This window comes from Aegilops tauschii, chromosome 1 (genome assembly GCF_002575655.3).
Source record: "Aegilops tauschii subsp. strangulata cultivar AL8/78 chromosome 1, Aet v6.0, whole genome shotgun sequence".
In the NCBI taxonomy this organism is placed as follows: Eukaryota; Viridiplantae; Streptophyta; class Magnoliopsida; order Poales; family Poaceae; genus Aegilops; species Aegilops tauschii.
The window spans coordinates 284,488,176-284,629,819 of NC_053035.3; positions in this window are offsets into that span (position 1 = coordinate 284,488,176).

Consider the following 141,644-nt stretch of genomic DNA (forward strand, 5'->3'; position numbering starts at 1 on the left):
TTAGGCGAGGACTGGACTGCAGCTAAGCCCCCGAGTGGGAGGGTTGCTCACCACTCGGTAGGATTTTTCAAACTTAGGCGAGGACTGGACTGCAGCTAAGCCCCCGAGTGGGAGGGTTGCTCACCACTCGGTAGGATTTTTCAAACTTAGGCGAGGACTGGACTGTAGCTAAGCCCCCAGTGGGAGGGTTGCTCACCACTCGGTAGGATTTTTCAAACATAGGCGAGCACTGGACTGCAGCTAAGCCCCCGAGTGGGAGGGTTGCTCACCACTCGGTAGGATTTTTCAAACATAGGAGAGTATTGGACTGCAGCTAAGCCCCCGAGTGGGAGGGTTGCTACCCACTCGGTATGATTTTTCAAACTTAGGCGAGCACTGGACTGCAGCTAAGCCCCCGAGTGGGAGGGTTGCTCACCACTCGGTAGGATTTTTCAAACTTAGGCGAGTACTGGACTGCAGCTAAGTCCCCGAGTGGGAGGGTTGCTCACCACTCGGTAGGATTTTTCAACATAGGAGAGTACTGGACTGCAGCTAAGCCCCCGAGTGGGAGGGTTGCTCACCACTCGGTAGGATTTTTCAAACTTAGGCGAGGACCGGACTGCAGCTAAGCCCCCAGTGGGAGGGTTGCTCACCACTCGGTAGGATTTTTCAAACATAGGCGAGCACTGGACTGCAGCTAAGCCCCCGAGTGGGAGGGTTGCTCACCACTCGGTAGGATTTTTCAAACATAGGAGAGTACTGGACTGCAGCTAAGCCCCCGAGTGGGAGGGTTGCTCACCACTCGGTAGGATTTTTCAAACTTAGGCGAGGACCGGACTGCAGCTAAGCCCCCAGTGGGAGGGTTGCTCACCACTCGGTAGGATTTTTCAAACATAGGCGAGCACTGGACTGCAGCTAAGCCCCCGAGTGGGAGGGTTGCTCACCACTCGGTAGGATTTTTCAAACATAGGAGAGTACTGGACTGCAGCTAAGCCCCCGAGTGGGAGGGTTGCTACCCACTCGGTAGGATTTTTCAACTTAGGAGAGTACTGGACTGCAGCTAAGCACCCGAGTGGGAGGGTTGCTCACCACTCGGTAGGATTTTTCAAACTTAGGCGAGGACTGGACTGCAGCTAAGCCCCCAGTGGGAGGGTTGCTCACCACTCGGTAGGATTTTTCAAACTTAGGAGAGCACTGCACTTCAGCTAAGCCCCCCAGTGGGAGGGTTGCTCACCACTCGGTAGGATTTTTCAAACTTAGGCGAGTACTGGACTGCAGCTAAGCCCCCGAGTGGGAGGGTTGCTCACCACTCGGTAGGATTTTTCAACTTAGGAGAGTACTGGACTGCAGCTAAGCCCCCGAGTGGGAGGGTTGCTCACCACTCGGTAGGATTTTTCAAAATTAGGCGAGGACTGGACTGCAGCTAAGCCCCCAGTGGGAGGGTTGCTCACCACTCGGTAGGATTTTTCAAACTTAGGCGAGCACTGGACTGCAGCTAAGCACCCGAGTGGGAGGGTTGCTCACCACTCGGTAGGATTTTTCAAACATAGGAGAGTACTGGACTGCAGCTAAGCCCCCGAGTGGGAGGGTTGCTACCCACTCGGTAGGATTTTTCAACTTAGGAGAGTACTGGACTGCAGCTAAGCCCCCGAGTGGGAGGGTTGCTCACCACTCGGTAGGATTTTTCAAACTTAGGCGAGGACTGGACTGCAGCTAAGCCCTCGAGTGCGAGGGTTGCTCACCACTCGGTAGGATTTTTCAAACTTAGGCGAGGACTGGACTGCAGCTAAGCCCCCGAGTGGGAGGGTTGCTCACCACTCGGTAGGATTTTTCAAACTTAGGCGAGGACCGGACTGCAGCTAAGCCCCCAGTGGGAGGGTTGCTCACCACTCGGTAGGAGTTTTCAAACATAGGCGAGCACTGGACTGCAGCTAAGCCCCCGAGTGGGAGGGTTGCTCACCACTCGGTAGGATTTTTCAAACATAGGAGAGTACTGGACTGCAGCTAAGCCCCCGAGTGGGAGGGTTGCTACCCACTCGGTAGGATTTTTCAACTTAGGATAGTACTGGACTGCAGCTAAGCCCCCGAGTGGGAGGGTTGCTCACCACTCGGTAGGATTTTTCAAACTTAGGCGAGCACTGGACTGCAGCTAAGCCCCCGAGTGGGAGGGTTGCTCACCACTCGGTAGGATTTTTCAAACTTCGGAGAGTACTGGACTGCAGCTAAGCCCCCGAGTGGGAGGGTTGCTCACCACTCGGTAGGATTTTTCAAACTTAGGCGAGGACTGGACTACAGCTAAGCCCCCGAGTGGGAGGGTTGCTCACCACTCGGTAGGATTTTTCAAACTTAGGCGAGTACTGGACTGCCGCTAAGCCCCCGAGTGGGAGGGTTGCTCACCACTCGGTAGGATTTTTCAAACTTAGGCGAGTACTGGACTGCAGCTAAGCCCCCGAGTGGGAGGGTTACTCACCACTCGGTAGGATTTTTCAAACTTAGGCGAGTACTGGACTGCAGCTAAGCCCCCGAGTGGGAGGGTTGCTCACCACTCGGTAGGATTTTTCAAACATAGGCGAGGACTGGACTGTAGCTAAGCCCCCAGTGGGAGGGTTGCTCACCACTCGGTATGATTTTTCAAACATAGGCGAGCACTGGACTGCAGCTAAGCCCCCGAGTGGGAGGGTTGCTCACCACTCGGTAGGATTTTTCAAACATAGGAGAGCACTGGACTGCAGCTAAGCCCCCGAGTGGGAGGGTTGCTACCCACTCGGTAGGATTTTTCAACTTAGGATAGTACTGGACTGCAGCTAAGCCCCCGAGTGGGAGGGTTGCTCACCACTCGATAGGATTTTTCAAACTTAGGCGAGGACTGGACTGCAGCTAAGCCCCCAGTGGGAGGGTTGCTCACCACTCGGTAGGATTTTTCAAACTTAGGCGAGCAGTGGACTGCAGCTAAGCCCCCGAGTGGGAGGGTTGCTCACCACTCGGTCGGATTTTTCAAACTTCGGAGAGTACTGGACTGCAGCTAAGCCCCCGAGTGGGAGGGTTGCTCACCACTCGGTAGGATTTTTCAAACTTAGGCGAGGACTGGACTACAGCTAAGCCCCCGAGTGGGAGGGTTGCTCACCACTCGGTAGGATTTTTCAAACTTAGGCGAGTACTGGACTGCCGCTAAGCCCCCGAGTGGGAGGGTTGCTCACCACTCGGTAGGATTTTTCAAACTTGGAAGAGCACTGCACTTCAGCTAAGCCCCCGAGTGGGAGGGTTGCTCACCAATCGGTAGGATTTTTCAAACTTAGGCGAGTACTGGACTGCAGCTAAGCCCCCGAGTGGGAGGGTTGCTCACCACTCGGTAGGATTTTTCAAACTTAGGCGAGGACTGGACTGTAGCTAAGCCCCCAGTGGGAGGGTTGCTCACCACTCGGTATGATTTTTCAAACATAGGCGAGCACTGGACTGCAGCTAAGCCCCCGAGTGGGAGGGTTGCTCACCACTCGGTAGTATTTTTCAAACATAGGAGAGTACTGGACTGCAGCTAAGCCCCCGAGTGGGAGGGTTGCTACCCACTCGGTATGATTTTTCAAATTTAGGCGAGCACTGGACTGCAGCTAAGCCCCCGAGTGGGAGGGTTGCTCACCACTCGGTAGGATTTTTCAAACTTAGGCGAGGACTGGACCGCAGCTAAGCCCCCAGTGGGAGGGTTGCTCACCACTCGGTAGGATTTTTCAAACTTAGGAGAGTACTGGACTGCAGCTAAGCCCCCGAGTGGGAGGGTTGCTCACCACTCGGTAGGATTTTTCAAACTTAGGCGAGGACTGGACTGCAGCTAAGCCCCCAGTGGGAGGGTTGCTCACCACTCGGTAGGATTTTTCAAACTTAGGCGAGCACTGGACTGCAGCTAAGCCCCCGAGTGGGAGGGTTGCTCACCACTCGGTAGGATTTTTCAAACTTCGGAGAGTACTGGACTGCAGCTAAGCCCCCGAGTGGGAGGGTTGCTCACCACTCGGTAGGATTTTTCAAACTTAGGCGAGGACTGGACTGCAGCTAAGCCCTCGAGTGGGAGGGTTGCTCACCACTCGGTAGGATTTTTCAAACTTAGGCGAGGACTGGACTGCAGCTAAGCCCCCGAGTGGGAGGGTTGCTCACCACTCGGTAGGATTTTTCAAACTTAGGCGAGGACTGGACTGCAGCTAAGCCCCCGAGTGGGAGGGTTGCTCACCACTCGGTAGGATTTTTCAAACTTAGGCGAGGACTGGACTGCAGCTAAGCCCCCGAGTGGGAGGGTTGCTCACCACTCGGTAGGATTTTTCAAACTTAGGCGAGGACTGGACTGTAGCTAAGCCCCCAGTGGGAGGGTTGCTCACCACTCGGTAGGATTTTTCAAACATAGGCGAGCACTGGACTGCAGCTAAGCCCCCGAGTGGGAGGGTTGCTCACCACTCGGTAGGATTTTTCAAACATAGGACAGTATTGGACTGCAGCTAAGCCCCCGAGTGGGAGGGTTGCTACCCACTCGGTATGATTTTTCAAACTTAGGCGAGCACTGGACTGCAGCTAAGCCCCAGAGTGGGAGGGTTGCTCACCACTCGGTAGGATTTTTCAAACTTAGGCGAGTACTGGACTGCAGCTAAGCCCCCGAGTGGGAGGGTTGCTCACCACTCGGTAGGATTTTTCAACATAGGAGAGTACGGGACTGCAGCTAAGCCCCCGAGTGGGAGGGTTGCTCACCACTCGGTAGGATTTTTCAAACTTAGGCGAGGACCGGACTGCAGCTAAGCCCCCAGTGGGAGGGTTGCTCACCACTCGGTAGGATTTTTCAAACATAGGCGAGCACTGGACTGCAGCTAAGCCCCCGAGTGGGAGGGTTGCTCACCACTCGGTAGGATTTTTCAAACATAGGAGAGTACTGGACTGCAGCTAAGCCCCCGAGTGGGAGGGTTGCTCACCACTCGGTAGGATTTTTCAAACTTAGGCGAGGACCGGACTGCAGCTAAGCCCCCAGTGGGAGGGTTGCTCACCACTCGGTAGGATTTTTCAAACATAGGCGAGCACTGGACTGCAGCTAAGCCCCCGAGTGGGAGGGTTGCTCACCACTCGGTAGGATTTTTCAAACATAGGAGAGTACTGGACTGCAGCTAAGCCCCCGAGTGGGAGGGTTGCTACCCACTCGGTAGGATTTTTCAACTTAGGAGAGTACTGGACTGCAGCTAAGCCCCCGAGTGGGAGGGTTGCTCACCACTCGGTAGGATTTTTCAAACTTAGGCGAGGACTGGACTGCAGCTAAGCCCCCGAGTGGGAGGGTTGCTCACCACTCGGTAGGATTTTTCAAACTTAGGCGAGGACTGGACTGCAGCTAAGCCCCCGAGTGGGAGGGTTGCTCACCACTCGGTAGGATTTTTCAAACTTAGGCGAGGACTGGACTGTAGCTAAGCCCCCAGTGGGAGGGTTGCTCACCACTCGGTAGGATTTTTCAAACATAGGCGAGCACTGGACTGCAGCTAAGCCCCCGAGTGGGAGGGTTGCTCACCACTCGGTAGGATTTTTCAAACATAGGACAGTATTGGACTGCAGCTAAGCCCCCGAGTGGGAGGGTTGCTACCCACTCGGTATGATTTTTGAAACTTAGGCGAGCACTGGACTGCAGCTAAGCCCCCGAGTGGGAGGGTTGCTCACCACTCGGTAGGATTTTTCAAACTTAGGCGAGTACTGGACTGCAGCTAAGCCCCCGAGTGGGAGGGTTGCTCACCACTCGGTAGGATTTTTCAACATAGGAGAGTACGGGACTGCAGCTAAGCCCCCGAGTGGGAGGGTTGCTCACCACTCGGTAGGATTTTTCAAACTTAGGCGAGGACCGGACTGCAGCTAAGCCCCCAGTGGGAGGGTTGCTCACCACTCGGTAGGATTTTTCAAACATAGGCGAGCACTGGACTGCAGCTAAGCCCCCGAGTGGGAGGGTTGCTCACCACTCGGTAGGATTTTTCAAACATAGGAGAGTACTGGACTGCAGCTAAGCCCCCGAGTGGGAGGGTTGCTCACCACTCGGTAGGATTTTTCAAACTTAGGCGAGGACCGGACTGCAGCTAAGCCCCCAGTGGGAGGGTTGCTCACCACTCGGTAGGATTTTTCAAACATAGGCGAGCACTGGACTGCAGCTAAGCCCCCGAGTGGGAGGGTTGCTCACCACTCGGTAGGATTTTTCAAACATAGGAGAGTACTGGACTGCAGCTAAGCCCCCGAGTGGGAGGGTTGCTACCCACTCGGTAGGATTTTTCAACTTAGGAGAGTACTGGACTGCAGCTAAGCCCCCGAGTGGGAGGGTTGCTCACCACTCGGTAGGATTTTTCAAACTTAGGCGAGGACTGGACTGCAGCTAAGCCCCCGAGTGGGAGGGTTGCTCACCACTCGGTAGGATTTTTCAAACTTAGGCGAGGACTGGACTGTAGCTAAGCCCCCAGTGGGAGGGTTGCTCACCACTCGGTAGGATTTTTCAAACATAGGCGAGCACTGGACTGCAGCTAAGCCCCCGAGTGGGAGGGTTGCTCACCACTCGGTAGGATTTTTCAAACATAGGAGAGTATTGGACTGCAGCTAAGCCCCCGAGTGGGAGGGTTGCTACCCACTCGGTATGATTTTTCAAACTTAGGCGAGCACTGGACTGCAGCTAAGCCCCCGAGTGGGAGGGTTGCTCACCACTCGGTAGGATTTTTCAAACTTAGGCGAGTACTGGACTGCAGCTAAGTCCCCGAGTGGGAGGGTTGCTCACCACTCGGTAGGATTTTTCAACATAGGAGAGTACTGGACTGCAGCTAAGCCCCCGAGTGGGAGGGTTGCTCACCACTCGGTAGGATTTTTCAAACTTAGGCGAGGACCGGACTGCAGCTAAGCCCCCAGTGGGAGGGTTGCTCACCACTCGGTAGGATTTTTCAAACATAGGCGAGCACTGGACTGCAGCTAAGCCCCCGAGTGGGAGGGTTGCTCACCACTCGGTAGGATTTTTCAAACATAGGAGAGTACTGGACTGCAGCTAAGCCCCCGAGTGGGAGGGTTGCTCACCACTCGGTAGGATTTTTCAAACTTAGGCGAGGACCGGACTGCAGCTAAGCCCCCAGTGGGAGGGTTGCTCACCACTCGGTAGGATTTTTCAAACATAGGCGAGCACTGGACTGCAGCTAAGCCCCCGAGTGGGAGGGTTGCTCACCACTCGGTAGGATTTTTCAAACTTAGGCGAGTACTGGACTGCAGCTAAGTCCCCGAGTGGGAGGGTTGCTCACCACTCGGTAGGATTTTTCAACATAGGAGAGTACTGGACTGCAGCTAAGCCCCCGAGTGGGAGGGTTGCTCACCACTCGGTAGGATTTTTCAAACTTAGGCGAGGACCGGACTGCAGCTAAGCCCCCAGTGGGAGGGTTGCTCACCACTCGGTAGGATTTTTCAAACATAGGCGAGCACTGGACTGCAGCTAAGCCCCCGAGTGGGAGGGTTGCTCACCACTCGGTAGGATTTTTCAAACATAGGAGAGTACTGGACTGCAGCTAAGCCCCCGAGTGGGAGGGTTGCTCACCACTCGGTAGGATTTTTCAAACTTAGGCGAGGACCGGACTGCAGCTAAGCCCCCAGTGGGAGGGTTGCTCACCACTCGGTAGGATTTTTCAAACATAGGCGAGCACTGGACTGCAGCTAAGCCCCCGAGTGGGAGGGTTGCTCACCACTCGGTAGGATTTTTCAAACATAGGAGAGTACTGGACTGCAGCTAAGCCCCCGAGTGGGAGGGTTGCTACCCACTCGGTAGGATTTTTCAACTTAGGAGAGTACTGGACTGCAGCTAAGCACCCGAGTGGGAGGGTTGCTCACCACTCGGTAGGATTTTTCAAACTTAGGCGAGGACTGGACTGTAGCTAAGCCCCCAGTGGGAGGGTTGCTCACCACTCGGTAGGATTTTTCAAACATAGGCGAGCACTGGACTGCAGCTAAGCCCCCGAGTGGGAGGGTTGCTCACCACTCGGTAGGATTTTTCAAACATAGGACAGTATTGGACTGCAGCTAAGCCCCCGAGTGGGAGGGTTGCTACCCACTCGGTATGATTTTTGAAACTTAGGCGAGCACTGGACTGCAGCTAAGCCCCCGAGTGGGAGGGTTGCTCACCACTCGGTAGGATTTTTCAAACTTAGGCGAGTACTGGACTGCAGCTAAGCCCCCGAGTGGGAGGGTTGCTCACCACTCGGTAGGATTTTTCAACATAGGAGAGTACGGGACTGCAGCTAAGCCCCCGAGTGGGAGGGTTGCTCACCACTCGGTAGGATTTTTCAAACTTAGGCGAGGACCGGACTGCAGCTAAGCCCCCAGTGGGAGGGTTGCTCACCACTCGGTAGGATTTTTCAAACATAGGCGAGCACTGGACTGCAGCTAAGCCCCCGAGTGGGAGGGTTGCTCACCACTCGGTAGGATTTTTCAAACATAGGAGAGTACTGGACTGCAGCTAAGCCCCCGAGTGGGAGGGTTGCTCACCACTCGGTAGGATTTTTCAAACTTAGGCGAGGACCGGACTGCAGCTAAGCCCCCAGTGGGAGGGTTGCTCACCACTCGGTAGGATTTTTCAAACATAGGCGAGCACTGGACTGCAGCTAAGCCCCCGAGTGGGAGGGTTGCTCACCACTCGGTAGGATTTTTCAAACATAGGAGAGTACTGGACTGCAGCTAAGCCCCCGAGTGGGAGGGTTGCTACCCACTCGGTAGGATTTTTCAACTTAGGAGAGTACTGGACTGCAGCTAAGCCCCCGAGTGGGAGGGTTGCTCACCACTCGGTAGGATTTTTCAAACTTAGGCGAGGACTGGACTGCAGCTAAGCCCCCGAGTGGGAGGGTTGCTCACCACTCGGTAGGATTTTTCAAACTTAGGCGAGGACTGGACTGTAGCTAAGCCCCCAGTGGGAGGGTTGCTCACCACTCGGTAGGATTTTTCAAACATAGGCGAGCACTGGACTGCAGCTAAGCCCCCGAGTGGGAGGGTTGCTCACCACTCGGTAGGATTTTTCAAACATAGGAGAGTATTGGACTGCAGCTAAGCCCCCGAGTGGGAGGGTTGCTACCCACTCGGTATGATTTTTCAAACTTAGGCGAGCACTGGACTGCAGCTAAGCCCCCGAGTGGGAGGGTTGCTCACCACTCGGTAGGATTTTTCAAACTTAGGCGAGTACTGGACTGCAGCTAAGTCCCCGAGTGGGAGGGTTGCTCACCACTCGGTAGGATTTTTCAACATAGGAGAGTACTGGACTGCAGCTAAGCCCCCGAGTGGGAGGGTTGCTCACCACTCGGTAGGATTTTTCAAACTTAGGCGAGGACCGGACTGCAGCTAAGCCCCCAGTGGGAGGGTTGCTCACCACTCGGTAGGATTTTTCAAACATAGGCGAGCACTGGACTGCAGCTAAGCCCCCGAGTGGGAGGGTTGCTCACCACTCGGTAGGATTTTTCAAACATAGGAGAGTACTGGACTGCAGCTAAGCCCCCGAGTGGGAGGGTTGCTCACCACTCGGTAGGATTTTTCAAACTTAGGCGAGGACCGGACTGCAGCTAAGCCCCCAGTGGGAGGGTTGCTCACCACTCGGTAGGATTTTTCAAACATAGGCGAGCACTGGACTGCCGCTAAGCCCCCGAGTGGGAGGGTTGCTCACCACTCGGTAGGATTTTTCAAACATAGGAGAGTACTGGACTGCAGCTAAGCCCCCGAGTGGGAGGGTTGCTACCCACTCGGTAGGATTTTTCAACTTAGGAGAGTACTGGACTGCAGCTAAGCACCCGAGTGGGAGGGTTGCTCACCACTCGGTAGGATTTTTCAAACTTAGGCGAGGACTGGACTGCAGCTAAGCCCCCAGTGGGAGGGTTGCTCACCACTCGGTAGGATTTTTCAAACTTAGGAGAGCACTGCACTTCAGCTAAGCCCCCCAGTGGGAGGGTTGCTCACCACTCGGTAGGATTTTTCAAACTTAGGCGAGTACTGGACTGCAGCTAAGCCCCCGAGTGGGAGGGTTGCTCACCACTCGGTAGGATTTTTCAACTTAGGAGAGTACTGGACTGCAGCTAAGCCCCCGAGTGGGAGGGTTGCTCACCACTCGGTAGGATTTTTCAAAATTAGGCGAGGACTGGACTGCAGCTAAGCCCCCAGTGGGAGGGTTGCTCACCACTCGGTAGGATTTTTCAAACTTAGGCGAGCACTGGACTGCAGCTAAGCACCCGAGTGGGAGGGTTGCTCACCACTCGGTAGGATTTTTCAAACATAGGAGAGTACTGGACTGCAGCTAAGCCCCCGAGTGGGAGGGTTGCTACCCACTCGATAGGATTTTTCAACTTAGGAGAGTACTGGACTGCAGCTAAGCCCCCGAGTGGGAGGGTTGCTCACCACTCGGTAGGATTTTTCAAACTTAGGCGAGGACTGGACTGCAGCTAAGCCCTCGAGTGCGAGGGTTGCTCACCACTCGGTAGGATTTTTCAAACTTAGGCGAGGACTGGACTGCAGCTAAGCCCCCGAGTGGGAGGGTTGCTCACCACTCGGTAGGATTTTTCAAACTTAGGCGAGGACTGGACTGTAGCTAAGCCCCCAGTGGGAGGGTTGCTCACCACTCGGTAGGATTTTTCAAACATAGGCGAGCACTGGACTGCAGCTAAGCCCCCGAGTGGGAGGGTTGCTCACCACTCGGTAGGATTTTTCAAACATAGGAGAGTATTGGACTGCAGCTAAGCCCCCGAGTGGGAGGGTTGCTACCCACTCGGTATGATTTTTCAAACTTAGGCGAGCACTGGACTGCAGCTAAGCCCCCGAGTGGGAGGGTTGCTCACCACTCGGTAGGATTTTTCAAACTTAGGCGAGTACTGGACTGCAGCTAAGCCCCCGAGTGGGAGGGTTGCTCACCACTCGGTAGGATTTTTCAACATAGGAGAGTACTGGACTGCAGCTAAGCCCCCGAGTGGGAGGGTTGCTCACCACTCGGTAGGATTTTTCAAACTTAGGCGAGGACCGGACTGCAGCTAAGCCCCAGTGGGAGGGTTGCTCACCACTCGGTAGGATTTTTCAAACATAGGCGAGCACTGGACTGCAACTAAGCCCCCGAGTGGGAGGGTTGCTCACCACTCGGTAGGATTTTTCAAACATAGGAGAGTACTGGACTGCAGCTAAGCCCCCGAGTGGGAGGGTTGCTACCCACTCGGTAGGATTTTTCAACTTAGGAGAGTACTGGACTGCAGCTAAGCCCCCGAGTGGGAGGGTTGCTCACCACTCGGTAGGATTTTTCAAACTTAGGCGAGGACTGGACTGCAGCTAAGCCCCCAGTGGGAGGGTTGCTCACCACTCGGTAGGATTTTTCAAACTTAGGCTAGCACTGGACTGCAGCTAAGCCCCCGAGTGGGAGGGTTGCTCACCACTCGGTAGGATTTTTCAAACTTAGGAGAGTACGGGACTGCAGCTAAGCCCCCGAGTGGGAGGGTTGCTCACCACTCGGTAGGATTTTTCGAACTTAGGCGAGGACTGGACTGCAGCTAAGCCCCCGAGTGGGAGGGTTGCTCACCACTCGGTAGGATTTTTCAAACTTAGGCGATGACTTGACTGCAGCTAAGCCCCCAGTGGGAGGGTTGCTCACCACTCGGTAGAATTTTTCAAACTTAGGCGAGTACTGGACTGCAGCTAAGCCCCCAGTGGGAGGGTTGCTCACCACTCGGTAGGATTTTTCAAACTTGGGCGAGTACTGGACTACAGCTAAGCCCCCGAGTGGGAGGGTTGCTCACCACTCGGTAGGATTTTTCAAACTTAGGCGAGCTCTAGACTGCAGCTAAGCCCCCGAGTGGGAGGGTTGCTCACCACTCGGTAGGATTTTTCAAACTTAGGCGAGCACTGGACTGCAGCTAAGCCCCCGAGTGGGAGGGTTGCTCACCACTCGATAGGATTTTTCAAACTTAGGTGAGGACTGGACTGCAGCTAAGCCCCCAGTGGGAGGGTTGCTCACCACTCGGTAGGATTTTTCAAACTTAGGCGAGTACTGGACTACAGCTAAGCCCCCGAGTGGGAGGGTTGCTCACCACTCGGTAGGATTTTTCAAACTTAGGCGAGCTCTAGACTGCAGGTAAGCCCCCGAGTGGGAGGGTTGCTCACCACTCGGTAGGATTTTTCAAACTTAGGCGAGCACTGGACTGCAGCTAAGCCCCCGAGTGGGAGGGTTGCTCACCACTCGGTAGGATTTTTCAAACTTAGGCGAGGACTGGACTGCAGCTAAGCCCCCAGTGGGAGGGTTGCTCACCACTCGGTAGGATTTTTCAAACTTAGGCGAGTACTGGACTGCAGCTAAGCCCCCGAGTGGGAGGGTTGCTCACCACTCGGTAGGATTTTTCAAACTTAGGAGAGTACTGGACTGCAGCTAAGCCCCCGAGTGGGAGGGTTGCTCACCACTCGGTAGGATTTTTCAAACTTAGGCGAGGACTGGACTGCAGCTAAGCCCCCGAGTGGGAGGGTTGCTCACCACTCGGTAGGATTTTTCAAACTTAGGCGAGGACTGGACTGCAGCTAAGCCCCCAGTGGGAGGGTTGCTCACCACTCGGTAGAATTTTTCAAACTTAGGCGAGTACTGGACTGCAGCTAAGCCCCCGAGTGAGAGGCTTGCTCTTCACCCGGTAGGATTTTTTGAACTTAGGCGAGTACTGGACTGCAGCTAAGCCCCCAGTGGGAGGGTTGCTCACTACTCGGTAGGATTTTTCAAACTTAGGCGAGTACTGGACTACAGCTAAGCCCCCGAGTGGGAGGGTTGCTCACCACTCGGTAGGATTTTTCAAACTTAGGCGAGCTCTAGACTGCAGCTAAGCCCCCGAGTGGGAGGGTTGCTCACCACTCGGTAGGATTTTTCAAACTTAGGCGAGCACTGGACTGCAGCTAAGCCCCCAGTAGGAGGGTTGCTCACCACTCGGTAGGATTTTTCAAATTTGGCGAGTACTGGACTGCAGCTAAGCCCCCGAGTGGGAGGGTTGCTCAAAACTCGGTAGGATTTTTCAAACTTAGGCGAGGACTGGACTGCAGCTAAGCCCCCAGTGGGAGGGTTGCTCACGACTCGGTAGGATTTTTCAAACTTAGGCGAGCACTGGACTGCAGCTAAGCACCCGAGTGGGAGGGTTGCTCACCACTCGGTAGGATTTTTCAAACATAGGAGAGTACTGGACTGCAGCTAAGCCCCCGAGTGGGAGGGTTGCTACCCACTCGGTATGATTTTACAAACTTAGGCGAGCACTGGACTGCAGCTAAGCCCCCGAGTGGGAGGGTTGCTCACCACTCGGTAGGATTTTTCAACATAGGAGAGTACTGGACTGCAGCTAAGCCCCCGAGTGGGAGGGTTGCTCACCACTCGGTAGGATTTTTCAAACTTAGGCGAGGACCGGACTGCAGCTAAGCCCCCAGTGGGAGGGTTGCTCACCACTCGGTAGGATTTTTCAAACATAGGCGAGCACTGGACTGCAACTAAGCCCCCGAGTGGGAGGGTTGCTCACCACTCGGTAGGATTTTTCAAACATAGGAGAGTACTGGACTGCAGCTAAGCCCCCGAGTGGGAGGGTTGCTACCCACTCGGTAGGATTTTTCAACTTAGGAGAGTACTGGACTGCAGCTAAGCCCCCGAGTGGGAGGGTTGCTCACCACTCGGTAGGATTTTTCAAACTTAGGCGAGGACTGGACTGCAGCTAAGCCCCCAGTGGGAGGGTTGCTCACCACTCGGTAGGATTTTTCAAACTTAGGCTAGCACTGGACCGCAGCTAAGCCCCATGTGGGAGGGTTGCTCACCACTCGGTAGGATTTTTCAAACTTAGGCGAGGACTGGACTGCAGCTAAGCCCCCGAGTGGGAGGGTTGCTCACCACTCGGTAGGATTTTTCAAACTTAGGAGAGCACTGGACTGCAGCTAAGCCCGCGAGTGGGAGGGTTGCTCACCACTCGGTATGATTTTTCAAACTTAGGCGAGCACTGGACTGCAGCTAAGCCCCCGACTGAGAGGCTTGCTCACCACTCAGTAGGATTTTGCAAACTTAGGCGAGCACTGGACTGCAGCTAAGCCCCCGAGTGGGAGGGTTGCTCACCACTCGGTAGGATTTTTCAAACTTAGGAGAGCACTGCACTTCAGCTAAGCCCCCCAGTGGGAGGGTTGCTCACCACTCGGTAGGATTTTTCAAACTTAGGCGAGCACTGGACTGCAGCTAAGCCCCCGAGTGGGAGGGTTGCTCACCACTCGGTAAGATTTTTCAAACTTAGGCGAGCACTGGACTGCAGCTAAGCCCCCGAGTGGGAGGGTTGCTCACCACTCGGTAGGATTTTTCAAACTTAGGCGAGGACTGGACTGCAGCTAAGCCCCCAGTGGGAGGGTTGCTCACCACTCGGTAGGATTTTTCAAACTTAGGCGAGCACTGGACTGCAGCTAAGCCCCCGAGTGGGAGGGTTGCTCACCACTCGGTAGGATTTTTCAAACATAGGAGAGTACTGGACTGCAGCTAAGCCCCCGAGTGGGAGGGTTGCTACCCACTCGGTATGATTTTTCAAACTTAGGCGAGGACTGGACTGCAGCTAAGACCCCGAGTGGGAGGGTTGCTCACCACTCGGTAGGATTTTTCAAACTTAGGAGAGCACTGGACTGCAGCTAAGCCCCGAGTGGGAGGGTTGCTCACCACTCGGTATGATTTTTCAAACTTAGGCGAGCACTGGATTTCAGCTAAGCCCCCGACTGAGAGGCTTGCTCACCACTCGGTAGGATTTTGCAAACTTAGGCGAGCACTGGACTGCAGCTAAGCCCCCGAGTGGGAGGGTTGCTCACCACTCGGTAGGATTTTTCAAACTTAGGCGAGTACTGGACTGCAGCTAAGCCCCCGAGTGGGAGGGTTGCTCACCACTCGGTAGGATTTTTCAAACTTAGGAGAGTACTGGACTGCAGCTAAGCCCCCGAGTGGGAGGGTTGCTCACCACTCGGTAGGATTTTTCAAACTTAGGCGAGGACTGGACTGCAGCTAAGCCCCCGAGTGGGAGGGTTGCTCACCACTCGGTAGGATTTTTCAAACTTAGGCGAGGACTGGACTGCAGCTAAGCCCCCAGTGGGAGGGTTGCTCACCACTCGGTAGAATTTTTCAAACTTAGGCGAGTACTGGACTGCAGCTAAGCCCCCGAGTGAGAGGCTTGCTCTTCACCCGGTAGGATTTTTTGAACTTAGGCGAGTACTGGACTGTAGCTAAGCCCCCAGTGGGAGGGTTGCTCACTACTCGGTAGGATTTTTCAAACTTAGGCGAGGACTGGACTACAGCTAAGCCCCCGAGTGGGAGGGTTGCTCACCACTCGGTAGGATTTTTCAAACTTAGGCGAGCTCTAGACTGCAGCTAAGCCCCCGAGTGGGAGGGTTGCTCACCACTCGGTAGGATTTTTCAAACTTAGGCGAGCACTGGACTGCAGCTAAGCCCCCGAGTGGGAGGGTTGCTCACCACTCGGTAGGATTTTTGAAACTTAGGCGAGGACTGGACTGTAGCTAAGCCCCCAGTAGGAGGGTTGCTCACCACTCGGTAGGATTTTTCAAACTTAGGCGAGTACTGGACTGCAGCTAAGCCCCCGAGTGGGAGGGTTGCTCAAAACTCGGTAGGATTTTTCAAACTTAGGCGAGGACTGGACTGCAGCTAAGCCCCCAGTGGGAGGGTTGCTCACCACTCGGTAGGATTTTTCAAACTTAGGCGAGCACTGGACTGCAGCTAAGCACCCGAGTGGGAGGGTTGCTCACCACCCGGTAGGATTTTTCAAACATAGGAGAGTACTGGACTGCAGCTAAGCCCCCGAGTGGGAGGGTTGCTACCCACTCGGTATGATTTTTCAAACTTAGGCGAGCACTGGACTGCAGCTAAGCCCCCGAGTGGGAGGGTTGCTCACCACTCGGTAGGATTTTTGAAACTTAGGCGAGGACTGGACTGCAGCTAAGCCCCCAGTGGGAGGGTTGCTCACCACTCGGTAGGATTTTTCAAACTTAGGCGAGTACTAGACTGCAGCTAAGCCCCCGAGTGGGAGGGTTGCTCACCACTCGGTAGGATTTTTCAAACTTAGGCGAGGACTGGACTGCAGCTAAGCCCCCAGTGGGAGGGTTGCTCACCACTCGGTAGGATTTTTCAAACTTAGGCGAGCACTGGACTGCAGCTAAGCACCCGAGTGGGAGGGTTGCTCACCACTCGGTAGGATTTTTCAAACATAGGAGAGTACTGGACTGCAGCTAAGCCCCCGAGTGGGAGGGTTGCTACCCACTCGGTATGATTTTTCAAACTTAGGCGAGCACTGGACTGCAGCTAAGCCCCCGAGTGGGAGGGTTGCTCACCACTCGGTAGGATTTTTCAAACTTAGGCGAGGACTGGACCGCAGCTAAGCCCCATGTGGGAGGGTTGCTCACCACTCGGTAGGATTTTTCAAACTTAGGCGAGGACTGGACTGCAGCTAAGCCCCCGAGTGGGAGGGTTGCTCACCACTCGGTAGGATTTTTCAAACTTAGGAGAGCACTGGACTGCAGCTAAGCCCGCGAGTGGGAGGGTTGCTCACCACTCGGTATGATTTTTCAAACTTAGGCGAGCACTGGACTGCAGCTAATCCCCCGACTGAGAGGCTTGCTCACCACTCAGTAGGATTTTGCAAACTTAGGCGATCACTGGACTGCAGCTAAGCCCCCGAGTGGGAGGGTTGCTCACCACTCGGTAGGATTTTTCAAACTTAGGAGAGCACTGCACTTCAGCTAAGCCCCCAGTGGGAGGGTTGCTCACCACTCGGTAGGATTTTTCAAACTTAGGCGAGTACTGGACTGCAGCTAAGCCCCCGAGTGGGAGGGTTGCTCACCACTCGGTAGGATTTTTCAAACTTAGGCGAGCACTGGACTGCAGCTAAGCCCCCGAGTGGGAGGGTTGCTCACCACTCGGTAGGATTTTTCAAACTTAGGCGAGGACTGGACTGCAGCTAAGCCCCCAGTGGGAGGGTTGCTCACCACTCGGTAGGATTTTTCAAACTTAGGCGAGCACTGGACTGCAGCTAAGCCCCCGAGTGGGAGGGTTGCTCACCACTCGGTAGGATTTTTCAAACATAGGAGAGTACTGGACTGCAGCTAAGCCCCCGAGTGGGAGGGTTGCTACCCACTCGGTATGATTTTTCAAACTTAGGCGAGCACTGGACTGCAGCTAAGCCCCCGAGTGGGAGGGGTGCTCACCACTCGGTAGGATTTTTCAAACATAGGCGAGGACTGGACCGCAGCTAAGCCCCCAGTGGGAGGGTTGCTCACCACTCGGTAGGATTTTTCAAACTTAGGCGAGGACTGGACTGCAGCTAAGACCCCGAGTGGGAGGGTTGCTCACCACTCGGTAGGATTTTTCAAACTTAGGAGAGCACTGGACTGCAGCTAAGCCCCCGAGTGGGAGGGTTGCTCACCACTCGGTATGATTTTTCAAACTTAGGCGAGCACTGGACTGCAGCTAAGCCCCCGACTGAGAGGCTTGCTCACCACTCGGTAGGATTTTGCAAACTTAGGCGAGCACTGGACTGCAGCTAAGCCCCGAGTGGGAGGGTTGCTCACCACTCGGTAGGATTTTTCAAACTTAGGCGAGGACTGGACTGCAGCTAAGCCCCCGAGTGGGAGGGTTGCTCACCACTCGGTAGGATTTTGCAAACTTAGGCGAGCACTGGACTGCAGCTAAGCCCCCGAGTGGGAGGGTTGCTCACCACTCGGTAGGATTTTTCAAACTTAGGAGAGCACTGCACTTCAGCTAAGCCCCCCAGTGGGAGGGTTGCTCACCACTCGGTAGGATTTTTCAAACTTAGGCGAGTACTGGACTGCAGCTAAGCCCCCGAGTGGGAGGGTTGCTCACCACTCGGTAGGATTTTTCAACTTAGGAGAGTACTAGACTGCAGCTAAGCCCCCGAGTGGGAGGGTTGCTCACCACTCGGTAGGATTTTTCAATCTTAGGCGAGGACTGGACTGCAGCTAAGCCCCCAGTGGGAGGGTTGCTCACCACTCGGTAGGATTTTTCAAACTTAGGCGAGCACTGGACTGCAGCTAAGCCCCCGAGTGGGAGGGTTGCTCACCACTCGGTAGGATTTTTCAAACATAGGAGAGTACTGGACTGCAGCTAAGCCCCCGAGTGGGAGGGTTGCTCACCACTCGGTAGGATTTTTCAAACTTAGGCGAGTACTGGACTGCAGCTAAGCCCCCAGTGGGAGGGTTGCTCACCACTCGGTAGGATTTTTCAAACTTAGGCGAGCACTGGACTGCAGCTAAGCCCCCGAGTGGGAGGGTTGCTCACCACTCGGTAGGATTTTTGAAACTTAGGCGAGGACTGGACTGCAGCTAAGCCCCCAGTGGGAGGGTTGCTCACCACTCGGTAGGATTTTTCAAACTTAGGCGAGTACTGGACTGCAGCTAAGCCCCCGAGTGGGAGGGTTGCTCACCACTCGGTAGGATTTTTCAAACTTAGGCAAGCACTGGACTGCAGCTAAGCACCCGAGTGGGAGGGTTGCTCACGACTCGGTAGGATTTTTCAATCATAGGAGAGTACTGGACTGCAGCTAAGCCCCCGAGTGGGAGGGTTGCTACCCACTCGGTATGATTTTTCAAACTTAGGCGAGCACTGGACGGCAGCTAAGCCCCCGAGTGGGAGGGTTGCTCACCACTCGGTAGGATTTTTCAAACTTAGGCGAGGACTGGACCGCAGCTAAGCCCCCAGTGGGAGGGTTGCTCACCACTCGGTAGGATTTTTCAAACTTAGGCGAGGACTGGACTGCAGCTAAGCCCCCGAGTGGGAGGGTTGCTCACCACTCGGTAGGATTTTTCAAACTTAGGAGAGCACTGGACTGCAGCTAAGCCCCCGAGTGGGAGGGTTGCTCACCACTCGGTATGATTTATCAAACTTAGGCGAGCACTGGACTGCAGCTAAGCCCCCGACTGAGAGGCTTGCTCACCACTCAGTAGGATTTTGCAAACTTAGGCGAGCACTGGACTGCAGCTAAGCCCCCGAGTGGGAGGGTTGCTCACCACTCGGTAGGATTTTTCAAACTGAGGAGAGCACTGCACTTCAGCTAAGCCCCCCAGTGGGAGGGTTGCTCACCACTCGGTAGGATTTTTCAAACTTAGGCGAGTACTGGACTGCAGCTAAGCCCCCGAGTGGGAGGGTTGCTCACCACTCGGTAGGATTTTTCAACTTAGGAGAGTACTGGACTGCAGCTAAGCCCCCGAGTGGGAGGGTTGCTCACCACTCGGTAGGATTTTTCAAACTTAGGCGAGGACTGGACTGCAGCTAAGCCCCCAGTGGGAGGGTTGCTCACCACTCGGTAGGATTTTTCAAACTTAGGCGAGCACTGGACTGCAGCTAAGCCCCCGAGTGGGAGGGTTGCTCACCACTCGGTAGGATTTTTCAAACATAGGAGAGTACTGGACTGCAGCTAAGCCCCCGAGTGGGAGGGTTGCTACCCACTCGGTAGGATTTTTCAACTTAGGAGAGTACTGGACTGCAGCTAAGCCCCCGAGTGGGAGGGTTGCTCACCACTCGGTAGGATTTTTCAAACTTAGGCGAGGGCTGGACTGCAGCTAAGCCCCCAGTGGGAGGGTTGCTCACCACTCGGTAGGATTTTTCAAACTTAGGCGAGCACTGGACTGCAGCTAAGCCCCCGAGTGGGAGGGTTGCTCACCACTCGGTAAGATTTTTCAAACTTAGGAGAGTACTGGACTGCAGCTAAGCCCCCGAGTGGGAGGGTTGCTCACCACTCGGTAGGATTTTTCAAACTTAGGCGAGGACTGGACTGCAGCTAAGCCCCCGAGTGGGAGGGTTGCTCACCACTCGGTAGGATTTTTCAAACTTAGGCGATGACTGGACTGCAGCTAAGCCCCCAGTGGGAGGTTTGCTCACCACTCGGTAGAATTTTTCAAACTTAGGCGAGTACTGGACTGCAGCTAAGCCCCCGAGTGAGAGGCTTGCTCTTCACCCGGTAGGATTTTTTGAACTTAGGCGAGTACTGGACGGCAGCTAAGCCCCCGAGTGGGAGGGTTGCTCACCACTCGGTAGGATTTTTCAAACTTAGGCGAGGACTGGACCGCAGCTAAGCCCCCAGTGGGAGGGTTGCTCACCACTCGGTAGGATTTTTCAAACTTAGGCGAGGACTGGACTGCAGCTAAGCCCCCGAGTGGGAGGGTTGCTCACCACTCGGTAGGATTTTTCAAACTTAGGCGAGGACTGGACTGCAGCTAAGCCCCCGAGTGGGAGGGTTGCTCACCACTCGGTAGGATTTTTCAAACTTAGGTGAGGACTGGACTGCAGCTAAGCCACCAGTGGGAGGGTTGCTCACCACTCGGTAGGATTTTTCAAACTTAGGCGAGCACTGGACTGCAGCTAAGCCCCCGAGTGGGAGGGTTGCTCACCACTCGGTAGGATTTTTCAAACTTAGGCGAGCACTGGACTGCAGCTAAGCCCCCAGTGGGAGGGTTGCTCACCACTCGGTAGGATTTTTCAAACATAGGAGAGCACTGGACTGCAGCTAAGCCCCCGAGTGGGAGGGTTGCTCACCACTCGGTATGATTTTTCAAACATAGGAGAGTACTGGACTGCAGCTAAGCCCCCGAGTGGGAGGGTTGCTACCCACTCGGTAGGATTTTTCAAACTTAGGCGAGCACTGGACTGCAGCTAAGCCCCCGAGTGGGAGGGGTGCTCACCACTCGGTAGGATTTTTCAAACATAGGCGAGGACTGGACCGCAGCTAAGCCCCCAGTGGGAGGGTTGCTCACCACTCGGTAGGATTTTTCAAACTTAGGCGAGGACTGGACTGCAGCTAGGCCCCCGAGTGGGAGGGTTGCTCACCACTCGGTAGGATTTTTCAAACTTAGGAGAGCACTGGACTGCAGCTAAGCCCCCGAGTGGGAGGGTTGCTCACCACTCGGTATGATTTTTCAAACTTAGGCGAGCACTGGACTGCAGCTAAGCCCCCGACTGAGAGGCTTGCTCACCACTCGGTAGGATTTTGCAAACTTAGGCGAGCACTGGACTGCAGCTAAGCCCCCGAGTGGGAGGGTTGCTCACCACTCGGTAGGATTTTTCAAACATAGGCGAGGACTGGACTGCAGCTAAGCCCCCGAGTGGGAGGGTTGCTCACCACTCGGTAGGATTTTTCAAACTTAGGCGAGCACTGGACTGCAGCTAAGCCCCCGAGTGGGAGGGTTGCTCACCACTCGGTAGGATTTTTCAAACTTAGGCGAGCACTGGACTGCAGCTAAGCCCCCGAGTGGGAGGGTTGCTCACCACTCGGTAGGATTTTTCAAACTTAGGCGAGGACTGGACTACAGCTAAGCCCCCAGTGGGAGGGTTGCTCACCACTCGGTAGGATTTTTCAAACTTAGGCGAGCACTGGACTGCAGCTAAGCCCCCGAGTGGGAGGGTTGCTCACCACTCGGTAGGATTTTTGAAACTTAGGCGAGGACTGGACTGCAGCTAAGCCCCCAGTGGGAGGGTTGCTCACCACTCGGTAGGATTTTTCAAACTTAGGCGAGTACTGGACTGCAGCTAAGCCCCCGAGTGGGAGGGTTGCTCACCACTCGGTAGGATTTTTCAAACTTAGGCGAGGACTGGACTGCAGCTAAGCCCCCAGTGGGAGGGTTGCTCACCACTCGGTAGGATTTTTCAAACTTAGGCGAGCACTGGACTGCAGCTAAGCCCCCGAGTGGGAGGGTTGCTCACCACTCGGTAGGATTTTTCAAACATAGGAGAGTACTGGACTGCAGCTAAGCCCCCGAGTGGGAGGGTTGCTACCCACTCGGTAGGATTTTTCAACTTAGGAGAGTACTGGACTGCAGCTAAGCCCCCGAGTGGGAGGGTTGCTCACCACTCGGTAGGATTTTTCAAACTTAGGCGAGGGCTGGACTGCAGCTAAGCCCCCAGTGGGAGGGTTGCTCACCACTCGGTAGGATTTTTCAAACTTAGGCGAGCACTGGACTGCAGCTAAGCCCCCGAGTGGGAGGGTTGCTCACCACTCGGTAAGATTTTTCAAACTTAGGAGAGTACTGGACTGCAGCTAAGCCCCCGAGTGGGAGGGTTGCTCACCACTCGGTAGGATTTTTCAAACTTAGGCGAGGACTGGACTGCAGCTAAGCCCCCGAGTGGGAGGGTTGCTCACCACTCGGTAGGATTTTTCAAACTTAGGCGATGACTGGACTGCAGCTAAGCCCCCAGTGGGAGGTTTGCTCACCACTCGGTAGAATTTTTCAAACTTAGGCGAGTACTGGACTGCAGCTAAGCCCCCGAGTGAGAGGCTTGCTCTTCACCCGGTAGGATTTTTTGAACTTAGGCGAGTACTGGACGGCAGCTAAGCCCCCGAGTGGGAGGGTTGCTCACCACTCGGTAGGATTTTTCAAACTTAGGCGAGGACTGGACCGCAGCTAAGCCCCCAGTGGGAGGGTTGCTCACCACTCGGTAGGATTTTTCAAACTTAGGCGAGGACTGGACTGCAGCTAAGCCCCCGAGTGGGAGGGTTGCTCACCACTCGGTAGGATTTTTCAAACTTAGGCGAGGACTGGACGGCAGCTAAGCCCCCGAGTGGGAGGGTTGCTCACCACTCGGTAGGATTTTTCAAACTTAGGGGAGGACTGGACCGCAGCTAAGCCACCAGTGGGAGGGTTGCTCACCACTCGGTAGGATTTTTCAAACTTAGGCGAGCACTGGACTGCAGCTAAGCCCCCGAGTGGGAGGGTTGCTCACCACTCGGTAGGATTTTTCAAACTTAGGCGAGCACTGGACTGCAGCTAAGCCCCCAGTGGGAGGGTTGCTCACCACTCGGTAGGATTTTTCAAACATAGGAGAGCACTGGACTGCAGCTAAGCCCCCGAGTGGGAGGGTTGCTCACCACTCGGTATGATTTTTCAAACATAGGAGAGTACTGGACTGCAGCTAAGCCCCCGAGTGGGAGGGTTGCTACCCACTCGGTAGGATTTTTCAAACTTAGGCGAGCACTGGACTGCAGCTAAGCCCCCGAGTGGGAGGGTTGCTCACCACTCGGTATGATTTTTCAAACTTAGGCGAGGACTGGACTGCAGCTAAGCCCCCGACTGAGAGGCTTGCTCACCACTCGGTAGGATTTTGCAAACTTAGGCGAGCACTGGACTGCAGCTAAGCCCCCGAGTGGGAGGGTTGCTCACCACTCGGTAGGATTTTTCAAACTTAGGCGAGGACTGGACTGCAGCTAAGCCCCCGAGTGGGAGGGTTGCTCACCACTCGGTAGGATTTTTCAAACTTAGGCGAGCACTGGACTGCAGCTAAGCCCCCGAGTGGGAGGGTTGCTCACCACTCGGTAGGATTTTTCAAACTTAGGCGAGCACTGGACTGCAGCTAAGCCCCCGAGTGGGAGGGTTGCTCACCACTCGGTAGGATTTTTCAAACTTAGGCGAGGACTGGACTACAGCTAAGCCCCCAGTGGGAGGGTTGCTCACCACTCGGTAGGATTTTTCAAACTTAGGCGAGCACTGGACTGCAGCTAAGCCCCCGAGTGGGAGGGTTGCTCACCACTCGGTAGGATTTTTGAAACTTAGGCGAGGACTGGACTGCAGCTAAGCCCCCAGTGGGAGGGTTGCTCACCACTCGGTAGGATTTTTCAAACTTAGGCGAGTACTGGACTGCAGCTAAGCCCCCGAGTGGGAGGGTTGCTCACCACTCGGTAGGATTTTTCAAACTTAGGCGAGGACTGGACTGCAGCTAAGCCCCCAGTGGGAGGGTTGCTCACCACTCGGTAGGATTTTTCAAACTTAGGCGAGCACTAGACTGCAGCTAAGCACCCGAGTGGGAGGGTTGCTCACCACTCGGTAGGATTTTTCAATCATAGGAGAGTACTGGACTGCAGCTAAGCCCCCGAGTGGGAGGGTTGCTACCCACTCGGTATGATTTTTCAAACTTAGGCGAGCACTGGACTGCAGCTAAGCCCCTGAGTGGGAGGGGTGCTCACCACTCGGTAGGATTTTTCAAACATAGGCGAGGACTGGACCGCAGCTAAGCCCCCAGTGGGAGGGTTGCTCACCACTCGGTAGGATTTTTCAAACTTAGGCGAGGACTGGACTACAGCTAAGCCCCCAGTGGGAGGGTTGCTCACCACTCGGTAGGATTTTTCAAACTTAGGCGAGCACTGGACTGCAGCTAAGCCCCCGAGTGGGAGGGTTGCTCACCACTCGGTAGGATTTTTGAAACTTAGGCGAGGACTGGACTGCAGCTAAGCCCCCAGTGGGAGGGTTGCTCACCACTCGGTAGGATTTTTCAAACTTAGGCGAGGACTGGACTGCAGCTAAGCCCCCGAGTGGGAGGGTTGCTCACCACTCGGTAGGATTTTTCAAACTTAGGCCAGGACTGGACTGCAGCTAAGCCCCCAGTGGGAGGGTTGCTCACCACTCGGTAGGATTTTTCAAACTTAGGCGAGCACTAGACTGCAGCTAAGCACCCGAGTGGGAGGGTTGCTCACCACTCGGTAGGATTTTTCAATCATAGGAGAGTACTGGACTGCAGCTAAGCCCCCAGTGGGAGGGTTGCTCACCACTCGGTAGGATTTTTCAAACTTAGGCGAGCACTGGACTGCAGCTAAGCCCCCGAGTGGGAGGGTTGCTCACCACTCGGTAGGATTTTTGAAACTTAGGCGAGGACTGGACTGCAGCTAAGCCCCCAGTGGGAGGGTTGCTCACCACTCGGTAGGATTTTTCAAACTTAGGCGAGCACTGGACTGCAGCTAAGCCCCCGAGTGGGAGGGGTGCTCACCACTCGGTAGGATTTTTCAAACTTAGGCGAGCACTGGACTGCAGCTAAGCCCCCGAGTGGGAGGGTTGCTCACCACTCGGTAGGATTTTTCAAACTTAGGCGATGACTGGACTGCAGCTAAGCCCCCAGTGGGAGGGTTGCTCACCACTCGGTAGAATTTTTCAAACTTAGGCGAGTACTGGACTGCAGCTAAGCCCCCGAGTGAGAGGCTTGCTCTTCACCCGGTAGGATTTTTTGAACTTAGGCGAGTACTGGACGGCAGCTAAGCCCCCGAGTGGGAGGGTTGCTCACCACTCGGTAGGATTTTTCAAACTTAGGCGAGGACTGGACCGCAGCTAAGCCCCCAGTGGGAGGGTTGCTCACCACTCGGTAGGATTTTTCAAACTTAGGCGAGGACTGGACTGCAGCTAAGCCCCCGAGTGGGAGGGTTGCTCACCACTCGGTAGGATTTTTCAAACTTAGGCGAGGACTGGACTGCAGCTAAGCCCCCGAGTGGGAGGGTTGCTCACCACTCGGTAGGATTTTTCAAACTTAGGTGAGGACTGGACCGCAGCTAAGCCACCAGTGGGAGGGTTGCTCACCACTCGGTAGGATTTTTCAAACTTAGGCGAGCACTGGACTGCAGCTAAGCCCCCGAGTGGGAGGGTTGCTCACCACTCGGTAGGATTTTTCAAACTTAGGCGAGCACTGGACTGCAGCTAAGCCCCCGGTGGGAGGGTTGCTCACCACTCGGTAGGATTTTTCAAACATAGGAGAGCACTGGACTGCAGCTAAGCCCCCGAGTGGGAGGGTTGCTCACCACTCGGTATGATTTTTCAAACATAGGAGAGTACTGGACTGCAGCTAAGCCCCCGAGTGGGAGGGTTGCTACCCACTCGGTAGGATTTTTCAAACTTAGGCGAGCACTGGACTGCAGCTAAGCCCCCGAGTGGGAGGGGTGCTCACCACTCGGTAGGATTTTTCAAACATAGGCAAGGACTGGACCGCAGCTAAGCCCCCAGTGGGAGGGTTGCTCACCACTCGGTAGGATTTTTCAAACTTAGGCGAGGACTGGACTGCAGCTAAGCCCCCGAGTGGGAGGGTTGCTCACCACTCGGTAGGATTTTTCAAACTTAGGAGAGCACTGGACTGCAGCTAAGCCCCCGAGTGGGAGGGTTGCTCACCACTCGGTATGATTTTTCAAACTTAGGCGAGGACTGGACTGCAGCTAAGCCCCCGACTGAGAGGCTTGCTCACCACTCGGTAGGATTTTGCAAACTTAGGCGAGCACTGGACTGCAGCTAAGCCCCCGAGTGGGAGGGTTGCTCACCACTCGGTAGGATTTTTCAAACATAGGCGAGGACTGGACTGCAGCTAAGCCCCCGAGTGGGAGGGTTGCTCACCACTCGGTAGGATTTTTCAAACTTAGGCGAGCACTGGACTGCAGCTAAGCCCCCGAGTGGGAGGGTTGCTCACCACTCGGTAGGATTTTTCAAACTTAGGCGAGGACTGGACTACAGCTAAGCCCCCAGTGGGAGGGTTGCTCACCACTCGGTAGGATTTTTCAAACTTAGGCGAGCACTGGACTGCAGCTAAGCCCCCGAGTGGGAGGGTTGCTCACCACTCGGTAGGATTTTTGAAACTTAGGCGAGGACTGGACTGCAGCTAAGCCCCCAGTGGGAGGGTTGCTCACCACTCGGTAGGATTTTTCAAACTTAGGCGAGTACTGGACTGCAGCTAAGCCCCCGAGTGGGAGGGTTGCTCACCACTCGGTAGGATTTTTCAAACTTAGGCGAGGACTGGACTGCAGCTAAGCCCCCAGTGGGAGGGTTGCTCACCACTCGGTAGGATTTTTCAAACTTAGGCGAGCACTAGACTGCAGCTAAGCACCCGAGTGGGAGGGTTGCTCACCACTCGGTAGGATTTTTCAATCATAGGAGAGTACTGGACTACAGCTAAGCCCCCGAGTGGGAGGGTTGCTACCCACTCGGTATGATTTTTCAAACTTAGGCGAGCACTGGACTGCAGCTAAGCCCCCGAGTGGGAGGGTTGCTACCCACTCGGTATGATTTTTCAAACTTAGGCGAGCACTGGACTGCAGCTAAGCCCCCGAGTGGGAGGGGTGCTCACCACTCGGTAGGATTTTTCAAACATAGGCGAGGACTGGACCGCAGCTAAGCCCCCAGTGGGAGGGTTGCTCACCACTCGGTAGGATTTTTCAAACTTAGGCGAGGACTGGACTGCAGCTAAGCCCCCGAGTGGGAGGGTTGCTCACCACTCGGTAGGATTTTTCAAACTTAGGAGAGCACTGGACTGCAGCTAAGCCCCCGAGTGGGAGGGTTGCTCACCACTCGGTATGATTTTTCAAACTTAGGCGAGCACTGGACTGCAGCTAAGCCCCCGACTGAGAGGCTTGCTCACCACTCGGTAGGATTTTGCAAACTTAGGCGAGCACTGGACTGCAGCTAAGCCCCCGAGTGGGAGGGTTGCTCACCACTCGGTAGGATTTTTCAAACTTAGGCGAGGACTGGACTGCAGCTAAGCCCCCGAGTGGGAGGGTTGCTCACCACTCGGTAGGATTTTTCAAACTTAGGCGAGCACTGGACTGCAGCTAAGCCCCCGAGTGGGAGGGTTGCTCACCACTCGGTAGGATTTTTCAAACTTAGGCGAGCACTGGACTGCAGCTAAGCCCCCGAGTGGGAGGGTTGCTCACCACTCGGTAGGATTTTTCAAACTTAGGCGAGGACTGGACTGCAGCTAAGCCCCCAGTGGGAGGGTTGCTCACCACTCGGTAGGATTTTTCAAACTTAGGCGAGCACTGGACTGCAGCTAAGCCCCCGAGTGGGAGGGTTGCTCACCACTCGGTAGGATTTTTGAAACTTAGGCGAGGACTGGACTGCAGCTAAGCCCCCAGTGGGAGGGTTGCTCACCACTCGGTAGGATTTTTCAAACTTAGGCGAGTACTGGACTGCAGCTAAGCCCCCGAGTGGGAGGGTTGCTCACCACTCGGTAGGATTTTTCAAACTTAGGCGAGGACTGGACTGCAGCTAAGCCCCCAGTGGGAGGGTTGCTCACCACTCGGTAGGATTTTTCAAACTTAGGCGAGCACTGGACTGCAGCTAAGCACCCGAGTGGGAGGGTTGCTCACCACTCGGTAGGATTTTTCAATCATAGGAGAGTACTGGACTGCAGCTAAGCCCCCGAGTGGGAGGGTTGCTACCCACTCGGTATGATTTTTCAAACTTAGGCGAGCACTGGACTGCAGCTAATCCCCCGAGTGGGAGGGTTGCTCACCACTCGGTAGGATTTTTCAAACTTAGGCGAGGACTGGACCGCAGCTAAGCCCCCAGTGGGAGGGTTGCTAACCACTCGGTAGGATTTTTCAAACTTAGGCGAGGACTGGACTGCAGCTAAGCCCCCGAGTGGGAGGGTTGCTCACCACTCGGTAGGATTTTTCAAACTTAGGAGAGCACTGGACTGCAGCTAAGCCCCCGAGTGGGAGGGTTGCTCACCACTCGGTATGATTTGTCAAACTTAGGCGAGCACTGGACTGCAGCTAAGCCCCCGACTGAGAGGCTTGCTCACCACTCAGTAGGATTTTGCAAACTTAGGCGAGCACTGGACTGCAGCTAAGCCCCCGAGTGGGAGGGTTGCTCACCACTCGGTAGGATTTTTCAAACTTAGGAGAGCACTGCACTTCAGCTAAGCCCCCCAGTGGGAGGGTTGCTCACCACTCGGTAGGATTTTTCAAACTTAGGCGAGTACTGGACTACAGCTAAGCCCCCGAGTGGGAGGGTTGCTCACCACTCGGTAGGATTTTTCAACTTAGGAGAGTACTGGACTGCAGCTAAGCCCCCGAGTGGGAGGGTTGCTCACCACTCGGTAGGATTTTTCAAACTTAGGCGAGGACTGGACTGCAGCTAAGCCCCCGAGTGGGAGGGTTGCTCACCACTCGGTAGGATTTTTCAAACTTAGGCGAGCACTGGACTGCAGCTAAGCACCCGAGTGGGAGGGTTGCTCACCACTCGGTAGGATTTTTCAATCATAGGAGAGTACTGGACTGCAGCTAAGCCCCCGAGTGGGAGGGTTGCTACCCACTCGGTATGATTTTTCAAACTTAGGCGAGCACTGGACTGCAGCTAAGCCCCCGAGTGGGAGGGTTGCTCACCACTCGGTAGGATTTTTCAAACTTAGGCGAGGAGTGGACCGCAGCTAAGCCCCCAGTGGGAGGGTTGCTCACCACTCGGTAGGATTTTTCAAACTTAGGCGAGGACTGGACTGCAGCTAAGCCCCCGAGTGGGAGGGTTGCTCACCACTCGGTAGGATTTTTCAAACTTAGGAGAGCACTGGACTGCAGCTAAGCCCCCGAGTGGGAGGGTTGCTCACCACTCGGTATGATTTATCAAACTTAGGCGAGCACTGGACTGCAGCTAAGCCCCCGACTGAGAGGCTTGCTCACCACTCAGTAGGATTTTGCAAACTTAGGCGAGCACTGGACTGCAGCTAAGCCCCCGAGTGGGAGGGTTGCTCACCACTCGGTAGGATTTTTCAAACTTAGGAGAGCACTGCACTTCAGCTAAGCCCCCCAGTGGGAGGGTTGCTCACCACTCGGTAGGATTTTTCAAACTTAGGCGAGCACTGGACTGCAGCTAAGCCCCCGACTGAGAGGCTTGCTCACCCCTCGGTAGGATTTTGCAAACTTAGGTGAGCACTGGACTGCAGCTAAGCCCCCGAGTGGGAGGGTTGCTCACCACTCGGTAGGATTTTTCAAACTTAGGCGAGGACTGGACTGCAGCTAAGCCCCCGAGTGGGAGGGTTGCTCACCACTCGGTAGGATTTTTCTAACTTAGGCGAGCACTGGACTGCAGCTAAGCCCCCGAGTGGGAGGGTTGCTCACCACTCGGTAGGATTTTTCAAACTTAGGCGAGGACTGGACTGCAGCTAAGCCCCCGAGTGGGAGGGTTGCTCACCACTCGGTAGGATTTTTCAAACTTAGGAGAGCACTGGACTGCAGCTAAGCCCCCGAGTGGGAGGGTTGCTCACCACTCGGTATGATTTTTCAAACTTAGGCGAGCACTGGACTGCAGCTAAGCCCCCGACTGAGAGGCTTGCTCACCACTCGGTAGGATTTTGCAAACTTAGGCGAGCACTGGACTGCAGCTAAGCCCCCGAGTGGGAGGGTTGCTCACCACTCGGTAGGATTTTTCAAACTTAGGCGAGGACTGGACTGCAGCTAAGCCCCCGAGTGGGAGGGTTGCTCACCACTCGGTAGGATTTTTCTAACTTAGGCGAGCACTGGACTGCAGCTAAGCCCCCGAGTGGGAGGGTTGCTCACCACTCGGTAGGATTTTTCAAACTTAGGAGAGTACTGGACTGCAGCTAAGCCCCCGAGTGGGAGGATTGCTCACCACTAGGTAGGATTTTTCTAACTTAGGCGAGCACTGGACTGCAGCTAATCCCCCGAGTGGGAGGGTTGCTCACCACTCGGTAGGATTTTTCAAACTTAGGCGAGGACTGGACTGCAGCTAAGCCCCCAAGTGGGAGGGTTGCTCACCACTCGGTAGGATTTTTCAAACTTAGGAGAGCACTGGACTACAGCTAAGCCCCCGAGTGGGAGGGTTGCTCACCACTCGGTATGATTTTTCAAACTTAGGCGAGCACTGGACTGCAGCTAAGCCCCCGACTGAGAGGCTTGCTCACCACTCGGTAGGATTTTGCAAACTTAGGCGAGCACTGGACTGCAGCTAAGCCCCCGAGTGGGAGGGTTGCTCACCACTCGGTAGGATTTTTCAAACTTAGGCGAGCACTGGACTGCAGCTAAGCCCCCGAGTGGGAGGGTTGCTCACCACTCGGTAGGATTTTTCAAACTTAGGCGAGGACTGGACTGCAGCTAAGCCCCCGAGTGGGAGGGTTGCTCACCACTCGGTAGGATTTTTCTAACTTAGGCGAGCACTGGACTGCAGCTAAGCCCCCGAATGGGAGGGTTGCTCACCACTCGGTAGGATTTTTCAAACTTAGGCGAGCACTGGACTGCAGCTAAGCCCCCGAGTGGGAGGGTTGCTCACCACTCGGTAGGATTTTTCAAACTTAGGCGAGGACTGGACTGCAGCTAAGCCCCCGAGTGGGAGGGTTGCTCACCACTCGGTATGATTTTTCAAACTTAGGCGAGGACTGGACTGCAGCTAAGCCCCCAGTGGGAGGGTTGCTCACCACTCGGTAGGATTTTTCAAACTTAGGCGAGCACTGGACTGCAGCTAAGCCCCCGAGTGGGAGGGTTGCTCACCACTCGGTAGGATTTTTCAAACATAGGAGAGGACTGGACTGCAGCTAAGCCCCCGAGTGGGAGGGTTGCTCCCCACTCGGTATGATTTTTCAAACTTAGGCGAGCACTGGACGGCAGCTAAGCCCCCGAGTGGGAGGGTTGCTCACCACTCGGTAGGATTTTTCAAACATAGGCGAGGACTGGACCGCAGCTAAGCCCCCAGTGGGAGGGTTGCTCACCACTCGATAGGATTTTTCAAACTTAGGCGAGGACTGGACTGCAGCTAAGCCCCCGAGTGGGAGGGTTGCTCACCACTCGGTAGGATTTTTCAAACTTAGGAGAGCACTGGACTGCAGCTAAGCCCCCGAGTGGGAGGGTTGCTCACCACTCGGTATGATTTTGCAAACTTAGGCGAGCACTGGACTGCAACTAAGCCCCCGACTGAGAGGCTTGCTCACCACTCGGTAGGATTTTGCAAACTTAGGCGAGCACTGGACTGCAGCTAAGCCCCCGAGTGGGAGGGTTGCTCACCACTCGGTAGGATTTTTCAAACTTAGGCGAGGACTGGACTGCAGCTAAGCCCCCGAGTGGGAGGGTTGCTCACCACTCGGTAGGATTTTTCTAACTTAGGCGAGCACTGGACTGCAGCTAAGCCCCCGAGTGGGAGGGTTGCTCACCACTCGGTAGGATTTTTCAAACTTAGGCGAGCACTGGACTGCAGCTAAGCCCCCGAGTGGGAGGGTTGCTCTCCACTCGGTAGGATTTTTCAAACTAAGGCGAGGACTGGACTGCAGCTAAGCCCCCAGTGGGAGGGTGGCTCACCACTCGGTAGGATTTTTCAAACTTCGGCGAGCTCTAGACTGCAGCTAAGCCCCCGAGTGGGAGGGTTGCTCACCAATCGGTAGGATTTTTCAAACTTAGGCGAGCACTGGACTGCAGCTAAGCCCCCGAGTGGGAGGGTTGCTCACCACTCGGTAGGATTTTTCAAACTAAGGCGAGGACTGGACTGCAGCTAAGCCCCCAGTGGGAGGGTGGCTCACCACTCGGTAGGATTTTTCAAACTTAGGCGAGCTCTAGACTGCAGCTAAGCCCCCGAGTGGGAGGGTTGCTCACCACTCGGTAGGATTTTTCAAACTTAGGCGAGCACTGGACTGCAGCTAAGCCCCCGAGTGGGAGGGTTGCTCACCACTCGGTAGGATTTTTCAAACTTAGGCGAGGACTGGACTGCAGCTAAGCCCCCAGTGGGAGGGTTGCTCACCACTCGGTAGGATTTTTCAAACTTAGGCGAGCACTGGACTGCAGCTAAGCCCCCGAGTGGGAGGGTTGCTCACCACTCGGTAGGATTTTTCAAACATAGGAGAGTACTGGACTGCAGCTAAGCCCCCGAGTGGGAGGGTTGCTACCCACTCGGTATGATTTTTCAAACTTAGGCGAGCACTGGCCTGCAGCTAAGCCCCCGAGTGGGAGGGGTGCTCACCACTCGGTAGGATTTTTCAAACATAGGCGAGGACTGGACCGCAGCTAAGCCCCCAGTGGGAGGGTTGCTCACCACTCGGTAGGATTTTTCAAACTTAGGCGAGGACTGGACTGCAGCTAAGCCCCCGAGTGTGAGGGTTGCTCACCACTCGGTAGGATTTTTCAAACTTAGGAGAGCACTGGACTGCAGCTAAGCCCCCGAGTGGGAGGGTTGCTCACCACTCGGTATGATTTTTCAAACTTAGGCGAGCACTGGACTGCAGCTAAGCCCCCGACTGAGAGGCTTGCTCACCACTCGGTAGGATTTTGCAAACTTAAGCGAGCACTGGACTGCAGCTAAGCCCCCGAGTGGGAGGGTTGCTCACCACTCGGTAGGATTTTTCAAACTTAGGCGAGGACTGGACTGCAGCTAAGCCCCCGAGTGGGAGGGTTGCTCCCCACTCGGTATGATTTTTCAAACTTAGGCGAGCACTGGACGGCAGCTAAGCCCCCGAGTGGGAGGGTTGCTCACCACTCGGTAGGATTTTTCAAACATAGGCGAGGACTGGACCGCAGCTAAGCCCCCAGTGGGAGGGTTGCTCACCACTCGGTAGGATTTTTCAAACTTAGGCGAGGACTGAACTGCAGCTAAGCCCCCGAGTGGGAGGGTTGCTCACCACTCGGTAGGATTTTTCAAACTTAGGAGAGCACTGGACTGCAGCTAAGCCCCCGAGTGGGAGGGTTGCTCACCACTCGGTATGATTTTTCAAACTTAGGCGAGCACTGGACTGCAACTAAGCCCCCGACTGAGAGGCTTGCTCACCACTCGGTAGGATTTTGCAAACTTAGGCGAGCACTGGACTGAAGCTAAGCCCCCGAGTGGGAGGGTTGCTCACCACTCGGTAGGATTTTTCAAACATAGGCGAGGACTGGACCGCAGCTAAGCCCCCGAGTGGGAGGGTTGCTCACCACTCGGTAGGATTTTTCTAACTTAGGCGAGCACTGGACTGCAGCTAAGCCCCCGAGTGGGAGGGTTGCTCACCACTCGGTAGGATTTTTCAAACTTAGGCGAGCACTGGACTGCAGCTAAGCCCCCGAGTGGGAGGGTTGCTCACCACTCGGTACGATTTTTCAAACTTAGGCGAGCACTGGACTGCAGCTAAGCCCCCGACTGAGAGGCTTGCTCACCACTCGGTAGGATTTTGCAAACTTAGGTGAGCACTGGACTGCAGCTAAGCCCCCGAGTGGGAGGGTTGCTCACCACTCGGTAGGATTTTTCAAACTTAGGCGAGGACTGGACTGCAGCTAAGCCCCCGAGTGGGAGGGTTGCTCACCACTCGGTTGGATTTTTCTAACTTAGGCGAGCACTGGACTGCAGCTAAGCCCCCGAGTGGGAGGGTTGCTCACCACTCGGTAGGATTTTTCAAACTTAGGCGAGGACTGGACTGCAGCTAAGCCCCCAAGTGGGAGGGTTGCTCACCACTCGGTAGGATTTTTCAAACTTAGGAGAGCACTGGACTGCAGCTAAGCCCCCGAGTGGGAGGGTTGCTCACCACTCGGTAGGATTTTTCAAACTTAGGCGAGGACTGAACTGCAGCTAAGCCCCCGAGTGGGAGGGTTGCTCACCACTCGGTAGGATTTTTCAAACTTAGGAGAGCACTGGACTGCAGCTAAGCCCCCGAGTGGGAGGGTTGCTCACCACTCGGTATGATTTTTCAAACTTTGGCGAGCACTGGACTGCAACTAAGCCCCCGACTGAGAGGCTTGCTCACCACTCGGTAGGATTTTGCAAACTTAGGCGAGCACTGGACTGAAGCTAAGCCCCCGAGTGGGAGGGTTGCTCACCACTCGGTAGGATTTTTCAAACTTAGGCGAGCACTGGACTGCAGCTAAGCCCCCGAGTGGGAGGGTTGCTCACCACTCGGTAGGATTTTTCAAACTAAGGCGAGGACTGGACTGCAGCTAAGCCCCCAGTGGGAGGGTGGCTCACCACTCGGTAGGATTTTTCAAACTTAGGCGAGCTCTAGACTGCAGCTAAGCCCCCGAGTGGGAGGGTTGCTCACCACTCGGTAGGATTTTTCAAACTTAGGCGAGCACTGGACTGCAGCTAAGCCCCCGAGTGGGAGGGTTGCTCACCACTCGGTAGGATTTTTCAAACTTAGGCGAGGACTGGACTGCAGCTAAGCCCCCAGTGGGAGGGTTGCTCACCACTCGGTAGGATTTTTCAAACTTAGGCGAGCACTGGACTGCAGCTAAGCCCCCGAGTGGGAGGGTTGCTCACCACTCGGTAGGATTTTTCAAACATAGGAGAGTACTGGACTGCAGCTAAGCCCCCGAGTGGGAGGGTTGCTACCCACTCGGTATGATTTTTCAAACTTAGGCGAGCACTGGCCTGCAGCTAAGCCCCCGAGTGGGAGGGGTGCTCACCACTCGGTAGGATTTTTCAAACATAGGCGAGGACTGGACCGCAGCTAAGCCCCCAGTGGGAGGGTTGCTCACCACTCGGTAGGATTTTTCAAACTTAGGCGAGGACTGGACTGCAGCTAAGCCCCCGAGTGTGAGGGTTGCTCACCACTCGGTAGGATTTTTCAAACTTAGGAGAGCACTGGACTGCAGCTAAGCCCCCGAGTGGGAGGGTTGCTCACCACTCGGTATGATTTTTCAAACTTAGGCGAGCACTGGACTGCAGCTAAGCCCCCGACTGAGAGGCTTGCTCACCACTCGGTAGGATTTTGCAAACTTAAGCGAGCACTGGACTGCAGCTAAGCCCCCGAGTGGGAGGGTTGCTCACCACTCGGTAGGATTTTTCAAACTTAGGCGAGGACTGCACTGCAGCTAAGCCCCCGAGTGGGAGGGTTGCTCCCCACTCGGTATGATTTTTCAAACTTAGGCGAGCACTGGACGGCAGCTAAGCCCCCGAGTGGGAGGGTTGCTCACCACTCGGTAGGATTTTTCAAACATAGGCGAGGACTGGACCGCAGCTAAGCCCCCAGTGGGAGGGTTGCTCACCACTCGGTAGGATTTTTCAAACTTAGGCGAGGACTGAACTGCAGCTAAGCCCCCGAGTGGGAGGGTTGCTCACCACTCGGTAGGATTTTTCAAACTTAGGAGAGCACTGGACTGCAGCTAAGCCCCCGAGTGGGAGGGTTGCTCACCACTCGGTATGATTTTTCAAACTTAGGCGAGCACTGGACTGCAACTAAGCCCCCGACTGAGAGGCTTGCTCACCACTCGGTAGGATTTTGCAAACTTAGGCGAGCACTGGACTGAAGCTAAGCCCCCGAGTGGGAGGGTTGCTCACCACTCGGTAGGATTTTTCAAACATAGGCGAGGACTGGACCGCAGCTAAGCCCCCGAGTGGGAGGGTTGCTCACCACTCGGTAGGATTTTTCTAACTTAGGCGAGCACTGGACTGCAGCTAAGCCCCCGAGTGGGAGGGTTGCTCACCACTCGGTAGGATTTTTCAAACTTAGGCGAGCACTGGACTGCAGCTAAGCCCCCGAGTGGGAGGGTTGCTCACCACTCGGTACGATTTTTCAAACTTAGGCGAGCACTGGACTGCAGCTAAGCCCCCGACTGAGAGGCTTGCTCACCACTCGGTAGGATTTTGCAAACTTAGGTGAGCACTGGACTGCAGCTAAGCCCCCGAGTGGGAGGGTTGCTCACCACTCGGTAGGATTTTTCAAACTTAGGCGAGGACTGGACTGCAGCTAAGCCCCCGAGTGGGAGGGTTGCTCACCACTCGGTAGGATTTTTCTAACTTAGGCGAGCACTGGACTGCAGCTAAGCCCCCGAGTGGGAGGGTTGCTCACCACTCGGTAGGATTTTTCAAACTTAGGCGAGGACTGGACTGCAGCTAAGCCCCCGAGTGGGAGGGTTGCTCACCACTCGGTAGGATTTTTCAAACTTAGGAGAGCACTGGACTGCAGCTAAGCCCCCGAGTGGGAGGGTTGCTCACCACTCGGTAGGATTTTTCAAACTTAGGCGAGGACTGAACTGCAGCTAAGCCCCCTAGTGGGAGGGTTGCTCACCACTCGGTAGGATTTTTCAAACTTAGGAGAGCACTGGACTGCAGCTAAGCCCCCGAGTGGGAGGGTTGCTCACCACTCGGTATGATTTTTCAAACTTTGGCGAGCACTGGACTGCAACTAAGCCCCCGACTGAGAGGCTTGCTCACCACTCGGTAGGATTTTGCAAACTTAGGCGAGCACTGGACTGAAGCTAAGCCCCCGAGTGGGAGGGTTGCTCACCACTCGGTAGGATTTTTCAAACATAGGCGAGGACTGGACCGCAGCTAAGCCCCCGAGTGGGAGGGTTGCTCACCACTCGGTAGGATTTTTCTAACTTAGGCGAGCACTGGACTGCAGCTAAGCCCCCGAGTGGGAGGGTTGCTCACCACTCGGTAGGATTTTTCAAACTTAGGCGAGCACTGGACTGCAGCTAAGCCCCCGAGTGGGAGGGTTGCTCACCACTCGGTACGATTTTTCAAACTTAGGAGAGCACTGGACTGCAGCTAAGCCCCCGACTGAGAGGCTTGCTCACCACTCGGTAGGATTTTGCAAACTTAGGTGAGCACTGGACTGCAGCTAAGCCCCCGAGTGGGAGGGTTGCTCACCACTCGGTAGGATTTTTCAAACTTAGGCGAGGACTGGACTGCAGCTAAGCCCCCGAGTGGGAGGGTTGCTCACCACTCGGTAGGATTTTTCTAACTTAGGCGAGCACTGGACTGCAGCTAAGCCCCCGAGTGGGAGGGTTGCTCACCACTCGGTAGGATTTTTCAAACTTAGGCGAGGACTGGACTGCAGCTAAGCCCCCGAGTGGGAGGGTTGCTCACCACTCGGTAGGATTTTTCAAACTTAGGAGAGCACTGGACTGCAGCTAAGCCCCCGAGTGGGAGGGTTGCTCACCACTCGGTATGATTTTTCAAACTTAGGCGAGCACTAGACTGCAGCTAAGCCCCCGACTGAGAGGCTTGCTCACCACTCGGTAGGATTTTGCAAACTTAGGCGAGCACTGCACTGCAGCTAAGCCCCCGAGTGGGAGGGTTGCTCACCACTCGGTAGGATTTTTCAAACTTAGGCGAGGACTGGACTGCAGCTAAGCCCCCGAGTGGGAGGGTTGCTCACCACTCGGTAGGATTTTTCTAACTTAGGCGAGCACTGGACTGCAGCTAAGCCCCCGAGTGGGAGGGTTGCTCACCACTCGGTAGGATTTTTCAAACTTAGGCGAGGACTGGACTGCAGCTAAGCCCCCGAGTGGGAGGATTGCTCACCACTAGGTAGGATTTTTCTAACTTAGGCGAGCACTGGACTGCAGCTAATCCCCCGAGTGGGAGGGTTGCTCACCACTCGGTAGGATTTTTCAAACTTAGGCGAGGACTGGACTGCAGCTAAGCCCCCGAGTGGGAGGGTTGCTCACCACTCGGTAGGATTTTTCAAACTTAGGAGAGCACTGGACTGCAGCTAAGCCCCCGAGTGGGAGGGTTGCTCACCACTCGGTATGATTTTTCAAACTTAGGCGAGCACTGGACTGCAGCTAAGCCCCCGACTGAGAGGCTTGCTCACCACTCGGTAGGATTTTGCAAACTTAGGCGAGCACTGGACTGCAGCTAAGCCCCCGAGTGGGAGGGTTGCTCACCACTCGGTAGGATTTTTCAAACTTAGGCGAGGACTGGACTGCAGCTAAGCCCCCGAGTGGGAGGGTTGCTCACCACTCGGTAGGATTTTTCTAACTTAGGCGAGCACTGGACTGCAGCTAAGCCCCCGAGTGGGAGGGTTGCTCACCACTCGGTAGGATTTTTCAAACTTAGGCGAGCACTGGACTGCAGCTAAGCCCCCGAGTGGGAGGGTTTCTCACCACTCGGTAGGATTTTTCAAACTTAGGCGAGGACTGGACTGCAGCTAAGCCCCCGAGTGGGAGGGTTGCTCACCACTCGGTAGGATTTTTCAAACATAGGCGAGTACTGGACTGCAGCTAAGCCCCCGAGTGGGAGGGTTGCTCACCACTCGGTAGGATTTTTCAAACTTAGGCGAGGACTGGACTGCAGCTAAGCCCCCGAGTGGGAGGGTTGCTCACCACTCGGTAGGATTTTTCAAACATAGGTGAGGACTGGACTGCAGCTAAGCCCCCGAGTGGGAGGGTTGCTCACCACTCGGTAGGATTTTTCAAACTTAGGTGAGGACTGGACTGCAGCTAAGCCCCCGAGTGGAAGGGTTGCTCACCACTCGGTAGGATTTTTCAAACTTAGGCGAGGACTGGACTGTAGCTAAGCCCCCGAGTGGGAGGGTTGCTCACCACTCGGTAGGATTTATCAAACTTAGGCGAGTACTGGACTGCAGCTAAGCCCCCGAGTGGGAGGGTTGCTCACCACTCGGTAGGATTTTTCAAACTTAGGAGAGCACTGCACTTCAGCTAAGCCCCCGAGTGGGAGGGTTGCTCACCACTCGGTAGGATTTTTCAAACTTAGGCGAGGACTGGACTGCAGCTAAGCCCCCGAGTGGGAGGGTTGCTCACCACTCGGTAGGATTTTTCTAACTTAGGCGAGCACTGGACTGCAGCTAAGCCCCCGAGTGGGAGGGTTGCTCACCACTCGGTAGGATTTTTCAAACTTAGGCGAGCACTGGACTGCAGCTAAGCCCCCGAGTGGGAGGGTTGCTCACCACTCGGTAGGATTTTTCAAACTTAGGCGAGGACTGGACTGCAGCTAAGCCCCCAGTGGGAGGGTGGCTCACCACTCGGTAGGATTTTTCAAACATAGGCGAGTACTGGACTGCAGCTAAGCCCCCGAGTGGGAGGGTTGCTCACCACTCGGTAGGATTTTTCAAACTTAGGCGAGGACTGGACTGCAGCTAAGCCCCCGAGTGGGAGGGTTGCTCACCACTCGGTAGGATTTTTCAAACATAGGCGAGGACTGGACTGCAGCTAAGCCCCCGAGTGGGAGGGTTGCTCACCACTCGGTAGGATTTTTCAAACTTAGGCGAGGACTGGACTGCAGCTAAGCCCCCAGTGGGAGGGTTGCTCACCACTCGGTAGGATTTTTCAAACATAGGCGAGTACTGGACTGCAGCTAAGCCCCCGAGTGGGAGGGTTGCTCACCACTCGGTAGGATTTTTCAAACTTAGGAGAGTACTGGACTGCAGCTAAGCCCCCGAGTGGAAGGGTTGCTCACCACTCGGTAGGATTTTTCAAACTTAGGCGAGGACTGGACTGCAGCTAAGCCCCCGAGTGGGAGGGTTGCTCACCACTCGGTAGGATTTATCAAACTTAGGCGAGTACTGGACTGCAGCTAAGCCCCCGAGTGGGAGGGTTGCTCACCACTCGGTAGGATTTTTCAAACTTAGGAGAGCACTGCACTTCAGCTAAGCCCCCCAGTGGGAGGGTTGCTCACCACTCGGTAGGATTTTTCAAACTTAGGCGAGTACTGGACTGCAGCTAAGCCCCCGAGTGGGAGGGTTGCTCACCACTCGGTAGGATTTTTCAACTTAGGAGAGTACTGGACTGCAGCTAAGCCCCCGAGTGGGAGGGTTGCTCACCACTCGGTAGGATTTTTCAAACTTAGGCGAGGACTGGACTGCAGCTAAGCCCCCAGTGGGAGGGTTGCTAACTACTCGGTAGGATTTTTCAAACTTAGGCGAGCACTGGACTGCAGCTAAGCCCCCGAGTGGGAGGGTTGCTCACCACTCGGTAGGATTTTTCAAACATAGGAGAGTACTGGACTGCAGCTAAGCCCCCGAGTGGGAGGGTTGCTCACCACTCGGTAGGATTTTTCAAACATAGGAGAGTACTGGACTGCAGCTAAGCCCCCGAGTGGGAGGGTTGCTACCCACTCGGTAGGATTTTTCAACTTAGGAGAGTACTGGACTGCAGCTAAGCCCCCGAGTGGGAGGGTTGCTCACCACTCGGTAGGATTTTTCAAACTTAGGCGAGGACTGGACTGCAGCTAAGCCCCCAGTGGGAGGGTTGCTCACCACTCGGTAGGATTTTTCAAACTTAGGCGAGCACTGGACTGGAGCTAAGCCGCCGAGTGGGAGGGTTGCTCACCACTCGGTAGGATTTTTCAAACTTAGGAGAGTACTGGACTGCAGCTAAGCCCCCGAGTGGGAGGGTTGCTCACCACTCGGTAGGATTTTTCAAACTTAGGCGAGGACTGGACTGCAGCTAAGCCCCCGAGTGGGAGGGTTGCTCACCACTCGGTAGGATTTTTCAAACTTAGGCGAGGACTGGACTGCAGCTAAGCCCCCAGTGGGAGGGTTGCTGACCACTCGGTAGCATTTTTCAAACTTAGGCGAGTACTGGACTGCAGCTAAGCCCCCGAGTGAGAGGCTTGCTCTTCACCCGGTAGGATTTTTTGAACTTAGGCGAGTACTGGACTGCAGCTAAGCCCCCAGTGGGAGGGTTGCTCACCACTCGGTAGGATTTTTCAAACTTAGGCGAGTACTGGACCACAGATAAGCCCCCGAGTGGGAGGGTTGCTCACCACTCGGTAGGATGTTTCAAACTTAGGCGAGCTCTAGACTGCAGCTAAGCCCCCGAGTGGGAGGGTTGCTCACCACTCGGTAGGATTTTTCAGACTTAGGCGAGCACTGGACTGCAGCTAAGCCCCCGAGTGGGAGGGTTGCTCACCACTCGGTAGGATTTTTCAAACTTAGGCGAGCACTGCACTTCAGCTAAGCCCCCCAGTGGGAGGGTTGCTCACCACTCGGTAGGATTTTTCAAACTTAGGCGAGTACTGGACTGCAGCTAAGCCCCCGAGTGGGAGGGTTGCTCACCACTCGGTAGGATTTTTCAAACTTAGGAGAGTACTGGACTGCAGCTAAGCCCCCGAGTGGGAGGGTTGCTCACCACTCGGTAGGATTTTTCAAACTTAGGCGAGGACTGGACTGCAGCTAAGCCCCCGAGTGGGAGGGTTGCTCACCACTCGGTAGGATTTTTCAAACTTAGGCGAGGACTGGACTGCAGCTGAGCCCCCAGTGGGAGGGTTGCTCACCACTCGGTAGAATTTTTCAAACTTAGGCGAGTACTGGACTGCAGCTAAGCCCCCGAGTGAGAGGCTTGCTCTTCACCCGGTAGGATTTTTTGAACTTAGGCGAGTACTTGACTGCAGCTAAGCCCCCAGTGGGAGGGTTGCTCACCACTCGGTAGGATTTTTCAAACTTAGGCGAGTACTGGACTACAGCTAAGCCCCCGAGTGGGAGGGTTGCTCACCACTCGGTAGGATTTTTCAAACTTAGGCGAGCTCTAGACTACAGCTAAGCCCCCGAGTGGGAGGGTTGCTCACCACTCGGTAGGATTTTTCAAACTTAGGCGAGCACTGGACTGCAGCTAAGCCCCCGAGTGGGAGGGTTGCTCACCACTCGGTAGGATTTTTCAAACTTAGGCGAGGACTGGACTGCAGCTAAGCCCCCAGTGGGAGGGTTGCTCACCACTCGGTAGGATTTTTCAAACTTAGGCGAGTACTGGACTGCAGCTAAGCCCCCGAGTGGGAGGGTTGCTCACCACTCGGTAGGATTTTTCAAACTTAGGCGAGGACTGGACTGTAGCTAAGCCCCCAGTGGGAGGGTTGCTCACTACTCGGTAGGATTTTTCAAACATAGGCGAGCACTGGACTGCAGCTAAGCCCCCGAGTGGGAGGGTTGCTCACCACTCGGTAGGATTTTTCAAACATAGGAGAGTACTGGACTGCAGCAAAGCCCCCGAGTGGGAGGGTTGCTACCCACTCGGTATGATTTTTCAAACTTAGGCGAGCACTGGACTGCAGCTAAGCCCCCGAGTGGGAGGGTTGCTCACCACTCGGTAGGATTTTTCAAACTTAGGCGAGGACTGGACCGCAGCTAAACCCCAGTGGGAGGGTTGCTCACCACTCGGTAGGATTTTTCAAACTTAGGCGAGTACTTGACTACAGCTAAGCCCCCGAGTGGGAGGGTTGCTCACCACTCGGTAGGATTTTTCAAACTTAGGTGAGCTCTAGACTGCAGCTAAGCCCCCGAGTGGGAGGGTTGCTCACCACTCGGTAGGATTTTTCAAACTTAGGCGAGCACTGGACTGCAGCTAAGCCCCCGAGTGGGAGGGTTGCTCACCACTCGGTAGGATTTTTCAAACTTAGGCGAGCTCTAGACTGCAGCTAAGCCCCCGAGTGGGAGGGTTGCTCACCACTCGGTAGGATTTTTCAAACTTAGGCGAGCACTGGACTGCAGCTAAGCCCCCGAGTGGGAGGGTTGCTCACCACTCGGTAGGATTTTTCAAACTTAGGCGAGCACTGCACTTCAGCTAAGCCCCCCAGTGGGAGGGTTGCTCACCACTCGGTAGGATTTTTCAAACTTAGGCGAGTACTGGACTGCAGCTAAGCCCCCGAGTGGGAGGGTTGCTCACCACTCGGTAGGATTTTTCAAACTTAGGAGAGTACTGGACTGCAGCTAAGCCCCCGAGTGGGAGGGTTGCTCACCACTCGGTAGGATTTTTCAAACTTAGGCGAGGACTGGACTGCAGCTAAGCCCCCGAGTGGGAGGGTTGCTCACCACTCGGTAGGATTTTTCAAACTTAGGCGAGGACTGGACTGCAGCTGAGCCCCCAGTGGGAGGGTTGCTCACCACTCGGTAGAATTTTTCAAACTTAGGCGAGTACTGGACTGCAGCTAAGCCCCCGAGTGAGAGGCTTGCTCTTCACCCGGTAGGATTTTTTGAACTTAGGCGAGTACTTGACTGCAGCTAAGCCCCCAGTGGGAGGGTTGCTCACCACTCGGTAGGATTTTTCAAACTTAGGCGAGTACTGGACTACAGCTAAGCCCCCGAGTGGGAGGGTTGCTCACCACTCGGTAGGATTTTTCAAACTTAGGCGAGCTCTAGACTACAGCTAAGCCCCCGAGTGGGAGGGTTGCTCACCACTCGGTAGGATTTTTCAAACTTAGGCGAGCACTGGACTGCAGCTAAGCCCCCGAGTGGGAGGGTTGCTCACCACTCGGTAGGATTTTTCAAACTTAGGCGAGGACTGGACTGCAGCTAAGCCCCCAGTGGGAGGGTTGCTCACCACTCGTTAGGATTTTTCAAACTTAGGCGAGTACTGGACTGCAGCTAAGCCCCCGAGTGGGAGGGTTGCTCACCACTCGGTAGGATTTTTCAAACTTAGGCGAGGACTGGACTGTAGCTAAGCCCCCAGTGGGAGGGTTGCTCACCACTCGGTAGGATTTTTCAAACATAGGCGAGCACTGGACTGCAGCTAAGCCCCCGAGTGGGAGGGTTGCTCACCACTCGGTAGGATTTTTCAAACATAGGAGAGTACTGGACTGCAGCTAAGCCCCCGAGTGGGAGGGTTGCTACCCACTCGGTATGATTTTTCAAACTTAGGCGAGCACTGGACTGCAGCTAAGCCCCCGAGTGGGAGGGTTGCTCACCACTCGGTAGGATTTTTCAAACTTAGGCGAGGACTGGACCGCAGCTAAACCCCAGTGGGAGGGTTGCTCACCACTCGGTAGGATTTTTCAAACTTAGGCGAGTACTTGACTACAGCTAAGCCCCCGAGTGGGAGGGTTGCTCACCACTCGGTAGGATTTTTCAAACTTAGGCGAGCTCTAGACTGCAGCTAAGCCCCCGAGTGGGAGGGTTGCTCACCACTCGGTAGGATTTTTCAAACTTAGGCGAGCACTGGACTGCAGCTAAGCCCCCGAGTGGGAGGGTTGCTCACCACTCGGGAGGATTTTTCAAACTTAGGCGAGGACTGGACTGTAGCTAAGCCCCCAGTGGGAGGGTTGCTCACCACTCGGTAGGATTTTTCAAACTTAGGCGAGCACTGGACTGCAGCTAAACCCCCAGTGGGAGGGTTGCTCACCACTCGGTAGGATTTTTCAAACTTAGGCGAGTACTGGACTGCAGCTAAGCCCCCGAGTGGGAGGGTTGCTCACCACTCGGTAGGATTTTTCAAACATAGGCGAGGACTGGACTGTAGCTAAGCCCCCAGTGGGAGGGTTGCTCACCACTCGGTAGGATTTTTCAAACTTTGGCGAGCACTGGACTGCAGCTAAGCCCCCGAGTGGGAGGGTTGCTCACCACTCGGTAGGATTTTTCAAACATAGGAGAGTACTGGACTGCAGCTAAGCCCCCGAGTGGGAGGGTTGCTACCCACTCGGTATGATTTTTCAAACTTAGGCGAGCACTGGACGGCAGCTAAGCCCCCGAGTGGGAGGGTTGCTCACCAGTCGGTAGGATTTTTCAAACTTAGGCGAGGACTGGACCGCAGCAAAGCCCCCAGTGGGAGGGTTGCTCACCACTCGGTAGGATTTTTCAAACTTAGGCGAGGACTGGACTGCATCTAAGCCCCCGAGTGGGAGGGTTGCTCACCACTCGGTAGGATTTTTCAAACTTAGGAGAGCACTGGACTGCAGCTAAGCCCCCGAGTGGGAGGGTTGCTCACCACTCGGTATGATTTTTCAAACTTAGGCGAGCACTGGACTGCAGCTAAGCCCCCGACTGAGAGGCTTGCTCACCACTCGGTAGGATTTTGCAAACTTAGGCGAGCACTGGACTGCAGCTAAGCCCCCGAGTGGGAGGGTTGCTCACCAATCGGTAGGATTTTTCAAACTTAGGAGAGTACTGGACTGCATCTAAGCCCCCGAGTGGGAGGGTTGCTCACCACTCGGTAGGATTTTTCAAACTTAGGCGAGGACTGGACTGCAGCTAAGCCCCCGAGTGGGAGGGTTGCTCACCACTCGGTAGGATTTTTCAAACTTAGGCGAGGACTGGACTGCAGCTGAGCCCCCAGTGGGAGGGTTGCTCACCACTCGGTAGAATTTTTCAAACTTAGGCGAGTACTGGACTGCAGCTAAGCCCCCGAGTGAGAGGCTTGCTCTTCACCCGGTAGGATTTTTTGAACTTAGGCGAGTACTTGACTGCAGCTAAGCCCCCAGTGGGAGGGTTGCTCACCACTCGGTAGGATTTTTCAAACTTAGGCGAGTACTGGACTACAGCTAAGCCCCCGAGTGGGAGGGTTGCTCACCACTCGGTAGGATTTTTCAAACTTAGGCGAGCTCTAGACTACAGCTAAGCCCCCGAGTGGGAGGGTTGCTCACCACTCGGTAGGATTTTTCAAACTTAGGCGAGCACTGGACTGCAGCTAAGCCCCCAAGTGGGAGGGTTGCTCACCACTCGGTAGGATTTTTCAAACTTAGGCGAGGACTGGACTGCAGCTAAGCCCCCAGTGGGAGGGTTGCTCACCACTCGGTAGGATTTTTCAAACTTAGGCGAGTACTGGACTGCAGCTAAGCCCCCGAGTGGGAGGGTTGCTCACCACTCGGTAGGATTTTTCAAACTTAGGCGAGGACTGAACTGTAGCTAAGCCCCCAGTGGGAGGGTTGCTCACCACTCGGTAGGATTTTTCAAACATAGGCGAGCACTGGACTGCAGCTAAGCCCCCGAGTGGGAGGGTTGCTCACCACTCGGTAGGATTTTTCAAACATAGGAGAGTACTGGACTGCAGCTAAGCCCCCGAGTGGGAGGGTTGCTACCCACTCGGTATGATTTTTCAAACTTAGGCGAGCACTGGACTGCAGCTAAGCCCCCGAGTGGGAGGGTTGCTCACCACTCGGTAGGATTTTTCAAACTTAGGCGAGGACTGGACCGCAGCTAAGCCCCCAGTGGGAGGGTTGCTCACCACTCGGTAGGATTTTTCAAACTTAGGCGAGTACTGGACTACAGCTAAGCCCCCGAGTGGGAGGGTTTCTCACCTCTCGGTAGGATTTTTCAAACTTAGGCGAGCTCTAGACTGCAGCTAAGCCCCCGAGTGGGAGGGTTGCTCACCACTCGGTAGGATTTTTCAAACTTAGGCGAGCACTGGACTGCAGCTAAGCCCCCGAGTGGGAGGGTTGCTCACCACTCGGTAGGATTTTTCAAACTTAGGCGAGGACTGGACTGTAGCTAAGCCCCCAGTGGGAGGGTTGCTCACCACTCGGTAGGATTTTTCAAACTTAGGCGAGCACTGGACTGCAGCTAAGCCCCCAGTGGGAGGGTTGCTCACCACTCGGTAGGATTTTTCAAACTTAGGCGAGTACTGGACTGCAGCTAAGCCCCCGAGTGGGAGGGTTGCTCACCACTCGGTAGGATTTTTCAAACTTAGGCGAGGACTGGACTGTAGCTAAGCCCCCAGTGGGAGGGTAGCTCACCACTCGGTAGGATTTTTCAAACTTAGGCGAGCACTGGACTGCAGCTAAGCCCCCGAGTGGGAGGGTTGCTCACCACTCGGTAGGATTTTTCAAACATAGGAGAGTACTGGACTGCAGCTAAGCCCCCGAGTGGGAGGGTTGCTACTCACTCGGTATGATTTTTCAAACTTAGGCGAGCACTGGACTGCAGCTAAGCCCCCGAGTGGGAGGGTTGCTCACCACTCGGTAGGATTTTTCAAACTTAGGCGAGGACTGGACCGCAGCTAAGCCCCCAGTGGGAGGGTTGCTCACCACTCGGTAGGATTTTTCAAACTTAGGCGAGGACTGGACTGCATCTAAGCCCCCGAGTGGGATGGTTGCTCACCATTCGGTAGGATTTTTCAAACTTAGGAGAGCACTGGACTGCAGCTAAGCCCCCGAGTGGGAGGGTTGCTCACCACTCGGTATGATTTTTCAAACTTAGGCGAGCACTGGACTGCAGCTAAGCCCCCGACTGAGAGGCTTGCTCACCACTCGGTAGGATTTTGCAAACTTAGGCGAGCACTGGACTGCAGCTAAGCTCCCGAGTGGGAGGGTTGCTCACCACTCGGTAGGATTTTTCAAACTTAGGCGAGGACTGGACTGCAGCTAAGCCCCCGAGTGGGAGGGTTGCTCACCACTCGGTAGGATTTTTCTAACTTAGGCGAGCACTGGACTGCAGCTAAGCCCCCGAGTGGGAGGGTTGCTCACCACTCGGTAGGATTTTTCAAACTTAGGCGAGCACTGGACTGCATCTAAGCCCCCGAGTGGGAGGGTTGCTCACCACTCGGTAGGATTTTTCAAACTTAGGCGAGGACTCGACTGCAGCTAAGCCCCCAGTGGGAGGGTGGCTCACCACTCGGTAGGATTTTTCAAACATAGGTGAGTACTGGACTGCAGCTAAGCCCCCGAGTGGGAGGGTTGCTCACCACTCGGTAGAATTTTTCAAACTGAGGCGAGGACTGGACTGCAGCTAAGCCCCCAGTGGGAGGGTTGCTCACCACTCGGTAGAATTTTTCAAACTTAGGCGAGTACTGGACTACAGCTAATCCCCCGAGTGAGAGGCTTGCTCTTCACCCGGTAGGATTTTTCGAACTTAGGCGAGGACTAGACTGCAGCTAAGCCCCCAGTGGGAGGGTTGACCACTCGGTAGGATTTTTCAAACTTAGGCGAGTACTGGACTACAGCTAAGCCCCCGAGTGAGAGGGCTGCTCACCACTCGGTAGGATTTTTCAAACTTAGGCGAGCTCTAGACTGCAGCTAAGCCCCCGAGTGGGAGGGTTGCTCAGCACTCGGTACGATTTTCAAACTTAGGCGAGCACTGGACTGCAGCTAAGCCCCCGAGTGGGAGGGTTGCTCACCACTCGGTAGGATTTTTCAAACTTAGGAGAGTACTGGACTGCAGCTAAGCCCCCGAGTGGGAGGGTTGCTCACCACTCGCTAGGATTTTTCAAACTTAGGCGAGGACTTTACTGCAGCTAAGCTCCCGAGTGGGAGGGTTGCTCACCACTCGGTAGAATTTTTCAAACGTAGGCGAGGACTGGACTGCAGCTAAGCCCCAGTGGGAGGGTTGCTCACCACTCGGTAGGATTTTTCAAACTTAGGCGAGGACTGGACTGCAGCTAAGCCCCCGAGTGGGAGGGTTGCTCACCACTCGGTAGGATTTTTCAAACTTAGGCGAGGACTGGACTGCAGCTGAGCCCCCAGTGGGAGGGTTGCTCACCACTCGGTAGAATTTTTCAAACTTAGGCGAGTACTGGACTGCAGCTAAGCCCCCGAGTGAGAGGCTTGCTCTTCACCCGGTAGGATTTTTTAAACTTAGGCGAGTACTTGACTGCAGCTAAGCCCCCAGTGGGAGGGTTGCTCACCACTCGGTAGGATTTTTCAAACTTAGGCGAGTACTGGACTACAGCTAAGCCCCCGAGTGGGAGGGTTGCTCACCACTCGGTAGGATTTTTCAAACTTAGGCGAGCTCTAGACTACAGCTAAGCCCCCGAGTGGGAGGGTTGCTCACCACTCGGTAGGATTTTTCAAACTTAGGCGAGCACTGGACTGCAGCTAAGCCCCCGAGTGGGAGGGTTGCTCACCACTCGGTAGGATTTTTCAAACTTAGGCGAGGACTGGACTGCAGCTAAGCCCCCAGTGGGAGGGTTGCTCACCACTCGGTAGGATTTTTCAAACTTAGGCGAGTACTGGACTGCAGCTAAGCCCCCGAGTGGGAGGGTTGCTCACCACTCGGTAGGATTTTTCAAACTTAGGCGAGGACTGAACTGTAGCTAAGCCCCCAGTGGGAGGGTTGCTCACCACTCGGTAGGATTTTTCAAACATAGGCGAGCACTGGACTGCAGCTAAGCCCCCGAGTGGGAGGGTTGCTCACCACTCGGTAGGATTTTTCAAACATAGGAGAGTACTGGACTGCAGCTAAGCCCCCGAGTGGGAGGGTTGCTACCCACTCGGTATGATTTTTCAAACTTAGGCGAGCACTGGACTGCAGCTAAGCCCCCGAGTGGGAGGGTTGCTACCCACTCGGTATGATTTTTCAAACTTAGGCGAGCACTGGACTGCAGCTAAGCCCCCGAGTGGGAGGGTTGCTCACCACTCGGTAGGATTTTTCAAACTTAGGCGAGGACTGGACTGCAGCTAAGCCCCCAGTGGGAGGGTTGCTCACCACTCGGTAGGATTTTTCAAACTTAGGCGAGTACTGGACTGCAGCTAAGCCCCCGAGTGGGAGGGTTGCTCACCACTCGGTAGGATTTTTCAAACTTAGGCGAGGACTGAACTGTAGCTAAGCCCCCAGTGGGAGGGTTGCTCACCACTCGGTAGGATTTTTCAAACATAGGCGAGCACTGGACTGCAGCTAAGACCCCGAGTGGGAGGGTTGCTCACCACTCGGTAGGATTTTTCAAACATAGGAGAGTACTGGACTGCAGCTAAGCCCCCGAGTGGGAGGGTTGCTACCCACTCGGTATGATTTTTCAAACTTAGGCGAGCACTGGACTGCAGCTAAGCCCCCGAGTGGGAGGGTTGCTCACCACTCGGTAGGATTTTTCAAACTTAGGCGAGGACTGGACAGCAGCTAAGCCCCCAGTGGGAGGGTTGCTCACCACTCGGTAGGATTTTTCAAACTTAGGCGAGTACTGGACTACAGCTAAGCCCCCGAGTGGGAGGGTTGCTCACCTCTCGGTAGGATTTTTCAAACTTAGGCGAGCTCTAGACTGCAGCTAAGCCCCCGAGTGGGAGGGTTGCTCACCACTCGGTAGGATTTTTCAAACTTAGGCGAGCACTGGACTGCAGCTAAGCCCCCGAGTGGGAGGGTTGCTCACCACTCGGTAGGATTTTTCAAACTTAGGCGAGGACTGGACTGTAGCTAAGCCCCCAGTGGGAGGGTTGCTCACCACTCGGTAGGATTTTTCAAACTTAGGCGAGCACTGGACTGCAGCTAAGCCCCCAGTGGGAGGGTTGCTCACCACTCGGTAGGATTTTTCAAACTTAGGCGAGTACTGGACTGCAGCTAAGCCCCCGAGTGGGAGGGTTGCTCACCACTCGGTAGGATTTTTCAAACTTAGGCGAGGACTGGACTGTAGCTAAGCCCCCAGTGGGAGGGTAGCTCACCACTCGGTAGGATTTTTCAAACTTAGGCGAGCACTGGACTGCAGCTAAGCCCCCGAGTGGGAGGGTTGCTCACCACTCGGTAGGATTTTTCAAACATAGGAGAGTACTGGACTACAGCTAAGCCCCCGAGTGGGAGGGTTGCTACCCACTCGGTATGATTTTTCAAACTTAGGCGAGCACTGGACTGCAGCTAAGCCCCCGAGTGGGAGGGTTGCTCACCACTCGGTAGGATTTTTCAAACTTAGGCGAGGACTGGACCGCAGCTAAGCCCCCAGTGGGAGGGTTGCTCACCACTCGGTAGGATTTTTCAAACTTAGGCGCGGACTGGACTGCATCTAAGCCCCCGAGTGGGATGGTTGCTCACCACTTGGTAGGATTTTTCAAACTTAGGAGAGCACTGGACTGCAGCTAAGCCCCCGAGTGGGAGGGTTGCTCACCACTCGGTATGATTTTTCAAACTTAGGCGAGCACTGGACTGCAGCTAAGCCCCCGACTGAGAGGCTTGCTCACCACTCGGTAGGATTTTGCAAACTTAGGCGAGCACTGGACTGCAGCTAAGCTCCCGAGTGGGAGGGTTGCTCACCACTCGGTAGGATTTTTCAAACTTAGGCGAGGACTGGACTGCAGCTAAGCCCCCGAGTGGGAGGGTTGCTCACCACTCGGTAGGATTTTTCTAACTTAGGCGAGCACTGGACTGCAGCTAAGCCCCCGAGTGGGAGGGTTGCTCACCACTCGGTAGGATTTTTCAAACTTAGGCGAGCACTAGACTGCATCTAAGCCCCCGAGTGGGAGGGTTGCTCACCACTCGGTAGGATTTTTCAAACTTAGGCGAGGACTCGACTGCAGCTAAGCCCCCAGTGGGAGGGTGGCTCACCACTCGGTAGGATTTTTCAAACATAGGTGAGTACTGGACTGCAGCTAAGCCCCCGAGTGGGAGGGTTGCTCACCACTCGGTAGAATTTTTCAAACTGAGGCGAGGACTGGACTGCAGCTAAGCCCCCAGTGGGAGGGTTGCTCACCACTCGGTAGAATTTTTCAAACTTAGGCGAGTACTGGACTACAGCTAATCCCCCGAGTGAGAGGCTTGCTCTTCACCCGGTAGGATTTTACGAACTTAGGCGAGGACTAGACTGCAGCTAAGCCCCCAGTGGGAGGGTTGACCACTCGGTAGGATTTTTCAAACTTAGGCGAGTACTGGACTACAGCTAAGCCCCCGAGTGAGAGGGCTGCTCACCACTCGGTAGGATTTTTCAAACTTAGGCGAGCTCTAGACTGCAGCTAAGCCCCCGAGTGGGAGGGTTGCTCACCACTCGGTACGATTTTCAAACTTAGGCGAGCACTGGACTGCAGCTAAGCCCCCGAGTGGGAGGGTTGCTCACCACTCGGTAGGATTTTTCAAACTTAGGCGAGGACTGGACTTCAGCTAAGCCCCCCAGTGGGAGGGTTGCTCACCACTCGGTAGGATTTTTCAAACTTAGGCGAGTACTGGACTGCAGCTAAGCCCCCGAGTGGGAGGGTTGCTCACCACTCGGTAGGATTTTTCAACATAGGAGAGTACGGGACTGCAGCTAAGCCCCCGAGTGGGAGGGTTGCTCACCACTCAATAGGATTTTTCAAACATAGGCGAGGACCGGACTGCAGCTAAGCCCCCAGTGGGAGGGTTGCTCACCACTCGGTAGGATTTTTCAAACATTGGCGAGCACTGGACTGCAGCTAAGCCCCCGAGTGGGAGGGTTGCTCACCACTCGGTAGGATTTTTCAAACATAGGAGAGTACTGGACTGCAGCTAAGCCCCCGAGTGGGAGGGTTGCTACCCACTCGGTAGGATTTTTCAACTTAGGAGAGTACTGGACTGCAGCTAAGCCCCCGAGTGGGAGGGTTGCTCACCACTCGGTAGGATTTTTCAAACTTAGGCGAGGACTGGACTGCAGCTAAACCCCCTGTGGGAGGGTTGCTCACCACTCGGTAGGATTTTTCAAACTTAGGCGAGCACTGGACTACAGCTAAGCCCCTGAGTGGGAGGGTTGCTCACCACTCGGTAGGATTTTTCAAACTTCGGAGAGTACTGGACTGCAGCTAAGCCCCCGAGTGGGAGGGTTGCTCACCACTCGGTAGGATTTCTCAAACTTAGGCGAGGACTGGACTGCAGCTAAGCCCCCGAGTGGGAGGGTTGCTCACCACTCGGTAGGATTTTTCAAACTTAGGCGAGTACTGGACTGCCGCTAAGCCCCCGAGTGGGAGGGTTGCTCACCACTCGGTGGATTTTTCAAACTTGGGAGAGCACTGCACTTCAGCTAAGCCCCCCAGTGGGAGGGTTGCTCACCACTCGGTAGGATTTTTCAAACTTAGGCGAGTACTGGACTGCAGCTAAGCCCCCGAGTGGGAGGGTTGCTCACCACTCGGTAGGATTTTTCAAACTTAGGCGAGTACTGGACTGCAGCTAAGCCCCCGAGTGGGAGGGTTGCTCACCACTCGGTAGGATTTTTCAACATAGGAGAGTACGGGACTGCAGCTAAGCCCCCGAGTGGGAGGGTTGCTCACCACTCAATAGGATTTTTCAAACTTAGGCGAGGACCGGACTGCAGCTAAGCCCCCAGTGGGAGGGTTGCTCACCACTCGGTAGGATTTTTCAAACATTGGCGAGCACTGGACTGCAGCTAAGCCCCCGAGTGGGAGGGTTGCTCACCACTCGGTAGGATTTTTCAAACATAGGAGAGTACTGGACTGCAGCTAAGCCCCCGAGTGGGAGGGTTGCTACCCACTCGGTAGGATTTTTCAACTTAGGAGAGTACTGGACTGCAGCTAAGCCCCCGAGTGGGAGGGTTGCTCACCACTCGGTAGGATTTTTCAAACTTAGGCGAGGACTGGACTGCAGCTAAACCCCCTGTGGGAGGGTTGCTCACCACTCGGTAGGATTTTTCAAACTTAGGCGAGCACTGGACTGCAGCTAAGCCCCTGAGTGGGAGGGTTGCTCACCACTCGGTAGGATTTTTCAAACTTCGGAGAGTACTGGACTGCAGCTAAGCCCCCGAGTGGGAGGGTTGCTCACCACTCGGTAGGATTTCTCAAACTTAGGCGAGGACTGGACTGCAGCTAAGCCCCCGAGTGGGAGGGTTGCTCACCACTCGGTAGGATTTTTCAAACTTAGGCGAGTACTGGACTGCCGCTAAGCCCCCGAGTGGGAGGGTTGCTCACCACTCGGTGGATTTTTCAAACTTGGGAGAGCACTGCACTTCAGCTAAGCCCCCCAGTGGGAGGGTTGCTCACCACTCGGTAGGATTTTTCAAACTTAGGCGAGTACTGGACTGCAGCTAAGCCCCCGAGTGGGAGGGTTGCTCACCACTCGGTAGGATTTTTCAAACTTAGGCGAGGACTGGACTGTAGCTAAGCCCCCAGTGGGAGGGTTGCTCACCACTCGGTAGGATTTTTCAAACATAGGCGAGCACTGGACTGCAGCTAAGCCCCCGAGTGGGAGGGTTGCTCTCCACTCGGTAGGATTTTTCAAACGTAGGCGAGGACTGGACTGCAGCTAAGCCCCAGTGGGAGGGTTGCTCACCACTCGGTAGGATTTTTCAAACTTAGGCGAGGACTGGACTGCAGCTAAGCCCCCGAGTGGGAGGGTTGCTCACCACTCGGTAGGATTTTTCAAACTTAGGCGAGTACTGGACTGCCGCTAAGCCCCCGAGTGGGAGGGTTGCTCACCACTCGGTGGATTTTTCAAACTTGGGAGAGCACTGCACTTCAGCTAAGCCCCCCAGTGGGAGGGTTGCTCACCACTCGGTAGGATTTTTCAAACTTAGGCGAGTACTGGACTGCAGCTAAACCCCCGAGTGGGAGGGTTGCTCACCACTCGGTAGGATTTTTCAAACTTAGGCGAGGACTGGACTGTAGCTAAGCCCCCAGTGGGAGGGTTGCTCACCACTCGGTAGGATTTTTCAAACATAGGCGAGCACTGGACTGCAGCTAAGCCCCCGAGTGGGAGGGTTGCTCTCCACTCGGTAGGATTTTTCAAACGTAGGCGAGGACTGGACTGCAGCTAAGCCCCCAGTGGGAGGGTTGCTCACCACTCTGTAGAATTTTTCAAACTTAGGCGAGGACTGGACTGCAGCTAAGCCCCCAGTGGGAGGGTTGCTCACCACTCGGTAGAATTTTTCAAACTTAGGCGAGTACTGGACTACAGCTAATCCCCTGAGTGAGAGGCTTGCTCTTCACCCGGTAGGATTTTTCGAACTTAGGCGAGTACTGGACTGCAGCTAAGCCCCCAGTGGGAGGGTTGACCACTCGGTAGGATTTTTCAAACTTAGGCGAGTACTGGACTACAGCTAAGCCCCCGAGTGAGAGGGCTGCTCACCACTCGGTAGGATTTTTCAAACTTAGGCGAGCTCTAGACTGCAGCTAAGCCCCCGAGTGGGAGGGTTGCTCACCACTCGGTACGATTTCCAAACTTAGGCGAGCACTGGACTGCAGCTAAGCCCCCAGTGGGAGGGTTGCTCACCACTCGGTAGGATTTTTCAAACATTGGCGAGCACTGGACTGCAGCTAAGCCCCCGAGTGGGAGGGTTGCTCAGCACTCGGTAGGATTTTTCAAACATAGGAGAGTACTGGACTGCAGCTAAGCCCCCGAGTGGGAGGGTTGCTACCCACTCGGTAGGATTTTTCAACTTAGGAGAGTACTGGACTGCAGCTAAGCCCCCGAGTGGGAGGGTTGCTCACCACTCGGTAGGATTTTTCAAACTTAGGCGAGGACTGGACTGCAGCTAAGCCCCCTGTGGGAGGGTTGCTCACCACTCGGTAGGATTTTTCAAACTTAGGCGAGCACTGGACTGCAGCTAAGCCCCCGAGTGGGAGGGTTGCTCACCACTCGGTAGGATTTTTCAAACTTCGGAGAGTACTGGACTGCAGCTAAGCCCCCGAGTGGGAGGGTTGCTCACCACTCGGTAGGATTTTTCAAACTTAGGCGAGGACTGGACTGCAGCTAAGCCCCCGAGTGGGAGGGTTGCTCACCACTCGGTAGGATTTTTCAAACTTAGGCGAGTACTGGACTGCCGCTAAGCCCCCGAGTGGGAGGGTTGCTCACCACTCGGTGGATTTTTCAAACTTGGGAGAGCACTGCACTTCAGCTAAGCCCCCCAGTGGGAGGGTTGCTCACCACTCGGTAGGATTTTTCAAACTTAGGCGAGTACTGGACTGCAGCTAAGCCCCCGAGTGGGAGGGTTGCTCACCACTCGGTAGGATTTTTCAAACTTAGGCGAGGACTGGACTGTAGCTAAGCCCCCAGTGGGAGGGTTGCTCACCACTCGGTAGGATTTTTCAAACATAGGCGAGCACTGGACTGCAGCTAAGCCCCCGAGTGGGAGGGTTGCTCTCCACTCGGTAGGATTTTTCAAACGTAGGCGAGGACTGGACTGCAGCTAAGCCCCCAGTGGGAGGGTTGCTCACCACTCGGTAGGATTTTTCAAACTTAGGCGAGGACTGGACTGCAGCTAAGCCCCCGAGTGGGAGGGTTGCTCACCACTCGGTAGGATTTTTCAAACTTAGGCGAGGACTGGACTGCAGCTAAGCCCCCGAGTGGGAGGGTTGCTCACCACTCGGTAGGATTTTTCAAACTTAGGCGAGTACTGGACTGCCGCTAAGCCCCCGAGTGGGAGGGTTGCTCACCACTCGGTGGATTTTTCAAACTTGGGAGAGCACTGCACTTCAGCTAAGCCCCCCAGTGGGAGGGTTGCTCACCACTCGGTAGGATTTTTCAAACTTAGGCGAGTACTGGACTGCAGCTAAGCCCCCGAGTGGGAGGGTTGCTCACCACTCGGTAGGATTTTTCAAACTTAGGCGAGGACTGGACTGTAGCTAAGACCCCAGTGGGAGGGTTGCTCACCACTCGGTAGGATTTTTCAAACATAGGCGAGCACTGGACTGCAGCTAAGCCCCCGAGTGGGAGGGTTGCTCTCCACTCGGTAGGATTTTTCAAACGTAGGCGAGGACTGGACTGCAGCTAAGCCCCCAGTGGGAGGGTTGCTCACCACTCGGTAGAATTTTTCAAACTTAGGCGAGGACTGGACTGCAGCTAAGCCCCCAGTGGGAGGGTTGCTCACCACTCGGTAGGATTTTTCAAACTTAGGCGAGTACTGGACTACAACTAATCCCCCGAGTGAGAGGCTTGCTCTTCACCCGGTAGGATTTTTCGAACTTAGGCGAGTACTGGACTGCAGCTAAGCCCCCAGTGGGAGGGTTGACCACTCGGTAGGATTTTTCAAACTTAGGCGAGTACTGGACTACAGCTAAGCCCCCGAGTGAGAGGGCTGCTCACCACTCGGTAGGATTTTTCAAACATAGGCGAGCTCTAGACTGCAGCTAAGCCCCCGAGTGGGAGGGTTGCTCACCACTCGGTACGATTTCCAAACTTAGGCGAGCACTGGACTGCAGCTAAGCCCCCGAGTGGGAGGGTTGCTCACCACTCGGTAGGATTTTTCAAACTTAGGAGAGCACTGCACTTCAGCTAAGCCCCCAGTGGGAGGGTTGCTCACCACTCGGTAGGATTTTTCAAACTTAGGCGAGTACTGGACTGCAGCTAAGCCCCCGAGTGGGAGGGTTGCTCACCACTCGGTAGGATTTTTCAAACATAGGCGAGGACAGGACTGCAGCTAAGCCCCCAGTGGGAGGGTTGCTCACCACTCGGTAGGATTTTTCAAACTTAGGCGAGCACTGGACTGCAGCTAAGCCCCCGAGTGGGAGGGTTGCTCACCGCTCGGTAGGATTTTTCAAACATAGGAGAGTACTGGACTGCAGCTTAGCCCCGAGTGGGAGGGTTGCTACCCACTCGGTATGATTTTTCAAACTTAGGCGAGCACTGGACTGCAGCTAAGCCCCGAGTGGGAGGGTTGCTCACCACTCGGTAGGATTTTTCAAACTTAGGGGAGGACTGGACCGCAGCTAAGCCCCCAGTGGGAGGGTTGCTCACCACTCGGTAGGATTTTTCAAACTTCGGAGAGTACTGGACTGCAGCTAAGCCCCCGAGTGGGAGGGTTCCTCACCACTCGGTAGGATTTTTCAAACTTAGGCGAGGACTGGACTGCAGCTAAGCCCCCGAGTGGGAGGGTTGCTCACCACTCGGTAGGATTTTTCAAACTTAGGCGAGTACTGGACTGCCGCTAAGCCCCCGAGTGGGAGGGTTGCTCACCACTCGGTAGGATTTTTCAAAATTGGGAGAGCACTGCACTTCAGCTAAGCCCCCCAGTGGGAGGGTTGCTCACCACTCGGTAGGATTTTTCAAACTTAGGCGAGTACTGGACTGCAGCTAAGCCCCCGAGTGGGAGGGTTGCTCACCACTCGGTAGGATTTTTCAAACTTAGGCGAGGACTGGACTGCAGCTAAGCCCCCGAGTGGGAGGGTTGCTCACCACTCGGTAGGATTTTTCTAACTTAGGCGAGCACTGGACTGCAGCTAAGCCCCCGAGTGGGAGGGTTGCTCACCACTCGGTAGGATTTTTCAAACTTAGGCGAGCACTGGACTGCATCTAAGCCCCCGAGTGGGAGGGTTGCTCACCACTCGGTAGGATTTTTCAAACTTAGGCGAGGACTCGACTGCAGCTAAGCCCCCAGTGGGAGGGTGGCTCACCACTCGGTAGGATTTTTCAAACATAGGTGAGTACTGGACTGCAGCTAAGCCCCCGAGTGGGAGGGTTGCTCACCACTCGGTAGAATTTTTCAAACTGAGGCGAGGACTGGACTGCAGCTAAGCCCCCAGTGGGAGGGTTGCTCACCACTCGGTAGAATTTTTCAAACTTAGGCGAGTACTGGACTACAGCTAATCCCCCGAGTGAGAGGCTTGCTCTTCACCCGGTAGGATTTTTCGAACTTAGGCGAGGACTGGACTGCAGCTAAGCCCCCAGTGGGAGGGTTGACCACTCGGTAGGATTTTTCAAACTTAGGCGAGTACTGGACTACAGCTAAGCCCCCGAGTGAGAGGGCTGCTCACCACTCGGTAGGATTTTTCAAACTTAGGCGAGCTCTAGACTGCAGCTAAGCCCCCGAGTGGGAGGGTTGCTCACCACTCGGTACGATTTTCAAACTTAGGCGAGCACTGGACTGCAGCTAAGCCCCCGAGTGGGAGGGTTGCTCACCACTCGGTAGGATTTTTCAAACTTAGGAGAGCACTGCACTTCAGCTAAGCCCCCAGTGGGAGGGTTGCTCACCACTCGGTAGGATTTTTCAAACTTAGGCGAGTACTGGACTGCAGCTAAGCCCCCGAGTGGGAGGGTTGCTCACCACTCGGTAGGATTTTTCAAACATAGGCGAGGACAGGACTGCAGCTAAGCCCCCAGTGGGAGGGTTGCTCACCACTCGGTAGGATTTTTCAAACTTAGGCGAGCACTGGACTGCAGCTAAGCCCCCGAGTGGGAGGGTTGCTCACCGCTCGGTAGGATTTTTCAAACATAGGAGAGTACTGGACTGCAGCTTAGCCCCGAGTGGGAGGGTTGCTACCCACTCGGTATGATTTTTCAAACTTAGGCGAGCACTGGACTGCAGCTAAGCCCCCGAGTGGGAGGGTTGCTCACCACTCGGTAGGATTTTTCAAAATTAGGGAAGGACTGGACCGCAGCTAAGCCCCCAGTGGGAGGGTTGCTCACCACTCGGTAGGATTTTTCAAACTTCGGAGAGTACTGGACTGCAGCTAAGCCCCCGAGTGGGAGGGTTCCTCACCACTCGGTAGGATTTTTCAAACTTAGGCGAGGACTGGACTGCAGCTAAGCCCCCGAGTGGGAGGGTTGCTCACCACTCGGTAGGATTTTTCAAACTTAGGCGAGTACTGGACTGCCGCTAAGCCCCCGAGTGGGAGGGTTGCTCACCACTCGGTAGGATTTTCCAAAATTGGGAGAGCACTGCACTTCAGCTAAGCCCCCCAGTGGGAGGGTTGCTCACCACTCGGTAGGATTTTTCAAACTTAGGCGAGTACTGGACTGCAGCTAAGCCCCCGAGTGGGAGGGTTGCTCACCACTCGGTAGGATTTTTCAAACTTAGGCGAGGACTGGACTGCAGCTAAGCCCCCGAGTGGGAGGGTTGCTCACCACTCGGTAGGATTTTTCTAACTTAGGCGAGCACTGGACTGCAGCTAAGCCCCCGAGTGGGAGGGTTGCTCACCACTCGGTAGGATTTTTCAAACTTAGGCGAGCACTGGACTGCATCTAAGCCCCCGAGTGGGAGGGTTGCTCACCACTCGGTAGGATTTTTCAAACTTAGGCGAGGACTCGACTGCAGCTAAGCCCCCAGTGGGAGGGTGGCTCACCACTCGGTAGGATTTTTCAAACATAGGTGAGTACTGGACTGCAGCTAAGCCCCCGAGTGGGAGGGTTGCTCACCACTCGGTAGAATTTTTCAAACTGAGGCGAGGACTGGACTGCAGCTAAGCCCCCAGTGGGAGGGTTGCTCACCACTCGGTAGAATTTTTCAAACTTAGGCGAGTACTGGACTACAGCTAATCCCCCGAGTGAGAGGCTTGCTCTTCACCCGGTAGGATTTTTCGAACTTAGGCGAGGACTGGACTGCAGCTAAGCCCCCAGTGGGAGGGTTGACCACTCGGTAGGATTTTTCAAACCTAGGCGAGTACTGGACTACAGCTAAGCCCCCGAGTGAGAGGGCTGCTCACCACTCGGTAGGATTTTTCAAACTTAGGCGAGCTCTAGACTGCAGCTAAGCCCCCGAGTGGGAGGGTTGCTCACCACTCGGTACGATTTTCAAACTTAGGCGAGCACTGGACTGCAGCTAAGCCCCCGAGTGGGAGGGTTGCTCACCACTCGGTAGGATTTTTCAAACTTAGGAGAGCACTGCACTTCAGCTAAGCCCCCAGTGGGAGGGTTGCTCACCACTCGGTAGGATTTTTCAAACTTAGGCGAGTACTGGACTGCAGCTAAGCCCCCGAGTGGGAGGGTTGCTCACCACTCGGTAGGATTTTTCAAACATAGGCGAGGACAGGACTGCAGCTAAGCCCCCAGTGGGAGGGTTGCTCACCACTCGGTAGGATTTTTCAAACTTAGGCGAGCACTGGACTGCAGCTAAGCCCCCGAGTGGGAGGGTTGCTCACCGCTCGGTAGGATTTTTCAAACATAGGAGAGTACTGGACTGCAGCTTAGCCCCGAGTGGGAGGGTTGCTACCCACTCGGTATGATTTTTCAAACTTAGGCGAGCACTGGACTGCAGCTAAGCCCCCGAGTGGGAGGGTTGCTCACCACTCGGTAGGATTTTTCAAACTTAGGGGAGGACTGGACCGCAGCTAAGCCCCCAGTGGGAGGGTTGCTCACCACTCGGTAGGATTTTTCAAACTTCGGAGAGTACTGGACTGCAGCTAAGCCCCCGAGTGGGAGGGTTCCTCACCACTCGGTAGGATTTTTCAAACTTAGGCGAGGACTGGACTGCAGCTAAGCCCCCGAGTGGGAGGGTTGCTCACCACTCGGTAGGATTTTTCAAACTTAGGCGAGTACTGGACTGCCGCTAAGCCCCCGAGTGGGAGGGTTGCTCACCACTCGGTAGGATTTTCCAAAATTGGGAGAGCACTGCACTTCAGCTAAGCCCCCCAGTGGGAGGGTTGCTCACCACTCGGTAGGATTTTTCAAACTTAGGCGAGTACTGGACTGCAGCTAAGCCCCCGAGTGGGAGGGTTGCTCACCACTCGGTAGGATTTTTCAAACTTAGGCGAGGACTGGACTGTAGCTAAGCCCCCGAGTGGGAGGGTTGCTCACCACTCGGTAGGATTTTTCTAACTTAGGCGAGCACTGGACTGCAGCTAAGCCCCCGAGTGGGAGGGTTGCTCACCACTCGGTAGGATTTTTCAAACTTAGGCGAGCACTGGACTGCATCTAAGCCCCCGAGTCGGAGGGTTGCTCACCACTCGGTAGGATTTTTCAAACTTAGGCGAGGACTCGACTGCAGCTAAGCCCCCAGTGGGAGGGTGGCTCACCACTCGGTAGGATTTTTCAAACATAGGTGAGTACTGGACTGCAGCTAAGCCCCCGAGTGGGAGGGTTGCTCACCACTCGGTAGAATTTTTCAAACTGAGGCGAGGACTGGACTGCAGCTAAGCCCCCAGTGGGAGGGTTGCTCACCACTCGGTAGAATTTTTCAAACTTAGGCGAGTACTGGACTACAGCTAATCCCCCGAGTGAGAGGCTTGCTCTTCACCCGGTAGGATTTTTCGAACTTAGGCGAGGACTGGACTGCAGCTAAGCCCCCAGTGGGAGGGTTGACCACTCGGTAGGATTTTTCAAACTTAGGCGAGTACTGGACTACAGCTAAGCCCCCGAGTGAGAGGGCTGCTCACCACTCGGTAGGATTTTTCAAACTTAGGCGAGCTCTAGACTGCAGCTAAGCCCCCGAGTGGGAGGGTTGCTCACCACTCGGTACGATTTTCAAACTTAGGCGAGCACTGGACTGCAGCTAAGCCCCCGAGTGGGAGGGTTGCTCACCACTCGGTAGGATTTTTCAAACTTAGGCGAGGACTGGACTTCAGCTAAGCCCCCCAGTGGGAGGGTTGCTCACCACTCGGTAGGATTTTTCAAACTTAGGCGAGTACTGGACTGCAGCTAAGCCCCCGAGTGGGAGGGTTGCTCACCACTCGGTAGGATTTTTCAACATAGGAGAGTACGGGACTGCAGCTAAGCCCCCGAGTGGGAGGGTTGCTCACCACTCAATAGGATTTTTCAAACTTAGGCGAGGACCGGACTGCAGCTAAGCCCCCAGTGGGAGGGTTGCTCACCACTCGGTAGGATTTTTCAAACATTGGCGAGCACTGGACTGCAGCTAAGCCCCCGAGTGGGAGGGTTGCTCACCACTCGGTAGGATTTTTCAAACATAGGAGAGTACTGGACTGCAGCTAAGCCCCCGAGTGGGAGGGTTGCTACCCACTCGGTAGGATTTTTCAACTTAGGAGAGTACTGGACTGCAGCTAAGCCCCCGAGTGGGAGGGTTGCTCACCACTCGGTAGGATTTTTCAAACTTAGGCGAGGACTGGACTGCAGCTAAACCCCCTGTGGGAGGGTTGCTCACCACTCGGTAGGATTTTTCAAACTTAGGCGAGCACTGGACTGCAGCTAAGCCCCCGAGTGGGAGGGTTGCTCACCACTCGGTAGGATTTTTCAAACTTCGGAGAGTACTGGACTGCAGCTAAGCCCCCGAGTGGGAGGGTTGCTCACCACTCGGTAGGATTTTTCAAACTTAGGCGAGGACTGGACTGCAGCTAAGCCCCCGAGTGGGAGGGTTGCTCACCACTCGGTAGGATTTTTCAAACTTAGGCGAGTACTGGACTGCCGCTAAGCCCCCGAGTGGGAGGGTTGCTCACCACTCGGTGGATTTTTCAAACTTGGGAGAGCACTGCACTTCAGCTAAGCCCCCAGTGGGAGGGTTGCTCACCACTCGGTAGGATTTTTCAAACTTAGGCGAGTACTGGACTGCAGCTAAGCCCCCGAGTGGGAGGGTTGCTCACCACTCGGTAGGATTTTTCAAACTTAGGCGAGGACTGGACTGTAGGTAAGCCCCCAGTGGGAGGGTTGCTCACCACTCGGTAGGATTTTTCAAACATAGGCGAGCACTGGACTGCAGCTAAGCCCCCGAGTGGGAGGGTTGCTCTCCACTCGGTAGGATTTTTCAAACGTAGGCGAGGACTGGACTGCAGCTAAGCCCCAGTGGGAGGGTTGCTCACCACTCGGTAGGATTTTTCAAACTTAGGCGAGGACTGGACTGCAGCTAAGCCCCCGAGTGGGAGGGTTGCTCACCACTCGGTAGGATTTTTCAAACTTAGGCGAGTACTGGACTGCCGCTAAGCCCCCGAGTGGGAGGGTTGCTCACCACTCGGTGGATTTTTCAAACTTGGGAGAGCACTGCACTTCAGCTAAGCCCCCCAGTGGGAGGGTTGCTCACCACTCGGTAGGATTTTTCAAACTTAGGCGAGTACTGGACTGCAGCTAAGCCCCCGAGTGGGAGGGTTGCTCACCACTCGGTAGGATTTTTCAAACTTAGGCGAGGACTGGACTGTAGCTAAGCCCCCAGTGGGAGGGTTGCTCACCACTCGGTAGGATTTTTCAAACATAGGCGAGCACTGGACTGCAGCTAAGCCCCCGAGTGGGAGGGTTGCTCTCCACTCGGTAGGATTTTTCAAACGTAGGCGAGGACTGGACTGCAGCTAAGCCCCCAGTGGGAGGGTTGCTCACCACTCGGTAGAATTTTTCAAACTTAGGCGAGGACTGGACTGCAGCTAAGCCCCCAGTGGGAGGGTTGCTCACCACTCGGTAGAATTTTTCAAACTTAGGCGAGTACTGGACTACAGCTAATCCCCCGAGTAAGAGGCTTGCTCTTCACCCGGTAGGATTTTTCGAACTTAGGCGAGTACTGGACTGCAGCTAAGCCCCCAGTGGGAGGGTTGACCACTCGGTAGGATTTTTCAAACTTAGGCGAGTACTGGACTACAGCTAAGCCCCCGAGTGAGAGGGCTGCTCACCACTCGGTAGGATTTTTCAAACATAGGCGAGCTCTAGACTGCAGCTAAGCCCCCGAGTGGGAGGGTTGCTCACCACTCGGTACGATTTCCAAACTTAGGCGAGCACTGGACTGCAGCTAAGCCCCCAGTGGGAGGGTTGCTCACCACTCGGTAGGATTTTTCAAACATTGGCGAGCACTGGACTGCAGCTAAGCCCCCGAGTGGGAGGGTTGCTCACCACTCGGTAGGATTTTTCAAACATAGGAGAGTACTGGACTGCAGCTAAGCCCCCGAGTGGGAGGGTTGCTACCCACTCGGTAGGATTTTTCAACTTAGGAGAGTACTGGACTGCAGCTAAGCCCCCGAGTGGGAGGGTTGCTCACCACTCGGTAGGATTTTTCAAACTTAGGCGAGGACTGGACTGCAGCTAAGCCCCCTGTGGGAGGGTTGCTCACCACTCGGTAGGATTTTTCAAACTTAGGCGAGCACTGGACTGCAGCTAAGCCCCCGAGTGGGAGGGTTGCTCACCACTCGGTAGGATTTTTCAAACTTCGGAGAGTACTGGACTGCAGCTAAGCCCCCGAGTGGGAGGGTTGCTCACCACTCGGTAGGATTTTTCAAACTTAGGCGAGGACTGGACTGCAGCTAAGCCCCCGAGTGGGAGGGTTGCTCACCACTCGGTAGGATTTTTCAAACTTAGGCGAGTACTGGACTGCCGCTAAGCCCCCGAGTGGGAGGGTTGCTCACCACTCGGTGGATTTTTCAAACTTGGGAGAGCACTGCACTTCAGCTAAGCCCCCCAGTGGGAGGGTTGCTCACCACTCGGTAGGATTTTTCAAACTTAGGCGAGTACTGGACTGCAGCTAAGCCCCCGAGTGGGAGGGTTGCTCACCACTCGGTAGGATTTTTCAAACTTAGGCGAGGACTGGACTGTAGCTAAGCCCCCAGTGGGAGGGTTGCTCACCACTCGGTAGGATTTTTCAAACATAGGCGAGCACTGGACTGCAGCTAAGCCCCCGAGTGGGAGGGTTGCTCTCCACTCGGTAGGATTTTTCAAACGTAGGCGAGGACTGGACTGCAGCTAAGCCCCCAGTGGGAGGGTTGCTCACCACTCGGTAGGATTTTTCAAACTTAGGCGAGGACTGGACTGCAGCTAAGCCCCCGAGTGGGAGGGTTGCTCAGCACTCGGTAGGATTTTTCAAACTTAGGCGAGTACTGGACTGCCGCTAAGCCCCCGAGTGGGAGGGTTGCTCACCACTCGGTGGATTTTTCAAACTTGGGAGAGCACTGCACTTCAGCTAAGCCCCCCAGTGGGAGGGTTGCTCACCACTCGGTAGGATTTTTCAAACTTAGGCGAGTACTGGACTGCAGCTAAGCCCCCGAGTGGGAGGGTTGCTCACCACTCGGTAGGATTTTTCAAACTTAGGCGAGGACTGGACTGTAGCTAAGCCCCCAGTGGGAGGGTTGCTCACCACTCGGTAGGATTTTTCAAACATAGGCGAGCACTGGACTGCAGCTAAGCCCCCGAGTGGGAGGGTTGCTCTCCACTCGGTAGGATTTTTCAAACGTAGGCGAGGACTGGACTGCAGCTAAGCCCCCAGTGGGAGGGTTGCTCACCACTCGGTAGAATTTTTCAAACTTAGGCGAGGACTGGACTGCAGCTAAGCCCCCAGTGGGAGGGTTGCTCACCACTCGGTAGGATTTTTCAAACTTAGGCGAGTACTGGACTACAGCTAATCCCCCGAGTGAGAGGCTTGCTCTTCACCCGGTAGGATTTTTCGAACTTAGGCGAGTACTGGACTGCAGCTAAGCCCCCAGTGGGAGGGTTGACCACTCGGTAGGATTTTTCAAACTTAGGCGAGTACTGGACTACAGCTAAGCCCCCGAGTGAGAGGGCTGCTCACCACTCGGTAGGATTTTTCAAACTTAGACGAGCTCTAGACTGCAGCTAAGCCCCTGAGTGGGAGGGTTGCTCACCACTCGGTACGATTTCCAAACTTAGGCGAGCACTGGACTGCAGCTAAGCCCCCGAGTGGGAGGGTTGCTCACCACTCGGTAGGATTTTTCAAACTTAGGAGAGCACTGCACTTCAGCTAAGCCCCCCAGTGGGAGGGTTGCTCACCACTCGGTAGGATTTTTCAAACTTAGGGGAGTACTGGACTGCAGCTAAGCCCCCGAGTGGGAGGGTTGCTCACCACTCGGTAGGATTTTTCAAACTTAGGCGAGGACAGGACTGCAGCTAAGCCCCCAGTGGGAGGGTTGCTCACCACTCGGTAGGATTTTTCAAACTTAGGCGAGCACTGGACTGCAGCTAAGCCCCCGAGTGGGAGGGTTGCTCACCGCTCGGTAGGATTTTTCAAACATAGGAGAGTACTGGACTGCAGCTTAGCCCCGAGTGGGAGGGTTGCTACCCACTCGGTATGATTTTTCAAACTTAGGCGAGCACTGGACTGCAGCTAAGCCCCCGAGTGGGAGGGTTGCTCACCACTCGGTAGGAATTTTCAAACTTAGGCGAGGACTGGACTGCAGCTAAGCCCCCGAGTGGGAGGGTTGCTCACCACTCGGTAGGATTTTTCAAACTTAGGCGAGCACTGGACTTCAGCTAAGCCCCCATTGGGAGGGTTGCTCACCACCCGGTAGGATTTTTCAAACATAGGCGAGTACTGGACTGCAGCTAAGCCCCCGAGTGGGAGGGTTGCTCACAACTCGGTAGGATTTTTCAACTTAGGAGAGTACTGGACTGCAGCTAAGCCCCAGTGGGAGTGTTGCTCACCACTCGGTAGGATTTTTCAAACTTAGGCGAGGACTGGACTGCAGCTAAGCCCCCGAGTGGGAGGGTTGCTCACCACTCGGTAGGATTTTTCAAACTTCGGAGAGTACTGGACTGCAGCTAAGCCCCCGAGTGGGAGGGTTGCTCACCACTCGGTAGGATTTTTCAAACTTAGGCGAGGACTGGACTGCAGCTAAGCCCCCGAGTGGGAGGGTTGCTCACCACTCGGTAGGATTTTTCAAACTTAGGCGAGTACTGGACTGCCGCTAAGCCCCCGAGTGGGAGGGTTGCTCACCACTCGGTGGATTTTTCAAACTTGGGAGAGCACTGCACTTCAGCTAAGCCCCCCAGTGGGAGGGTTGCTCACCACTCGGTAGGATTTTTCAAACTTAGGCGAGTACTGGACTGCAGCTAAGCCCCCGAGTGGGAGGGTTGCTCACCACTCGGTAGGATTTTTCAAACTTAGGCGAGGACTGGACTGTAGCTAAGCCCCCAGTGGGAGGGTTGCTCACCACTCGGTAGGATTTTTCAAACATAGGCGAGCACTGGACTGCAGCTAAGCCCCCGAGTGGGAGGGTTGCTCTCCACTCGGTAGGATTTTTCAAACGTAGGCGAGTACTGGACTGCAGCTAAGCCCCCAGTGGGAGGGTTGCTCACCACTCGGTAGGATTTTTCAAACTTAGGCGAGGACTGGACTGCAGCTAAGCCCCCGAGTGGGAGGGTTGCTCAGCACTCGGTAGGATTTTTCAAACTTAGGCGAGTACTGGACTGCCGCTAAGCCCCCGAGTGGGAGGGTTGCTCACCACTCGGTGGATTTTTCAAACTTGGGAGAGCACTGCACTTCAGCTAAGCCCCCCAGTGGGAGGGTTGCTCACCACTCGGTAGGATTTTTCAAACTTAGGCGAGTACTGGACTGCAGCTAAGCCCCCGAGTGGGAGGGTTGCTCACCACTCGGTAGGATTTTTCAAACTTAGGCGAGGACTGGACTGTAGCTAAGCCCCCAGTGGGAGGGTTGCTCACCACTCGGTAGGATTTTTCAAACATAGGCAAGCACTGGACTGCAGCTAAGCCCCCGAGTGGGAGGGTTGCTCTCCACTCGGTAGGATTTTTCAAACGTAGGCGAGGACTGGACTGCAGCTAAGCCCCCAGTGGGAGGGTTGCTCACCACTCGGTAGAATTTTTCAAACTTAGGCGAGGACTGGACTGCAGCTAAGCCCCCAGTGGGAGGGTTGACCACTCGGTAGGATTTTTCAAACTTAGGCGAGTACTGGACTACAGCTAAGCCCCCGAGTGAGAGGGCTGCTCACCACTCGGTAGGATTTTTCAAACTTAGACGAGCTCTAGACTGCAGCTAAGCCCCTGAGTGGGAGGGTTGCTCACCACTCGGTACGATTTCCAAACTTAGGCGAGCACTGGACTGCAGCTAAGCCCCCGAGTGGGAGGGTTGCTCACCACTCGGTAGGATTTTTCAAACTTAGGAGAGCACTGCACTTCAGCTAAGCCCCCCAGTGGGAGGGTTGCTCACCACTCGGTAGGATTTTTCAAACTTAGGGGAGTACTGGACTGCAGCTAAGCCCCCGAGTGGGAGGGTTGCTCACCACTCGGTAGGATTTTTCAAACTTAGGCGAGGACAGGACTGCAGCTAAGCCCCCAGTGGGAGGGTTGCTCACCACTCGGTAGGATTTTTCAAACTTAGGCGAGCACTGGACTGCAGCTAAGCCCCCGAGTGGGAGGGTTGCTCACCGCTCGGTAGGATTTTTCAAACATAGGAGAGTACTGGACTGCAGCTTAGCCCCGAGTGGGAGGGTTGCTACCCACTCGGTATGATTTTTCAAACTTAGGCGAGCACTGGACTGCAGCTAAGCCCCCGAGTGGGAGGGTTGCTCACCACTCGGTAGGAATTTTCAAACTTAGGCGAGGACTGGACTGCAGCTAAGCCCCCGAGTGGGAGGGTTGCTCACCACTCGGTAGGATTTTTCAAACTTAGGCGAGCACTGGACTTCAGCTAAGCCCCCATTGGGAGGGTTGCTCACCACCCGGTAGGATTTTTCAAACATAGGCGAGTACTGGACTGCAGCTAAGCCCCCGAGTGGGAGGGTTGCTCACAACTCGGTAGGATTTTTCAACTTAGGAGAGTACTGGACTGCAGCTAAGCCCCAGTGGGAGTGTTGCTCACCACTCGGTAGGATTTTTCAAACTTAGGCGAGGACTGGACTGCAGCTAAGCCCCCGAGTGGGAGGGTTGCTCACCACTCGGTAGGATTTTTCAAACTTCGGAGAGTACTGGACTGCAGCTAAGCCCCCGAGTGGGAGGGTTGCTCACCACTCGGTAGGATTTTTCAAACTTAGGCGAGGACTGGACTGCAGCTAAGCCCCCGAGTGGGAGGGTTGCTCACCACTCGGTAGGATTTTTCAAACTTAGGCGAGTACTGGACTGCCGCTAAGCCCCCGAGTGGGAGGGTTGCTCACCACTCGGTGGATTTTTCAAACTTGGGAGAGCACTGCACTTCAGCTAAGCCCCCCAGTGGGAGGGTTGCTCACCACTCGGTAGGATTTTTCAAACTTAGGCGAGTACTGGACTGCAGCTAAGCCCCCGAGTGGGAGGGTTGCTCACCACTCGGTAGGATTTTTCAAACTTAGGCGAGGACTGGACTGTAGCTAAGCCCCCAGTGGGAGGGTTGCTCACCACTCGGTAGGATTTTTCAAACATAGGCGAGCACTGGACTGCAGCTAAGCCCCCGAGTGGGAGGGTTGCTCTCCACTCGGTAGGATTTTTCAAACGTAGGCGAGTACTGGACTGCAGCTAAGCCCCCAGTGGGAGGGTTGCTCACCACTCGGTAGGATTTTTCAAACTTAGGCGAGGACTGGACTGCAGCTAAGCCCCCGAGTGGGAGGGTTGCTCAGCACTCGGTAGGATTTTTCAAACTTAGGCGAGTACTGGACTGCCGCTAAGCCCCCGAGTGGGAGGGTTGCTCACCACTCGGTGGATTTTTCAAACTTGGGAGAGCACTGCACTTCAGCTAAGCCCCCCAGTGGGAGGGTTGCTCACCACTCGGTAGGATTTTTCAAACTTAGGCGAGTACTGGACTGCAGCTAAGCCCCCGAGTGGGAGGGTTGCTCACCACTCGGTAGGATTTTTCAAACTTAGGCGAGGACTGGACTGTAGCTAAGCCCCCAGTGGGAGGGTTGCTCACCACTCGGTAGGATTTTTCAAACATAGGCAAGCACTGGACTGCAGCTAAGCCCCCGAGTGGGAGGGTTGCTCTCCACTCGGTAGGATTTTTCAAACGTAGGCGAGGACTGGACTGCAGCTAAGCCCCCAGTGGGAGGGTTGCTCACCACTCGGTAGAATTTTTCAAACTTAGGCGAGGACTGGACTGCAGCTAAGCCCCCAGTGGGAGGGTTGCTCACCACTCGGTAGGATTTTTCAAACTTAGGCGAGTACTGGACTACAGCTAATCCCCCGAGTGAGAGGCTTGCTCTTCACCCGGTAGGATTTTTCGAACTTAGGCGAGTACTGGACTGCAGCTAAGCCCCCAGTGGGAGGGTTGACCACTCGGTAGGATTTTTCAAACTTAGGCGAGTACTGGACTACAGCTAAGCCCCCGAGTGAGAGGGCTGCTCACCACTCGGTAGGATTTTTCAAACTTAGACGAGCTCTAGACTGCAGCTAAGCCCCTGAGTGGGAGGGTTGCTCACCACTCGGTACGATTTCCAAACTTAGGCGAGCACTGGACTGCAGCTAAGCCCCCGAGTGGGAGGGTTGCTCACCACTCGGTAGGATTTTTCAAACTTAGGAGAGCACTGCACTTCAGCTAAGCCCCCCAGTGGGAGGGTTGCTCACCACTCGGTAGGATTTTTCAAACTTAGGCGAGTACTGGACTGCAGCTAAGCCCCCGAGTGGGAGGGTTGCTCACCACTCGGTAGGATTTTTCAAACTTAGGCGAGGACAGGACTGCAGCTAAGCCCCCAGTGGGAGGGTTGCTCACCACTCGGTAGGATTTTTCAAACTTAGGCGAGCACTGGACTGCAGCTAAGCCCCCGAGTGGGAGGGTTGCTCACCGCTCGGTAGGATTTTTCAAACATAGGAGAGTACTGGACTGCAGCTTAGCCCCGAGTGGGAGGGTTGCTACCCACTCGGTATGATTTTTCAAACTTAGGCGAGCACTGGACTGCTGCTAAGCCCCCGAGTGGGAGGGTTGCTCACCACTCGGTAGGAATTTTCAAACTTAGGCGAGGACTGGACTGCAGCTAAGCCCCCGAGTGGGAGGGTTGCTCACCACTCGGTAGGATTTTTCAAACTTAGGCGAGCACTGGACTTCAGCTAAGCCCCCATTGGGAGGGTTGCTCACCACCCGGTAGGATTTTTCAAACATAGGCGAGTACTGGACTGCAGCTAAGCCCCCGAGTGGGAGGGTTGCTCACAACTCGGTAGGATTTTTCAACTTAGGAGAGTACTGGACTGCAGCTAAGCCCCAGTGGGAGTGTTGCTCACCACTCGGTAGGATTTTTCAAACTTAGGCGAGGACTGGACTGCAGCTAAGCCCCCGAGTGGGAGGGTTGCTCACCACTCGGTAGGATTTTTCAAACTTGGGGGAGGACTGGACCGCAGCTAAGCCCCCAGTGGGAGGGTTGCTCACCACTCGGTAGGATTTTTCAAACTTCGGAGAGTACTGGACTGCAGCTAAGCCCCCGAGTGGGAGGGTTCCTCACCACTCGGTAGGATTTTTCTAACTTAGGCGAGGACTGGACTGCAGCTAAGCCCCCGAGTGGGAGCGTTGCTCACCACTCGGTAGGATTTTTCAAACTTCGGAGAGTACTGGACTGCAGCTAAGCCCCCGAGTGGGACGGTTGCTCACCACTCGGTAGGAATTTTCAAACTTAGGCGAGTACTGGACTGCAGCTAAGCCCCCGAGTGGGAGGGTTGCTCACCACTCGGTAGGATTTTTCAAACTTAGGAGAGCACTGCACTTCAGCTAAGCCCCCCCAGTGGGAGGGTTGCTCACCACTCGGTAGGATTTTTCAAACTTAGGCGAGTATTGGACTGCAGCTAAGCCCCCGAGTGGGAGGGTTGCTCACCACTCAGTAGGATTTTTCAACTTAGGAGGGTACTGGACTGCATCTAAGCCCCCGAGTGGGAGGGTTGCTCACCACTCGGAATGATTTTTCAAACTTAGGCGAGCAATTGACTGCAGCTAAGCCCCCGAGTGGGAGTTTTGCTCACCACTCGGTAGGATTTTTCAAACTTAGGCGAGGACTGGACTGCAGCGAAGCCCCCAGTGGGAGGGTTGCTCACCACTCGGTAGGATTTTTCAAACTTAGGCGAGTACTGGACTGCAGCTAAGCCCCCGAGTGGGAGGGTTGCTCACCACTCGGTAGGATTTTTCAAACTTAGGCGAGCACTGGACTTCAGCTAAGCCCCCATTGGGAGGGTTGCTCACCACCCGGTAGGATTTTTCAAACATAGGCGAGTACTGGACTGCAGCTAAGCCCCCGAGTGGGAGGGTTGCTCACAACTCGGTAGGATTTTTCAACTTAGGAGAGTACTGGACTGCAGCTAAGCCCCAGTGGGAGTGTTGCTCACCACTCGGTAGGATTTTTCAAACTTAGGCGAGGACTGGACTGCAGCTAAGCCCCCGAGTGGGAGGGTTGCTCACCACTCGGTAGGAATTTTCAAACTTAGGCGAGGACTGGACTGCAGCTAAGCCCCCGAGTGGGAGGGTTGCTCACCACTCGGTAGGATTTTTCAAACTTAGGCGAGGACTGGACTGCAGCTAAGCCCCCAGTGGGAGGGTGGCTCACCACTCGGTAGGATTTTTCAAACATAGGCGAGTACTGGACTGCAGCTAAGCCCCCGAGTGGGAGGGTTGCTCACCACCCGGTAGGATTTTTCAAACTTAGGCGAGGACTGGACTGCAGCTAAGCCCCCGAGTGGGAGGGTTGCTCACCACTCGGTAGGATTTTTCAAACATAGGCGAGGACTGGACTGCAGCTAAGCCCCCAAGTGGGAGGGTTGCTCACCACTCGGTAGGATTTTTCAAACTTAGCCGAGGACTGGACTACAGCTAAGCCCCCAGTGGGAGGGTTGCTCACCACTCGGTAGGATTTTTCAAACATAGGCGAGCACTGGACTGCAGCTAAGCCCCCGAGTGGGAGGGTTGCTCACCACTCGGTAGGATTTTTCAAACTTAGGAGAGTACTGGACTGCAGCTAAGCCCCCGAGTGGGAGGGTTGTTCACCACTCGGTAGGATTTTTCAAACTTAGGGGAGGACTTTACTGCAGCTAAGCCCCCGAGTGGGAGGGTTGCTCACCACTCGGTAGGAATTTTCAAACTTAGGCGAGTACTGGACTGCAGCTAAGCCCCCGAGTGGGAGGGTTGCTCACCACTCGGTAGGATTTTTCAACTTAGGAGAGTACTGGACTGCAGCTAAGCCCCCGAGTGGGAGGGTTGCTCACCACTCGGAAGGATTTTTCAAACTTAGGCGAGCACTGGACTTCAGCTAAGCCCCCAGTGGGAGGGTTGCTCACCACCCGGTAGGATTTTTCAAACATAGGCGAGTACTGGACTGCAGCTAAGCCCCCGAGTGGGAGGGTTGCTCACCACTCGGTAGGATTTTTCAAATTAGGAGAGTACTGGACTGCAGCTAAGCCCCAGTGGGAGTGTTGCTCACCACTCGGTAGGATTTTTCAAACTTAGGCGAGGACTGGACTGCAGCTAAGCCCCCGAGTGGGAGGGTTCCTCACCACTCGGTAGGAATTTTCAAACTTAGGCGAGGACTGGACTGCAGCTAAGCCCCCGAGTGGGAGGGTTGCTCACCACTCGGTAGGATTTTTCAAACTTAGGCGAGGACTGGACTGCAGCTAAGCCCCCGAGTGGGAGGGTTGCTCACCACTCGGTAGGATTTTTCAAACTTAGGCGAGGACTGGACTGCAGCTAAGCCCCCGAGTGGGAGGGTTGCTCACCACTCGGTAGGATTTTTCAACTTAGGAGAGTACTGGACTGCAGCTAAGCCCCCGAGTGGGAGGGTTGCTCACCACTCGGAAGGATTTTTCAAACTTAGGCGAGCACTGGACTTCAGCTAAGCCCCCAGTGGGAGGGTTGCTCACCACCCGGTAGGATTTTTCAAACATAGGCGAGTACTGGACTGCAGCTAAGCCCCCGAGTGGGAGGGTTGCTCACAACTCGGTAGGATTTTTCAACTTAGGAGAGTACTGGACTGCAGCTAAGCCCCAGTGGGAGTGTTGCTCACCACTCGGTAGGATTTTTCAAACTTAGGCGAGGACTGGACTGCAGCTAAGCCCCCGATTGGGAGGGTTGCTCACCACTCGGTAGGATTTTTCAAACTTGGGGGAGGACTGGACCGCAGCTAAGCCCCCAGTGGGAGGGTTGCTCACCACTCGGTAGGATTTTTCAAACTTCGGAGAGTACTGGACTGCAGCTAAGCCCCCGAGTGGGAGGGTTCCTCACCACTCGGTAGGATTTTTCTAACTTAGGCGAGGACTGGACTGCAGCTAAGCCCCCGAGTGGGAGCGTTGCTCACCACTCGGTAGGATTTTTCAAACTTCGGAGAGTACTGGACTGCAGCTAAGCCCCCGAGTGGGACGGTTGCTCACCACTCGGTAGGAATTTTCAAACTTAGGCGAGTACTGGACTGCAGCTAAGCCCCCGAGTGGGAGGGTTGCTCACCACTCGGTAGGATTTTTCAAACTTAGGAGAGCACTGCACTTCAGCTAAGCCCCCCCAGTGGGAGGGTTGCTCACCACTCGGTAGGATTTTTCAAACTTAGGCGAGTATTGGACTGCAGCTAAGCCCCCGAGTGGGAGGGTTGCTCACCACTCAGTAGGATTTTTCAACTTAGGAGGGTACTGGACTGCAGCTAAGCCCCCGAGTGGGGGGGTTGCTCACCACTCGGAAGGATTTTTCAAACTTAGGCGAGCACTTGACTGCAGCTAAGCCCCCGAGTGGGAGTTTTGCTCACCACTCGGTAGGATTTTTCAAACTTAGGCGAGGACTGGACTGCAGCGAAGCCCCCAGTGGGAGGGTTGCTCACCACTCGGTAGGATTTTTCAAACTTAGGCGAGTACTGGACTGCAGCTAAGCCCCCGAGTGGGAGGGTTGCTCACCACTCGGTAGGATTTTTCAAACTTAGGCGAGCACTGGACTTCAGCTAAGCCCCCATTGGGAGGGTTGCTCACCACCCGGTAGGATTTTTCAAACATAGGCGAGTACTGGACTGCAGCTAAGCCCCCGAGTGGGAGGGTTGCTCACAACTCGGTAGGATTTTTCAACTTAGGAGAGTACTGGACTGCAGCTAAGCCCCAGTGGGAGTGTTGCTCACCACTCGGTAGGATTTTTCAAACTTAGGCGAGGACTGGACTGCAGCTAAGCCCCCGAGTGGGAGGGTTGCTCACCACTCGGTAGGAATTTTCAAACTTAGGCGAGGACTGGACTGCAGCTAAGCCCCCGAGTGGGAGGGTTGCTCACCACTCGGTAGGATTTTTCAAACTTAGGCGAGGACTGGACTGCAGCTAAGCCCCCAGTGGGAGGGTGGCTCACCACTCGGTAGGATTTTTCAAACATAGGCGAGTACTGGACTGCAGCTAAGCCCCCGAGTGGGAGGGTTGCTCACCACCCGGTAGGATTTTTCAAACTTAGGCGAGGACTGGACTGCAGCTAAGCCCCCGAGTGGGAGGGTTGCTCACCACTCGGTAGGATTTTTCAAACATAGGCGAGGACTGGACTGCAGCTAAGCCCCCAAGTGGGAGGGTTGCTCACCACTCGGTAGGATTTTTCAAACTTAGCCGAGGACTGGACTACAGCTAAGCCCCCAGTGGGAGGGTTGCTCACCACTCGGTAGGATTTTTCAAACATAGGCGAGCACTGGACTGCAGCTAAGCCCCCGAGTGGGAGGGTTGCTCACCACTCGGTAGGATTTTTCAAACTTAGGAGAGTACTGGACTGCAGCTAAGCCCCCGAGTGGGAGGGTTGTTCACCACTCGGTAGGATTTTTCAAACTTAGGGGAGGACTTTACTGCAGCTAAGCCCCCGAGTGGGAGGGTTGCTCACCACTCGGTAGGAATTTTCAAACTTAGGCGAGTACTGGACTGCAGCTAAGCCCCCGAGTGGGAGGGTTGCTCACCACTCGGTAGGATTTTTCAACTTAGGAGAGTACTGGACTGCAGCTAAGCCCCCGAGTGGGAGGGTTGCTCACCACTCGGAAGGATTTTTCAAACTTAGGCGAGCACTGGACTTCAGCTAAGCCCCCAGTGGGAGGGTTGCTCACCACCCGGTAGGATTTTTCAAACATAGGCGAGTACTGGACTGCAGCTAAGCCCCCGAGTGGGAGGGTTGCTCACCACTCGGTAGGATTTTTCAACTTAGGAGAGTACTGGACTGCAGCTAAGCCCCAGTGGGAGTGTTGCTCACCACTCGGTAGGATTTTTCAAACTTAGGCGAGGACTGGACTGCAGCTAAGCCCCCGAGTGGGAGGGTTCCTCACCACTCGGTAGGAATTTTCAAACTTAGGCGAGGACTGGACTGCAGCTAAGCCCCCGAGTGGGAGGGTTGCTCACCACTCGGTAGGATTTTTCAAACTTAGGCGAGGACTGGACTGCAGCTAAGCCCCCGAGTGGGAGGGTTGCTCACCACTCGGTAGGATTTTTCAAACTTAGGCGAGGACTGGACTGCAGCTAAGCCCCCGAGTGGGAGGGTTGCTCACCACTCGGTAGGATTTTTCAAACTTAGGAGAGCACTGCACTTCAGCTAAGCCCCCCCAGTGGGAGGGTTGCTCACCACTCGGTAGGATTTTTCAAACTTAGGCGAGTACTGGACTGCAACTAAGCCCCCGAGTGGGAGGGTTGCTCACCACTCGGTAGGATTTTTCAACTTAGGAGAGTACTGGACTGCAGCTAAGCCCCCGAGTGGGAGGGTTGCTCACCACTCGGAAGGATTTTTCAAACTTAGGCGAGCACTGGACTTCAGCTAAGCCCCCAGTGGGAGGGTTGCTCACCACCCGGTAGGATTTTTCAAACATAGGCGAGTACTGGACTGCAGCTAAGCCCCCGAGTGGGAGGGTTGCTCACCACTCGGTAGGATTTTTCAACTTAGGAGAGTACTGGACTTCAGCTAAGCCCCCGAGTGGGAGGGTTGCTCACCACTCGGTAGGATTTTTCAAACTTAGGCGAGCACTGGACTTCAGCTAAGCCCCCAGTGGGAGGGTTGCTCACCACCCGGTAGGATTTTTCAAACATAGGCGAGTACTGGACTGCAGCTAAGCCCCCGAGTGGGAGGGTTGCTCACCACTCGGTAGGATTTTTCAACTTAGGAGAGTACTGGACTGCAGCTAAGCCCAGTGGGAGTGTTGCTCACCACTCGGTAGGATTTTTCAAACTTAGGCGAGGACTGGACTGCAGCTAAGCCCCTGAGTGGGAGGGTTGCTCACCACTCGGTAGGAATTTTCAAACTTAGGCGAGGACTGGACTGCAGCTAAGCCCCCGAGTGGGAGGGTTGCTCACCACTCGGTAGGATTTTTCAAACTTAGGCGAGGACTGGACTGCAGCTAAGCCCCCAGTGGGAGGGTGGCTCACCACTCGGTAGGATTTTTCAAACATAGGCGAGTACTGGACTGCAGCTAAGCCCCCGAGTGGGAGGGTTGCTCACCACTCGGTAGGAATTTTCAAACTTAGGCGAGGACTGGACTGCAGCTAAGCCCCCGAGTGGGAGGGTTGCTCACCACTCGGTAGGATTTTTCAAACTTAGGCGAGGACTGGACTGCAGCTAAGCCTCCAGTGGGAGGGTGGCTCACCACTCGGTAGGATTTTTCAAACATAGGCGAGTACTGGACTTCAGCTAAGCCCCCGAGTGGGAGGGTTGCTCACCACTCGGTAGGAATTTTCAAACTTAGGCGAGTACTGGACTGCAGCTAAGCCCCCGAGTGGGAGGGTTGCTCACCACTCGGTAGGATTTTTCAAACTTAGGAGAGTACTGGACTGCAGCTAAGCCCCCGAGTGGGAGGGTTGCTCACCACTCGGTAGGATTTTTCAAACTTAGGCGAGGACTTTACTGCAGCTAAGCCCCCGAGTGGGAGGGTTGCTCACCACTCGGTAGGAATTTTCAAACTTAGGCGAGTACTGGACTGCAGCTAAGCCCCCGAGTGGGAGGGTTGCTCACCACTCGGTAGGATTTTTCAAACTTAGGAGAGCACTGCACTTCAGCTAAGCCCCCCAGTGGGAGGGTTGCTCACCACTCGGTAGGATTTTTCAAACTTAGGCGAGCAATGGACTGCAGCTAAGCCCCCGAGTGGGAGGGTTGCTCACCACTCGGTAGGATTTTTCAACTTAGGAGAGTACTGGACTGCAGCTAAGCCCCAGTGGGAGTGTTGCTCACCACTCGGTAGGATTTTTCAAACTTAGGCGAGGACTGGACTGCAGTTAAGCCCCCGAGTGGGAGGGTTGCTCACCACTCGGTAGGATTTTTCAAACATAGGCGAGGACTGGACTGCAGCTAAGCCCCCAAGTGGGAGGGTTACTCACCACTCGGTAGGATTTTTCAAACTTAGGCGAGGACTGGACTGCAGCTAAGCCCCCAGTGGGAGGGTTGCTCACCACTCGGTAGGATTTTCCAAACATAGGCGAGCACTGGACTACAGCTAAGCCCCCGAGTGGGAGGGTTGCTCACCACTCGGTAGGATTTTTCAAACTTAGGAGAGTACTGGACTGCAGCTAAGCCCCCGAGTGGGAGGGTTGCTCACCACTCGGTAGGATTTTTCAAACTTAGGTGAGGACTTTACTGCAGCTAAGCCCCCAAGTGGGAGGGTTGCTCACCACTCGGTAGGAATTTTCAAACTTAGGCGAGTACTGGACTGCAGCTAAGCCCCGAGTGGGAGGGTTGCTCACCACTCGGTAGGATTTTTCAAACTTAGGAGAGCACTGCACTTCAGCTAAGCCCCCCCAGTGGGAGGGTTGCTCACCACTCGGTAGGATTTTTCAAACTTAGGCGAGTACTGGACTGCAGCTAAGCCCCCGAGTGGGAGGGTTGCTCACCACTCGGTAGGATTTTTCAACTTAGGAGAGTACTGGACTGCAGCTAAGCCCCCGAGTGGGAGGGTTGCTCACCACTCGGAAGGATTTTTCAAACTTAGGCGAGCACTGGACTTCAGCAAAGCCCCCAGTGGGAGGGTTGCTCACCACCCGGTAGGATTTTTCAAACATAGGCGAGTACTGGACTGCAGCTAAGCCCCCGAGTGGGAGGGTTGCTCACCACTCGGTAGGATTTTTCAACTTAGGAGAGTACTGGACTTCAGCTAAGCCCCCGAGTGGGAGGGTTGCTCACCACTCGGTAGGATTTTTCAAACTTAGGCGAGCACTGGACTTCAGCTAAGCCCCCAGTGGGAGGGTTGCTCACCACCCGGTAGGATTTTTCAAACATAGGCGAGTACTGGACTGCAGCGAAGCCCCCGAGTGGGAGTTTTGCTCACCACTCGGTAGGAATTTTCAAACTTAGGCGAGTACTGGACTGCAGCTAAGCCCCGAGTGGGAGGGTTGCTCACCACTCGGTAGGATTTTTCAAACTTAGGAGAGCACTGCACTTCAGCTAAGCCCCCCCAGTGGGAGTGTTGCTCACCACTCGGTAGGATTTTTCAAACTTAGGCGAGGACTGGACTGCAGCTAAGCCCCCGAGTGGGAGGGTTGCTCACCACTCGGTAGGAATTTTCAAACTTAGGCGAGGACTGGACTGCAGCTAAGCCCCCGAGTGGGAGGGTTGCTCACCACTCGGTAGGATTTTTCAAACTTAGGCGAGGACTGGACTGCAGCTAAGCCCCCAGTGGGAGGGTGGCTCACCACTCGGTAGGATTTTTCAAACATAGGCGAGTACTGGACTGCAGCTAAGCCCCCGAGTGGGAGGGTTGCTCACCACCCGGTAGGATTTTTCAAACTTAGGCGAGGACTGGACTGCAGCTAAGCCCCCGAGTGGGAGGGTTGCTCACCACTCGGTAGGATTTTTCAAACATAGGCGAGGACTGGACTGCAGCTAAGCCCCCAAGTGGGAGGGTTGCTCACCACTCGGTAGGATTTTTCAAACTTAGCCGAGGACTGGACTACAGCTAAGCCCCCAGTGGGAGGGTTGCTCACCACTCGGTAGGATTTTTCAAACATAGGCGAGCACTGGACTGCAGCTAAGCCCCCGAGTGGGAGGGTTGCTCACCACTCGGTAGGATTTTTCAAACTTAGGAGAGTACTGGACTGCAGCTAAGCCCCCGAGTGGGAGGGTTGTTCACCACTCGGTAGGATTTTTCAAACTTAGGGGAGGACTTTACTGCAGCTAAGCCCCCGAGTGGGAGGGTTGCTCACCACTCGGTAGGAATTTTCAAACTTAGGCGAGTACTGGACTGCAGCTAAGCCCCCGAGTGGGAGGGTTGCTCACCACTCGGTAGGATTTTTCAACTTAGGAGAGTACTGGACTGCAGCTAAGCCCCCGAGTGGGAGGGTTGCTCACCACTCGGAAGGATTTTTCAAACTTAGGCGAGCACTGGACTTCAGCTAAGCCCCCAGTGGGAGGGTTGCTCACCACCCGGTAGGATTTTTCAAACATAGGCGAGTACTGGACTGCAGCTAAGCCCCCGAGTGGGAGGGTTGCTCACCACTCGGTAGGATTTTTCAACTTAGGAGAGTACTGGACTGCAGCTAAGCCCCAGTGGGAGTGTTGCTCACCACTCGGTAGGATTTTTCAAACTTAGGCGAGGACTGGACTGCAGCTAAGCCCCCGAGTGGGAGGGTTCCTCACCACTCGGTAGGAATTTTCAAACTTAGGCGAGGACTGGACTGCAGCTAAGCCCCCGAGTGGGAGGGTTGCTCACCACTCGGTAGGATTTTTCAAACTTAGGCGAGGACTGGACTGCAGCTAAGCCCCCGAGTGGGAGGGTTGCTCACCACTCGGTAGGATTTTTCAAACTTAGGCGAGGACTGGACTGCAGCTAAGCCCCCGAGTGGGAGGGTTGCTCACCACTCGGTAGGATTTTTCAAACTTAGGAGAGCACTGCACTTCAGCTAAGCCCCCCCAGTGGGAGGGTTGCTCACCACTCGGTAGGATTTTTCAAACTTAGGCGAGTACTGGACTGCAACTAAGCCCCCGAGTGGGAGGGTTGCTCACCACTCGGTAGGATTTTTCAACTTAGGAGAGTACTGGACTGCAGCTAAGCCCCCGAGTGGGAGGGTTGCTCACCACTCGGAAGGATTTTTCAAACTTAGGCGAGCACTGGACTTCAGCTAAGCCCCCAGTGGGAGGGTTGCTCACCACCCGGTAGGATTTTTCAAACATAGGCGAGTACTGGACTGCAGCTAAGCCCCCGAGTGGGAGGGTTGCTCACCACTCGGTAGGATTTTTCAACTTAGGAGAGTACTGGACTTCAGCTAAGCCCCCGAGTGGGAGGGTTGCTCACCACTCGGTAGGATTTTTCAAACTTAGGCGAGCACTGGACTTCAGCTAAGCCCCCAGTGGGAGGGTTGCTCACCACCCGGTAGGATTTTTCAAACATAGGCGAGTACTGGACTGCAGCTAAGCCCCCGAGTGGGAGGGTTGCTCACCACTCGGTAGGATTTTTCAACTTAGGAGAGTACTGGACTGCAGCTAAGCCCAGTGGGAGTGTTGCTCACCACTCGGTAGGATTTTTCAAACTTAGGCGAGGACTGGACTGCAGCTAAGCCCCTGAGTGGGAGGGTTGCTCACCACTCGGTAGGAATTTTCAAACTTAGGCGAGGACTGGACTGCAGCTAAGCCCCCGAGTGGGAGGGTTGCTCACCACTCGGTAGGATTTTTCAAACTTAGGCGAGGACTGGACTGCAGCTAAGCCCCCAGTGGGAGGGTGGCTCACCACTCGGTAGGATTTTTCAAACATAGGCGAGTACTGGACTGCAGCTAAGCCCCCGAGTGGGAGGGTTGCTCACCACTCGGTAGGAATTTTCAAACTTAGGCGAGGACTGGACTGCAGCTAAGCCCCCGAGTGGGAGGGTTGCTCACCACTCGGTAGGATTTTTCAAACTTAGGCGAGGACTGGACTGCAGCTAAGCCTCCAGTGGGAGGGTGGCTCACCACTCGGTAGGATTTTTCAAACATAGGCGAGTACTGGACTTCAGCTAAGCCCCCGAGTGGGAGGGTTGCTCACCACTCGGTAGGAATTTTCAAACTTAGGCGAGTACTGGACTGCAGCTAAGCCCCCGAGTGGGAGGGTTGCTCACCACTCGGTAGGATTTTTCAAACTTAGGAGAGTACTGGACTGCAGCTAAGCCCCCGAGTGGGAGGGTTGCTCACCACTCGGTAGGATTTTTCAAACTTAGGCGAGGACTTTACTGCAGCTAAGCCCCCGAGTGGGAGGGTTGCTCACCACTCGGTAGGAATTTTCAAACTTAGGCGAGTACTGGACTGCAGCTAAGCCCCCGAGTGGGAGGGTTGCTCACCACTCGGTAGGATTTTTCAAACTTAGGAGAGCACTGCACTTCAGCTAAGCCCCCCAGTGGGAGGGTTGCTCACCACTCGGTAGGATTTTTCAAACTTAGGCGAGCAATGGACTGCAGCTAAGCCCCCGAGTGGGAGGGTTGCTCACCACTCGGTAGGATTTTTCAACTTAGGAGAGTACTGGACTGCAGCTAAGCCCCAGTGGGAGTGTTGCTCACCACTCGGTAGGATTTTTCAAACTTAGGCGAGGACTGGACTGCAGTTAAGCCCCCGAGTGGGAGGGTTGCTCACCACTCGGTAGGATTTTTCAAACATAGGCGAGGACTGGACTGCAGCTAAGCCCCCAAGTGGGAGGGTTACTCACCACTCGGTAGGATTTTTCAAACTTAGGCGAGGACTGGACTGCAGCTAAGCCCCCAGTGGGAGGGTTGCTCACCACTCGGTAGGATTTTCCAAACATAGGCGAGCACTGGACTACAGCTAAGCCCCCGAGTGGGAGGGTTGCTCACCACTCGGTAGGATTTTTCAAACTTAGGAGAGTACTGGACTGCAGCTAAGCCCCCGAGTGGGAGGGTTGCTCACCACTCGGTAGGATTTTTCAAACTTAGGTGAGGACTTTACTGCAGCTAAGCCCCCAAGTGGGAGGGTTGCTCACCACTCGGTAGGAATTTTCAAACTTAGGCGAGTACTGGACTGCAGCTAAGCCCCGAGTGGGAGGGTTGCTCACCACTCGGTAGGATTTTTCAAACTTAGGAGAGCACTGCACTTCAGCTAAGCCCCCCCAGTGGGAGGGTTGCTCACCACTCGGTAGGATTTTTCAAACTTAGGCGAGTACTGGACTGCAGCTAAGCCCCCGAGTGGGAGGGTTGCTCACCACTCGGTAGGATTTTTCAACTTAGGAGAGTACTGGACTGCAGCTAAGCCCCCGAGTGGGAGGGTTGCTCACCACTCGGAAGGATTTTTCAAACTTAGGCGAGCACTGGACTTCAGCAAAGCCCCCAGTGGGAGGGTTGCTCACCACCCGGTAGGATTTTTCAAACATAGGCGAGTACTGGACTGCAGCTAAGCCCCCGAGTGGGAGGGTTGCTCACCACTCGGTAGGATTTTTCAACTTAGGAGAGTACTGGACTTCAGCTAAGCCCCCGAGTGGGAGGGTTGCTCACCACTCGGTAGGATTTTTCAAACTTAGGCGAGCACTGGACTTCAGCTAAGCCCCCAGTGGGAGGGTTGCTCACCACCCGGTAGGATTTTTCAAACATAGGCGAGTACTGGACTGCAGCTAAGCCCCCGAGTGGGAGGGTTGCTCACCACTCGGTAGGATTTTTCAACTTAGGAGAGTACTGGACTGCAGCTAAGCCCCAGTGGGAGTGTTTCTCACCACTCGGTAGGATTTTTCAAACTTAGGCGAGGACTGGACTGCAGCTAAGCCCCCGAGTGGGAGGGTTGCTCACCACTCGGTAGGATTTTTCAAACTTAGGCGAGGACTGGACTGCAGCTAAGCCCCCGAGTGGGAGGGTTGCTCACCACTCGGTAGGATTTTTCAAACTTAGGCGAGGACTGGACTGCAGCTAAGCCCCCAGTGGGAGGGTGGCTCACCACTCGGTAGGATTTTTCAAACATAGGCGAGTACTGGACTGCAGCTAAGCCCCCGAGTGGGAGGGTTGCTCACCACTCGGTAGGAATTTTCAAACTTAGGCGAGGACTGGACTGCAGCTAAGCCCCCGAGTGGGAGGGTTGCTCACCACTCGGTAGGATTTTTCAAACTTAGGCGAGGACTGGACTGCAGCTAAGCCTACAGTGGGAGGGTGGCTCACCACTCGATAGGATTTTTCAAACATAGGCGAGTACTGGACTGCAGCTAAGCCCCCGAGTGGGAGGGTTGCTCACCACTCGGTAGGATTTTTCAAACTTAGGCGAGCACTGGACTTCAGCAAAGCCCCCAGTGGGAGGGTTGCTCACCACCCGGTAGGATTTTTCAAACATAGGCGAGTACTGGACTGCAGCTAAGCCCCCGAGTGGGAGGGTTGCTCACCACTCGGTAGGATTTTTCAACTTAGGAGAGTACTGGACTTCAGCTAAGCCCCCGAGTGGGAGGGTTGCTCACCACTCGGTAGGATTTTTCAAACTTAGGCGAGCACTGGACTTCAGCTAAGCCCCCAGTGGGAGGGTTGCTCACCACCCGGTAGGATTTTTCAAACATAGGCGAGTACTGGACTGCAGCTAAGCCCCCGAGTGGGAGGGTTGCTCACCACTCGGTAGGATTTTTCAACTTAGGAGAGTACTGGACTGCAGCTAAGCCCCAGTGGGAGTGTTTCTCACCACTCGGTAGGATTTTTCAAACTTAGGCGAGGACTGGACTGCAGCTAAGCCCCCGAGTGGGAGGGTTGCTCACCACTCGGTAGGAATTTTCAAACTTAGGCGAGGACTGGACTGCAGCTAAGCCCCCGAGTGGGAGGGTTGCTCACCACTCGGTAGGATTTTTCAAACTTAGGCGAGGACTGGACTGCAGCTAAGCCCCCAGTGGGAGGGTGGCTCACCACTCGGTAGGATTTTTCAAACATAGGCGAGTACTGGACTGCAGCTAAGCCCCCGAGTGGGAGGGTTGCTCACCACTCGGTAGGAATTTTCAAACTTAGGCGAGGACTGGACTGCAGCTAAGCCCCCGAGTGGGAGGGTTGCTCACCACTCGGTAGGATTTTTCAAACATAGGCGAGGACTGGACTGCAGCTAAGCCCCCAAGTGGGAGGGTTGCTCACCACTCGGTAGGATTTTTCAAACTTAGGCGAGGACTGGACTGCAGCTAAGCCCCCATTGGGAGGGTTGCTCACCACTTGGTAGGATTTTTCAAACATAGGCGAGTACTGGACTGCAGTTAGCCCCCGAGTGGGAGGGTTGCTCACCACTCAGTAGGATTTTTCAAACTTAGGAGAGTACTGGACTGCAGCTAAGCCCCCGAGTGGGAGGGTTGCTCACCACTCGGTAGGATTTTTCAAACTTAGGCGAGGACTTTACTGCAGCTAAGCCCCCGAGTGGGAGGGTTGCTCACCACTCGGTAGGAATTTTCAAACTTAGGCGAGTACTGGACTGCAGCTAAGCCCCCGAGTGGGAGGGTTGCTCACCACTCGGTAGGATTTTTCAAACTTAGGAGAGCACTGCACTTCAGCTAAGCCCCCCCAGTGGGAGGGTTGCTCACCACTCGGTAGGATTTTTCAAACTTAGGCGAGTACTGGACTGCAGCTAAGCCCCCGAGTGGGAGGGTTGCTCACCACTCGGTAGGATTTTTCAACTTAGGAGAGTATTGGGCTGCAGCTAAGCCCCCGAGTGGGAGGGTTGCTCACCACTCGGAAGGATTTTTCAAACTTAGGCGAGCACTGGACTTCAGCTAAGCCCCCAGTGGGAGGGTTGCTCACCACCCGGTAGGATTTTTCAAACATAGGCGAGTACTGGACTGCAGCTAAGCCCCCAGTGGGAGGGTGGCTCACCACTCGGTAGGATTTTTCAAACATAGGCGAGTACTGGACTGCAGCTAAGCCCCCGAGTGGGAGGGTTGCTCACCACTCGGTAGGAATTTTCAAACTTAGGCGAGGACTGGACTGCAGCTAAGCCCCCGAGTGGGAGGGTTGCTCACCACTCGGTAGGATTTTTCAAACTTAGGCGAGGACTGGACTGCAGCTAAGCCTACAGTGGGAGGGTGGCTCACCACTCGATAGGATTTTTCAAACATAGGCGAGTACTGGACTGCAGCTAAGCCCCCGAGTGGGAGGGTTGCTCACCACTCGGTAGGATTTTTCAAACTTAGGCGAGGACTGGACTGCAGCTAAGCCCCCGAGTGGGAGGGTTGCTCACCACTCAGTAGGATTTTTCAAACATAGGCGAGGACTGGACTGCAGCTAAGCCCCCAAGTGGGAGGGTTGCTCACCACTCGGTAGGATTTTTCAAACTTAGGCGAGGACTGCACTGCAGCTAAGCCCCCATTGGGAGGGTTGCTCACCACTTGGTAGGATTTTTCAAACATAGGCGAGTACTGGACTGCAGTTAGCCCCCGAGTGGGAGGGTTGCTCACCACTCAGTAGGATTTTTCAAACTTAGGAGAGTACTGGACTGCAGCTAAGCCCCCGAGTGGGAGGGTTGCTCACCACTCGGTAGGATTTTTCAAACTTAGGCGAGGACTTTACTGCAGCTAAGCCCCCGAGTGGGAGGGTTGCTCACCACTCGGTAGGAATTTTCAAACTTAGGCGAGTCCTGGACTGCAGCTAAGCCCCCGAGTGGGAGGGTTGCTCACCACTCGGTAGGATTTTTCAAACTTAGGAGAGCACTGCACTTCAGCTAAGCCCCCCCAGTGGGAGGGTTGCTCACCACTCGGTAGGATTTTTCAAACTTAGGCGAGTACTGGACTGCAGCTAAGCCCCCGAGTGGGAGGGTTGCTCACCACTCGGTAGGATTTTTCAACTTAGGAGAGTATTGGACTGCAGCTAAGCCCCCGTGTGGGAGGGTTGCTCACCACTCGGAAGGATTTTTCAAACTTAGGCGAGCACTGGACTTCAGCTAAGCCCCCAGTGGGAGGGTTGCTCACCACCCGGTAGGATTTTTCAAACATAGGCGAGTACTGGACTGCAGCTAAGCCCCCGAGTGGGAGGGTTGCTCACCACTCGGTAGGATTTTTCAACTTAGGAGAGTACTGGACTGCAGCTAAGCCCCAGTGGGAGTGTTGCTCACCACTCGGTAGGATTTTTCAAACTTAGGCGAGGACTGGACTGCAGCTAAGCCCCCGAGTGGGAGGGTTGTTCACCACTCGGTAGGAATTTTCAAACTTAGGCGAGGACTGGACTGCAGCTAAGCCCCCGAGTGGGAGGGTTGCTCACCACTCGGTAGGATTTTTCAAACTTAGGCGAGGACTGGACTGCAGCTAAGCCCCCAGTGGGAGGGTGGCTCACCACTCGGTAGGATTTTTCAAACATAGGCGAGTACTGGACTGCAGCTAAGCCCCCGAGTGGGAGGGTTGCTCACCACTCGGTAGGAATTTTCAAACTTAGGCGAGGACTGGACTGCAGCTAAGCCCCCAGTGGGAGGGTTGCTCACCACGCGGTAGGATTTTTCAAACATAGGCGAGTACTGGACTGCAGCTAAGCCCCCAGTGGGAGGGTGGCTCACCACTCGGTAGGATTTTTCAAACATAGGCGAGTACTGGACTGCAGCTAAGCCCCCGAGTGGGAGGGTTGCTCACCACTCGGTAGGATTTTTCAAACTTAGGAGAGTACTGGACTGCAGCTAAGCCCCCGAGTGGGAGGGTTGCTCACCACTCGGTAGGATTTTTCAAACTTAGGTGAGGACTTTACTGCAGCTAAGCCCCCAAGTGGGAGGGTTGCTCACCACTCGGTAGGAATTTTCAAACTTAGGCGAGTACTGGACTGCAGCTAAGCCCCGAGTGGGAGGGTTGCTCACCACTCGGTAGGATTTTTCAAACTTAGGAGAGCACTGCACTTCAGCTAAGCCCCCCCAGTGGGAGGGTTGCTCACCACTCGGTAGGATTTTTCAAACTTAGGCGAGTACTGGACTGCAGCTAAGCCCCCGAGTGGGAGGGTTGCTCACCACTCGGTAGGATTTTTCAACTTAGGAGAGTACTGGACTGCAGCTAAGCCCCCGAGTGGGAGGGTTGCTCACCACTCGGAAGGATTTTTCAAACTTAGGCGAGCACTGGACTTCAGCAAAGCCCCCAGTGGGAGGGTTGCTCACCACCCGGTAGGATTTTTCAAACATAGGCGAGTACTGGACTGCAGCTAAGCCCCCAAGTGGGAGGGTTGCTCACCACTCGGTAGGATTTTTCAACTTAGGAGAGTACTGGACTTCAGCTAAGCCCCCGAGTGGGAGGGTTGCTCACCACTCGGTAGGATTTTTCAAACTTAGGCGAGCACTGGACTTCAGCTAAGCCCCCAGTGGGAGGGTTGCTCACCACCCGGTAGGATTTTTCAAACATAGGCGAGTACTGGACTGCAGCTAAGCCCCCGAGTGGGAGGGTTGCTCACCACTCGGTAGGATTTTTCAACTTAGGAGAGTACTGGACTGCAGCTAAGCCCCAGTGGGAGTGTTTCTCACCACTCGGTAGGATTTTTCAAACTTAGGCGAGGACTGGACTGCAGCTAAGCCCCCGAGTGGGAGGGTTGCTCACCACTCGGTAGGATTTTTCAAACTTAGGCGAGGACTGGACTGCAGCTAAGCCCCCGAGTGGGAGGGTTGCTCACCACTCGGTAGGATTTTTCAAACTTAGGCGAGGACTGGACTGCAGCTAAGCCCCCAGTGGGAGGGTGGCTCACCACTCGGTAGGATTTTTCAAACATAGGCGAGTACTGGACTGCAGCTAAGCCCCCGAGTGGGAGGGTTGCTCACCACTCGGTAGGAATTTTCAAACTTAGGCGAGGACTGGACTGCAGCTAAGCCCCCGAGTGGGAGGGTTGCTCACCACTCGGTAGGATTTTTCAAACATAGGCGAGGACTGGACTGCAGCTAAGCCCCCAAGTGGGAGGGTTGCTCACCACTCGGTAGGATTTTTCAAACTTAGGCGAGGACTGGACTGCAGCTAAGCCCCCATTGGGAGGGTTGCTCACCACTTGGTAGGAATTTTCAAACATAGGCGAGTACTGGACTGCAGTTAGCCCCCGAGTGGGAGGGTTGCTCACCACTCAGTAGGATTTTTCAAACTTAGGAGAGTACTGGACTGCAGCTAAGCCCCCGAGTGGGAGGGTTGCTCACCACTCGGTAGGATTTTTCAAACTTAGGCGAGGACTTTACTGCAGCTAAGCCCCCGAGTGGGAGGGTTGCTCACCACTCGGTAGGAATTTTCAAACTTAGGCGAGTACTGGACTGCAGCTAAGCCCCCGAGTGGGAGGGTTGCTCACCACTCGGTAGGATTTTTCAAACTTAGGAGAGCACTGCACTTCAGCTAAGCCCCCCCAGTGGGAGGGTTGCTCACCACTCGGTAGGATTTTTCAAACTTAGGCGAGTACTGGACTGCAGCTAAGCCCCCGAGTGGGAGGGTTGCTCACCACTCGGTAGGATTTTTCAACTTAGGAGAGTATTGGGCTGCAGCTAAGCCCCCGAGTGGGAGGGTTGCTCACCACTCGGAAGGATTTTTCAAACTTAGGCGAGCACTGGACTTCAGCTAAGCCCCCAGTGGGAGGGTTGCTCACCACCCGGTAGGATTTTTCAAACATAGGCGAGTACTGGACTGCAGCTAAGCCCCCAGTGGGAGGGTGGCTCACCACTCGGTAGGATTTTTCAAACATAGGCGAGTACTGGACTGCAGCTAAGCCCCCGAGTGGGAGGGTTGCTCACCACTCGGTAGGAATTTTCAAACTTAGGCGAGGACTGGACTGCAGCTAAGCCCCCGAGTGGGAGGGTTGCTCACCACTCGGTAGGATTTTTCAAACTTAGGCGAGGACTGGACTGCAGCTAAGCCTACAGTGGGAGGGTGGCTCACCACTCGATAGGATTTTTCAAACATAGGCGAGTACTGGACTGCAGCTAAGCCCCCGAGTGGGAGGGTTGCTCACCACTCGGTAGGATTTTTCAAACTTAGGCGAGGACTGGACTGCAGCTAAGCCCCCGAGTGGGAGGGTTGCTCACCACTCAGTAGGATTTTTCAAACATAGGCGAGGACTGGACTGCAGCTAAGCCCCCAAGTGGGAGGGTTGCTCACCACTCGGTAGGATTTTTCAAACTTAGGCGAGGACTGCACTGCAGCTAAGCCCCCATTGGGAGGGTTGCTCACCACTTGGTAGGATTTTTCAAACATAGGCGAGTACTGGACTGCAGTTAGCCCCCGAGTGGGAGGGTTGCTCACCACTCAGTAGGATTTTTCAAACTTAGGAGAGTACTGGACTGCAGCTAAGCCCCCGAGTGGGAGGGTTGCTCACCACTCGGTAGGATTTTTCAAACTTAGGCGAGGACTTTACTGCAGCTAAGCCCCCGAGTGGGAGGGTTGCTCACCACTCGGTAGGAATTTTCAAACTTAGGCGAGTCCTGGACTGCAGCTAAGCCCCCGAGTGGGAGGGTTGCTCACCACTCGGTAGGATTTTTCAAACTTAGGAGAGCACTGCACTTCAGCTAAGCCCCCCCAGTGGGAGGGTTGCTCACCACTCGGTAGGATTTTTCAAACTTAGGCGAGTACTGGACTGCAGCTAAGCCCCCGAGTGGGAGGGTTGCTCACCACTCGGTAGGATTTTTCAACTTAGGAGAGTATTGGACTGCAGCTAAGCCCCCGTGTGGGAGGGTTGCTCACCACTCGGAAGGATTTTTCAAACTTAGGCGAGCACTGGACTTCAGCTAAGCCCCCAGTGGGAGGGTTGCTCACCACCCGGTAGGATTTTTCAAACATAGGCGAGTACTGGACTGCAGCTAAGCCCCCGAGTGGGAGGGTTGCTCACCACTCGGTAGGATTTTTCAACTTAGGAGAGTACTGGACTGCAGCTAAGCCCCAGTGGGAGTGTTGCTCACCACTCGGTAGGATTTTTCAAACTTAGGCGAGGACTGGACTGCAGCTAAGCCCCCGAGTGGGAGGGTTGTTCACCACTCGGTAGGAATTTTCAAACTTAGGCGAGGACTGGACTGCAGCTAAGCCCCCGAGTGGGAGGGTTGCTCACCACTCGGTAGGATTTTTCAAACTTAGGCGAGGACTGGACTGCAGCTAAGCCCCCAGTGGGAGGGTGGCTCACCACTCGGTAGGATTTTTCAAACATAGGCGAGTACTGGACTGCAGCTAAGCCCCCGAGTGGGAGGGTTGCTCACCACTCGGTAGGAATTTTCAAACTTAGGCGAGGACTGGACTGCAGCTAAGCCCCCAGTGGGAGGGTTGCTCACCACGCGGTAGGATTTTTCAAACATAGGCGAGTACTGGACTGCAGCTAAGCCCCCAGTGGGAGGGTGGCTCACCACTCGGTAGGATTTTTCAAACATAGGCGAGTACTGGACTGCAGCTAAGCCCCCGAGTGGGAGGGTTGCTCACCACTCGGTAGGATTTTTCAACTTAGGAGAGTACTGGACTTCAGCTAAGCCCCCGAGTGGGAGGGTTGCTCACCACTCGGTAGGATTTTTCAAACTTAGGCGAGCACTGGACTTCAGCTAAGCCCCCAGTGGGAGGGTTGCTCACCACCCGGTAGGATTTTTCAAACATAGGCGAGTACTGGACTGCAGCTAAGCCCCCGAGTGGGAGGGTTGCTCACCACTCGGTAGGATTTTTCAACTTAGGAGAGTACTGGACTGCAGCTAAGCCCCAGTGGGAGTGTTTCTCACCACTCGGTAGGATTTTTCAAACTTAGGCGAGGACTGGACTGCAGCTAAGCCCCCGAGTGGGAGGGTTGCTCACCACTCGGTAGGAATTTTCAAACTTAGGCGAGGACTGGACTGCAGCTAAGCCCCCGAGTGGGAGGGTTGCTCACCACTCGGTAGGATTTTTCAAACTTAGGCGAGGACTGGACTGCAGCTAAGCCCCCAGTGGGAGGGTGGCTCACCACTCGGTAGGATTTTTCAAACATAGGCGAGTACTGGACTGCAGCTAAGCCCCCGAGTGGGAGGGTTGCTCACCACTCGGTAGGAATTTTCAAACTTAGGCGAGGACTGGACTGCAGCTAAGCCCCCGAGTGGGAGGGTTGCTCACCACTCGGTAGGATTTTTCAAACATAGGCGAGGACTGGACTGCAGCTAAGCCCCCAAGTGGGAGGGTTGCTCACCACTCGGTAGGATTTTTCAAACTTAGGCGAGGACTGGACTGCAGCTAAGCCCCCATTGGGAGGGTTGCTCACCACTTGGTAGGAATTTTCAAACATAGGCGAGTACTGGACTGCAGTTAGCCCCCGAGTGGGAGGGTTGCTCACCACTCAGTAGGATTTTTCAAACTTAGGAGAGTACTGGACTGCAGCTAAGCCCCCGAGTGGGAGGGTTGCTCACCACTCGGTAGGATTTTTCAAACTTAGGCGAGGACTTTACTGCAGCTAAGCCCCCGAGTGGGAGGGTTGCTCACCACTCGGTAGGAATTTTCAAACTTAGGCGAGTACTGGACTGCAGCTAAGCCCCCGAGTGGGAGGGTTGCTCACCACTCGGTAGGATTTTTCAAACTTAGGAGAGCACTGCACTTCAGCTAAGCCCCCCCAGTGGGAGGGTTGCTCACCACTCGGTAGGATTTTTCAAACTTAGGCGAGTACTGGACTGCAGCTAAGCCCCCGAGTGGGAGGGTTGCTCACCACTCGGTAGGATTTTTCAACTTAGGAGAGTATTGGGCTGCAGCTAAGCCCCCGAGTGGGAGGGTTGCTCACCACTCGGAAGGATTTTTCAAACTTAGGCGAGCACTGGACTTCAGCTAAGCCCCCAGTGGGAGGGTTGCTCACCACCCGGTAGGATTTTTCAAACATAGGCGAGTACTGGACTGCAGCTAAGCCCCCAGTGGGAGGGTGGCTCACCACTCGGTAGGATTTTTCAAACATAGGCGAGTACTGGACTGCAGCTAAGCCCCCGAGTGGGAGGGTTGCTCACCACTCGGTAGGAATTTTCAAACTTAGGCGAGGACTGGACTGCAGCTAAGCCCCCGAGTGGGAGGGTTGCTCACCACTCGGTAGGATTTTTCAAACTTAGGCGAGGACTGGACTGCAGCTAAGCCTACAGTGGGAGGGTGGCTCACCACTCGATAGGATTTTTCAAACATAGGCGAGTACTGGACTGCAGCTAAGCCCCCGAGTGGGAGGGTTGCTCACCACTCGGTAGGATTTTTCAAACTTAGGCGAGGACTGGACTGCAGCTAAGCCCCCGAGTGGGAGGGTTGCTCACCACTCAGTAGGATTTTTCAAACATAGGCGAGGACTGGACTGCAGCTAAGCCCCCAAGTGGGAGGGTTGCTCACCACTCGGTAGGATTTTTCAAACTTAGGCGAGGACTGCACTGCAGCTAAGCCCCCATTGGGAGGGTTGCTCACCACTTGGTAGGATTTTTCAAACATAGGCGAGTACTGGACTGCAGTTAGCCCCCGAGTGGGAGGGTTGCTCACCACTCAGTAGGATTTTTCAAACTTAGGAGAGTACTGGACTGCAGCTAAGCCCCCGAGTGGGAGGGTTGCTCACCACTCGGTAGGATTTTTCAAACTTAGGCGAGGACTTTACTGCAGCTAAGCCCCCGAGTGGGAGGGTTGCTCACCACTCGGTAGGAATTTTCAAACTTAGGCGAGTCCTGGACTGCAGCTAAGCCCCCGAGTGGGAGGGTTGCTCACCACTCGGTAGGATTTTTCAAACTTAGGAGAGCACTGCACTTCAGCTAAGCCCCCCCAGTGGGAGGGTTGCTCACCACTCGGTAGGATTTTTCAAACTTAGGCGAGTACTGGACTGCAGCTAAGCCCCCGAGTGGGAGGGTTGCTCACCACTCGGTAGGATTTTTCAACTTAGGAGAGTATTGGACTGCAGCTAAGCCCCCGTGTGGGAGGGTTGCTCACCACTCGGAAGGATTTTTCAAACTTAGGCGAGCACTGGACTTCAGCTAAGCCCCCAGTGGGAGGGTTGCTCACCACCCGGTAGGATTTTTCAAACATAGGCGAGTACTGGACTGCAGCTAAGCCCCCGAGTGGGAGGGTTGCTCACCACTCTGTAGGATTTTTCAACTTAGGAGAGTACTGGACTGCAGCTAAGCCCCAGTGGGAGTGTTGCTCACCACTCGGTAGGATTTTTCAAACTTAGGCGAGGACTGGACTGCAGCTAAGCCCCCGAGTGGGAGGGTTGTTCACCACTCGGTAGGAATTTTCAAACTTAGGCGAGGACTGGACTGCAGCTAAGCCCCCGAGTGGGAGGGTTGCTCACCACTCGGTAGGATTTTTCAAACTTAGGCGAGGACTGGACTGCAGCTAAGCCCCCAGTGGGAGGGTGGCTCACCACTCGGTAGGATTTTTCAAACATAGGCGAGTACTGGACTGCAGCTAAGCCCCCGAGTGGGAGGGTTGCTCACCACTCGGTAGGAATTTTCAAACTTAGGCGAGGACTGGACTGCAGCTAAGCCCCCAGTGGGAGGGTTGCTCACCACGCGGTAGGATTTTTCAAACATAGGCGAGTACTGGACTGCAGCTAAGCCCCCAGTGGGAGGGTGGCTCACCACTCGGTAGGATTTTTCAAACATAGGCGAGTACTGGACTGCAGCTAAGCCCCCGAGTGGGAGGGTTGCTCACCACTCGGTAGGATTTTTCAAACTTAGGCGAGGACTGGACTCCACCTAAGCCCCCGAGTGGGAGGGTTGCTCACCACTCGGTAGGATTTTTCAAACATAGGCGAGGACTGGACTGCAGCTAAGCCCCCAAGTGGGAGGGTTGCTCACCACTCGGTAGGATTTTTCAAACTTAGGCGAGGACTGGACTGCAGCTAAGCCCCCAGTGGGAGGGTTGCTCACCACTCGGTAGGATTTTTCAAACATAGGCGAGTACTGGACTGCAGCTAAGCCCCCGAGTGGCAGGGTTGCTCACCACTCGGTAGGATTTTTCAAACTTAGGAGAGTACTGGACTGCAGCTAAGCCCCCGAGTGGGAGGGTTGCTCACCACTCGGTAGGATTTTTCAAACTTAGGCGAGTACTGGACTGCAGCTAAGCCCCCGAGTGGGAGGGTTGCTCACCACTCGGTAGGATTTTTCAACTTAGGAGAGTACTGTACTGCAGCTAAGCCCCCGAGTGGGAGGGTTCCTCACCACTCGGAAGGATTTTTCAAACTTAGGCGAGCACTGGACTTCAGCTAAGCCCCCAGTGGGAGGGTTGCTCACCACCCGGTAGGATTTTTCAAACATAGGCGAGTACTGGACTGCAGCTAAGCCCCCGAGTGGGAGGGTTGCTCACCACTCGGTAGGATTTTTCAACTTAGGAGAGTACTGGACTTCAGCTAAGCCCCCGAGTGGGAGGGTTGCTCACCACTCGGTAGGATTTTTCAAACTTAGGCGAGCACTGGACTTCAGCTAAGCCCCCAGTGGGAGGGTTGCTCACCACCCGGTAGGATTTTTCAAACATAGGCGAGTACTGGACTGCAGCTAAGCCCCCGAGTGGGAGGGTTGCTCACCACTCGATAAGATTTTTCAACTTAGGAGAGTACTGGACTGCAGCTAAGCCCCAGTGGGAGTGTTGCTCACCACTCGGTAGGATTTTTCAAACTTAGGCGATGACTGGACTGCAGCTAAGCCCCCGAGTGGGAGGGTTGCTAACCACTCGGTAGGATTTTTCAAACTTAGGCGAGGACTGGACTGCAGCTAAGCCCCCGAGTGGGAGGGTTGCTCACCACTCGGTAGGATTTTTCAAACTTAGGCGAGGACTGGACTGCAACTAAGCCCCCAGTGGGAGGGTGGCTCACCACTCGGTAGGATTTTTCAAACATAGGCGAGTACTGGACTGCAGCTAAGCCCCCGAGTGGGAGGGTTGCTCACCACTCGGTAGGATTTTTCAAACTTAGGCGAGGACTGGACTGCAGCTAAGCCCCCGAGTGGGAGGGTTGCTCACCACTCGGTAGGATTTTTCAAACATAGGCGAGGACTGGACTGCAGCTAAGCCCCCGAGTGGGAGGGTTGCTGACCACTCGGTAGGATTTTTCAAACTTAGGCGAGGACTGGACAGCAGCTAAGCCCCTAGTGGGAGGGTTGCTCACCACTCGGTAGGATTTTTCAAACATAGGCGAGTACTGGACTGTAGCTAAGCCCCCGAGTGGGAGGTTGCTCACCACTCGGTAGGATTTTTCAAACTTAGGAGAGTACTGGACTGCAGCTAAGCCCCCGAGTGGGAGGGTTGCTCACCACTCGGTAGGATTTTTCAAACTTAGGCGAGGACTTTACTGCAGCTAAGCCCCCCCAGTGGGAGGGTTGCTCACCACTCGGTAGGATTTTTCAAACTTAGGCGAGCACTGGACTTCAGCTAAGCCCCCAGTGGGAGGGTTGCTCACCACCCGGTAGGATTTTTCAAACATAGGCGAGTACTGGACTGCAGCTAAGCCCCCGAGTGGGAGGGTTGCTCACCACTCGGTAGGATTTTTCAACTTAGGAGAGTACTGGACTGCAGCTAAGCCCCAGTGGGAGTGTTGCTCACCACTCGGTAGGATTTTTCAAACTTAGGCGAGGACTGGACTGCAGCTAAGCCCCCGAGTGGGAGGGTTGTTCACCACTCGGTAGGAATTTTCAAACTTAGGCGAGGACTGGACTGCAGCTAAGCCCCCGAGTGGGAGGGTTGCTCACCACTCGGTAGGATTTTTCAAACTTAGGCGAGGACTGGACTGCAGCTAAGCCCCCAGTGGGAGGGAGGCTCACCACTCGGTAGGATTTTTCAAACATAGGCGAGTACTGGACTGCAGCTAAGCCCCCGAGTGGGAGGGTTGCTCACCACTCGGTAGAAATTTTCAAACTTAGGCGAGGACTGGACTGCAGCTAAGCCCCCAGTGGGAGGGTTGCTCACCACGCGGTAGGATTTTTCAAACATAGGCGAGTACTGGACTGCAGCTAAGCCCCCAGTGGGAGGGTGGCTCACCACTCGGTAGGATTTTTCAAACATAGGCGAGTACTGGACTGCAGCTAAGCCCCCGAGTGGGAGGGTTGCTCACCACTCGGTAGGATTTTTCAAACATAGGCGAGGACTGGACTGCAGCTAAGCCCCCGAGTGGGAGGGTTGCTGACCACTCGGTAGGATTTTTCAAACTTAGGCGAGGACTGGACAGCAGCTAAGCCCCTAGTGGGAGGGTTGCTCACCACTCGGTAGGATTTTTCAAACATAGGCGAGTACTGGACTGTAGCTAAGCCCCCGAGTGGGAGGTTGCTCACCACTCGGTAGGATTTTTCAAACTTAGGAGAGTACTGGACTGCAGCTAAGCCCCCGAGTGGGAGGGTTGCTCACCACGCGGTAGGATTTTTCAAACTTAGGCGAGGACTTTACTGCAGCTAAGCCCCCCCAGTGGGAGGGTTGCTCACCACTCGGTAGGATTTTTCAAACTTAGGCGAGCACTGGACTTCAGCTAAGCCCCCAGTGGGAGGGTTGCTCACCACCCGGTAGGATTTTTCAAACATAGGCGAGTACTGGACTGCAGCTAAGCCCCCGAGTGGGAGGGTTGCTCACCACTCGGTAGGATTTTTCAACTTAGGAGAGTACTGGACTGCAGCTAAGCCCCAGTGGGAGTGTTGCTCACCACTCGGTAGGATTTTTCAAACTTAGGCGAGGACTGGACTGCAGCTAAGCCCCCGAGTGGGAGGGTTGTTCACCACTCGGTAGGAATTTTCAAACTTAGGCGAGGACTGGACTGCAGCTAAGCCCCAGAGTGGGAGGGTTGCTCACCACTCGGTAGGATTTTTCAAACTTAGGCGAGGACTGGACTGCAGCTAAGCCCCCAGTGGGAGGGAGGCTCACCACTCGGTAGGATTTTTCAAACATAGGCGAGTACTGGACTGCAGCTAAGCCCCCGAGTGGGAGGGTTGCTCACCACTCGGTAGAAATTTTCAAACTTAGGCGAGGACTGGACTGCAGCTAAGCCCCCAGTGGGAGGGTTGGTCACCACGCGGTAGGATTTTTCAAACATAGGCGAGTACTGGACTGCAGCTAAGCCCCCAGTGGGAGGGTGGCTCACCACTCGGTAGGATTTTTCAAACATAGGCGAGTACTGGACTGCAGCTAAGCCCCCGAGTGGGAGGGTTGCTCACCACTCGGTAGGATTTTTCAAACTTAGGCGAGGACTGGACTGCAGCTAAGCCCCCGAGTGGGAGGGTTGCTCACCACTCGGTAGGATTTTTCAAACATAGGCGAGGACTGGACTGCAGCTAAGCCCCCAAGTGGGAGGGTTGCTCACCACTCGGTAGGATTTTTCAAACTTAGGCGAGGACTGGACTGCAGCTAAGCCCCCGAGTGGGAGGGTTGCTCACCACTCGGAAGGATTTTTCAAACTTTGGCGAGCACTGGACTTCAGCTAAGCCCCCAGTGGGAGGGTTGCTCACCACCCGGTAGGATTTTTCAAACATAGGCGAGTACTGGACTGCAGCTAAGCCCCCGAGTGGGAGGGTTGCTCACCACTCGGTAGGATTTTTCAACTTAGGAGAGTACTGGACTGCAGCTAAGCCCCAGTGGGAGTGTTGCTCACCACTCGGTAGGATTTTTCAAACTTAGGCGAGGACTGGACTGCAGCTAAGCCCCCGAGTGGGAGGGTTGTTCACCACTCGGTAGGAATTTTCAAACTTAGGCGAGGACTGGACTGCAATTAAGCCCCCGAGTGGGAGGGTTGCTCACCACTCGGTAGGATTTTTCAAACTTAGGCGAGGACTGGACTGCAGCTAAGCCCCCAGTGGGAGGGTGGCTCACCACTCGGTAGGATTTTTCAAACATAGGCGAGTACTGGACTGCAGCTAAGCCCCCGAGTGGGAGGGTTGCTCACCACTCGGTAGGAATTTTCAAACTTAGGCGAGGACTGGACTGCAGCTAAGCCCCCAGTGGGAGGGTTGCTCACCACGCGGTAGGATTTTTCAAACATAGGCGAGTACTGGACTGCAGCTAAGCCCCCAGTGGGAGGGTGGCTCACCACTCGGTAGGATTTTTCAAACATAGGCGAGTACTGGACTGCAGCTAAGCCCCCGAGTGGGAGGGTTGCTCACCACTCGGTAGGATTTTTCAAACTTAGGCGAGGACTGGACTGCAGCTAAGCCCCCGAGTGGGAGGGTTGCTCACCACTCGGTAGGATTTTTCAAACATAGGCGAGGACTGGACTGCAGCTAAGCCCCCAAGTGGGAGGGTTGCTCACCACTCGGTAGGATTTTTCAAACTTAGGCGAGGACTGGACTGCAGCTAAGCCCCCAGTGGGAGGGTTGCTCACCACTCGGTAGGATTTTTCAAACATAGGCGAGTACTGGACTGCAGCTAAGCCCCCGAGTGGCAGGGTTGCTCACCACTCGGTAGGATTTTTCAAACTTAGGAGAGTACTGGACTGCAGCTAAGCCCCCGAGTGGGAGGGTTGCTCACCACTCGGTAGGATTTTTCAAACTTAGGCGAGTACTGGACTGCAGCTAAGCCCCCGAGTGGGAGGGTTGCTCACCACTCGGTAGGATTTTTCAACTTAGGAGAGTACTGTACTGCAGCTAAGCCCCCGAGTGGGAGGGTTCCTCACCACTCGGAAGGATTTTTCAAACTTAGGCGAGCACTGGACTTCAGCTAAGCCCCCAGTGGGAGGGTTGCTCACCACCCGGTAGGATTTTTCAAACATAGGCGAGTACTGGACTGCAGCTAAGCCCCCGAGTGGGAGGGTTGCTCACCACTCGGTAGGATTTTTCAACTTAGGAGAGTACTGGACTTCAGCTAAGCCCCCGAGTGGGAGGGTTGCTCACCACTCGGTAGGATTTTTCAAACTTAGGCGAGCACTTGACTTCAGCTAAGCCCCCAGTGGGAGGGTTGCTCACAACCCGGTAGGATTTTTCAAACATAGGCGAGTACTGGACTGCAGGTAAGCCCCCGAGTGGGAGGGTTGCTCACCACTCGATAAGATTTTTCATCTTAGGAGAGTACTGGACTGCAGCTAAGCCCCAGTGGGAGTGTTGCTCACCACTCGGTAGGATTTTTCAAACTTAGGCGAGGACTGGACTGCAGCTAAGCCCCCGAGTGGGAGGGTTGCTCACCACTCGGTAGGATTTTTCAAACTTAGGCGAGGACTGGACTGCAGCTAAGCCCCCGAGTGGGAGGGTTGCTCACCACTCGGTAGGATTTTTCAAACTTAGGCGAGGACTGGACTGCAACTAAGCCCCCAGTGGGAGGGTGGCTCACCACTCGGTAGGACTTTTCAAACATAGGCGAGTACTGGACTGCAGCTAAGCCCCCGAGTGGGAGGGTTGCTCACCACTCGGTAGGATTTTTCAAACTTAGGCGAGGACTGGACTGCAGCTAAGCCCCCGAGTGGGAGGGTTGCTCACCACTCGGTAGGATTTTTCAAACATAGGCGAGGACTGGACTGCAGCTAAGCCCCCGAGTGGGAGGGTTGCTGACCACTCGGTAGGATTTTTCAAACTTAGGCGAGGACTGGACAGCAGCTAAGCCCCTAGTGGGAGGGTTGCTCACCACTCGGTAGGATTTTTCAAACATAGGCGAGTACTGGACTGTAGCTAAGCCCCCGAGTGGGAGGTTGCTCACCACTCGGTAGGATTTTTCAAACTTAGGAGAGTACTGGACTGCAGCTAAGCCCCCGAGTGGGAGGGTTGCTCACCACTCGGTAGGATTTTTCAAACTTAGGCGAGGACTTTACTGCAGCTAAGCCCCCGAGTGGGAGGGTTGCTCACCACTCGGTAGGAATTTTCAAACTTAGGCGAGTACTGGACTGCAGCTAAGCCCCCGAGTGGGAGGGTTGCTCACCACTCGGTAGAATTTTTCAAACTTAGGAGAGCACTGCACTTCAGCTAAGCCCCCCAGTGGGAGGGTTCCTCACCACTCGGTAGGATTTTTCAAACTTAGGCGAGTACTGGACTGCAGCTAAGCCCCCGAGTGGGAGGGTTCCTCACCACTCGGTAGGATTTTTCAACTTAGGAGAGTACTGGACTGCAGCTAAGCCCCCGAGTGGGAGGGTTGCTCACCACTCGGAAGGATTTTTCAAACTTAGGCGAGCACTGGACTTCAGCTAAGCCCCCGAGTGGGAGTTTTGCTCACCACTCGGTAGGATTTTTCAAACATAGGCGAGGACTGGACTGCAGCGAAGCCCCCAGTGGGAGGGTTGCTCACCACTCGGTAGGATTTTTCAAACTTAGGCGAGTACTGGACTGCAGCTAAGCCCCCGAGTGGGAGGGTTGCTCACCACTCGGTAGGATTTTTCAAACTTAGGCGAGCACTGGACTTCAGCTAAGCCCCCAGTGGGAGTGTTGCTCACCACCCGGTAGGATTTTTCAAACATAGGCGAGTACTGGACTGCAGCTAAGCCCCCGAGTGGGAGGGTTGCTCACCACTCGGTAGGATTTTTCAACTTAGGAGAGTACTGGACTGCAGCTAAGCCCCAGTGGGAGTGTTGCTCACCACTCGGTAGGATTTTTCAAACTTAGGCGAGGACTGGACTACAGCTAAGCCCCCGAGTGGGAGGGTTGCTCACCACTCGGTAGGAATTTTCAAACTTAGGCGAGGACTGGACTGCAGCTAAGCCCCCGAGTGGGAGGGTTGCTCACCACTCGGTAGGATTTTTCAAACTTAGGCGAGGACTGGACTGCAGCTAAGCCCCCAGTGGGAGGGTGGCTCACCACTCGGTAGGATTTTTCAAACATAGGCGAGTACTGGACTGCAGCTAAGCCCCCGAGTGGGAGGGTTGCTCACCACTCGGTAGGATTTTTCAAACTTAGGCGAGGACTGGACTGCAGCTAAGCCCCCGAGTGGGAGGGTTGCTCACCACTCGGTAGGATTTTTCAAACATAGGCGAGGACTGGACTGCAGCTAAGCCCCCAAGTGGGAGGGTTGCTCACCACTCGGTAGGATTTTTCAAACTTAGGCGAGGACTGGACTGCAGCTAAGCCCCCGAGTGGGAGGGTTGCTCACCACTCGGTAGGATTTTTCAAACTTAGGAGAGTACTGGACTGCAGCTAAGCCCCCGAGTGGGAGGGTTGCTCACCACTCGGTAGGATTTTTCAAACTTAGGCGAGGACTTTACTGCAGCTAAGCCCCCGAGTGGGAGGGTTGCTCACCACTCGGTAGGAATTTTCAAACTTAGGCGAGTACTGGACTGCAGCTAAGCCCCCGAGTGGGAGGGTTGCTCACCACTCGGTAGGATTTTTCAACTTAGGAGAGTACTGGACTGCAGCTAAGCCCCCGAGTGGGAGGGTTGCTCACCACTCGGAAGGATTTCTCAAACTTAGGCGAGCACTGGACTTCAGCTAAGCCCCCAGTGGGAGGGTTGCTCACCACCCGGTAGGATTCTTCAAACATAGGCGAGTACTGGACTGCAGCTAGGCCCCCGAGTAGGAGGGTTGCTCACCACTCGGTAGGATTTTTCAACTTAGGAGAGTACTGGACTTCAGCTAAGCCCCCGAGTGGGAGGGTTGCTCACCACTCGGTAGGATTTTTCAAACTTAGGCGAGCACTGGACTTCAGCTAAGCCCCCAGTGGGAGGGTTGCTCACCACCCGGTAGGATTTTTCAAACATAGGCGAGTACTGGACTGCAGCTAAGCCCCCGAGTGGGAGGGTTGCTCACCACTCGGTAGGATTTTTCAACTTAGTAGAGTACTGGACTGCAGCTAAGCCCCAGTGGGAGTGTTGCTCACCACTCGGTAGGATTTTTCAAACTTAGGCGAGGACTGGACTGCAGCTAAGCCCCCGAGTGGGAGGGTTGCTCACCACTCGGTAGGAATTTTCAAACTTAGGCGAGGACTGGACTGCAGCTAAGCCCCCGAGTGGGAGGGTTGCTCACCACTCGGTAGGATTTTTCAAACTTAGGCGAGGACTGGACTGGAGCTAAGCCCCCAGTGGGAGGGTGGCTCACCACTCGGTAGGATTTTTCAAACATAGGCGAGTACTGGACTGCAGCTAAGCCCCTGAGTGGGAGGGTTGCTCACCACTCGGTAGGATTTTTCAAACTTAGGCGAGGACTGGACTGCAGCTAAGCCCCCGAGTGGGAGGGTTGCTCACCACTCGGTAGGATTTTTCAAACTTAGGCGAGGACTGGACTGCAGCTAAGCCCCCGAGTGGGAGGGTTGCTCACCACTCGGTAGGATTTTTCAAACTTAGGCGAGGACTGGACTGCAGCTAAGCCCCCAGTGGGAGGGTTGCTCACCACTCGGTAGGATTTTTCAAACATAGGCGAGTACTGGACTTTAGCTAAGCCCCCGAGTGGGAGGTTGCTCACCACTCGGTAGGATTTTTCAAACTTAGGAGAGTACTGGACTGCAGCTAAGCCCCCGAGTGGGAGGGTTGCTCACCACTCGGTAGGATTTTTCAAACTTAGGCGAGGACTTTACTGCAGCTAAGCCCCCGAGTGGGAGGGTTGCTCACCACTCGGTAGGAATTTTCAAACTTAGGCGAGCACTGGACTGCAGCTAAGCCCCCGAGTGGGAGGGTTGCTCACCACTCGGTAGGATTTTTCAAACTTAGGAGAGCACTGCACTTCAGCTAAGCCCCCCAGTGGGAGGGTTGCTCACCACTCGGTAGGATTTTTCAAACTTAGGCGAGTACTGGACTGCAGCTAAGCCCCCGAGTGGGAGGGTTGCTCACCACTCGGTAGGATTTTTCAACTTAGGAGAGTACTGGACTGCAGCTAAGCCCCCGAGTGGGAGGGTTGCTCACCACTCGGTAGGAATTTTCAAACTTAGGCGAGGACTGGACTGCAGCTAAGCCCCCGAGTGGGAGGGTTGCTCACCACTCGGTAGGATTTTTCAAACTTAGGCGAGGACTGGACTGCAGCTAAGCCCCCAGTGGGAGGGTGGCTCACCACTCGGTAGGATTTTTCAAACATAGGCGAGTACTGGACTGCAGCTAAGCACCCGAGTGGGAGGGTTGCTCACCACTCGGTAGGATTTTTCAAACATAGGCGAGGACTGGACTGCAGCTAAGCCCCCAAGTGGGAGGGTTGCTCACCACCCGGTAGGATTTTTCAAACATAAGCGAGGACTGGACTGCAGCTAAGCCCCCAAGTGGGAGGGTTGCTCACCACTCGGTAGGATTTTTCAAACTTAGGCGAGGATTGGACTGCAGCTAAGCCCCCAGTGGGAGGGTTGCTCACCACTCGGTAGGATTTTTCAAACATAGGCGAGTACTGGACTGCAGCTAAGCCCCCGAGTGGGAGGGTTGCTCACCACTCGGTAGGATTTTTCAAACTTAGGAGAGTACTGGACTGCAGCTAAGCCCCCGAGTGGGAGGGTTGCTCACCACTCGGTAGGATTTTTCAAACTTAGGCGAGGACTGGTGGCTCACCACTCGGTAGGATTTTTCAAACATAGGCGAGTACTGGACTGCAGCTAAGCCCCCGAGTGGGAGGGTTGCTCACCACCCGGTAGGATTTTTCAAACATAGGCGAGGACTGGACTGCAGCTAAGCCCCCAAGTGGGAGGGTTGCTCACCACTCGGTAGGATTTTTCAAACTTAGGCGAGGACTGGACTGCAGCTAAGCCCCCAGTGGGAGGGTTGCTCACCACTCGGTAGGATTTTTCAAACATAGGCGAGTACTGGACTGCAGCTAAGCCCCCGAATGGGAGGGTTGCTCACCACTCGGTAGGATTTTTCAAACTTAGGCGAGGACTGGACTGCAGCTAAGCCCCCAGTGGGAGGGTGGCTCACCACTCGGTAGGATTTTTCAAACATAGGCGAGTACTGGACTGCAGCTAAGCACCCGAGTGGGAGGGTTGCTCACCACTCGGTAGGATTTTTCAAACATAGGCGAGGACTGGACTGCAGCTAAGCCCCCAAGTGGGAGGGTTGCTCACCACCCGGTAGGATTTTTCAAACATAAGCGAGGACTGGACTGCAGCTAAGCCCCCAAGTGGGAGGGTTGCTCACCACTCGGTAGGATTTTTCAAACTTAGGCGAGGATTGGACTGCAGCTAAGCCCCCAGTGGGAGGGTTGCTCACCACTCGGTAGGATTTTTCAAACTTAGGCGAGGACTGGACTGCAGCTAAGCCCCCGAGTGGGAGGGTTGCTCACCACTCGGTAGGATTTTTCAAACTTAGGAGAGTACTGGACTGCAGCTAAGCCCCCGAGTGGGAGGGTTGCTCACCACTCGGTAGGATTTTTCAAACTTAGGCGAGGACTTTACTGCAGCTAAGCCCCCGAGTGGGAGGGTTGCTCACCACTCGGTAGGAATTTTCAAACTTAGGCGAGTACTGGACTGCAGCTAAGCCCCCGAGTGGGAGGGTTGCTCACCACTCGGTAGGATTTTTCAACTTAGGAGAGTACTGGACTGCAGCTAAGCCCCCGAGTGGGAGGGTTGCTCACCACTCGGAAGGATTTCTCAAACTTAGGCGAGCACTGGACTTCAGCTAAGCCCCCAGTGGGAGGGTTGCTCACCACTCGGTAGGATTTTTCAAACATAGGCGAGTACTGGACTGCAGCTAAGCCCCCGAGTGGGAGGGTTGCTCACCACTCGGTAGGATTTTTCAAACTTAGGAGAGTACTGGACTGCAGCTAAGCCCCCGAGTGGGAGGGTTGCTCACCACTCGGTAGGATTTTTCAAACTTAGGCGAGGACTGGTGGCTCACCACTCGGTAGGATTTTTCAAACATAGGCGAGTACTGGACTGCAGCTAAGCCCCCGAGTGGGAGGGTTGCTCACCACCCGGTAGGATTTTTCAAACATAGGCGAGGACTGGACTGCAGCTAAGCCCCCAAGTGGGAGGGTTGCTCACCACTCGGTAGGATTTTTCAAACTTAGGCGAGGACTGGACTGCAGCTAAGCCCCCAGTGGGAGGGTTGCTCACCACTCGGTAGGATTTTTCAAACATAGGCGAGTACTGGACTGCAGCTAAGCCCCCGAATGGGAGGGTTGCTCACCACTCGGTAGGATTTTTCAAACTTAGGAGAGTACTGGACTGCAGCTAAGCCCCCGAGTGGGAGGGTTGCTCACCACTCGCTAGGATTTTTCAAACTTAGGCGAGTACTGGACTACAGCTAAGCCCCCGAGTGGGAGGGTTGCTCACCACTCGGTAGGATTTTTCAACTTAGGAGAGTACTGGACTGCAGCTAAGCCCCCGAGTGGGAGGGTTGCTCACCACTCGGAAGGATTTCTCAAACTTAGGCGAGCACTGGACTTCAGCTAAGCCCCCAGTGGGAGGGTTGCTCACCACCCGGTAGGATTTTTCAAACATAGGCGAGTACTGGACTGCAGCTAGGCCCCCGAGTGGGAGGGTTGCTCACCACTCGGTAGGATTTTTCAACTTAGGAGAGTACTGGACTTCAGCTAAGCCCCCGAGTGGGAGGGTTGCTCACCACTCGGTAGGATTTTTCAAACTTAGGCGAGCACTGGACTTCAGCTAAGCCCCCAGTGGGAGGGTTGCTCACCACCCGGTAGGATTTTTCAAACATAGGCGAGTACTGGACTGCAGCTAAGCCCCCGAGTGGGAGGGTTGCTCACCACTCGGTAGGATTTTTCAAACATAGGCGAGGACTGGACTGCAGCTAAGCCCCCAAGTGGGAGGGTTGCTCACCACTCGGTAGGATTTTTCAAACTTAGGCGAGGACTGGACTGCAGCTAAGCCCCCAGTGGGAGGGTTGCTCACCACTCGGTAGGATTTTTCAAACATAGGCGAGTACTGGACTGCAGCTAAGCCCCCGAGTGGGAGGGTTGCTCACCACTCGGTAGGATTTTTTCAAACTTAGGAGAGTACTGGACTGCAGCTAAGCCCCCGAGTGGGAGGGTTGCTCACCACTCGCTAGGATTTTTCAAACTTAGGCGAGGACTTTACTGCAGCTAAGCCCCCGAGTGGGAGGGTTGCTCACCACTCGGTAGGAATTTTCAAACTTAGGCGAGTACTGGACTGCAGCTAAGCCCCCGAGTGGGAGGGTTGCTCACCACTCGGTAGGATTTTTCAACTTAGGAGAGTACTGGACTGCAGCTAAGCCCCCGAGTGGGAGGGTTGCTCACCACTCGGAAGGATTTCTCAAACTTAGGAGAGCACTGGACTTCAGCTAAGCCCCCAGTGGGAGGGTTGCTCACCACCCGGTAGGATTTTTCAAACATAGGCGAGTACTGGACTGCAGCTAGGCCCCCGAGTGGGAGGGTTGCTCACCACTCGGTAGGATTTTTCAACTTAGGAGAGTACTGGACTTCAGCTAAGCCCCCGAGTGGGAGGGTTGCTCACCACTCGGTAGGATTTTTCAAACTTAGGCGAGCACTGGACTTCAGCTAAGCCCCCAGTGGGAGGGTTGCTCACCACCCGGTAGGATTTTTCAAACATAGGCGAGTACTGGACTGCAGCTAAGCCCCCGAGTGGGAGGGTTGCTCACCACTCGGTAGGATTTTTCAACTTAGTAGAGTACTGGACTGCAGCTAAGCCCCAGTGGGAGTGTTGCTCACCACTCGATAGGATTTTTCAAACTTAGGCGAGGACTGGACTGCAGCTAAGCCCCCGAGTGGGAGGGTTGCTCACCACTCGGTAGGAATTTTCAAACTTAGGCGAGGACTGGACTACAGCTAAGCCCCCGAGTGGGAGGGTTGCTCACCACTCGGTAGGATTTTTCAAACTTAGGCGAGGACTGGACTGGAGCTAAGCCCCCAGTGGGAGGGTGGCTCACCACTCGGTAGGATTTTTCAAACATAGGCGAGTACTGGACTGCAGCTAAGCCCCTGAGTGGGAGGGTTGCTCACCACTCGGTAGGATTTTTCAAACTTAGGCGAGGACTGGACTGCAGCTAAGCCCCCGAGTGGGAGGGTTGCTCACCACTCGGTAGGATTTTTCAAACTTTGGCGAGGACTGGACTGCAGCTAAGCCCCCGAGTGGGAGGGTTGCTCACCACTCGGTAGGATTTTTCAAACTTAGGCGAGGACTGGACTGCAGCTAAGCCCCCAGTGGGAGGGTTGCTCACCACTCGGTAGGATTTTTCAAACATAGGCGAGTACTGGACTTTAGCTAAGCCCCCGAGTGGGAGGTTGCTCACCACTCGGTAGGATTTTTCAAACTTAGGAGAGTACTGGACTGCAGCTAAGCCCCCGAGTGGGAGGGTTGCTCACCACTCGGTAGGATTTTTCAAACTTAGGCGAGGACTTTACTGCAGCTAAGCCCCCGAGTGGGAGGGTTGCTCACCACTCGGTAGGAATTTTCAAACTTAGGCGAGTACTGGACTGCAGCTAAGCCCCCGAGTGGGAGGGTTGCTCACCACTCGGTAGGATTTTTCAAACTTAGGAGAGCACTGCACTTCAGCTAAGCCCCCCAGTGGGAGGGTTGCTCACCACTCGGTAGGATTTTTCAAACTTAGGCGAGTACTGGACTGCAGCTAAGCCCCCGAGTGGGAGGGTTGCTCACCACTCGGTAGGATTTTTCAACTTAGGAGAGTACTGGACTGCAGCTAAGCCCCCGAGTGGGAGGGTTGCTCACCAATCGGTAGGAATTTTCAAACTTAGGCGAGGACTGGACTGCAGCTAAGCCCCCGAGTGGGAGGGTTGCTCACCACTCGGTAGGATTTTTCAAACTTAGGCGAGGACTGGACTGCAGCTAAGCCCCCAGTGGGAGGGTGGCTCACCACTCGGTAGGATTTTTCAAACATAGGCGAGTACTGGACTGCAGCTAAGCCCCCGAGTGGGAGGGTTGCTCACCACCCGGTAGGATTTTTCAAACATAGGCGAGGACTGGACTGCAGCTAAGCCCCCAAGTGGGAGGGTTGCTCACCACTCGGTAGGATTTTTCAAACTTAGGCGAGGATTGGACTGCAGCTAAGCCCCCAGTGGGAGGGTTGCTCACCACTCGGTAGGATTTTTCAAACATAGGCGAGTACTGGACTGCAGCTAAGCCCCCGAGTGGGAGGGTTGCTCACCACTCGGTAGGATTTTTCAAACTTAGGAGAGTACTGGACTGCAGCTAAGCCCCCGAGTGGGAGGGTTGCTCACCACTCGGTAGGATTTTTCAAACTTAGGCGAGGACTGGTGGCTCACCACTCGGTAGGATTTTTCAAACATAGGAGAGTACTGGACTGCAGCTAAGCCCCCGAGTGGGAGGGTTGCTCACCACCCGGTAGGATTTTTCAAACATAGGCGAGGACTGGACTGCAGCTAAGCCCCCAAGTGGGAGGGTTGCTCACCACTCGGTAGGATTTTTCAAACTTAGGCGAGGACTGGACTGCAGCTAAGCCCCCAGTGGGAGGGTTGCTCACCACTCGGTAGGATTTTTCAAACATAGGCGAGTACTGGACTGCAGCTAAGCCCCCGAGTGGGAGGGTTGCTCACCACTCGGTAGGATTTTTCAAACTTAGGAGAGTACTGGACTGCAGCTAAGCCCCCGAGTGGGAGGGTTGCTCACCACTCGCTAGGATTTTTCAAACTTAGGCGAGGACTTTACTGCAGCTAAGCTCCCGAGTGGGAGGGTTGCTCACCACTCGGTAGGAATTTTCAAACTTAGGCGAGTACTGGACTGCAGCTAAGCCCCCGAGTGGGAGGGTTGCTCACCACTCGGTAGGATTTTTCAACTTAGGAGAGTACTGGACTGCAGCTAAGCCCCCGAGTGGGAGGGTTGCTCACCACTCGGAAGGATTTCTCAAACTTAGGCGAGCACTGGACTTCAGCTAAGCCCCCAGTGGGAGGGTTGCTCACCACCCGGTAGGATTTTTCAAACATAGGCGAGTACTGGACTGCAGCTAGGCCCCCGAGTGGGAGGGTTGCTCACCACTCGGTAGGATTTTTCAACTTAGGAGAGTACTGGACTTCAGCTAAGCCCCCGAGTGGGAGGGTTGCTCACCACTCGGTAGGATTTTTCAAACTTAGGCGAGCACTGGACTTCAGCTAAGCCCCCAGTGGGAGGGTTGCTCACCACCCGGTAGGATTTTTCAAAAATAGGCGAGTACTGGACTGCAGCTAAGCCCCCGAGTGGGAGGGTTGCTCACCACTCGGTAGGATTTTTCAACTTAGTAGAGTACTGGACTGCAGCTAAGCCCCAGTGGGAGTGTTGCTCACCACTCGGTAGGATTTTTCAAACTTAGGCGAGGACTGGACTGCAGCTAAGCCCCCGAGTGGGAGGGTTGCTCACCACTCGGTAGGAATTTTCAAACTTAGGCGAGGACTGGACTGCAGCTAAGCCCCCGAGTGGGAGGGTGGCTCACCACTCGGTAGGATTTTTCAAACATAGGCGAGTACTGGACTGCAGCTAAGCCCCCGAGTGGGAGGGTTGCTCACCACCCGGTAGGATTTTTCAAACATAGGCGAGGACTGGACTGCAGCTAAGCCCCCAAGTGGGAGGGTTGCTCACCACTCGGTAGGATTTTTCAAACTTAGGCGAGGATTGGACTGCAGCTAAGCCCCCAGTGGGAGGGTTGCTCACCACTCGGTAGGATTTTTCAAACATAGGCGAGTACTGGACTGCAGCTAAGCCCCCGAGTGGGAGGGTTGCTCACCACTCGGTAGGATTTTTCAAACTTAGGAGAGTACTGGACTGCAGCTAAGCCCCCGAGTGGGAGGGTTGCTCACCACTCGGTAGGATTTTTCAAACTTAGGCGAGGACTGCTGGCTCACCACTCGGTAGGATTTTTCAAACATAGGCGAGTACTGGACTGCAGCTAAGCCCCCGAGTGGGAGGGTTGCTCACCACCCGGTAGGATTTTTCAAACATAGGCGAGGACTGGACTGCAGCTAAGCCCCCAAGTGGGAGGGTTGCTCACCACTCGGTAGGATTTTTCAAACTTAGGCGAGGACTGGACTGCAGCTAAGCCCCCAGTGGGAGGGTTGCTCACCACTCGGTAGGATTTTTCAAACATAGGCGAGTACTGGACTGCAGCTAAGCCCCCGAGTAGGAGGGTTGCTCACCACTCGGTAGGATTTTTCAAACTTAGGAGAGTACTGGACTGCAGCTAAGCCCCCGAGTGGGAGGGTTGCTCACCACTCGCTAGGATTTTTCAAACTTAGGCGAGGACTTTACTGCAGCTAAGCCCCCGAGTGGGAGGGTTGCTCACCACTCGGTAGGAATTTTCAAACTTAGGCGAGTACTGGACTGCAGCTAAGCCCCCGAGTGGGAGGGTTGCTCACCACTCGGTAGGATTTTTCAACTTAGGAGAGTACTGGACTGCAGCTAAGCCCCCGAGTGGGAGGGTTGCTCACCACTCGGAAGGATTTCTCAAACTTAGGCGAGCACTGGACTTCAGCTAAGCCCCCAGTGGGAGGGTTGCTCACCACCCGGTAGGATTTTTCAAACATAGGCGAGTACTGGACTGCAGCTAGGCCCCCGAGTGGGAGGGTTGCTGACCACTCGGTAGGATTTTTCAACTTAGGAGAGTACTGGACTTCAGCTAAGCCCCCGAGTGGGAGGGTTGCTCACCACTCGGTAGGATTTTTCAAACTTAGGCGAGCACTGGACTTCAGCTAAGCCCCCAGTGGGAGGGTTGCTCACCACCCGGTAGGATTTTTCAAACATAGGCGAGTACTGGACTGCAGCTAAGCCCCCGAGTGGGAGGGTTGCTCACCACTCGGTAGGATTTTTCAACTTAGTAGAGTACTGGACTGCAGCTAAGCCCCAGTGGGAGTGTTGCTCACCACTCGGTAGGATTTTTCAAACTTAGGCGAGGACTGGACTGCAGCTAAGCCCCCGAGTGGGAGGGTTGCTCACCACTCGGTAGGAATTTTCAAACTTAGGCGAGGACTGGACTGCAGCTAAGCCCCCGAGTGGGAGGGTTGCTCACCACTCGGTAGGATTTTTCAAACTTAGGCGAGGACTGGACTGGAGCTAAGCCCCCAGTGGGAGGGTGGCTCACCACTCGGTAGGATTTTTCAAACATAGGCGAGTACTGGACTGCAGCTAAGCCCCCGAGTGGGAGGGTTGCTCACCACTCGGTAGGATTTTTCAAACTTAGGCGAGGACTGGACTGCAGCTAAGCCCCCGAGTGGGAGGGTTGCTCACCACTCGGTAGGATTTTTCAAACTTAGGCGAGGACTGGACTGCAGCTAAGCCCCCGAGTGGGAGGGTTGCTCACCACTCGGTAGGATTTTTCAAACTTAGGCGAGGACTGCACTGCAGCTAAGCCCCCAGTGGGAGGGTTGCTCACCACTCGGTAGGATTTTTCAAACATAGGCGAGTACTGGACTTTAGCTAAGCCCCCGAGTGGGAGGTTGCTCACCACTCGGTAGGATTTTTCAAACTTAGGAGAGTACTGGACTGCAGCTAAGCCCCCGAGTGGGAGGGTTGCTCACCACTCGGTAGGATTTTTCAAACTTAGGCGAGGACTTTACTGCAGCTAAGCCCCCGAGTGGGAGGGTTGCTCACCACTCGGTAGGAATTTTCAAACTTAGGCGAGTACTGGACTGCAGCTAAGCCCCCGAGTGGGAGGGTTGCTCACCACTCGGTAGGATTTTTCAAACTTAGGAGAGCACTGCACTTCAGCTAAGCCCCCCAGTGGGAGGGTTGCTCACCACTCGGTAGGATTTTTCAAACTTAGGCGAGTACTGGACTGCAGCTAAGCCCCCGAGTGGGAGGGTTGCTCACCACTCGGTAGGATTTTTCAACTTAGGAGAGTACTGGACTGCAGCTAAGCCCCCGAGTGGGAGGGTTGCTCACCACTCAGTAGGAATTTTCAAACTTAGGCGAGGACTGGACTGCAGCTAAGCCCCCGAGTGGGAGGGTTGCTCACCACTCGGTAGGATTTTTCAAACTTAGGCGAGGACTGGAATGCAGCTAAGCCCCCAGTGGGAGGGTGGCTCACCACTCGGTAGGATTTTTCAAACATAGGCGAGTACTGGACTGCAGCTAAGCCCCCGAGTGGGAGGGTTGCTCACCACTCGGTAGGATTTTTCAAACTTAGGAGAGTACTGGACTGCAGCTAAGCCCCCGAGTGGGAGGGTTGCTCACCACTCGGTAGGATTTTTCAAACTTAGGCGAGGACTTTACTGCAGCTAAGCCCCCGAGTGGGAGGGTTGCTCACCACTCGGTAGGAATTTTCAAACTTAGGCGAGTACTGGACTGCAGCTAAGCCCCCGAGTGGGAGGGTTGCTCACCACTCGGTAGGATTTTTCAAACTTAGGAGAGCACTGCACTTCAGCTAAGCCCCCCAGTGGGAGGGTTGCTCACCACTCGGTAGGATTTTTCAAACTTAGGCGAGTACTGGACTGCAGCTAAGCCCCCGAGTGGGAGGGTTGCTCACCACTCGGTAGGATTTTTCAACTTAGGAGAGTACTGGACTGCAGCTAAGCCCCCGAGTGGGAGGGTTGCTCACCACTCGGTAGGAATTTTCAAACTTAGGCGAGGACTGGACTGCAGCTAAGCCCCCGAGTGGGAGGGTTGCTCACCACTCGGTAGGATTTTTCAAACTTAGGCGAGGACTGGACTGCAGCTAAGCCCCCAGTGGGAGGGTGGCTCACCACTCGGTAGGATTTTTCAAACATAGGCGAGTACTGGACTGCAGCTAAGCACCCGAGTGGGAGGGTTGCTCACCACTCGGTAGGATTTTTCAAACATAGGCGAGGACTGGACTGCAGCTAAGCCCCCAAGTGGGAGGGTTGCTCACCACTCGGTAGGATTTTTCAAACTTAGGCGAGGACTGGACTGCAGCTAAGCCCCCAGTGGGAGGGTTGCTCACCACTCGGTAGGATTTTTCAAACATAGGCGAGTACTGGACTGCAGCTAAGCCCCCGAGTGGGAGGGTTGCTCACCACTCGGTAGGATTTTTCAAGTTAGGAGAGTACTGGACTGCAGCTAAGCCCCCGAGTGGGAAGGTTGCTCACCACTCGGTAGGATTTCTCAAACTTAGGCGAGCACTGGACTTCAGCTAAGCCCCCAGTGGGAGGGTTGCTCACCACCCGGTAGGATTTTTCAAACATAGGCGAGTACTGGACTGCAGCTAGGCCCCCGAGTGGGAGGGTTGCTCACCACTCGGTAGGATTTTTCAACTTAGGAGAGTACTGGACTTCAGCTAAGCCCCCGAGTGGGAGGGTTGCTCACCACTCGGTAGGATTTTTCAAACTTAGGCGAGCACTGGACTTCAGCTAAGCCCCCAGTGGGAGGGTTGCTCACCACCCGGTAGGATTTTTCAAACATAGGCGAGTACTGGACTGCAGCTAAGCCCCCGAGTGTGAGGGTTGCTCACCACTCGGTAGGATTTTTCAACTTAGTAGAGTACTGGACTGCAGCTAAGCCCCAGTGGGAGTGTTGCTCACCACTCGGTAGGATTTTTCAAACTTAGGCGAGGACTGGACTGCAGCTAAGCCCCCGAGTGGGAGGGTTGCTCACCACTCGGTAGGAATTTTCAAACTTAGGCGAGGACTGGACTGCAGCTAAGCCCCCGAGTGGGAGGGTTGCTCACCACTCGGTAGGATTTTTCAAACTTAGGCGAGGACTGGACTGGAGCTAAGCCCCCAGTGGGAGGGTGGCTCACCACTCGGTAGGATTTTTCAAACATAGGCGAGTACTGGACTGCAGCTAAGCCCCCGAGTGGGAGGGTTGCTCACCACTCGGTAGGATTTTTCAAACTTAGGCGAGGACTAGACTGCAGCTAAGCCCCCGAGTGGGAGGGTTGCTCACCACTCGGTAGGATTTTTCAAACTTAGGCGAGGACTGGACTGCAGCTAAGCCCCCGAGTGGGAGGGTTGCTCACCACTCGGTAGGATTTTTCAAACTTAGGCGAGGACTGGACTGCAGCTAAGCCCCCAGTGGGAGGGTTGCTCACCACTCGGTAGGATTTTTCAAACATAGGCGAGTACTGGACTTTAGCTAAGCCCCCGAGTGGGAGGTTGCTCACCACTCGGTAGGATTTTTCAAACTTAGGAGAGTACTGGACTGCAGCTAAGCCCCCGAGTGGGAGGGTTGCTCACCACTCGGTAGGATTTTTCAAACTTAGGCGAGGACTTTACTGCAGCTAAGCCCCCGAGTGGGAGGGTTGCTCACCACTCGGTAGGAATTTTCAAACTTAGGCGAGTACTGGACTGCAGCTAAGCCCCCGAGTGGGAGGGTTGCTCACCACTCGGTAGGATTTTTCAAACTTAGGAGAGCACTGCACTTCAGCTAAGCCCCCCAGTGGGAGGGTTGCTCACCACTCGGTAGGATTTTTCAAACTTAGGCGAGTACTGGACTGCAGCTAAGCCCCCGAGTGGGAGGGTTGCTCACCACTCGGTAGGATTTTTCAACTTAGGAGAGTACTGGACTGCAGCTAAGCCCCCGAGTGGGAGGGTTGCTCACCACTCAGTAGGAATTTTCAAACTTAGGCGAGGACTGGACTGCAGCTAAGCCCCCGAGTGGGAGGGTTGCTCACCACTCGGTAGGATTTTTCAAACTTAGGCGAGGACTGGACTGCAGCTAAGCCCCCAGTGGGAGGGTGGCTCACCACTCGGTAGGATTTTTCAAACATAGGCGAGTACTGGACTGCAGCTAAGCCCCCGAGTGGGAGGGTTGCTCACCACTCGGTAGTATTTTTCAAACTTAGGAGAGTACTGGACTGCAGCTAAGCCCCCGAGTGGGAGGGTTGCTCACCACTCGGTAGGATTTTTCAAACTTAGGCGAGGACTTTACTGCAGCTAAGCCCCCGAGTGGGAGGGTTGCTCACCACTCGGTAGGAATTTTCAAACTTAGGCGAGTACTGGACTGCAGCTAAGCCCCCGAGTGGGAGGGTTGCTCACCACTCGGTAGGATTTTTCAAACTTAGGAGAGCACTGCACTTCAGCTAAGCCCCCCAGTGGGAGGGTTGCTCACCACTCGGTAGGATTTTTCAAACTTAGGCGAGTACTGGACTGCAGCTAAGCCCCCGAGTGGGAGGGTTGCTCACCACTCGGTAGGATTTTTCAACTTAGGAGAGTACTGGACTGCAGCTAAGCCCCCGAGTGGGAGGGTTGCTCACCACTCGGTAGGAATTTTCAAACTTAGGCGAGGACTGGACTGCAGCTAAGCCCCCGAGTGGGAGGGTTGCTCACCACTCGGTAGGATTTTTCAAACTTAGGCGAGGACTGGACTGCAGCTAAGCCCCCAGTGGGAGGGTGGCTCACCACTCGGTAGGATTTTTCAAACATAGGCGAGTACTGGACTGCAGCTAAGCACCCGAGTGGGAGGGTTGCTCACCACTCGGTAGGATTTTTCAAACATAGGCGAGGACTGGACTGCAGCTAAGCCCCCAAGTGGGAGGGTTGCTCACCACTCGGTAGGATTTTTCAAACTTAGGCGAGGACTGGACTGCAGCTAAGCCCCCAGTGGGAGGGTTGCTCACCACTCGGTAGGATTTTTCAAACATAGGCGAGTACTGGACTGCAGCTAAGCCCCCGAGTGGGAGGGTTGCTCACCACTCGGTAGGATTTTTCAAACTTAGGAGAGTACTGGACTGCAGCTAAGCCCCCGAGTGGGAGGGTTGCTCACCACTCGCTAGGATTTTTCAAACTTAGGCGAGGACTTTACTGCAGCTAAGCCCCCGAGTGGGAGGGTTGCTCACCACTCGGTAGGAATTTTCAAACTTAGGCGAGTACTGGACTGCAGCTAAGCCCCCGAGTGGGAGGGTTGCTCACCACTCGGTAGGATTTTTCAACTTAGGAGAGTACTGGACTGCAGCTAAGCCCCCGAGTGGGAGGGTTGCTCACCACTCGGAAGGATTTCTCAAACTTAGGCGAGCACTGGACTTCAGCTAAGCCCCCAGTGGGAGGGTTGCTCACCACCCGGTAGGATTTTTCAAACATAGGCGAGTACTGGACTGCAGCTAGGCCCCCGAGTGGGAGGGTTGCTCACCACTCGGTAGGATTTTTCAACTTAGGAGAGTACTGGACTTCAGCTAAGCCCCCGAGTGGGAGGGTTGCTCACCACTCGGTAGGATTTTTCAAACTTAGGCGAGCACTGGACTTCAGCTAAGCCCCCAGTGGGAGGGTTGCTCACCACCCGGTAGGATTTTTCAAACATAGGCGAGTACTGGACTGCAGCTAAGCCCCCGAGTGGGAGGGTTGCTCACCACTCGGTAGGATTTTTCAACTTAGTAGAGTACTGGACTGCAGCTAAGCCCCAGTGGGAGTGTTGCTCACCACTCGGTAGGATTTTTCAAACTTAGGCGAGGACTGGACTGCAGCTAAGCCCCCGAGTGGGAGGGTTGCTCAACACTCGGTAGGAATTTTCAAACTTAGGCGAGGACTGGACTGCAGCTAAGCCCCCGAGTGGGAGGGTTGCTCACCACTCGGTAGGATTTTTCAAACTTAGGCGAGGACTGGACTGGAGCTAAGCCCCCAGTGGGAGGGTGGCTCACCACTCGGTAGGATTTTTCAAACATAGGCGAGTACTGGACTGCAGCTAAGCCCCCGAGTGGGAGGGTTGCTCACCACTCGGTAGGATTTTTCAAACATAGGCGAGTACTGGACTTTAGCTAAGCCCCCGAGTGGGAGGTTGCTCACCACTCGGTAGGATTTTTCAAACTTAGGAGAGTACTGGACTGCAGCTAAGCCCCCGAGTGGGAGGGTTGCTCACCACTCGGTAGGATTTTTCAAACTTAGGCGAGGACTTTACTGCAGCTAAGCCCCCGAGTGGGAGGGTTGCTCACCACTCGGTAGGAATTTTCAAACTTAGGCGAGTACTGGACTGCAGCTAAGCCCCCGAGTGGGAGGGTTGCTCACCACTCGGTAGGATTTTTCAAACTTAGGAGAGCACTGCACTTCAGCTAAGCCCCCCAGTGGGAGGGTTGCTCACCACTCGGTAGGATTTTTCAAACTTAGGCGAGTACTGGACTGCAGCTAAGCCCCCGAGTGGGAGGGTTGCTCACCACTCGGTAGGATTTTTCAACTTAGGAGAGTACTGGACTGCAGCTAAGCCCCCGAGTGGGAGGGTTGCTCACCACTCAGTAGGAATTTTCAAACTTAGGCGAGGACTGGACTGCAGCTAAGCCCCCGAGTGGGAGGGTTGCTCACCACTCGGTAGGATTTTTCAAACTTAGGCGAGGACTGGAATGCAGCTAAGCCCCCAGTGGGAGGGTGGCTCACCACTCGGTAGGATTTTTCAAACATAGGCGAGTACTGGACTGCAGCTAAGCCCCCGAGTGGGAGGGTTGCTCACCACTCGGTAGGATTTTTCAAACTTAGGAGAGTACTGGACTGCAGCTAAGCCCCCGAGTGGGAGGGTTGCTCACCACTCGGTAGGATTTTTCAAACTTAGGCGAGGACTTTACTGCAGCTAAGCCCCCGAGTGGGAGGGTTGCTCACCACTCGGTAGGAATTTTCAAACTTAGGCGAGTACTGGACTGCAGCTAAGCCCCCGAGTGGGAGGGTTGCTCACCACTCGGTAGGATTTTTCAAACTTAGGAGAGCACTGCACTTCAGCTAAGCCCCCCAGTGGGAGGGTTGCTCACCACTCGGTAGGATTTTTCAAACTTAGGCGAGTACTGGACTGCAGCTAAGCCCCCGAGTGGGAGGGTTGCTCACCACTCGGTAGGATTTTTCAACTTAGGAGAGTACTGGACTGCAGCTAAGCCCCCGAGTGGGAGGGTTGCTCACCACTCGGTAGGAATTTTCAAACTTAGGCGAGGACTGGACTGCAGCTAAGCCCCCGAGTGGGAGGGTTGCTCACCACTCGGTAGGATTTTTCAAACTTAGGCGAGGACTGGACTGCAGCTAAGCCCCCAGTGGGAGGGTGGCTCACCACTCGGTAGGATTTTTCAAACATAGGCGAGTACTGGACTGCAGCTAAGCACCCGAGTGGGAGGGTTGCTCACCACTCGGTAGGATTTTTCAAACATAGGCGAGGACTGGACTGCAGCTAAGCCCCCAAGTGGGAGGGTTGCTCACCACTCGGTAGGATTTTTCAAACTTAGGCGAGGACTGGACTGCAGCTAAGCCCCCAGTGGGAGGGTTGCTCACCACTCGGTAGGATTTTTCAAACATAGGCGAGTACTGGACTGCAGCTAAGCCCCCGAGTGGGAGGGTTGCTCACCACTCGGTAGGATTTTTCAAGTTAGGAGAGTACTGGACTGCAGCTAAGCCCCCGAGTGGGAAGGTTGCTCACCACTCGGTAGGATTTCTCAAACTTAGGCGAGCACTGGACTTCAGCTAAGCCCCCAGTGGGAGGGTTGCTCACCACCCGGTAGGATTTTTCAAACATAGGCGAGTACTGGACTGCAGCTAGGCCCCCGAGTGGGAGGGTTGCTCACCACTCGGTAGGATTTTTCAACTTAGGAGAGTACTGGACTTCAGCTAAGCCCCCGAGTGGGAGGGTTGCTCACCACTCGGTAGGATTTTTCAAACTTAGGCGAGCACTGGACTTCAGCTAAGCCCCCAGTGGGAGGGTTGCTCACCACCCGGTAGGATTTTTCAAACATAGGCGAGTACTGGACTGCAGCTAAGCCCCCGAGTGTGAGGGTTGCTCACCACTCGGTAGGATTTTTCAACTTAGTAGAGTACTGGACTGCAGCTAAGCCCCAGTGGGAGTGTTGCTCACCACTCGGTAGGATTTTTCAAACTTAGGCGAGGACTGGACTGCAGCTAAGCCCCCGAGTGGGAGGGTTGCTCACCACTCGGTAGGAATTTTCAAACTTAGGCGAGGACTGGACTGCAGCTAAGCCCCCGAGTGGGAGGGTTGCTCACCACTCGGTAGGATTTTTCAAACTTAGGCGAGGACTGGACTGGAGCTAAGCCCCCAGTGGGAGGGTGGCTCACCACTCGGTAGGATTTTTCAAACATAGGCGAGTACTGGACTGCAGCTAAGCCCCCGAGTGGGAGGGTTGCTCACCACTCGGTAGGATTTTTCAAACTTAGGCGAGGACTAGACTGCAGCTAAGCCCCCGAGTGGGAGGGTTGCTCACCACTCGGTAGGATTTTTCAAACTTAGGCGAGGACTGGACTGCAGCTAAGCCCCCGAGTGGGAGGGTTGCTCACCACTCGGTAGGATTTTTCAAACTTAGGCGAGGACTGGACTGCAGCTAAGCCCCCAGTGGGAGGGTTGCTCACCACTCGGTAGGATTTTTCAAACATAGGCGAGTACTGGACTTTAGCTAAGCCCCCGAGTGGGAGGTTGCTCACCACTCGGTAGGATTTTTCAAACTTAGGAGAGTACTGGACTGCAGCTAAGCCCCCGAGTGGGAGGGTTGCTCACCACTCGGTAGGATTTTTCAAACTTAGGCGAGGACTTTACTGCAGCTAAGCCCCCGAGTGGGAGGGTTGCTCACCACTCGGTAGGAATTTTCAAACTTAGGCGAGTACTGGACTGCAGCTAAGCCCCCGAGTGGGAGGGTTGCTCACCACTCGGTAGGATTTTTCAAACTTAGGAGAGCACTGCACTTCAGCTAAGCCCCCCAGTGGGAGGGTTGCTCACCACTCGGTAGGATTTTTCAAACTTAGGCGAGTACTGGACTGCAGCTAAGCCCCCGAGTGGGAGGGTTGCTCACCACTCGGTAGGATTTTTCAACTTAGGAGAGTACTGGACTGCAGCTAAGCCCCCGAGTGGGAGGGTTGCTCACCACTCAGTAGGAATTTTCAAACTTAGGCGAGGACTGGACTGCAGCTAAGCCCCCGAGTGGGAGGGTTGCTCACCACTCGGTAGGATTTTTCAAACTTAGGCGAGGACTGGACTGCAGCTAAGCCCCCAGTGGGAGGGTGGCTCACCACTCGGTAGGATTTTTCAAACATAGGCGAGTACTGGACTGCAGCTAAGCCCCCGAGTGGGAGGGTTGCTCACCACTCGGTAGTATTTTTCAAACTTAGGAGAGTACTGGACTGCAGCTAAGCCCCCGAGTGGGAGGGTTGCTCACCACTCGGTAGGATTTTTCAAACTTAGGCGAGGACTTTACTGCAGCTAAGCCCCCGAGTGGGAGGGTTGCTCACCACTCGGTAGGAATTTTCAAACTTAGGCGAGTACTGGACTGCAGCTAAGCCCCCGAGTGGGAGGGTTGCTCACCACTCGGTAGGATTTTTCAAACTTAGGAGAGCACTGCACTTCAGCTAAGCCCCCCAGTGGGAGGGTTGCTCACCACTCGGTAGGATTTTTCAAACTTAGGCGAGTACTGGACTGCAGCTAAGCCCCCGAGTGGGAGGGTTGCTCACCACTCGGTAGGATTTTTCAACTTAGGAGAGTACTGGACTGCAGCTAAGCCCCCGAGTGGGAGGGTTGCTCACCACTCGGTAGGAATTTTCAAACTTAGGCGAGGACTGGACTGCAGCTAAGCCCCCGAGTGGGAGGGTTGCTCACCACTCGGTAGGATTTTTCAAACTTAGGCGAGGACTGGACTGCAGCTAAGCCCCCAGTGGGAGGGTGGCTCACCACTCGGTAGGATTTTTCAAACATAGGCGAGTACTGGACTGCAGCTAAGCACCCGAGTGGGAGGGTTGCTCACCACTCGGTAGGATTTTTCAAACATAGGCGAGGACTGGACTGCAGCTAAGCCCCCAAGTGGGAGGGTTGCTCACCACTCGGTAGGATTTTTCAAACTTAGGCGAGGACTGGACTGCAGCTAAGCCCCCAGTGGGAGGGTTGCTCACCACTCGGTAGGATTTTTCAAACATAGGCGAGTACTGGACTGCAGCTAAGCCCCCGAGTGGGAGGGTTGCTCACCACTCGGTAGGATTTTTCAAACTTAGGAGAGTACTGGACTGCAGCTAAGCCCCCGAGTGGGAGGGTTGCTCACCACTCGCTAGGATTTTTCAAACTTAGGCGAGGACTTTACTGCAGCTAAGCCCCCGAGTGGGAGGGTTGCTCACCACTCGGTAGGAATTTTCAAACTTAGGCGAGTACTGGACTGCAGCTAAGCCCCCGAGTGGGAGGGTTGCTCACCACTCGGTAGGATTTTTCAACTTAGGAGAGTACTGGACTGCAGCTAAGCCCCCGAGTGGGAGGGTTGCTCACCACTCGGAAGGATTTCTCAAACTTAGGCGAGCACTGGACTTCAGCTAAGCCCCCAGTGGGAGGGTTGCTCACCACCCGGTAGGATTTTTCAAACATAGGCGAGTACTGGACTGCAGCTAGGCCCCCGAGTGGGAGGGTTGCTCACCACTCGGTAGGATTTTTCAACTTAGGAGAGTACTGGACTTCAGCTAAGCCCCCGAGTGGGAGGGTTGCTCACCACTCGGTAGGATTTTTCAAACTTAGGCGAGCACTGGACTTCAGCTAAGCCCCCAGTGGGAGGGTTGCTCACCACCCGGTAGGATTTTTCAAACATAGGCGAGTACTGGACTGCAGCTAAGCCCCCGAGTGGGAGGGTTGCTCACCACTCGGTAGGATTTTTCAACTTAGTAGAGTACTGGACTGCAGCTAAGCCCCAGTGGGAGTGTTGCTCACCACTCGGTAGGATTTTTCAAACTTAGGCGAGGACTGGACTGCAGCTAAGCCCCCGAGTGGGAGGGTTGCTCAACACTCGGTAGGAATTTTCAAACTTAGGCGAGGACTGGACTGCAGCTAAGCCCCCGAGTGGGAGGGTTGCTCACCACTCGGTAGGATTTTTCAAACTTAGGCGAGGACTGGACTGGAGCTAAGCCCCCAGTGGGAGGGTGGCTCACCACTCGGTAGGATTTTTCAAACATAGGCGAGTACTGGACTGCAGCTAAGCCCCCGAGTGGGAGGGTTGCTCACCACTCGGTAGGATTTTTCAAACTTAGGCGAGGACTGGACTGCAGCTAAGCCCCCGAGTGGGAGGGTTGCTCACCACTCGGTAGGATTTTTCAAACTTAGGCGAGGACTGGACTGCAGCTAAGCCCCCGAGTGGGAGGGTTGCTCACCACTCGGTAGGATTTTTCAAACTTAGGCGAGGACTGGACTGCAGCTAAGCCCCCAGTGGGAGGGTTGCTCACCACTCGGTAGGATTTTTCAAACATAGGCGAGTACTGGACTTTAGCTAAGCCCCCGAGTGGGAGGTTGCTCACCACTCGGTAGGATTTTTCAAACTTAGGAGAGTACTGGACTGCAGCTAAGCCCCCGAGTGGGAGGGTTGCTCACCACTCGGTAGGATTTTTCAAACTTAGGCGAGGACTTTACTGCAGCTAAGCCCCCGAGTGGGAGGGTTGCTCACCACTCGGTAGGAATTTTCAAACTTAGGCGAGTACTGGACTGCAGCTAAGCCCCCGAGTGGGAGGGTTGCTCACCACTCGGTAGGATTTTTCAAACTTAGGAGAGCACTGCACTTCAGCTAAGCCCCCCAGTGGGAGGGTTGCTCACCACTCGGTAGGATTTTTCAAACTTAGGCCAGTACTGGACTGCAGCTAAGCCCCCGAGTGGGAGGGTTGCTCACCACTCGGTAGGATTTTTCAACTTAGGAGAGTACTGGACTGCAGCTAAGCCCCCGAGTGGGAGGGTTGCTCACCACTCCGTAGGAATTTTCAAACTTAGGCGAGGACTGGACTGCAGCTAAGCCCCCGAGTGGGAGGGTTGCTCACCACTCGGTATGATTTTTCAAATTTAGGCGAGGACTGGACTGCAGCTAAGCCCCCAGTGGGAGGGTGGCTCACCACTCGGTAGGATTTTTCAAACATAGGCGAGTACAGGACTGCAGCTAAGCCCCCGAGTGGGAGGGTTGCTCACCACTCGGTAGGATTTTTCAAACTTAGGCGAGGACTGGACTGCAGCTAAGCCCCCGAGTGGGAGGGTTGCTCACCACTCGGTAGGATTTTTCAAACATAGGCGAGGACTGGACTGCAGCTAAGCCCCCAAGTGGGAGGGTTGCTCACCACTCGGTAGGATTTTTCAAACATAGGCGAGGACTGGACTGCAGCTAAGCCCCCAGTGGGAGGGTTGCTCACCACTCGGTAGGATTTTTCAAACATAGGCGAGTACTGGACTGCAGCTAAGCCCCCGAGTGGGAGGGTTGCTCACCACTCGGTAGGATTTTTCAAACTTAGGAGAGTACTGGACTGCAGCTAAGCCCCTGAGTGGGAGGGTTGCTCACCACTCGCTAGGATTTTTCAAACTTAGGCGAGGACTTTACTGCAGCTAAGCCCCCGAGTGGGAGGGTTGCTCACCACTCGGTAGGAATTTTCAAACTTAGGCGAGTACTGGACTGCAGCTAAGCCCCCGAGTGGGAGGGTTGCTCACCACTCGGTAGGATTTTTCAACTTAGGAGAGTACTGGACTGCAGCTAAGCCCCCGAGTGGGAGGGTTGCTCACCACTCGGAAGGATTTCTCAAACTTAGGCGAGCACTGGACTTCAGCTAAGCCCCCAGTGGGAGGGTTGCTCACCACCCGGTAGGATTTTTCAAACATAGGCGAGTACTGGACTGCAGCTAGGCCCCCGAGTGGGAGGGTTGCTCACCACTCGGTAGGATTTTTCAACTTAGGAGAGTACTGGACTTCAGCTAAGCCCCCGAGTGGGAGGGTTGCTCACCACTCGGTAGGATTTTTCAAACTTAGGCGAGCACTGGACTTCAGGTAAGCCCCCAGTGGGAGGGTTGCTCACCACCCGGTAGGATTTTTCAAACATAGGCGAGTACTGGACTGCAGCTAAGCCCCCGAGTGGGAGGGTTGCTCACCACTCGGTAGGATTTTTCAACTTAGTAGAGTACTGGACTGCAGCTAAGCCCCAGTGGGAGTGTTGCTCACCACTCGGTAGGATTTTTCAAACTTAGGCGAGGACTGGACTGCAGCTAAGCCCCCGAGTGGGAGGGTTGCTCACCACTCGGTAGGAATTTTCAAACTTAGGCGAGGACTGGACTGCAGCTAGGCCCCCGAGTGGGAGGGTTGCTCACCACTCGGTAGGATTTTTCAAACTTAGGCGAGGACTGGACTGCAGCTAAGCCCCCAGTGGGAGGGTGGCTCACCACTCGGTAGGATTTTTCAAACATAGGCGAGTACTGGACTGCAGCTAAGCCCCCGAGTGGGAGGGTTGCTCACCACTCGGTAGGATTTTTCAAACTTAGGCGAGGACTGGACTGCAGCTAAGCCCCCGAGTGGGAGGGTTGCTCACCACTCGGTAGGATTTTTCAAACATAGGCGAGGACTGGACTGCAGCTAAGCCCCCGAGTGGGAGGGTTTCTCACCACTCGGTAGGATTTTTCAAACTTAGGCGAGGACTGGACTGCAGCTAAGCCCCCAGTGGGAGGGTTGCTCACCACTTGGTAGGATTTTTCAAACATAGGCGAGTACTGGACTTTAGCTAAGCCCCCGAGTGGGAGGTTGCTCACCACTCGGTAGGATTTTTCAAACTTAGGAGAGTACTGGACTGCAGCTAAGCCCCCGAGTGGGAGGGTTGCTCACCACTCGGTAGGATTTTTCAAACTTAGGCGAGGACTTTACTGCAGCTAAGCCCCCGAGTGGGAGGGTTGCTCACCACTCGGTAGGAATTTTCAACCTTAGGCGAGTACTGGACTGCAGCTAAGCCCCCGAGTGGGAGGGTTGCTCACCACTCGGTAGGATTTTTCAAACTTAGGAGAGCACTGCACTTCAGCTAAGCCCCCCAGTGGGAGGGTTGCTCACCACTCGGTAGGATTTTTCAAACTTAGGCGAGTACTGGACTGCAGCTAAGCCCCCGAGTGGGAGGGTTGCTCACCACTCGGTAGGATTTTTCAACTTAGGAGAGTACTGGACTGCAGCTAAGCCCCCGAGTGGGAGGGTTGCTCACCACTCGGTAGGAATTTTCAAACTTAGGCGAGGACTGGACTGCAGCTAAGCCCCCGAGTGGGAGGGTTGCTCACCACTCGGTAGGATTTTTCAAACTTAGGCGAGGACTGGACTGCAGCTAAGCCCCCAGTGGGAGGGTGGCTCACCACTCGGTAGGATTTTTCAAACATAGGCGAGTACTGGACTGCAGCTAAGCCCCCGAGTGGGAGGGTTGCTCACCACTCGGTAGGATTTTTCAAACTTAGGCGAGGACTGGACTGCAGCTAAGCCCCCGAGTGGGAGGGTTGCTCACCACTCGGTAGGATTTTTCAAACATAGGCGAGGACTGGACTACAGCTAAGCCCCCATGTGGGAGGGTTGCTCACCACTCGGTAGGATTTTTCAAACATAGGCGAGGACTGGACTGCAGCTAAGCCCCCAGTGGGAGGGTTGCTCACCACTCGGTTGGATTTTTCAAACATAGGCGAGTACTGGACTGCAGCTAAGCCCCCGAGTGGGAGGGTTGCTCACCACTCGGTAGGATTTTTCAAACTTAGGAGAGTACTGGACTGCAGCTAAGCCCCCGAGTGGGAGGGTTGCTCACCACTCGGTAGGATTTTTCAACTTAGGAGAGTACTGGACTGCAGCTAAGCCCCCGAGTGGGAGGGTTGCTCACCACTCGGAAGGATTTCTCAAACTTAGGCGAGCACTGGACTTCAGCTAAGCCCCCAGTGGGAGGGTTGCTCACCACCCGGTAGGATTTTTCAAACATAGGCGAGTACTGGACTGCAGCTAGGCCCCCGAGTGGGAGGGTTGCTCACCACTCGGTAGGATTTTTCAAACATAGGCGAGTACAGGACTGCAGCTAAGCCCCCGAGTGGGAGGGTTGCTCACCACTCGGTAGGATTTTTCAAACTTAGGCGAGGACTGGACTGCAGCTAAGCCCCCGAGTGGGAGGGTTGCTCACCACTCGGTAGGATTTTTCAAACATAGGCGAGGACTGGACTGCAGCTAAGCCCCCAAGTGGGAGGGTTGCTCACCACTCGGTAGGATTTTTCAAACATAGGCGAGGACTGGACTGCAGCTAAGCCCCCAGTGGGAGGGTTGCTCACCACTCGGTAGGATTTTTCAAACATAGGCGAGTACTGGACTGCAGCTAAGCCCCCGAGTGGGAGGGTTGCTCACCACTCGGTAGGATTTTTCAAACTTAGGAGAGTACTGGACTGCAGCTAAGCCCCTGAGTGGGAGGGTTGCTCACCACTCGCTAGGATTTTTCAAACTTAGGCGAGGACTTTACTGCAGCTAAGCCCCCGAGTGGGAGGGTTGCTCACCACTCGGTAGGAATTTTCAAACTTAGGCGAGTACTGGACTGCAGCTAAGCCCCCGAGTGGGAGGGTTGCTCACCACTCGGTAGGATTTTTCAACTTAGGAGAGTACTGGACTGCAGCTAAGCCCCCGAGTGGGAGGGTTGCTCACCACTCGGAAGGATTTCTCAAACTTAGGCGAGCACTGGACTTCAGCTAAGCCCCCAGTGGGAGGGTTGCTCACCACCCGGTAGGATTTTTCAAACATAGGCGAGTACTGGACTGCAGCTAGGCCCCCGAGTGGGAGGGTTGCTCACCACTCGGTAGGATTTTTCAACTTAGGAGAGTACTGGACTTCAGCTAAGCCCCCGAGTGGGAGGGTTGCTCACCACTCGGTAGGATTTTTCAAACTTAGGCGAGCACTGGACTTCAGGTAAGCCCCCAGTGGGAGGGTTGCTCACCACCCGGTAGGATTTTTCAAACATAGGCGAGTACTGGACTGCAGCTAAGCCCCCGAGTGGGAGGGTTGCTCACCACTCGGTAGGATTTTTCAACTTAGTAGAGTACTGGACTGCAGCTAAGCCCCAGTGGGAGTGTTGCTCACCACTCGGTAGGATTTTTCAAACTTAGGCGAGGACTGGACTGCAGCTAAGCCCCCGAGTGGGAGGGTTGCTCACCACTCGGTAGGAATTTTCAAACTTAGGCGAGGACTGGACTGCAGCTAGGCCCCCGAGTGGGAGGGTTGCTCACCACTCGGTAGGATTTTTCAAACTTAGGCGAGGACTGGACTGCAGCTAAGCCCCCAGTGGGAGGGTGGCTCACCACTCGGTAGGATTTTTCAAACATAGGCGAGTACTGGACTGCAGCTAAGCCCCCGAGTGGGAGGGTTGCTCACCACTCGGTAGGATTTTTCAAACTTAGGCGAGGACTGGACTGCAGCTAAGCCCCCGAGTGGGAGGGTTGCTCACCACTCGGTAGGATTTTTCAAACATAGGCGAGGACTGGACTGCAGCTAAGCCCCCGAGTGGGAGGGTTTCTCACCACTCGGTAGGATTTTTCAAACTTAGGCGAGGACTGGACTGCAGCTAAGCCCCCAGTGGGAGGGTTGCTCACCACTTGGTAGGATTTTTCAAACATAGGCGAGTACTGGACTTTAGCTAAGCCCCCGAGTGGGAGGTTGCTCACCACTCGGTAGGATTTTTCAAACTTAGGAGAGTACTGGACTGCAGCTAAGCCCCCGAGTGGGAGGGTTGCTCACCACTCGGTAGGATTTTTCAAACTTAGGCGAGGACTTTACTGCAGCTAAGCCCCCGAGTGGGAGGGTTGCTCACCACTCGGTAGGAATTTTCAACCTTAGGCGAGTACTGGACTGCAGCTAAGCCCCCGAGTGGGAGGGTTGCTCACCACTCGGTAGGATTTTTCAAACTTAGGAGAGCACTGCACTTCAGCTAAGCCCCCCAGTGGGAGGGTTGCTCACCACTCGGTAGGATTTTTCAAACTTAGGCGAGTACTGGACTGCAGCTAAGCCCCCGAGTGGGAGGGTTGCTCACCACTCGGTAGGATTTTTCAACTTAGGAGAGTACTGGACTGCAGCTAAGCCCCCGAGTGGGAGGGTTGCTCACCACTCGGTAGGAATTTTCAAACTTAGGCGAGGACTGGACTGCAGCTAAGCCCCCGAGTGGGAGGGTTGCTCACCACTCGGTAGGATTTTTCAAACTTAGGCGAGGACTGGACTGCAGCTAAGCCCCCAGTGGGAGGGTGGCTCACCACTCGGTAGGATTTTTCAAACATAGGCGAGTACTGGACTGCAGCTAAGCCCCCGAGTGGGAGGGTTGCTCACCACTCGGTAGGATTTTTCAAACTTAGGCGAGGACTGGACTGCAGCTAAGCCCCCGAGTGGGAGGGTTGCTCACCACTCGGTAGGATTTTTCAAACATAGGCGAGGACTGGACTACAGCTAAGCCCCCATGTGGGAGGGTTGCTCACCACTCGGTAGGATTTTTCAAACATAGGCGAGGACTGGACTGCAGCTAAGCCCCCAGTGGGAGGGTTGCTCACCACTCGGTTGGATTTTTCAAACATAGGCGAGTACTGGACTGCAGCTAAGCCCCCGAGTGGGAGGGTTGCTCACCACTCGGTAGGATTTTTCAAACTTAGGAGAGTACTGGACTGCAGCTAAGCCCCCGAGTGGGAGGGTTGCTCACCACTCGGTAGGATTTTTCAACTTAGGAGAGTACTGGACTGCAGCTAAGCCCCCGAGTGGGAGGGTTGCTCACCACTCGGAAGGATTTCTCAAACTTAGGCGAGCACTGGACTTCAGCTAAGCCCCCAGTGGGAGGGTTGCTCACCACCCGGTAGGATTTTTCAAACATAGGCGAGTACTGGACTGCAGCTAGGCCCCCGAGTGGGAGGGTTGCTCACCACTCGGTAGGATTTTTCAACTTAGGAGAGTACTGGACTTCAGCTAAGCCCCCGACTGGGAGGGTTGCTCACCACTCGGTAGGATTTTTCAAACTTAGGCGAGCACTGGACTTCAGCTAAGCCCCCAGTGGGAGGGTTGCTCACCACCCGGTAGGATTTTTCAAACATAGGCGAGTACTGGACTGCAGCTAAGCCCCCGAGTGGGAGGGTTGCTCACCACTCGGTAGGATTTTTCAACTTAGGCGAGGACTGGACTGCAGCTAAGCCCCAGTGGGACTGTTGCTCACCACTCGGTAGGATTTTTCAAACTTAGGCGAGGACTGGACTGCAGCTAAGCCCCCGAGTGGGAGGGTTGCTCACCACTCGGTAGGAATTTTCAAACTAAGGCGAGGACTGGACTGCAGCTAGGCCCCCGAGTGGGAGGGTTGCTCACCACTCGGTAGGATTTTTCAAACTTAGGCGAGGACTGGACTGCAGCTAAGCCCCCAGTGGGAGGGTGGCTCACCACTCGGTAGGATTTTTCAAACATAGGCGAGTACTGGACTGCAGCTAAGCCCCCGAGTGGGAGGGTTGCTCACCACTCGGTAGGATTTTTCAAACTTAGGCGAGGACTGGACTGCAGCTAAGCCCCCGAGTGGGAGGGTTGCTCACCACTCGGTAGGATTTTTCAAACATAGGCGAGGACTGGACTGCAGCTAAGCCCCCGAGTGGGAGGGTTTCTCACCACTCGGTAGGATTTTTCAAACTTAGGCGAGGACTGGACTGCAGCTAAGCCCCCAGTGGGAGGGTTGCTCACCACTTGGTAGGATTTTTCAAACATAGGCGAGTACTGGACTTTAGCTAAGCCCCCGAGTGGGAGGTTGCTCACCACTCGGTAGGATTTTTCAAACTTAGGAGAGTACTGGACTGCAGCTAAGCCCCCGAGTGGGAGGGTTGCTCACCACTCGGTAGGATTTTTCAAACTTAGGCGAGGACTTTACTGCAGCTAAGCCCCCGAGTGGGAGGGTTTCTCACCACTCGGTAGGAATTTTCAACCTTAGGCGAGTACTGGACTGCAACTAAGCCCCCGAGTGGGAGGGTTGCTCACCACTCGGTAGGATTTTTCAAACTTAGGAGAGCACTGCACTTCAGCTAAGCCCCCCAGTGGGAGGGTTGCTCACCACTCGGTAGGATTTTTCAAACTTAGGCGAGTACTGGACTGCAGCTAAGCCCCCGAGTGGGAGGGTTGCTCACCACTCGGTAGGATTTTTCAACTTAGGAGAGTACTGGACTGCAGCTAAGCCCCCGAGTGGGAGGGTTGCTCACCACTCGGTAGGAATTTTCAAACTTAGGCGAGGACTGGACTGCAGCTAAGCCCCCGAGTGGGAGGGTTGCTCACCACTCGGTAGGATTTTTCAAACTTAGGCGAGGACTGGACTGCAGCTAAGCCCCCAGTGGGAGGGTGGCTCACCACTCGGTAGGATTTTTCAAACATAGGCGAGTACTGGACTGCAGCTAAGCCCCCGAGTGGGAGGGTTGCTCACCACTCGGTAGGATTTTTCAAACTTAGGCGAGGACTGGACTGCAGCTAAGCCCCCGAGTGGGAGGGTTGCTCACCACTCGGTAGGATTTTTCAAACATAGGCGAGGACTGGACTACAGCTAAGCCCCCATGTGGGAGGGTTGCTCACCACTCGGTAGGATTTTTCAAACATAGGCGAGGACTGGACTGCAGCTAAGCCCCCAGTGGGAGGGTTGCTCACCACTCGGTTGGATTTTTCAAACATAGGCGAGGACTGGACTGCAGCTAAGCCCCCGAGTGGGAGGGTTGCTCACCACTCGGTAGGACTTTTCAAACTTAGGAGAGTACTGGACTGCAGCTAAGCCCCCGAGTGGGAGGGTTGCTCACCACTCGCTAGGATTTTTCAAACTTAGGCAAGGACTTTACTGCAGCTAAGCCCCCGAGTGGGAGGGTTTTTCACCACTCGGTAGGAATTTTCAAACTTAGGCGAGTACTGGACTGCAGCTAAGCCCCCGAGTGGGAGGGTTGCTCACCACTCGGTAGGATTTGTCAACTTAGGAGAGTACTGGACTGCAGCTAAGCCCCCGAGTGGGAGGGTTGCTCACCACTCGGAAGGATTTCTCAAACTTAGGCGAGCACTGGACTTCAGCTAAGCCCCCAGTGGGAGGGTTGCTCACCACCCGGTAGGATTTTTCAAACATAGGCGAGTACTGGACTGCAGCTAGGCCCCCGAGTGGGAGGGTTGCTCACCACTCGGTAGGATTTTTCAACTTAGGAGAGTACTGGACTTCAGCTAAGCCCCCGACTGGGAGGGTTGCTCACCACTCGGTAGGATTTTTCAAACTTAGGCGAGCACTGGACTTCAGCTAAGCCCCCAGTGGGAGGGTTGCTCACCACCCGGTAGGATTTTTCAAACATAGGCGAGTACTGGACTGCAGCTAAGCCCCCGAGTGGGAGGGTTGCTCACCACTCGGTAGGATTTTTCAACTTAGTAGAGTACTGGACTGCAGCTAAGCCCCAGTAGGAGTGTTGCTCACCACTCGGTAGGATTTTTCAAACTTAGGCGAGGACTGGACTGCAGCTAAGCCCCCGAGTGGGAGGGTTGCTCACCACTCGGTAGGAATTTTCAAACTTAGGCGAGGACTGGACTGCAGCTAAGCCCCCGAGTGGGAGGGTTGCTCACCACTCGGTAGGATTTTTCAAACTTAGGCGAGTACTGGACTGCAGCTAAGCCCCCGAGTGGGAGGGTTGCTCACCACTCGGTAGGATTTTTCAAACTTAGGCGAGGACTGGACTGCAGCTAAGCCCCCGAGTGGGAGGGTTGCTCACCACTCGGTAGGATTTTTCAAACATAGGCGAGGACTGGACTACAGCTAAGCCCCCATGTGGGAGGGTTGCTCACCACTCGGTAGGATTTTTCAAACATAGGCGAGGACTGGACTGCAGCTAAGCCCCCAGTGGGAGGGTTGCTCACCACTCGGTTGGATTTTTCAAACATAGGCGAGTACTGGACTGCAGCTAAGCCCCCGAGTGGGAGGGTTGCTCACCACTCGGTAGGACTTTTCAAACTTAGGAGAGTACTGCACTGCAGCTAAGCCCCCGAGTGGGAGGGTTGCTCACCACTCGCTAGGATTTTTCAAACTTAGGCGAGGACTTTACTGCAGCTAAGCCCCCGAGTGGGAGGGTTTTTCACCACTCGGTAGGAATTTTCAAACTTAGGCGAGTACTGGACTGCAGCTAAGCCCCCGAGTGGGAGGGTTGCTCACCACTCGGTAGGATTTGTCAACTTAGGAGAGTACTGGACTGCAGCTAAGCCCCCGAGTGGGAGGGTTGCTCACCACTCGGAAGGATTTCTCAAACTTAGGCGAGCACTGGACTTCAGCTAAGCCCCCAGTGGGAGGGTTGCTCACCACCCGGTAGGATTTTTCAAACATAGGCGAGTACTGGACTGCAGCTAGGCCCCCGAGTGGGAGGGTTGCTCACCACTCGGTAGGATTTTTGAACTTAGGAGAGTACTGGACTTCAGCTAAGCCCCCGACTGGGAGGGTTGCTCACCACTCGGTAGGATTTTTCAAACTTAGGCGAGCACTGGACTTCAGCTAAGCCCCCAGTGGGAGGGTTGCTCACCACCCGGTAGGATTTTTCAAACATAGGCGAGTACTGGACTGCAGCTAAGCCCCCGAGTGGGAGGGTTGCTCACCACTCGGTAGGATTTTTCAACTTAGTAGAGTACTGGACTGCAGCTAAGCCCCAGTAGGAGTGTTGCTCACCACTCGGTAGGATTTTTCAAACTTAGGCGAGGACTGGACTGCAGCTAAGCCCCCGAGTGGGAGGGTTGCTCACCACTCGGTAGGAATTTTCAAACTTAGGCGAGGACTGGACTGCAGCTAAGCCCCCGAGTGGGAGGGTTGCTCACCACTCGGTAGGATTTTTCAAACTTAGGCGAGGACTGGACTGCAGCTAAGCCCCCAGTGGGAGGGTGGCTCACCACTCGGTAGGATTTTTCAAACATAGGCGAGTACTGGACTGCAGCTAAGCCCCCGAGTGGGAGGGTTGCTCACCACTCGGTAGGATTTTTCAAACTTAGGCGAGGACTGGACTGCAGCTAAGCCCCCGAGTGGGAGGGTTGCTCACCACTCGGTAGGATTTTTCAAACATAGGCGAGGACTGGACTGCAGCTAAGCCCCCGAGTGGGAGGGTTGCTCACCACTCGGTAGGATTTTTCAAACTTAGGCGAGGACTGGACTGCAGCTAAGCCCCCAGTGGGAGGGTTGCTCACCACTCGGTAGGATTTTTCAAACATAGGCGAGTACTGGACTTTAGCTAAGCCCCCGAGTGGGAGGTTGCTCACCACTCGGTAGGATTTTTCAAACTTAGGAGAGTACTGGACTGCAGCTAAGCCCCCGAGTGGGAGGGTTGCTCACCACTCGGTAGGATTTTTCAAACTTAGGCGAGGACTTTACTGCAGCTAAGCCCCCGAGTGGGAGGGTTGCTCACCACTCGGTAGGAATTTTCAAACTTAGGCGAGTACTGGACTGCAGCTAAGCCCCCGAGTGGGAGGGTTGCTCACCACTCGGTAGGATTTTTCAAACTTAGGAGAGCACTGCACTTCAGCTAAGCCCCCCAGTGGGAGGGTTGCTCACCACTCGGTAGGATTTTTCAAACATAGGCGAGTACTGGACTGCAGCTAAGCCCCCGAGTGGGAGGGTTGCTCACCACTCGGTAGGATTTTTCAACTTAGGAGAGTACTGGACTGCAGCTAAGCCCCAGTGGGAGTGTTGCTCACCACTCGGTAGGATTTTTCAAACTTAGGCGAGGACTGGACTGCAGCTAAGCCCCCGAGTGGGAGGGTTGCTCACCACTTGGTAGCATTTTTCAAACTTAGGCGAGGACTGGACTGCAGCTAAGCCCCAAGTGGGAGGGTGGCTCACCACTCGGTAGGATTTTTCAAACATAGGCGAGTACTGGACTGCAGCTAAGCCCCCGAGTGGGAGGGTTGCTCACCACTCGGTAGGATTTTTCAAACTTAGGCGAGGACTGGACTGCAGCTAAGCCCCCGAGTGGGAGGGTTGCTCACCACTCGGTAGGATTTTTCAAACATAGGCGAGGACTGGACTGCAGCTAAGCCCCCAAGTGGGAGGGTTGCTCACCACTCGGCAGGATTTTTCAAACTTAGGCGAGGACTGGACTGCAGCTAAGCCCCCAGTGGGAGGGTTGCACACCACTCGGTAGGATTTTTCAAACATAGGCGAGTACTGGACTGCAGCTAAGCCCCCGAGTGGGAGGGTTGCTCACCACTCGGTAGGATTTTTCAAACTTAGGAGAGTACTGGACTGCAGCTAAGCCCCCGAGTGGGAGGGTTGCTCACCACTCGGTAGGATTTTTCAAACCTAGGCGAGGACTTTACTGCAGCTAAGCCCCCGAGTGGGAGGGTTGCTCACCACTCGGTAGGATTTTTCAACTTAGTAGAGTACTGGACTGCAGCTAAGCCCCAGTAGGAGTGTTGCTCACCACTCGGTAGGATTTTTCAAACTTAGGCGAGGACTGGACTGCAGCTAAGCCCCCGAGTGGGAGGGTTGCTCACCACTCGGTAGGAATTTTCAAACTTAGGCGAGGACTGGACTGCAGCTAAGCCCCCGAGTGGGAGGGTTGCTCACCACTCGGTAGGATTTTTCAAACTTAGGCGAGGACTGGACTGCAGCTAAGCCCCCAGTGGGAGGGTGGCTCACCACTCGGTAGGATTTTTCAAACATAGGCGAGTACTGGACTGCAGCTAAGCCCCCGAGTGGGAGGGTTGCTCACCACTCGGTAGGATTTTTCAAACTTAGGCGAGGACTGGACTGCAGCTAAGCCCCCGAGTGGGAGGGTTGCTCACCACTCGGTAGGATTTTTCAAACATAGGCGAGGACTGGACTGCAGCTAAGCCCCCGAGTGGGAGGGTTGCTCACCACTCGGTAGGATTTTTCAAACTTAGGCGAGGACTGGACTGCAGCTAAGCCCCCAGTGGGAGGGTTACTCACCACTCGGTAGGATTTTTCAAACATAGGCGAGTACTGGACTTTAGCTAAGCCCCCGAGTGGGAGGTTGCTCACCACTCGGTAGGATTTTTCAAACTTAGGAGAGTACTGGACTGCAGCTAAGCCCCCGAGTGGGAGGGTTGCTCACCACTCGGTAGGATTTTTCAAACTTAGGCGAGGACTTTACTGCAGCTAAGCCCCCGAGTGGGAGGGTTGCTCACCACTCGGTAGGAATTTTCAAACTTAGGCGAGTACTGGACTGCAGCTAAGCCCCCGAGTGGGAGGGTTGCTCACCACTCGGTAGGATTTTTCAAACTTAGGAGAGCACTGCACTTCAGCTAAGCCCCCCAGTGGGAGGGTTGCTCACCACTCGGTAGGATTTTTCAAACATAGGCGAGTACTGGACTGCAGCTAAGCCCCCGAGTGGGAGGGTTGCTCACCACTCGGTAGGATTTTTCAACTTAGGAGAGTACTGGACTGCAGCTAAGCCCCAGTGGGAGTGTTGCTCACCACTCGGTAGGATTTTTCAAACTTAGGCGAGGACTGGACTGCAGCTAAGCCCCCGAGTGGGAGGGTTGCTCACCACTTGGTAGCATTTTTCAAACTTAGGCGAGGACTGGACTGCAGCTAAGCCCCAAGTGGGAGGGTGGCTCACCACTCGGTAGGATTTTTCAAACATAGGCGAGTACTGGACTGCAGCTAAGCCCCCGAGTGGGAGGGTTGCTCACCACTCGGTAGGATTTTTCAAACTTAGGCGAGGACTGGACTGCAGCTAAGCCCCCGAGTGGGAGGGTCGCTCACCACTCGGTAGGATTTTTCAAACATAGGCGAGGACTGGACTGCAGCTAAGCCCCCAAGTGGGAGGGTTGCTCACCACTCGGCAGGATTTTTCAAACTTAGGCGAGGACTGGACTGCAGCTAAGCCCCCAGTGGGAGGGTTGCTCACCACTCGGTAGGATTTTTCAAACATAGGCGAGTACTGGACTGCAGCTAAGCCCCCGAGTGGGAGGGTTGCTCACCACTCGGTAGGATTTTTCAAACTTAGGAGAGTACTGGACTGCAGCTAAGCCCCCGAGTGGGAGGGTTGCTCACCACTCGGTAGGATTTTTCAAACCTAGGCGAGGACTTTAGTGCAGCTAAGCCCCCGAGTGGGAGGGTTGCTCACCACTCGGTAGGATTTTTCAAACTTAGGCGAGTACTGGACTGCAGCTAAGCCCCCGAGTGGGAGGGTTGCTCACCACTCGGTAGGATTTTTCAAACTTAGGAGAGCACTGCACTTCAGCTAAGCCCCCGAGTGGGAGGGTTGCTCACCACTCGGTAGGATTTTTCAAACTTAGGCGAGGACTGTACTGCAGCTAAGCCCCCGAGTGGGAGGGTTGCTCACCACTCGGTAGGATTTTTCAAACTTTGGCGAGGACTGGACTGCAGCTAAGCCCCCGACTGAGAGGCTTGCTCACCACTCGGTAGGATTTTGCAAACTTAGGCGAGCACTGGACTGCAGCTAAGCCCCCGACTGAGAGGGTTGCTCACCACTCGGTAGGATTTTTCAAACATAGGCGAGGACTGGACTGCAGCTAAGCCCCCAGTGGGAGGGTTGCTCACCACTCGGTAGGATTTTTCAAACTTAGGCCAGGACTGGACTGCAGCTAGGCCCCCAGTGGGAGGGTTGCTCACCACTCGGTAGGATTTTTCAAACTTAGGCGAGGACTGGACTGCAGCTAAGCCCCCGAGTGGGAGGGTTGCTCACCACTCGGTAGGATTTTTCAAACTTAGGCGAGGACTGGACTGCAGCTAAGCCCCCGAGTGGGAGGGTTGCTCACCACTCGGTAGGATTTTTCAAACTTAGGGGAGCACTGGACTGCAGCTAAGCCCCCGAGTGGGAGGGTTGATCACCACTCGGTAGGATTTTTCAAACTTAGGCGAGCACTGGACTGCAGCTAAGCCCCCGAGTGGGAGGGTTGATCACCACTCGGTAGGATTTTTCAAACTTAGGCGAGGACTGGACTGCAGCTAAGCACCCAGTGGGAGGGTTGCTCACCACTCGGTAGGATTTTTCAAACTTAGGCGAGGACTGGACTGCAGCTAAGCCCCCGAGTGGGAGGGTGGCTCACCACTCGGTAGGATTTTTCAAACTTAGGAGAGGACTGGACTGCAGCTAAGCCCCCGAGTGGGAGGGTTGCTCACCACTCGGTATGATTTTTCAAACTTAGGCGAGCACTGGACTGCAGCTAAGCCCCCGACTGAGAGGCTTGCTCACCACTCAGTAGGATTTTGCAAACTTAGGCGAGCACTGGACAGCAGCTAAGCCTCCGACTGAGAGGGTTGCTCACCACTCGGTAGGATTTTTCATACTTAGGCGAGGACTGGACTGCGGCTAAGCCCCCAGTGGGAGGGTTGCTCACCACTCGGTAGGATTTTTCAAACTTAGGCGAGTACTGGACTGCAGCTAAGCCCCCGAGTGGGAGGGTTGCTCACCACTCGGTAGGATTTTTCAAACTTAATAGAGGACTGGACTGCAGCTAAGCCCCCGAGTGGGAGGGTTGCTCACCACTCGGTAGGATTTTTCAAAGTTAGGCGAGGACTGGACTGCAGCTAAGCTCCCAGTGGGAGGGTTGCTCACCACTCGGTAGGATTTTTCAAACTTAGGCGAGGACTGGACTGCAGCTAAGCCCCCGAGTGGGAGGGTTGCTCACCACTCGGTAGGATTTTTCAAACTTAGGAGAGTACTGGACTGCAGCTAACCCCCGAGTGGGAGGGTTGCTCACCACTCGGTAGGATTTTTCAAACATAGGCGAGCACTGGACTGCAGCTAAGCCCCCGAGTGGGAGGGTTGCTCACCACTCGGTAGGATTTTTCAAACTTAAAGCGAGTACTGGACTACAGCTAAGCCCCCGAGTGGGAGGGTTGCTCACCACTCGGTAGGATTTTTCAAACTTAATAGAGGACTGGACTGCAGCTAAGCCCCCGAGTGGGAGGGTTGCTCACCACTCGGTAGGATTTTTCAAAGTTAGGCGAGGACTGGACTGCAGCTAAGCCCCAGTGGGAGGGTTGCTCACCACTCGGTAGGATTTTTCAAACTTAGGCGAGTACTGGACTGCAGCTAAGCCCCCGAGTGGGAGGGTTGCTCACCACTCGGTACGATTTTTCAAACTTAGGAGAGGACTGGACTGCAGCTAAGCACCCGAGTGGGAGGGTTGCTCACCACTCGGTATGATTTTTCAAACTTAGGCGAGCACTGGACTGCAGCTAAGCCCCCGAGTGGGAGGGTTGCTCACCACTCGGTAGGATTTTGCAAACTTAGGCGAGCACTGGACTGCAGCTAAGAACCCGATTGAGAGGGTAGCTCACCACTCGGTAGGATTTTGCAAACTTAGGAGAGGACTGGACTGCAGCTAAGCCCCCGAGTGGGAGGGTTGCTCACCACTCGGTAGGATTTTTCAAACTTAGGAGACGACTGGACTGCAGCTAAGCCCCCGAGTGGGAGGGTTGCTCACCACTCGGTATGATTTTTCAAACTTAGGTGAGCACTGGACTGCAGCTAAGCCCCCGACTGAGAGGCATGCTCACCACTCGGTAGGATTTTGCAAACTTAGGCGAGCACTGGACTGCAGCTAAGCCCCCGATTGAGAGGGTTGCTCACCACTCAGTAGGATTTTTCAAACTTAGGAGAGGACTGGACTGCAGCTAAGACCCCGAGTGGGAGGGTTGCTCACCACTCGGTAGGATTTTTCAAACTTAGGCGAGGACTGGACTGCAGCTAAGCCCCCGACTAAGAGGCTTGCTCACCACTTGATAGGATTTTGCAAACTTAGGCGAGCACTGGACTGCAGCTAAGCCCCCGAGTGGGAGGGTTGCTCACCACTCGGTAGGATTTTTCAAACTTAGGCGAGGACTGGACTGCAGCTAAGCCCCCAGTGGGAGGGTTGCTCACCACTCGGTAGGATTTTTCAAACTTAGGCAAGGACTGGACTGCAGCTAAGCCCCCAGTGGGAGGGTTGCTCACCACTCGGTAGGATTTTTCAAACTTAGGCGAGGACTGGACTGCAGCTAAGCCCCCGAGTGGGAGGGTTGCTCACCACTCGGTAGGATTTTTCAAACTTAGGAGAGTACTGGACTGCAGCTAACCCCCGAGTGGGAGGGTTGCTCACCACTCGGTAGGAGTTTTCAAATTTAGGCGAGCACTGGAGTGCAGCTAAGCCCCCGAGTGGGAGGGTTGCTCACCACTCGGTAGGATTTTTCAAACATAGGCGAGCACTGGACTGCAGCTAAGCCCCGAGTGGGAGGGTTGCTCACCACTCGGTAGGATTTTTCAAACTTAAAGCGAGTACTGGACTGCAGCTAAGCCCCCGAGTGGGAGGGTTGCTCACCACTCGGTAGGATTTTTCAAACTTAATAGAGGACTGGACTGCAGCTAAGCCCCCGAGTGGGAGGGTTGCTCACCACTCGGTAGGATTTTTCAAAGTTAGGCGAGGACTGGACTGCAGCTAAGCCCCAGTGGGAGGTTTGCTCACCACTCGGTCGGATTTTTCAAACTTAGGCGAGTACTGGACTGCAGCTAAGCCCCCGAGTGGGAGGGTTGCTCACCACTCGGTATGATTTTTCAAACTTAGGAGAGGACTGGACTGCAGCTAAGCCCCCGAGTGGGAGGGTTGCTCACCACTCGGTATGATTTTTCAAACTTAGGCGAGCACTGGACTGCAGCTAAGCCCCCGAGTGGGAGGGTTGCTCACCACTCGGTACGATTTTTCAAACTTAGGAGAGGACTGGACTGCAGCTAAGCACCCGAGTGGGAGGGTTGCTCACCACTCGGTATGATTTTTCAAACTTAGGCGAGCACTGGACTGCAGCTAAGCCCCCGAGTGGGAGGGTTGCTCACCACTCGGTAGGATTTTGCAAACTTAGGCGAGCACTGGACTGCAGCTAAGCCCCCGATTGAGAGGGTAGCTCACCACTCGGTAGGATTTTGCAAACTTAGGAGAGGACTGGACTGCAGCTAAGCCCCCGAGTGGGAGGGTTGCTCACCACTCGGTAGGATTTTTCAAACTTAGGAGAGGACTGGACTGCAGCTAAGCCCCCGAGTGGGAGGGTTGCTCACCACTCGGTATGATTTTTCAAACTTAGGTGAGCACTGGACTGCAGCTAAGCCCCCGACTGAGAGGCATGCTCACCACTCGGTAGGATTTTGCAAACTTAGGCGAGCACTGGACTGCAGCTAAGCCCCCGATTGAGAGGGTTGCTCACCACTCAGTAGGATTTTTCAAACTTAGGAGAGGACTGGACTGCAGCTAAGACCCCGAGTGGGAGGGTTGCTCACCACTCGGTAGGATTTTTCAAACTTAGGCGAGGACTGGACTGCAGCTAAGCCCCCGACTGAGAGGCTTGCTCACCACTTGATAGGATTTTGCAAACTTAGGCGAGCACTGGACTGCAGCTAAGCCCCCGAGTGGGAGGGTTGCTCACCACTCGGTAGGATTTTTCAAACTTAGGCGAGGACTGGACTGCAGCTAAGCCCCCAGTGGGAGGGTTGCTCACCACTCGGTAGGATTTTGCAAACTTAGGCGAGGACTGGACTGCAGCTAAGCCCCCGAGTGGGAGGGTTGCTCACCACTCGGTAGGATTTTTCAAACTTAGGAGAGTACTGGACTGCAGCTAACCCCCGAGTGGGAGGGTTGCTCACCACTCGGTAGGAGTTTTCAAACTTAGGCGAGCACTGGAGTGCAGCTAAGCCTCCGAGTGGGAGGGTTGCTCACCACTCGGTAGGATTTTTCAAACATAGGCGAGCACTGGACTGCAGCTAAGCCCCCGAGTGGGAGGGTTGCTCACCACTCGGTAGGATTTTTCAAACTTAAAGCGAGTACTGGACTGCAGCTAAGCCCCCGAGTGGGAGGGTTGCTCACCACTCGGTAGGATTTTTCAAACTTAATAGAGGACTGGACTGCAGCTAAGCCCCCGAGTGGGAGGGTTGCTCACCACTCGGTAGGATTTTTCAAAGTTAGGCGAGGACTGGACTGCAGCTAAGCCCCAGTGGGAGGGTTGCTCACCACTCGGTAGGATTTTTCAAACTTAGGCGAGTACTGGACTGCAGCTAAGCCCCCGAGTGGGAGGGTTGCTCACCACTCGGTACGATTTTTCAAACTTAGGAGAGGACTGGACTGCAGCTAAGCCCCCGAGTGGGAGGGTTGCTCACCACTCGGTATGATTTTTCAAACTTAGGCGAGCACTGGACTGCAGCTAAGCCCCCGAGTGGGAGGGTTGCTCACCACTCGGTAGGATTTTGCAAACTTAGGCGAGCACTGGACTGCAGCTAAGCCCCCGATTGAGAGGGTTGCTCACCACTCAGTAGGATTTTTCAAACTTAGGAGAGGACTGGACTGCAGCTAAGCCCCCGAGTGGGAGGGTTGCTCACCACTCGGTAGGATTTTTCAAACTTAGGCGAGGACTGGACTGCAGCTAAGCCCCCGACTGAGAGGCTTGCTCACCACTTGATAGGATTTTGCAAACTTAGGCGAGCACTGGACTGCAGCTAAGCCCCCGAGTTGGAGGGTTGCTCACCACTCGGTAGGATTTTTCAAACTTAGGAGAGGACTGGACTGCAGCTAAGCCCCCAGTGGGAGGGTTGCTCACCACTCGGTAGGATTTTTCAAACTTAGGCAAGGACTGGACTGCAGCTAAGCCCCCAGTGGGAGGGTTGCTCATCACTCGGTAGGATTTTTCAAACTTAGGCGAGGACTGGACTGCAGCTAAGCCCCCGAGTGGGAGGGTTGCTCACCACTCGGTAGGATTTTTCAAACTGAGGAGAGTACTGGACTGCAGCTAACCCCCGAGTGGGAGGGTTGCTCACCACTCGGTAGGAGTTTTCAAACTTAGGCGAGCACTGGACTGCAGCTAAGCCCCCGAGTGGGAGGGTTGCTCACCACTCGGTAGGATTTTTCAAACATAGGCG